Consider the following 140,494-nt stretch of genomic DNA (forward strand, 5'->3'; position numbering starts at 1 on the left):
CCCTGTCCATGTGGATGCTCCAGGCCAGAATACTGGAGTGGGTTGCCATGTCCTCTTCGAGGGATCTTCCAAATCCAGGGATCGAACTCAGGTCTCCTGCATTGCAGGCGGATTCTTTACCATCTGAGCCACCAGAGAAGCCCAAAGGTATCCACAAGAAGAACTAAAAAGAGACCACAAAGCGTAGAAAAGATCTACTGTGAGCCTGTGTGTGGTGGACGGAAGAGAGATGGGACAGAACCACAGACAGCCGGTAGAACAAGGGCGTGGCTTCATGCTGCTTACAGAGCCCTGGCGCATCATTTGGTCCTCACCTCCCTGGGAGTTAGGTAGGCTGGCACAGATTCCCTTGCTTTATAGAAACAGAGTCTCAGAGAAAAGGAGTTACTCGCTCAGTTCAGTTCAGTTCAGTCGCTCAGCCGTGTCTGACTCTTTGCAACCCCATGGACTGCAGCACACCAGGCCTCCCTGTCCATCACCAACTCCCGGAGCTTGCTCAAACTCATGTCCATTGAGTCGGTGATGCCATCCAACCATCTCATCCTCTGTCGTCCCCTTCTCCTCCAGCCCCCAATCCTTCCCAGCATCAGGGTCTTTTCAAATAAGTCAGTTCTTCCCATCAGGTGGCCAAAGTATTGGAGCTTCAGCTTCAACATCAGTCCTTCCAGTGAATATTCAGGATTGATCTCCTTTAGGATAGACTGGTTGGATCTCTTTGCAGTCCAAGGGACACTCAAGAGTCTTCTCCAACACCACCGTTCAAAAGCATCCATTCTTCGGCGCTCAGCTTTCTTTAGAGTCCAACTCTCACATCCACACAGGAATACATAGCTTTTAGTCGACGGACCTTTGTTGGCAAAGTAATGTCTCTCGCTCAGGAAGCTGTATTAAGTAGCATAATACAGAAAAGGGCATGCGTCTTTCGAGTGAAACTAGTCCAGTCCGCCTTAAACCTGAGAAACAGGCCGCGACAATCTTGGAAGCCCTGTGGCCGTCGCGCAGTCCTCCGGGCGGTCTCCTCAGTCTCGGGCGGGCGGAGAAGCCTCTTCCTCGAGCGGCTGCTGAGAGGGGGGGCCTGCGCGCTGTCACTCCGCGGGCACGCAGCCCCACCCACGTCGGCGCCGCCGCGTGCGCGCGCAGTCTGGCAGGGGGCGGGGCCCCGCGGCGCGTCCGTTGCTAAGGCCGCGCCGCCCCTGGCGACCGAGGGCCGCGGCCCCGCGCACGCGCCTGGACGGACTCCGGTGCACTGTGGGATGGGAACCCGAGCGGCGCGTCGAGGCCGGAGCGGGCGGCGGCGGCGGCGGCGGCGGGGTCGGCGGCGGCCGGGGAGCAGGGATTAGGCTCTGCGGCCGGCGGGGCGCGGCCATGAACGCGGCGGTGGTGAAGCGGACGCAGGAGGCTCTGGGCAAGGTTATCCGGAGGCCGCCGCTGACCGAGAAGCTGCTGAACAAGCCCCCGTTCCGCTACCTGCACGACATCATCACGGAGGTGAGCGCCGGGCCGGGATCGGAACCGCGGTGTGGGCCGGGTCCCCGTGTGCGGGCCGGGGTGCGGGCTAGGGTGCAGGTCGGGGGTCGGGGCCCATGTGGGGGGTCGGGGTGCGGGCCAGGATGCAGGTCCGGTCGTCGGGGCCCATGTGGGGGTCGGAGTGCGGGCCGGCGACCGGGATGCGGATCGGCAGTCAGTGTTGGGGTGGGAGTCGGGGGTGGGAGGGGTTCGTACCCAAGCTGGCGTCGGGGTCGTACCTCGCGTCGCCGAGCGCTGCCCCTGCCCGAGGAGCCCGGCCTCGGTCGGACGGATGACCCGCTGGGCCGCCTTCCCCGGGAGTGTCCCGGCTCTTGGGGAGCATTCTTATGTCTTCGCATCCTGCCTGAGTGTTCTTAGAGCAGATCTTCCACTCAGCCTGGCAGGGCTATTGCTGTGACTTTTTTTCCCTTGCAGTGTCTAGCACATGGAGAGTGCTTACAAATCCCCGGAGAAGGACATTATTTTTTTGTTAGCGCCCCACCCAAGTTTCCCGCAGCTCCTGTTGCGGTCACCCCATTGTTGTTTCGTCGCTAAGTCCTGTCTGATTCTTTGCAACCCCATGGACTGCATGCAGCACCGCCAGGCTTCCCTGTCCTTCACCACCTCCTGGAGTTTGCTCAAACTCATGTCCATTGAGTCAGTGATGCCATCCAACCATCTCATCCTCTGTTGTCCCCTTCTCCTCCCGCCTTCAATATTTTCCAGCATCAGGGTCTTTTCCAATGAGTGAGTTCTTCCCCATATTGGATGTTTCATCAATGCCTGTGGGTGGATTTATTGAAGGTGGTTGTTGGGGGACCTGGAAGGATTAACTATAGAGGAGCAGGGCTGTATTTGCTGATGAACGGCAGAGCATACCTTGAGATTAGATTAGTTGTCTCACTCTCTTGCCTGCTGGCTGGCGGGTTCCTGAGTGACAGAGGCTTGTTTGTTGGCACATCCCGGGCACGGTACACGGAAGGTGCACAGCAGACACTCACTGCTGAATGGCGTCAGTCGCGGCTCCCGTGACTCCAGTGTCAGCGCCCATCTCCATGGTGCGTCCGAGTGTGGTGTTGCCCTTGGGAACCCAGGTGCGCTCTCTGGACTTCAGGAATCAGGCTCAACTTGCAGGTGTCCCGGGCTCCTACCCTTGCCCATGTTGGTCCTTAAACTTCACTTCTCGATCCTTCCAACAGGGTCGGCATCTTACTCTTCCACAAACGGTGCTTTACTTGTCTTTGCTACCTTAGCTTATGATGTGGACCTCTCTGTGCTTATAAGCTGTGCTTAAAACTCTCAAACTGGCGTAACAGGCAAGTTTGGCCTTGGAGTATAGAATGAAGCAGGGCAAAGGCTAATAGAGTTTTGCCATGAGAACACACTGGTAATAGCAAACACCCTATTCCAACAACACAAGAGAAGACTCTACACGTGGACATCACCAGAGGGTCAACACAGAAATCAGATTGATTGTATTCTTTGCAGCCAAAGATGGAGAAGCTCTATACAGTCAGCAAAAACAAGACCGGGAGCAGACTGTGGCTCGGATCATGAACTGCTTATTGCCAAATTCAGACTCAAATTGAAGAAAGTAGGGAAAACCACTAGACCATTCAGGTATGACCTAGATCAAATCCCTTATGAGTATACAGTGGAAGTGACAAATAGATTTAAGGGACTAGACCTGATAGACAGAGTGCCTGATGAACTATGGACAGAGGTTCGTGACATTGTACAGGAGACAGGGATCAAGAAAATCCCCATGGAAAAGAAATGCAAAAAAGCAAAATGGCTGTCTGAGGAGGCCTTACAGATAGCTGGGAAGAGAAGAGAAGCGAAAAGCAAAGGAGAAAAGGAAAGATATTCCCATCTGAATGCAGAGTTCCAAAGAATAGCAAGGAGAGATAAGAAAGCCTTCCTCAGCGATCAGTGCAAAGAAATAGAGGAAAACAAGAGATTGGGAAAGACTAGAGATCTCTTCAAGAAAATTAGAGATACCAAAGGAACATTTCATGCAAAGATAGGCTCGATAAAGGACAGAAATGGTATGGACCTAACAGAAGCAGAAGATATTAAGAAGAGGTGGCAAGAATACACAGAAGAACTGTACAAAAAAGATCTTTAGGACCCAGATAATCACGATGGTGTGATCACTCACCTAGAGCCAGACATCCTGGAATGTGAAGTCAAGTGGGCCTTAGAAAGCATCACTACGAACAAAGCTAGTGGAGGTGATGGAATTCCAGTTGAGCTATTTCAAATCCTCAAAGGTGATGCTGTGAAAGTGCTGCACTCGATATGCCAGCAAATTTGGAAAACTCAGCAGTGGCCACAGGACTGGAAGAGGTCAGTTTTCATTCCAGTCCCAAAGAAAGGCAATGCCAAAGAATGCTCAAACTACCTCACAATTGCACTCATCTCACATGCTAGTAAAGTAATGCTCAAAATTCTCCAAGCCAGGCTTCAGCAATACGTGAACCGTGAACTTCCAGCTGTTCAAGCTGGTTTTAGAAAAGGCAGAGGAACCAGAGGTCAAATTGCCAACATCCGCTGGATCATCGAAAAAGCAAGAGAATTCCAGAAAAACATCTATTTCTGCTTTATTGACTATGCCAAAGCCTTTGACTGTGTGGATCACAATAAACTGTGGAAAATTCTGAAAGAGATGGGAATACCAGACCATCTGACCTGTCTCTTGAGAAACCTGTATGCAGGTCAGGAAGCAACAGTTAGAACTGGACATGGAACAACAGACTGGTTCCAAATCGGGAAAGGAGTACGTCAAAGCTGTATATTGTCACCCTGCTTATTTAACTTCTATGCAGAATACATCATGAGAAACGCTGGGCTGGAAGAAACACAAGCTGGAATCAAGATTGCTGGGAGAAATATCAATAACCTCAGATATGTGGATGACACCACCCTTATGGCAGAAAGTGAAGAAGAACTAAAGAGCCTCTTGATGAAGGTGAAAGAGGAGAGTGCAAAAGTTGGCTTAAAGCTCAATGTTCAGAAAACTAAGATCATGGCATATGGTCCCATCACTTCATGGGAAATAGATGGGGAAACAGTGGAAACAATGTCAGACTTGATTTTTTTGGGCTCCAGAATCACTGCAGATGGTGACTGCAGCCATGAAATTAAAAGACGCTTACTCCTTGGAAGGAAGGTTATGGCCAACCTAGATAGCATATTTAAAAGCAGAGACATGACTTTGCCAACAAAAGTCTGTCTAGTAAAGGCTATGGTTTTTCCAGTGGTCATGTATGGATGTGAGAGTTGGACGGTGAAGAAAGCTGAGCACTGAAGAATTGATGCTTTTGAACTGTGATGTTGGAGAAGACTCTTGAGAGTCCCTTGGACTGCAAGGAGATCCAATCAATCCATCCTAAAAGAGATCAATCCTGGGTGTTCATTGGAAGGTCTGATGTTGAAGCTGAAACTCCAATACTTTGGCCACCTCATGCGAAGGGTTGACTCATTGGAAAAGACCCTAATGCTGGGTAGGATTAGGGGCGGGAGGAGAAGGGGACGACAGAGGATGAGATGGTTGGATGGCATCACCGACTCGATGGACATGGGTTTGGGTAGACTCCAGGAGTTGGTGATGGACAGAGAGGCCTGGCGTGCTGCAATTCATGGGGTTACAAAGAGTTGGACACGACTGAGCGACTGAACTGAACTGAACTGAAAACTCTCAAAACCGACCCACATCCCCAGGGCTGTCTTGACTGGCCTCCTTGTTCTCCTCCTAAGCTAGTGCAGCACCTAGACTGCCCTGGACAGTGTCTGGGGAAGGGATGAGGCTGTGTGGAGACCCTGGTGGGACAGAACTGTGTAGGGAGCCTCTGGTGGGAGCCAGGCCTTGAGTGGCATCACCTCTCCGTGTGAAATGGGCAGGTGGTGTCCTCTGACCCAGGAGAGATCCAGTCACTTAGCCAGGAGGTGAGTGGCCGACTGCACCAGTTGCTGCCCCAGCCTGACACTTTGATTTTCTGTGTTAGTCCTGTTTTCTCACTGAAACCAGAAAGCCAGAAAAGAGGCTGGGGGCAGGGACTACCTCTTTCTGTGGGACCTGGTGTGGGCTTCTCATGGTGGCTGCTGTCCCCACTTCCTGCAAGGTTGGAGTGGGGAGGAAAGTTCAGGCAGGAATCGACTCCGTTGCCAGGTAGCCAGACTGTGGGAAGGAGTTCCATGTTCCCAGTCGGGATCCACTGGTCTGCTTTTCGCTAATCTACGGTCGAAAGTAATTTCTCTACCTGTGTAAAGATAAGTATGTTAATTGTCACTTATTTGATAAAGATGTTAGAACAATTGACATATGGAAAGCGTTTTCAAATAATACATGGCGATTCTCTTAGCAAAATTCTTTACTGCCTCTGAGTATCGTGTTCAAATTGCCATATTTTAGAATTTTAGTTACTGCTAAGCTAACTCCATATCTTTCATAAATTGAAACGTTGATCCTGTGAAATTAATGCCTCTTGTTGCTGGAAATGATTGCTCACAAGTTTACACACTCAGCACACTAGAAAAACCTCAAAAGGAGCAAAATGAAGAAGTTCTAGGAATATTAGATGCTCTTAATATTCCACTTCATACAGGAAAGGCTGGCGTGCTGCAGTCGTGGGGTTGCAGAGTCGGGCACAACTTAATGACTGAACAACAACCCCTAATGCACTTCCTGTCTCATCAGGGAAGTAACGGCACAGCTGTTGAGCAGTGTGAGGAGTATAAGCTAGCTAGCTGGAGCTTGGTCTCAAAGAAGGAGCTTGGTATTAGTGTGGCACTGTCTTTTTTTTTTTTTTTTTAAGCATGTCTTATGGTAATAAGTACTCTTTATATCTGCCAGGACACACACTTATAGGCATATTCATCCTTACTACATACGAGTGCAGTCTGATATTTTCCGGTTGGTTTTATTTTTTAAAAATAGGCTTACTGCTACCCATTGCATTGACTTTATAGTGACCTGCCACAGGAGAACCTCTGGTCTGAGCGGACCCAGGACACTGGTGCGTCTGGGAGTGAGGAGGGGCAGAAAGCATCACCACCCCGCAAACCTGACTGAGGGGTAGCTGGGAGGTCCAAGTTGACTGGGGAGAGGGAGTGGTGAGGGGAACAAAAAAACGTGATGTGGCAACAGACACCCCCCCATGCAGCACCCGCCCACCCCCCGCAGGGTCCCAGGAAGTGATTGATGCAGTGGTGAGGGGCAACCCAGACCGGCAAGTCCCCTTTCTTCTCCAGATCCGTGCTCTCCACACTGCTCTGAGTGACCCTCAAAAGATGCCTGTTTTCTGCTTTTGGACCTCTTGGGGCCTCCTTGTGGTACTGAGGCTGAGTCCATATTTCCTGCTGGCTTCTAAAGCCATCTGGGTCAAGCCCCTGCTGGCTCCCTGGCCTCAGGCCCCTCCTGTCAAAGGCCATCTGCCCCTTGAACGGATCTGCTTGACCCCGGACCTTGTGGGACTGTTTCTCTGGCCTGTATGTGCTCCCCCAGTTCTTCTCCGGTCTCAGTTTGGACTGGCTTTCTTCCAGGAAGTGTTCCCCGACACCCCGGGCCCTGCTGCAGTTGGATCAGGGGAGATCCTGTCCCCACTTAGCGCTCTGCAGGTCCATCCTGTTTACCTGTCCTTGCAGCCAGGGTGACTTCCGTGAGGATCAGGCAGACTCTGCCTGGGACGCGTTCCCCGCATGTGGCAGACGCTGGAATACGTGTCATGTCAGCGGAAGGATGACGCCTGGGTGTGGGCAGAGCCCGATGCCCTCAGCATGGGGCGGTGGGTGCAGCTGAGCCCCGGGCTGTCCTGGGGTGCTGACGTGACCTCGCCTTTCCTTTTGAAGGTGATCAGGATGACGGGCTTCATGAAGGGCCTCTACACGGACGTCGAGATGAAGTCCGACAACGTCAAGGTAGGTGGGAGGCGCTCTGCCCTCGGACTTTAGAAGCTGTGCTCCTGGGCTGACCCGGGGCTGGAGCACGAGGCTGGTGGCTCCGGGAGTGCCCCGCAGCCTCCTCACCTCCGCTTCCCCCAGCAGCTGCATGGCACGCTATGTCAGCCTTCAGAAATGCAGCTCGTGTTCTGGAGGCGGGTGCCAGCCCATCAGCTGAAAGAAAAAGCTTTACCGAACTTCTATTTGGTGGTGGTTATAGAGAATCAGGAGTTCTAAACTGGATGCGCACCTAAAAATAGCTTTTTGTCCAAACAGGAAACTGGGCCTGTTGAACATCCTGAGGATAGTGCAAGCTCTTTTTCAAATATTTTAATATCTGTGTTTCAAATGGAAATATTTCAGGATAAAGACGCAAAAATTAGCTTCCTGCAGAAGGCCATAGACGTGGTGGTCATTGTCTCTGGAGAGCCGCTGTCGGCGAAACCGGCTCGGATCGTGGCCGGGCATGAGCCCGAAAGGACCAACGAGCTGCTGCAGAGAATTGGAAAGTGCTGTCTCAGCAAGGTAGCGCCGCCCGCTCCGGAGCTGGGAGCTGTGCACACCTGGAAGGGCGACACGCAGGGGAGGGCGACCAGGCGGGGCAGGCGGGCCACCCCAGGCAGTGGGCAGCGTTGGAGGAGGGGGTTTAGCCCTGTCCTTGCAGTCCGAGCCCCCCTCTCCTGGAGCCTGAGAGTTACAGCAGTGGTTTAAAGCTCTGCAGTGAACAGGGGAGTGAGTGCCGGGCACAGATTCCCCGAGCTGTTGGTGTGCCGTGGGGTGCCCCGGGCACCCTGCCGGGGGGCACGTGACTAAAGGCTCCACGCCCAGCCTCCCAAGCCCTGCACGGCTCCTCTTCTCGAGCCCCCTTCCAGCCTGAGCCAGGGTGGCCGGAGGGGTTGCTTCTGTCCGTCTGGGGGTTTACGCGGTGTCCCTGTTCTCCGCCGGTCTATCCAGCCCCCCTCACGCTTCCTGTCCTCCCCTCTGTCTCCCCGGAGGAGTGTGTGCGGAGCTCTGCTGCCTTCCGAGAAACCCCGATGTGCTCATGCGGGGCTGGATTTCTTGGGGGTCCTCACCACTGGCTGGAATCTGGGCCTCTGTGGCCTTGCCGTCCCTCTGGGGCCGTTGGAGGAGGTCCCCCGGGCCCCCCTCCTTCGTGGGATCGGAGTAGCCCCCAGCGGAGTGGAGCTGGACCTTTGTCAAGGGCGTGGCGAACACAGCCCTTGATGGACGGGACGGGCTGGAGGCTAGGGGCTCGCCTTCCACACTGCCGAGGTGGGAGAGGCGGGTTCCAGCTCACACGGCAGGCAGGGAGTGGGGAGTGGGGTCAGACTGGCTCCTGGGGCCGCAGGAGACCCCCGCCTGGTGGGTCCAGGCTTGGCGACTCAGCTGCCCCAGATCCTGCTCGATGCTCCCTTTCCAGAAGCGGATCTGACAAGTGATTCCTGCTGGATCCTCTGCCCCCTGCTCCGGGCGCCTCACGAAGCCCCGCCCCTGTTGTCCTCTGCTCTCAGCATCCCCTGGTGCCTGCCCCCAGGTCTCCTGCCCTGGCCACTCCCTTGCTTGCGCTGCCGTTTTCTCAGGGCCGAGCTGCCTCCCTGGCAGCCTGTGGGGTAGGCTACTCCTCCTGGGGTCCCCGTCACGGTCCCCCGGCACGCTGCACCGACTTGGTGGTTGTGTTTGGCCGTCTCGCTGGTGTGCAGCGTGGCCTTGGCCCTTGGTCTAGTGCCCGGCATGCAATGGGCACTCAGCGCAGGCTTGCAGAAAGACGAAGTGTGTGGGCGAGTGGGACTCCTGACCGAGGTGTCCGGGACTCCAAGGGCAGTCAGGGATGCTGCCCAAGGGATTTTGGCTTCTGATGGGACTCCAGTGAGATCATTCCTCAGGCCGGCCTCTGTGGCCCTGTGAGAGGTGTGGGGCAGCTTCGACGTCCTTGACAGCACACATGGCCACGCTTGGCAGCTTGGCTGGAGGGAAGTGGGGTTCACTTAGCTTGAGTGGACTCTGGTGTTAAGGACTGGAATGCTGGAGGGGACAGCTCTAGGCAATGCTGTACGTTGTCTGTGATAAAATTCATTTCCTTTAGAAGACAAAGAATCGTTTACTGAGCAGTCTTTGCTGACGCTTGTGTATTAAGCATACTGATTTCATTACAACCTTGCATTTTCTCTCCTCCCGTTGGGACTAGCTCTCCAGTGATGACGCTGTGAAGAGGGTGTTGGCCGGAGAGAAGGGGGACGTGAAAGGACGGCCCTCACTGACGTCCAGACCCCAAGAACTGGATAATAAGAACTTGAGGGAAGACGAGTCCAGGGTCCAGAAAGACAAAGAGGTGAATCTAAGTTCAGTTCAGTTGCTCAGTCATGTCCAACTCTTTGCGAGTTACCTGTGTCTAAAATAGCAGGGCCTTTTGTGGTTCAGGTAGACAGTTTGTAAGTGATGCTGTTACTTGGCTTTTATTCCAGGATCGTGGAGGAAATTCTGAACTAAACGAGAGAAGTACAAGCAGAGATCAGAAACAGAAAGAGGAGTTAAAGGAAGAAAGCAAGCCCCGAGAGAAGGAAAGGGACAAGGACAAGGCCAAGGAGAACGAGCGGGACAGGCACAAAGAGCCGGAGCGAGACAAGCACCGCGAAGGCGACCGGGAGCGCGCCAAGAACCGGGTGCGCCCGGACAGGGAGAGGGACCGGGACCGCGGCCCCCGGGAGCGCGACAAGGACGCGGAGCGCAGGGGCGAGGGCGGCAAGGAGAAGGAGCGCGCCAAGGAGCGGGAGCGGCGGCGGCTGCGCACCGGGGAGCTCTGCAGGGACCCCGAGCCCGAGCGGAGCCGCGAGCACGAGCGTGAGCGTGAGCGGCCGGAGAGGAAGGTGCGCTCCCTGGGGCCCCTCCGCGGGCGCGGCTCCTCCTAGCATTCAGACCGCTTTTAGGTAACCGCCTTCCTTAGGTCACCCGACCTAAAATCACGGCCAGCCCGGAGTCCTCGCAGAACCCGAGAGCGCTGTCTGCCGCGTGCACGTGTGTCGGGGTGTTTTCCTGGCGGCCGGGGGGCGGGCAGACCCTGTGGCCTCGTGAGCGGTGCTCCGAGGCCGCCCTCCGTGTGGGGGCCCCCCGGCCATGGGCCTGGCCGCCTGTGTTCAGGGTGAGGGCCGCTTTCTAAGTCTCTGGGGCATTAGCCGGGGAGTACAGTGAGACCCCAGCATACTGAATTCCTGCTCAATTCAAGTTCTCAGGTAAATTTAGCATTTTCCAGAAAATTCATTTGGTTTCAGTGTTTTTTTTTTTTTCCTCAATGTTGAGGTTATTTTGGAGTCCCTGTGGATAGGGTAAGTCTCCTGTCAGGGCTGGCTTTGCGGACTCTGGTTCTTGTGGGGACGTCGTATAACCGTCAAGTGTCCTGGGGAGGCCCTGGAAATTCTCCAGCTGCTGGGAAAGAGGATGCTGAGGTCTAGACCAGCTCCAGGGTCTGCCCGAGTGCGGTGGCAGGTGGCGAGGGGCCAGGCTGAGCCCCCCTCTGTCCTGCCACGATGGCCATCTGGTTTTGTGACTTGGCATCCCGGGGCTGCGGCTCTGGGAGGTGAGTGGGCCCGTGGGACCAGCCCAGCGCCAGGCCTGGAAGCTGGTCCTTTTGGTGGTTTTGTTGGTAACGTTAGTGTGCCGCCTGGAACCTCGGGGTCCTCCCAGGAACGTCCAGAAGTCAGGTAGCTCACCATGCTCTGTGTGTCATAAAAACCGAGACACCCCCCCCCGTTTTTGCCTCTGTTTAAATGGGGTCTAAGGAGAGTCTTTTCCTCTGACCTGGCTTTTTGTGGTGCTCAGATATTCTCATGCATTTTTCTATACAAGGCAGCCCCTGCCTGGGCACCTTCTTTGCTATCCGGGCCTTCAGACCCAGGCTCCCCCCTGTGATGTGCCCCAGGGTTGCTGGTGGTGTGCCTGCCACTATGGGTGGACACCTGGGCCGTGCTGGACGGTGAGTGAGCATCTGAGACGGGGTGATGGGGCTGTTTCCGCTCCCAGCTGGTCGTCCTTGGCCCCAGTGGGTGCGCACAGACCTGCCGTGGTGATCCTGCTGGCCCGGCTCCTCTGTGTCCAACTGGGGTGCCTCTGTGGAGCGGGGCTCTGGGGGGGCAGGCTGTGCTCTCCCCCGGGAGCCCCCCAGAGGCCCGAGCTCCAAGGCTTCTGCGAGGGCAGCTCCGGGAGGAGGAGACGGCTCTCACCTGGGTCCTGCCGGGTGGTCTGATCGGATCCCTTGATGTAGAAGAGACGCTGGTGAGACGTTCTTAGCCTGTGAACCCCCGAGTGTGTCCCCGTGCGGCAGTGGAGGTGTGAGGTCGGAGTGGCCACGTCGGGGTGCTCCCTCCTCCCATGTCTGCGGGCAGCTGAGTGCTGTGGGCAGGGGGACCCGGGCACGGAGCCCGGCCCACACAGCAAGTGCTTCAGATGCAGTCTGCCGCTTCATGATGAGGTCACGAGGACACTGAATTGTCGAAACATTGAGCAGCCACCCATCGCTTTTCACGGAGGAAAATCTCAGCATCTGATCAGCTGTGTCCCTTCTTATGTTGACACGTTTCTGAGAGTTGACTTAAGTGCGAGGCTTCCTGAGGGGTTGATTTAACCTCTTACAGTTTTCACATCATGTTTGTCTTGAGAGTGCATTCCGTCGGGAAGAGAGAGTGGTTTCTTCTCAGAAGCTGGGACGAGGGTAGTGTTGCCCGGGGTGTCGGAGCTTCTGTCCGCTCCAGATCCCCGTGTGTCCCTGGAATGTTTGCGGGAAGCTTGGCCTGGTGGAGGGACCGCAGGGCCCAGGAGACACTGCTCCCTGCCGTTTCCCACCGTGCCCTGCCTCTGACGCCTGTGGCCTCCTGGCCGCTCCTGTGGGGGTCCCGGCTGCACAGTCGCTGCTGGGGGTGGGGACCGGGGTACGACATGGTGCTCCCGTGTGAGGGGTTTGTCCGTCAGCCTTAGAGAAGGTGTCTCGACGTGTTTTTAGATTTTACAGACTTGAGTAATTCTACAGTTTGAATTTTTTTTTTTTACAGTCATCAAGCTCAGGAGAGATGTCTAAAAAGTTATCAGATGGATCTTTTAAAGAACCCAAAGCTGAGACAGAGGTAAAATTTGAAAAATAACTATAAGAGGTGTAAACCTGTAGCTGTGTTGAAATAGGACGTGCTGTGCCGGGGGCCTTCCTAGTGCTCGGAGCCTAGCGCGCGGGAGCCCACGTTCTGTTGTGAGAGGAACGATGTTGGTGGTTTCCTGCCTGTGAAGTGGACGGGGCGTGTGCGTCCTCTGGGCTTCTGGGCCGGACTCCGGGGCTCCTTGTCCCTGGGGCATGTGGGTCCTCTGGGCTTCTGGGCCGGACTCTGGGGCTCCTGTACCTTTGTTTCACAGGTGTGACGGGTGGTGCGCAGAGGGACCGGGTCGTGGTGTGGGAGTGGGTGGGGTGGCTCTCCGGGTCAGTGTGGGGGAGGTCAAAGTCACCAGGCAGACGGGGTTGGAGGGCTGGCTGGAGGGGCCCTTCCTGCTGTGCCTGCCCCGGGGGGACCCTGCACTGTGTTTCCCGTGGATGGGGTACCGTCCAGGCCGTGCCCTCCTGGGGGTGTTCAGACTCCGCCTGACTTCATCATCCAAACTGCATCTCGGAAAGTGTATCCGGGCAGCTGCAGGGAAGATGGGTGGGCGTGGAGTGGATGCCGTGGGGCTGGTTAGGAGTCCGCACGGCAGCCTGAGAGAGGGGTCAGGCGGGGAACTGCACCAGTGGCCAGAGGGTCAGCCTGTGGTGTTTGCTGTGGTTTATGCTCTGTTTAGACACATGGGGTAGGTTTCCACTCTCAGAGTTGTTCACAAGCACACTGAAGTAATCAAGCTTGTATCCACAGAGGTCGAGGCCTCATAAACTCAGCTGGTAAGACAGTGATTCTCAAGGGATGGTCAGTAAGTGGCTGACCTTTTTGCTGCTGCTGCTGCTAAGTCGCTTCAGTCGTGTCCGACTCTGTGCGACCCCATAGATGGCAGCCCACCAGGCTCCGCCGTCCCTGGGATTCTCCAGGCAAGAATACTGGAGTGGGTTGCCATTTCCTTCTCCAATGCATGAAAGGGAAAAGTGAAAGTGAAGTCGCTCAGTCGTGTCTGACTCTTAGCGACCCCATGGACTATAGCCTACCAGGCTCCTCCGTCCGTGGGATTTCCCAGGCAAGAGTACTGGAGTGGGGTGCCATTGCCTTCTCCAGCTGACCTTTTTAGAGCTGTACAAAAAATGAGGGATTCTGTGTTTAGTGTGAAGGCAGTTTCGGCTTCCTTCTGACTCCCTATCTCAGGTCCAGTTCTGCGTTTAGCGTGAAGGTGGTCTCGGCTTCCTCTGACCCCCGCTCTCAGGCCCGGCCGCCCCGATCGCCCTTGCTCCCTGCTCTCGGGTCCGCCACCCCGATCGCCTTCACTCCCCGCTCAGAGCCTATGGGTGTTATCATGCTTCCTATTGGCCCTTTCCTCGAGCTTGAATAATAAATCTGCTCATGATGTTGCTGGGTGAGGCATCAATTAATTTTTTTCTTTTTTTTTAAGACTGAGGTTTCCACCAGAGCATCCAGGTCAGTGACAACAAGGACGTCAAAGCGGCGATCCAAGAATTCAGTGGAAGGTATCGCACAGTTTATCATATAATGTATCTGAAAGTATCAGACTCTGCCTTAACCACAGCATCCACTGGTGAAAAGCTTCTGTGGATAGAATGCAGGTTTGCCTTTGGAAGGAATGAACAGAGACTGTGTGAAAAGGATGCAGATACATGGCCTTCACATCCGCACACGTGTGCGTGCACCTGGACGCGTGTGTGAGCTCACGACACCAGGGACAGAGAAGACCTTTTGCTGGAGATCTGTGTTCTGATCTAAAAGATATGATTCAGTGTTTTTTTTCCAGAAGTATCTGTTAGTCTTCCGTGTCTCTCTGACTCTTCTGAACGGGTAGGCTAGTTTCATCCTGACACAGGGACATGGAGAGCATCCTGCCCTTAGGTGGTGTTTACAGACTGTCTAAAACAGTGTTTAAAACAGAGCAGAAACTGTCCCTGGGGGTCATGCTGAAAGCTGAGGCTGAAGAGCCTGGCCTGGGTTTGCCCGAGGGTGGTGCCTTGTTATGACAGACCAGGGGAAGAGTGTCAGTCTGTCCAGGGCGGGGGGGGGACAGACGGAGGCCAGCCGTGCTGGAGGCTTTCAGTGGAAGCACGGAGTTACTTTGAGTGAGCAGTCGTAGTTCCCGAAAAAGTCATCTTTTTCCTAAATTGTAAAACTTAAAGAAGTATAGCAAGAATGTAGTTGTTGAAATTCTTCATTGAGACATTAAACTTAGATGGTACGTTTCAATCTTTGACATTGATAAATGCGTTAGCGAATGTTTTTGTGCCAGAAACTTCATCTGTCTTTCAGGCCGTCTCTATGGGACAGGTTTCCAGGTGTGATTCCTGGCACAGGGGCTGGTAAGGACGTACTGAGGTTTCAGCTGTGGGGGAGACTGTCTCTGCCCTCTCCCCTATATTTTCTTCTGGGATTGTTTTGAGCCCTTGCTGATGTTCACAGACAGAAAGCCCTCAGAGGCTGAGTGCTCTTACTTTGCGTGAACTTCCTTAATGTGGGCATCCCTGATAGCGCAGTTGGTAGAGAATCTGCCTGGAATGCTGGAGTCCCTGGTTTGATTCCTGGGTCAGGAAGATCTGCTGGAGAAGGGATAGGCTACCCACTCCAGTATTCTGGTCTGAGGAATTCCATGGACTGTATAGTTGCCAATTTTTAAATAAGTGTTTGTTTCTTGTATCTTTTTAGTTTTTTAATTCTGTGTTTGGTTTCTGACTTGCCTAGGTGTTTAATTTTTATGCACCACCAGTCCTTTTTCGTGTGGTTTGTCCAGAGATTTGAGGGATGAAGATTTTGTTTTCTCACGTGTCTTCGTATTTACACTCTTTGATTATCTCTCTTATTTTAATTTGGGATATAAAGCCAGACTCTGGGTTTGTTTTTCCGTAGTCACTTGCCAGGTGGTCCGGGGTCGCCTCCTAATGATCACGCTTCCTCCCCTGCCCCGCGGTCTCCCTGCAGGCTGTCTGGGGTCTGGAGTCGGGTGTATTTGTGTTTGTCTTACTCTACCGTTTTCTGTTTCACTGTCAGTTCCCTGTCATTTTTCTTTTCAAAAAAAAAAATTGAAGAGCCATTTTATTTGCTTACCGTTGCAGAGACATGTTCCAGTCACTTGAGTTTCATGAGTCAGACCCACCTCCTGAAAACAGACTTGTCAGGAGGTGCCTGCACTTGGGTGAAGCCTGGGCTTTGTTCTGGGGACGCCTGGACCCTGCTGCTTTCGAGTTAGACTGGGGGGTTCCCTCTCCAGAGACGTGTGTGCGGTGCTTGGGTGTGTCCGCCAGTCAGGGATCGCCCAGTTGTTTTGTTTTCAGATCTCTGGAAATGGTACATCTTTCTTCACCTCATTAATTTTTTGGACTGATCATTGTTGGACTATACACAGAAGCTTTATTGATTTATGTGGCTGTGTCTTCAGTCTCGCCTGTATCGAATCTTAATGCAGAGTTGTTGCATTGGTTTTCTTCATTTTCTAAGCTGACGGTCATGTCATCTGCTTTTCTTGTCTAATAACTCAGGGTGTTTGCATCTGAGTTAACCGGTGAGCTTGTACCGTAAGGTTCCTTTTATGTGGTCTTTAAGAGATTTGGTTATCAGAGATTTGCTGGCTTTGCGACATTAAGCTCTACTGAGCTGTTGTCAAATCGGTGAACTCTTTTTTTTCTTCCCTGCCCACTCACCAAGCATGGACCTATTAACCCCAGGCCCTCACCCAGCACAGCTGGCACTGCCCCCTCTTGTAACAGGTAGTGTTCGGGCGAGTGTCCGGCACCCAGGAGGTGTGCGAGACACAGGCGCTCTGTGTTCCTGCTGAGAAAAGAAGCCTTGAGTTTACTAGAAGGGTGGGGTCGGGGCAAGTGTCATGTTTGTTAGACATACTGAGAATCTGAAAGCCATTCCAGAATCTCTAGAGGATCCAAAAAGCATTCTCCAAAGAATATGAGAGGTTTTTTTTGTTTGCTTATTCTTAACTGGTGAATTGTAGCAAAGTGAAGCACTTTCAGCTAGTGAATGCATTTTAATTTCATTTGTTGAATAATATGCAGCATTACCAATTAATACATGTTTTCATTGTGCAATTTCATGTCAGGAAGAAGGGACTCTAGAACCAGTGAAAATAGTCTCTCCCCTGAAAAAGAACGTAACTCTTCCTACAGTAAAGCTAAGAAGGAGCATGCCGTGAAACAGTTCGGTAAGACTGAGTGAGCACCAGGGGAGGCTGAGAGTGTGCGCTGGCGAGTCGGACCTTTAGCTCGGGATCCTCTGCTTGGTCACTGAGCAGACGGAGCCCTGTGGCTGCTGCAGTGGAGATGCACCTGCTTGGCTCTGGGAGGGGGACCTGGAGCTGGAGCAGTGCCCTCGGCCGGCCGGGGTGGAGCAGGGCAGAGGGGACGCCCACCCTGAGGTCCGAGCCACAGGGCGCCCCACACCCCCCAAGTGAAGGTTGCCTGCCACGGCTCAGGCCCTGGCCGATGGTCCACAGGAGCCTTCCTTTGTTCTGCAAATGTCTGTGGGGTCCCTGCCCTCATCAAGAGTATGATCTAGAGGGGGAAGACAGATAAGAAGGAGAGGTCAGCGTGTATACCTTCTATCAGATAATAAGGAGAGGTCAGGATGTACACCTTCTGTCAGATAATAAGGACAGGTCAGGGTGTACACCTTCTATCAGATAATAAGGAGAGGTCAGGGTGTACACCTTCTATCAGATAATAAGGAGAGGTCAGGGTGTACACCTTCTATCAGATAATAAGGAGAGGTCAGGGTGTACACCTTCTATCAGATAATAAGGAGAGGTCAGGATGTATACCTTCTATCAGATAATAAGGAGAGGTCAGGGTGTACACCTTCTATCAGATAATAAGGAGAGGTCAGGATGTATACATTCTGTCAGATAATAAGGAGAGGTCAGGGTGTACACCTTCTATCAGATAATAAGGAGAGGTCAGGATGTATACATTCTCTCAGATAATAAGGAGAGGTCAGGGTGTACACCTTCTATCAGATAATAAGGAGAGGTCAGGGTGTACACCTTCTATCAGATAATAAGGAGAGGTCAGGGCGTACACCTTCTATCAGATAATAAGGAGAGGTCAGGGTGTACACCTTCTATCAGATAATAAGGAGAGGTCAGGGTGTACACCTTCTATCAGATAATAAGAGGTCAGGGTGTACACCTTCTATCAGATAAAAAGGAGAGCTCAGGGTGCACACCTTCTATCAGATAATAAGGAGAGGTCAGGATGTATACCTTCTATCAGATAATAAGGAGAGGTCAGGGTGTACACCGTCTATCAGATGATAAGGAGAGGTCAGGATGTATACCTTCTATCAGATAATAAGGAGAGGTCAGGATGTCTACCTTCTATCAGATAATAAGGAGAGGTCAGGGTGTACACCTTCTATCAGATAATAAGGAGAGGTCAGGGTGTACACCTTCTATCATAATAAGAGGTGAGGGTGTACACATTCTATCAGATAATAAGGAGAGGTCAGGGTGTACACCTTCTATCAGATAATAACAGGTCAGGATGTATACCTTCTATCAGATAATAAGGAGAGGTCAGGGTGTACACCTTCTATCAGATAATAAGGAGAGGTCAGGGTGTACACCTTCTATCAGATAATAAGGAGAGGTCAGGGTGTACACCTTCTATCAGATAATAAGGAGAGGTCAGGGTGTACACCTTCTATCAGATAATAAGGAGAGGTCAGGGTGTACACCTTCTATCAGATAATAAGGAGAGGTCAGGGTGTACACCTTCTATCAGATAATAAGGAGAAGTCAGGATGTACACCTTCTATCAGATAATAAGGAGAGGTCAGGGTGTACACCTTCTATCAGATAATAAGGAGAGGTCAGGATGTATACCTTCTATCAGATAATAAGGAGAGGTCAGGGTGTACACCTTCTATCAGATAATAAGGAGAGGTCAGGGTGTACACCTTCTATCAGATAATAAGGAGAGGTCAGGGTGTACACCGTCTATCAGATAATAAGGAGAGGTCACGGTGTACACCTTCTATCAGATAATAAGGAGAGGTCAGGGTGTACACCTTCTATCAGATAATAAGGAGAGGTCAGGGTGTACACCTTCTATCAGATAATAAGGAAAGGTCAGGGTGTACACCTTCTATCAGATAATAAGGAGAGGTCAGGGTGTACACCTTCTATCAGATAATAAGGAGAGGTCAGGGTGTACACCTTCTATCAGATAACTCGGAGAGGTCAGGGTGTACACCTTCTATCAGATCATAAGGACAGGTCAGGGTGTACACCTTCTATCAGATAATAAGGAGAGGTCAGGGTGTACACTTTCTATCAGATAATAAGGAGAGGTCAGGGTGTACACCTCCTATCAGATAATAAGGAGAGGTCAGGGTGTATACATTCTATCAGATAATAAGGAGAGGTCAAGGTGTACTCCTTCTATCAGATAATAAGGAGAGGTTAGGGTGTACACCGTCTATCAGATAATAAGGAGAGGTCAGGGTGTACACCTTCTCTCAGATAATAAGGAGAGGTCAGGGTGTACACCTTCTCTCAGATAATAAGGAGAGGTCAGGGTGTACACCTTCTCTCAGATAATAAGGAGAGGTCGGGGTGTATACCTTCTATCAGATAATAAGGAGAGGTCAGGGTGTACACCTTCTATCACATAATAAGGAGAGGTCAGGGTGTACACCTTCTATCTGATAATAAGGAGAGGTCAGGGTGTACACCTTCTATGAGACAATAAGGAGAGATCAGGGTGTACACCTTCTGTCAGATAATAAGGAGAGGTCAGGGTGTACACCTTCTATGAGATAATAAGGAGAGGTCAGGATGCATACCTTCTATCAGATAATAAGGAGAGGTCAGGATGTATACCTTCTATCACATAATAAGGAGAGGTCAGGGTGCATACATTCTGTCAGATAAGAAGGAGAGGTCAGGGTGTACACCTTCTATGAGATAATAAGGAGAGGTCAGGATGTATACCTTCTATCAGATAATAAGGAGAGGTCAGGGTGTACACATTCTCTCTGATAATAAGGAGAGGTCAGGGTGTACACCTTCTATCAGATAATAAGGAGAGGTCAGGGTGTACACCTCCTATCAGATAATAAGGAGAGGTCAGGGTGTATACATTCTATCAGATAATAAGGAGAGGTCAAGGTGTACACCTTCTATCAGATAATAAGGAGAGGTCAGGGTGTACACCTTCTATCAGATAATAAGGAGAGGTCAGGGTGTACACCTTCTATCAGATAATAAGGAGAGGTCAGGGTGTACACCTTCTCTCAGATAATAAGGAGAGGTCAGGGTGTACACCTTCTCTCAGATAATAAGGAGAGGTCAGGGTGGACACTTTCTCTCAGCTAATAAGGAGAGGTCAGGGTGTACACCTTCTCTCAGATAATAAGGAGAGGTCGGGGTGTATACCTTCTATCAGATAATAAGAAGAGGTCAGGGTGTACACCTTCTATCACATAATAAGGAGAGGTCAGGGTGTACACCTTCTATCTGATAATAAGGAGAGGTCAGGGTGTACACCTTCTATGAGATAATAAGGAGAGGTCAGGGTGTACACCTTCTGTCAGATAATAAGGAGAGGTCAGGGTGTACACATTCTCTCAGATAATAAGGAGAGGTCAGGGTGTACACCTTCTATCAGATAATAAGAGATCAGTGTGTACAGCTTCTATCAGATAATAAGGAGAGGTCAGGGTGTATACATTCTGTCAGATAAGAAGGAGAGGTCCGGGTGTACACCTTCTATCAGATAATAAGGAGAGGTCAGGATGTATACCTTCTATCAGATAATAAGGAGAGGTCAGGATGTATACCTTCTATCAGATAATAAGGAGAAGTCAGGGTGTACACCTTCTATCAGATAATAAGGAGAGGTCAGGGTGTACACCTTCTATCAGATAATAAGAGATCAGTGTGTACACCTTCTATCAGATAATAAGGAGAGGTCAGGGTGTACACCTTCTATGAGATAATAAGGAGAGGTCAGGGTGTACACCTTCTATCAGATAATAAGGAGAGGTCAGGGTGTACACCTTCTCTCAGATAATAAGGAGAGGTCAGGGTGTATACCTTCTATCAGATAATAAGGAGAGGTCAGGGTGTACACCTTCTATCAGATAATAAGGAGAGGTCAGGGTGTACACCTTCTATCAGATAATAAGGAGAGGTCAGGGTGTACACCTTCTATCAGATAATAAGGAGAGGTCAGGGTGTACACCTTCTATCAGATAACTCGGAGAGGTCAGGGTGTACACCTTCTATCAGATCATAAGGACAGGTCAGGGTGTACACCTTCTATCAGATAATAAGGAGAGGTCAGGGTGTACACCTTCTATCAGATAATAAGGAGAGGTCAGGGTGTACACCTCCTATCAGATAATAAGGAGAGGTCAGGGTGTATACATTCTATCAGATAATAAGGAGAGGTCAAGGTGTACTCCTTCTATCAGATAATAAGGAGAGGTCAGGGTGTACACCTTCTATCAGATGATAAGGAGTGGTCAGGGTGTACAACTTCTATCAGATAATAAGGAGAGGTCAGGGTGTACACCTTCTCTCAGATAATAAGGAGAGGTCAGGGTGGACACCTTCTCTCAGATAATAAGGAGAGGTCAGGGTGGACACTTTCTCTCAGCTAATAAGGAGAGGTCAGGGTGTACACCTTCTCTCAGATAATAAGGAGAGGTCGGGGTGTATACCTTCTATCAGATAATAAGAAGAGGTCAGGGTGTACACCTTCTATCAGATAATAAGGAGAGGTCAGGGTGTACACCTCCTATCAGATAATAAGGAGAGGTCAGGGTGTATACATTCTATCAGATAATAAGGAGAGGTCAAGGTGTACTCCTTCTATCAGATAATAAGGAGAGGTCAGGGTGTACACCTTCTATGAGATAGTAAGGAGAGGTCAGGGTGTACAACTTCTATCAGATAATAAGGAGAGGTCAGGGTGTACACCTTCTCTCAGATAATAAGGAGAGGTCAGGGTGTACACCTTCTCTCAGATAATAAGGAGAGGTCAGGGTGGACACTTTCTCTCAGCTAATAAGGAGAGGTCAGGGTGTACACTTTCTCTCAGATAATAAGAAGAGGTCGGGGTGTATACCTTCTATCAGATAATAAGAAGAGGTCAGTGTGTACACCTTCTAGCACATAATAAGGAGAGGTCAGGGTGTACACCTTCTATCTGATAATAAGGAGAGGTCAGGGTGTACACCTTCTATGAGATAATAAGGAGAGGTCAGGCTGTACACCTTCTGTCAGATAATAAGGAGAGGTCAGGGTGTACACCTTCTATGAGATAATAAGGAGAGGTCAGGATGCATACCTTCTATCAGATAATAAGGAGAGGTCAGGATGTATACCTTCTATCACATAATAAGGAGAGGTCAGGGTGCATACATTCTGTCAGATAAGAAGGAGAGGTCAGGGTGTACACCTTCTATGAGATAATAAGGAGAGGTCAGGATGTATACCTTCTATCAGATAATAAGGAGAGGTCAGGGTGTACACATTCTCTCAGATAATAAGGAGAGGTCAGGGTGTACACCTTCTATCATAATAAGAGGTGAGGGTGTACACATTCTATCAGATGATAAGGAGAGGTCAGGGTGTACACCTTCTATCAGATAATAACAGGTCAGGATGTATACCTTCTATCAGATAATAAGGAGAGGTCAGGGTGTACACCTTCTATCAGATAATAAGGAGAGGTCAGGGTGTACACCTTCTATCAGATAATAAGGAGAGGTCAGGGTGTACACCTTCTATCAGATAATAAGGAGAAGTCAGGATGTATACATTCTATCAGATAATAAGGAGAGGTCAGGGTGTACACCTTCTATCAGATAATAAGGAGAGGTCAGGATGTATACCTTCTATCAGATAATAAGGAGAGGTCAGGGTGTACACCTTCTATCAGATAATAAGGAGAGGTCAGGGTGTACACCTTCTATCAGATAATAAGGAGAGGTCAGGGTGTACAATTTCTCTCAGATAATAAGGAGAGGTCAGGGTGGACACTTTCTCTCAGCTAATAAGGAGAGGTCAGGGTGTACACCTTCTCTCAGATAATAAGGAGAGGTCGGGGTGTATACCTTCTATCAGATAATAAGAAGACAGGGTGTACAGCTTCTATCACATAATAAGGAGAGGTCAGGGTGTACACCTTCTATTTGATAATAAGGAGAGGTCAGGGTGTACACCTTCTATGAGATAATAAGGAGAGGTCAGGGTGTACACCTTCTGTCAGATAATAAGGAGAGGTCAGGGTGTACACATTCTCTCAGATAATAAGGAGAGGTCAGGGTGTACACCTTCTATCAGATAATAAGAGATCAGTGTGTACAGCTTCTATCAGATAATAAGGAGAGGTCAGGGTGTATACATTCTGTCAGATAAGAAGGAGAGGTCCGGGTGTACACCTTCTATCAGATAATAAGGAGAGGTCAGGATGTATACCTTCTATCAGATAATAAGGAGAGGTCGGGATGTATACCTTCTATCAGATAATAAGGAGAAGTCAGGGTGTACACCTTCTATCAGATAATAAGGAGAGGTCAGGGTGTACACCTTCTATCAGATAATAAGAGATCAGTGTGTACACCTTCTATCAGATAATAAGGAGAGGTCAGGGTGTACACCTTCTATCAGATAATAAGGAGAGGTCAGGGTGTACACCTTCTATCAGATAATAAGGAGAGGTCAGGGTGTACACCTTCTCTCAGATAATAAGGAGAGGTCAGGGTGTATACCTTCTATCAGATAATAAGGAGAGGTCAGGGTGTACACCTTCTATCAGATAATAAGGAGAGGTCAGGGTGTACACCTTCTATCAGATAATAAGGAGAGGTCAGGGTGTACACCTTCTATCAGATAATAAGGAGAGGTCAGGGTGTACACCTTCTATCAGATAATAAGGAGAGGTCAGGGTGTACACCTTCTATCAGATAATAAGGAGAAGTCAGGATGTATACATTCTATCAGATAATAAGGAGAGGTCAGGGTGTACACCTTCTATCAGATAATATGGAGAGGTCAGGATGTATACCTGCTATCAGATAATAAGGAGAGGTCAGGGTGTACACCTTCTATCAGATAATAAGGAGAGGTCAGGGTGTACACCTTCTATCAGATAATAAGGAGAGGTCAGGGTGTACAATTTCTCTCAAATAATAAGGAGAGGTCAGGGTGGACACTTTCTCTCAGCTAATAAGGAGAGGTCAGGGTGTACACCTTCTCTCAGATAATAAGGAGAGGTCGGGGTGTATACCTTCTATCAGATAATAAGAAGAGGTCAGGGTGTACAGCTTCTATCACATAATAAGGAGAGGTCAGGGTGTACACCTTCTATCTGATAATAAGGAGAGGTCAGGGTGTACACCTTCTATGAGATAATAAGGAGAGGTCAGGGTGTACACCTTCTGTCAGATAATAAGGAGAGGTCAGGGTGTACACATTCTCTCAGATAATAAGGAGAGGTCAGGGTGTACACCTTCTATCAGATAATAAGAGATCAGTGTGTACAGCTTCTATCAGATAATAAGGAGAGGTCAGGGTGTATACATTCTGTCAGATAAGAAGGAGAGGTCCGGGTGTACACCTTCTATCAGATAATAAGGAGAGGTCAGGATGTATACCTTCTATCAGATAATAAGGAGAGGTCGGGATGTATACCTTCTATCAGATAATAAGGAGAAGTCAGGGTGTACACCTTCTATCAGATAATAAGGAGAGGTCAGGGTGTACACCTTCTATCAGATAATAAGAGATCAGTGTGTACACCTTCTATCAGATAATAAGGAGAGGTCAGGGTGTACACCTTCTATCAGATAATAAGGAGAGGTCAGGGTGTACACCTTCTATCAGATAATAAGGAGAGGTCAGGGTGTACACCTTCTATCAGATAATAAGGAGAGGTCAGGGTGTACACCTTCTATCAGATAATAAGGAGAGGTCAGGGTGTACCCCTTCTATCAGATAATAAGGAGAGGTCAGGGTGTACACCTTCTCTCAGATAATAAGGAGAGGTCGGGGTGTATACCTTCTATCAGATAATAAGAAGAGGTCAGGGTGTACAGCTTCTATCACATAATAAGGAGAGGTCAGGGTGTACACCTTCTATCTGATAATAAGGAGAGGTCAGGGTGTACACCTTCTATCAGATAAAAAGGAGAGGTCAGGGTGCACACCTTCTATCAGATAATAAGGAGAGGTCAGGATGTATACCTTCTATCAGATAATAAGGAGAGGTCAGGGTGTACACCGTCTATCAGATGATAAGGAGAGGTCAGGATGTATACCTTCTATCAGATAATAAGGAGAGGTCAGGATGTCTACCTTCTATCAGATAATAAGGAGAGGTCAGGGTGTACACCTTCTATCAGATAATAAGAGATCAGTGTGTACAGCTTCTATCAGATAATAAGGAGAGGTCAGGGTGTATACATTCTGTCAGATAAGAAGGACAGGTCCGGGTGTACACCTTCTATCAGATAATAAGGAGAGGTCAGGATGTATACCTTCTATCAGATAATAAGGAGAGGTCGGGATGTATACCTTCTATCAGATAATAAGGAGAAGTCAGGGTGTACACCTTCTATCAGATAATAAGGAGAGGTCAGGGTGTACACCTTCTATCAGATAATAAGAGATCAGTGTGTACACCTTCTATCAGATAATAAGGAGAGGTCAGGGTGTACACCTTCTATCAGATAATAAGGAGAGGTCAGGGTGTACACCTTCTATCAGATAATAAGGAGAGGTCAGGGTGTACACCTTCTATCAGATAATAAGGAGAGGTCAGGGTGTACACCTTCTATCAGATAATAAGGAGAGGTCAGGGTGTACACCTTCTATCAGATAATAAGGAGAGGTCAGGGTGTACACCTTCTCTCAGATAATAAGGAGAGGTCGGGGTGTATACCTTCTATCAGATAATAAGAAGAGGTCAGGGTGTACAGCTTCTATCACATAATAAGGAGAGGTCAGGGTGTACACCTTCTATCTGATAATAAGGAGAGGTCAGGGTGTACACCTTCTATCAGATAAAAAGGAGAGGTCAGGGTGCACACCTTCTATCAGATAATAAGGAGAGGTCAGGATGTATACCTTCTATCAGATAATAAGGAGAGGTCAGGGTGTACACCGTCTATCAGATGATAAGGAGAGGTCAGGATGTATACCTTCTATCAGATAATAAGGAGAGGTCAGGATGTCTACCTTCTATCAGATAATAAGGAGAGGTCAGGGTGTACACCTTCTATCAGATAATAAGGAGAGGTCAGGGTGTACACCTTCTATCATAATAAGAGGTGAGGGTGTACACATTCTATCAGATAATAAGGAGAGGTCAGGGTGTACACCTTCTATCAGATAATAACAGGTCAGGATGTATACCTTCTATCAGATAATAAGGAGAGGTCAGGGTGTACACCTTCTATCAGATAATAAGGAGAGGTCAGGGTGTACACCTTCTATCAGATAATAAGGAGAGGTCAGGGTGTACACCTTCTATCAGATAATAAGGAGAGGTCAGGGTGTACACCTTCTATCAGATAATAAGGAGAGGTCAGGGTGTACACCTTCTATCAGATATAAGGAGAGGTCAGGGTGTACACCTTCTATCAGATAATAAGGAGAGATCAGGGTGTACACCTTCTATCAGATAATACGGAGAGGTCAGGATGTATACATTCTATCAGATAATAAGGAGGGGTCCGGGTGTAGACCTTCTATCAGATAATAAGGAGAGGTCAGGATGTATACATTCTATCAGATAATAAGGAGAAGTCAGGATGTACAACTTCTATCAGATAATAAGGAGAGGTCAGGGTGTACAACTTCTATCAGATAATAAGGAGAGGTCAGGGTGTACACCTTCTATCAGATAATAAGGAGAGGTCAGGGTGTACACCTTCTAACAGATAATAAGGAGAGATCAGGGTGTACACCTTCTATCAGATAATAAGGAGAGGTCAGGGTGTACACCTTCTATCAGATAATAAGGAGAAGTGAGGATGTATACATTCTATCAGATAATAAGGAGAGGTCAGGGTGTACACCTTCTATCAGATAATAAGGAGAGGTAAGGGTGTACACCTTCTATCAGATAATAAGGAGAGGTCAGGGTGTGCACCTTCTATCAGATAATAAGGAGAGGTCAGGGTGTACACCTTCTATCAGACAATAAGTAGAGGTCAGGTGTATACCTTCTATTAGATAATAAGGGGCAGTCAGGGTGTATCAGTTCAGTTCAGTTCAGTCGCTTTGCGACCCCATGAATTGCAGTACGCCAGGCCTCTCTGTCCATCGCCAACTCCCGGAGTCTACCCAAACCCATGTCCATCGAGTTGGTGATGCCATCCAACCATCTCATCCTCTGTCATCCCCTTCTCCTCCCGCCCCTAATCCTACCCAGAATCAGGGTCTTTTCCAATGAGTCAGCCCTTTGCATGAGGTGGCCAAAGTATTGGAGTTTCAGTTTCAACATCAGACCTTCCAATGAACACCCAGGATTGATCTCTTCTAGGATGGATTGATTGGATCTCCTTGCAGTCCAAGGGACTCTCAAGAGTCTTCTCCAACACCATAGTTCAAAAGCATCAGTTCTTCAGCGCTCAGCCTTCTTCACCTTCCAACTCTCACATCCATACATGACCACTGGAAAAACCATAGCCTTGACCAGATGGACCTTTGTTGGCAAAGTAATGTCTCTGCTTTTAAATATGCTATCTAGGTTGGCCATAACCTTCCTTCCAAGGAGTAAGTGTCTTTTAATTTCATGGCTGCAGTCACCATCAGCATGATTCTGGAGCCCAAAAAAATCAAGTCTGACACTGTTTCCACTGTTTCCCCATCTATTTCCCATGAAGTGATGGGACCAGATGCCATGATCTTAGTTTTCTGAACGTTGAGCCTTAAGCCAACTTTTTCACTCTCCTCTTTCACCTTCATCAAGAGGCTCTTTAGTTCTTCTTCACTTTCTGCCATAAGGGTGGTGTCATCCGCATATCTGAGGTTATTGATATTTCTCCCGGCAATATTGATTCCAGCTTGTGTTTCTTCCAGCCCAGCGTTTCTCATGATGTACTCTGCATAGAAGTTAAATAAGCAGGGTGACAATATACAGCCTGGACGTACTCCTTTTCCTATTTGGAACCAGTCTGTTGTTCCATATCCAGTTCTAACTGTTGCTTCCTGACCTGCATACAGGTTTCTCAAGAGACAGGTCAGATGGTCTGGTATTCCCACCTCTTTCAGAATTTTCCACAGTTTATTGTGATCCACACAGTCAAAGGCTTTGTCAGGGTGTATACCTTTGTATTAGTGTAGCAAAGAGTCTTTTGAAGGGTTAGAAAGCCAAGAGGAGTGGGGTTTTGGGGTAGCGGTGTGTGGACAGAGCTCGGTCGCTGAGCACATGAGCTGCGGGTGTCCAGGACTAGCCAGAGGCCCGTAGCTGGGACAGGTTGCCTGTTTGCGAGACTGGACGCCGGGTGGAGAGGCTGGAGCAGAGAGAGGGCAAGTGACCGGAGACCGGGCTCCCAAGTGGCAGGCTGGGATCGTCGGGAGGCTACATCTGCCGGGTGGGCTGTTTAAAGTGTGAACACAGCCCCTGGCAGCAGGATGGAGACAGGCCCGGGCTTGAGAAGCACCCGCATTAAAACTACAGGGAGCAGGAGGGAGGCGGAGAGCCGCCAGGGGGCTGCGGCCTCGTGCAGGGGAGGCTGTGATGGCGGGGGGCTCCGGGGTCCCCGCTGAGAAGAACGGGGTGGGGTGACGGGCGTGCTGATGCAGTGGGCGGCACCTGTTCAAGAGGAGAGGAGTCAGAGGGAGGGTCAGTTCTGGGGCCGGAGCCTGACCCTCGGTGGTGTCATTTATGGACGGGGGGAAAGCTCTGGGCGAAGCTGGTTGGCAGATCGGGTGGCTGGGCCAGGATTTCTGTTCTGGAGGCATTATGTTCAAGATAGCCGTGTAGAGGTATTGAGACCACGGGTGGGCGTGTGGCCTGGGGTTCAGGGAGAGACCTGGAGAAGCTGATGTTAACATGAAAGAAGCTGGGAGTTCCCAGGGTAGCATGTGGACCTTCATGCAGTGAGTAGTCTCGAGGAGATTCGGGGGTCGGAGGGGAGGGGGCGGCTCTGGTAGAGGAGACACAGGCCAACACGGTGGAGGGGAGTTTGGAGAGCGGGCGTCCTGGAAGCCAGGGAAGGGGGCGTCGTACCCAGCGCTGCTGGGAGCGGGTCCTGTGGAGGCCGAGAACTGACCATTGAGTAGACGGGACAGCTAGTTGGTAACCTTGGCAGATACCCCTGTAAATCCCAACCAAGGCAACTGGACACAAAAGCCTTTGCAATATTTTAATCTGTTGTTAACTATTTCATGTCAGGAAGAAAGGAGAATAGTATTTCAGCTAAAATTTTAGACCCCATAGTGTCTGGATTAAATAATGAACCAGATCAGGACACTACAACTTCAGAAATAGGTAAGAAAAATATATTCTTTAAATTCCTCACTGCTTTGATAAGAAATATTTACATCTCAGGGTGGTTTTTTTTTTAATTATTATTCCCGCCACTTTAATGTTCATCCGATTGTTTTTACGATGTATTGAAGACCTGAAATAACTTGATACTCTGTTTGCTTTAATCTGCTAAGTTTTGTGATGAAAAAGAGTAACTCAGCTTTACATTTATTAACCTTTTCATGCCTTTTTATGTGTGACATTTCTGAACCCAAGTCAAAGTGCTTTCTTTTATCTTGTTGCTGGAATTTTATGAACCGGTGTGGACAGATGGAGAATTATCCACCAGACCGCTCTGCTGTGATCTGTTAAGAAAATGCTCCACAGTAAATGGGCTTCCCTCATGGCTCAGCAGTAAAGAATCTGCCTGCGATGCAGGAGATGCGGGTTCCATCCCCGGGTTGGGAAGATCCTCTGGAGGCGGAAATGGCAACCTGCTCCAGTCTTCTTGCCTGGAAACCCCCTTGGATAGAGGAGCCTGGTGGGCTACAGTCCATGGGGTTGCAAAGAGTCAGGCATGGCTGAGCACGAGCGTGGCCTGGCCACAGTAACTATTTTAAGGCGCTTGCTGGGAGCACCTGGGGCAGCATCCCTAGGGCACGCGCTTTACGTCTGAGGCTGGCAGCGCGCTGTGTGCACGTGTCCTGTGGGCACCATGGGTTTAGCGCACATCCTTGCCCTGCTGGCACCATGAGGTTAGCGCGCATCCTCGCCCTGCTGGCACCGTGGGGTCAGGTGTGTGGATCCGGAATCTCAGGGGATCATCCGAGATGATGGCTGCGTGTCATCTTCCGTGATGTTTAACTCAGTTCTTCAGAAACGTGGCAATTCTTGAGTGACATTTAAGGGGGGATATAGCATAAATCTTGACTTCAGGGAAAGGTAAACATTTTTCTGGGCTGAGCTGGCCTCAGATCTGTCTGGTTTGTAAAAATTCAGTAATTGTAGCTAGAATAACAGCAGGCCCATCTTTCTGTGCTTGCAGTCTGCCTTTCCTCATATTTTTGCTTGTCTAAGAGATGTGTGTGCAAGCCTTCTGCTCCATCGTCAGTTCAGCAGTGACGATCTGTGGTTGTTCTGTTCCAAGTAGGTCAGCCCTGCGCGGTGTATCTGGGTCTTGAGCAGTGTGGGGGACGAGTGACCTACATCGGGGCAGAGCGCTTTCTTACGGATGGACACTCCGTTCTCAGTGACCACACGGGTTGTGCTGCTCAGCCACATCTCGTGATGGTTTATTCACTTCTGCGGGAGCTTTTCTCAGCCCCTCGGGGGTCCCGGAGCCGTGTGAGAGGGGAGCAGGCCGGGGGTGAAGCCAGAGTGAGAGGTTGCCCCGTGTGGGCAGCCAGGCAGCCCACGTGGACGCACCTCGCCTCCAGACCCAGACCCATGTACCCGCTGGCCCGGAGCGAGCCGCAGGGTGTTCTTGCTGCGCTGGTGTCTCCTCGTGGGTGCCGGGTGTGGGAGGACCTGCCTGGAGGGTCCACGCAGTGGCTGCCTTGTCACTGGCGAGCCATGCATGATGTTTTAGTGCTGGTCACTCACACAGCTGCCGGAGCCCCCAGTTGGGGTGAGCCAGCACTGTTCCGAGAGGGTGTGATGAGTTTAAAGTCAAGTCAGAGAGTTCTTGAGACACACAGTAGCACTGTAGGGATCTTGCTGCTGCTGCTGCTGCTGCTAAGTCGCTTCAGTCGTGTCCGACTCTGTGCGACCCCATAGACGGCAGCCCACCAGGCTCCCCCGTCCCTGGGATTCTCCAGGCAAGAACACTGGAGTGGGTTGCCATTTCCTTCTCCAATGCATGAAAGTGACAAGTGAAAGTGAAGTCGTTCAGTCGTGTCGGACTCCTAGTGACCCCATGGACTGCAGCCTACCAGGCTCCTCTGTCCATGGGATTGTCCAGGCAAGAGTACTGGAGTGGGGTGCCATTGCCTTCTCTGTGTATGGATCTTAATAGACCTTTATGTGCAGCTGTGAAAATAATAGAAGTTGTGCGTTGAAGGCGCCCAGAGCACTGACCAGGGGTCCCAGACCCGTGCTTTGCAGGGATGCAGGGGCGCCTGGTGCCACCTGGTGGCCATGAGCCGGGTCCTAAGCACTCGCTGTGCCCGGGCGTGGTCCTGGAGACCTGGGTTTGGGGGGCCCTCCCCACAGGCCCTTCCTCCCTCGAGCCTGTCCCTGCGCTCCCCCGGGGTCCCCGTCATCACATGTGTCATCCCGCCCCGGCCGCCCCTGGACTCCCGGAATCCAGGGCTCGCCAGCCGGCCTTAGGGTTCCTTAAGCCTCCAGGCCCAGTGGCGCCGGTCTCTCTCAGTCCCCGTCTACACCCGGCCAGCGCTTCAGACTGAAACTGTGCCTTGTCACGCTGACCGCTGCCGGGCCAGCCAGCCGGCGTCACTGTGCGGAGTCCCGGGAGAGCGTATGGGCTTGGTGGTTCTCATTTGCCTTTTCAGGCGGATCGAAAAGTTCAGCAAGAGATTCGTCCATTTCTTTCTCAAAATACGAACGCTGTCTTTCCCTGCTCCCGTTGTCATGCAGGCTGTCTGAGGAGACTCGGTCCTCCTGCAGCCGTGTGACAGTCTGAGGTCTCCTGGAACCTTATCCATCCGTCTCTTTATTTTGCTTGGGTTCCCTCGTTTCATGTTCTTTCGTTGTTTAGAAGTTTTCATTATGAAAAATAGATGAAAGTAGAATAGAACGATTGGCACTTGTGTGCCTCTCACCCGGGCTGGGCGGTCCTGAGGTTCTGGCATGTTTGCTTCATCTATATGACATTGTTCTGTGAACGATTTCAAAGTATATAAAAAAAGATTTCAATACTGAAAGGTTGTTGCTGAACCCACGGAAAGACACCAGGATTCTTGGCCTCCGGAGGAAAAGAATTCAATCCGGGGCCAGAGACCAGGCTTGATCGCTCAGAGCTTTTGTGCAATAGAGTTTATTAAAGTATAAAGGAGATAGAGAAAGCTTCTGACATAGGCATCAGAAGGGGGCTGAAAGAGTACCCCCTTGCTAGCGTTAGCAATGGAGTTATATACTCTCAGACTAATTATTACAGTGAATCAAAAGAATGTCTGGAGGTTGTAAAGCCCTCACCAGACCTACTCCCATAATTTACATTTTAAGATAACAGAAGTAGCCAGAACGTTTTTTCCACAGACTGTCCTCAAGCAGGATAGATTATTGTTATATAATCCTAAGGAGTGTAGAGGGAAAAAAAAGTTTGTCCTTTCTTCCTCCCTGAGAATTCCAGACCCCTCTCTCCTTGGGGACCCCTGGACTTCCTATCAGCCTGCGTAGGATGTGGCTCTCTCACGACTTTAAACACTCTGTTTGAACGCTTCAGCAGCACTTACGTGGCCATGAAGTGACTGTTGCACCCAACACACTGATTCCCCCGGATCGTCTGAAACCCAGGCTGCATCCTGCCTCCTTATCATCTTCTTCTTGTCTCTTTAGCCTCTTTGAATCTGGAATATCCCCCGCCCCGACTTTTGTCCTGAAACGTTGACTTTCCGGAGCAGGGCGGTTGCTGGTCGGGTGCAGCATGTCCCTGCTTGTTCCTCGTGGTGTCATGTAGCTTAGAGCACCTACCCCCATATGTCCCTTGGATCTAAAGGCCTGATCAGACTTGGGCTGAAGAGTCTGCTCTCCCTCACCCTTGTAGGTGATGCTGTGCCCTTTGCCTTACGTCCCGTCAGGATGCACTCAGCGTCTCTGCACCCCAGAATACGAGGCTGAGGCTGATCCCTGGGCCAGGCAGCTCCCCCCGTACAAACCCTGGTTGTTTGCATTTGCATTTGGATATGGTCAGCAGCTCTGTGCGGCTAGATGCTGCACAGCGCCCTGGCAGGGAGCGGGCTGCTTGTGCTGTGCTGCGGGCCACGTGCTGGCTGAGGCGTTTCCGGGAGAGTAACTGGGGTAGACCTACCAGGTGCCCCAGCTTTGCACACGTGATCTCACGGGTGCGAACCCACCCCAGGTGCCACGTTTCACCCCCGTCCTTGCCTGCGGGGGCCCGTCTTTGCCTGCGGGGCCGGTAATTACCAGTAACTCAGACAACAGCTGGTGCTCATGCGCGGTTGTTTTTTTTCTTTGTTAATTCATAGTGATTTTAATTTCTAATTTTTTTCTAAAGCTGTTGTTTGCCAAGCTGGCTAACCTAGGCTCTCTGATTAAGGATTGGTTGTAGTATTATTAGTGAAGGTGTAGTCTGTTTTTACGTACTTTCTATTTGTGTGAATTTGGGGTTTAATAAACCTCACTTAAGACTACTGCTAGAAATGTTAAAATAACCATCATCGCCTCTCAAAAAATAGAGAAAGAACTTTGAGGAGATGAAATTATGCAAAGTGTCCTTGGTCTCCTTGAGCTACGGACAGAACGCATCTGTAATTTACTTATTGTGTTGGTGGAGTTTGCACAGTACAGAAAGTATTTGATGCTTTCGAATAGTATGTGACAACTTAAAGTAATTGGGGTGTTTTCTTCTAAAGTTGGTCATCTACAGCTGCCCAGCTTACCATGATTTTTAGATTTGTTTGTTTTAGAACTTAATAGTACTTCATATTGGTTCTTTGGTTGCTTCCTATGAGATATCATAAATAATTAACTGCTTGAATCAGGCTGTTTAGGTCCACATCGTTCCTAACAGATCAAAAAAAATTTCCTCAGAAAATTATACGTTATCTGTTTTATGTAGTTCTAGTACAGAAAATAAAGCAACTCTTTATTTGACAAGAATAAAGATTCTTTATTTTATGACAGCATAGTTCTGACATGAACTATTTATTTGAGTACCTGTAGTAATTATAAGACTGTGTTTCAGGAAGAGGGACATCTTCCCAGTTTTATGTTTGTCTCCAGATCCTTTGGATATGGGGGAGTCGCTGCTTTCATAATGGGTCAGGTTTCCTCCCTGGTTCTTGCCACAATTCAAAGTGTGTCCCCTCAGCCCCCCTGCTTTTCTTTTTGATAGGAGAAATATTTTATTTCTCGGATACTTGATATTTTTTCCTATTTTGGTCAACATTTGCATGTCAGTCAGTAAACAGCAGGCAGGTGTGCCGGAGCTTCCGACGTGTGTAGGGCTGTGCAGAGCCAGGAGCATTTCCCTCTTGCTCCTGCCTTCGTGAAGCTGCAGCCTCAGGTCACAACTCCCAGGCTGGGCCGTTGTGGGGAAACCAGGGAGGCTGGTGGTGTCAGGCTGTCCTGGAAATGGGGGAGGGGGCCTGGCCTCTGCCTCGGCTGAGTGGGTGGGGCCTGCCCACTTCCCGGGCGCCCCTTCCCCCTCCTGATCCCAGAGCCAGGCTTGGGGGAGCGGTCCAGGTGCATTTTCTGGGACGCTGCCCTGGGGCATCCCTGGGGAGCTGGCGGTGGGGAGGTACAGATGCGTAAGGTGCCACCCATGACCCCGCTGCATGTTCCCGTCTTAATCACCCACTTTAACTGTCTGACGTCAAAAGAAGCTAATACTAACTCAGCTGGTATTTCAGATGACAGTGCAGCCAGTCTGTGGGGAGGCAGCGCCGAGTCCGAACCAGCCGCGAAGCAGAAAGGTAAGAGGGATGCTGGTCCCCCGTGCGTCCCCCACATGGGGTGTCCCGGGGCCGCAGCCGCAGGCTCCCAGGCCTTTGACCCCCCGAGGCCCAGCCCCTTGTCGTCCACACTCAGGACCAAACGTGGCTGGTGACTCGCTCCTGCCTGTTTGATAAACTGGAGGAGAACGTCCTAGTCCCAGCCCCAGGGCCCAGGCCTTCCCATGTCCCGAGTCCCTCCTGAGCCCAGAGGTGTCGGGGCGACCCCGGGACAAGCCCCAGTTGCTGCTGGGGGTCCCGGAGGCCGGGCCGCAGCCCCAGGTTTCCCGTCCGAGAGGACTTCCCAGCGGCTCAGAGGCCGTCCCTGTGAGTCTGCGGTGATGCTCTGACGCCAGTCCTCCCTCACTGCGGTTCTGCTTCCAAGTGTGAGTTTTTTTCTCAGCATTAAAAAAAACTTGTAGTAAAGTTGTACATTCAGTATTTGCTTTGTTTTAAGAAAAGGCTTTATTGGCGTACAGTTGCTTTGAGATGTTGTTAGTTTCCGCTGTGCAGCAAGTGAACCAGCCGTGCGTACACACATCCCCCGTTCTCTGGACCGGCGTGTGCTTCCTCAGGCCCTGGAGGTCCTGCCGGGCATGGAGGGGCACCTGCCCGCCGCCCCCGCTCCGTGCCCCAGCGCCAGGCCCGCGCAGGTGTCAGGGCCGCAGGGGCATGGGCAGCTGAGGGCGGGTGTTTGCCAGCCTGTTCAGCAGAGAGTGTCTGTCGGAGGCCTGCGGTGTGCTTGGCCCTCGGGCAGAGGGCGCCTGGGTGAGCTGAAGCAGCAGGCCCTGCAGCAGGGGCTGCGGGTGGGCTGCGGGGAGACTCACACTGGGGTCAGGGAGGGCCTAGGGGCCTCGGGGTGGGGCGGGGGTGGGGTTGGGGCCAGTGGCCGTATCGGGAGCTTGGTGACAGGACGCTGATGCCGTTTTTGGGGTGAGTGGCTTCATGATGCTCAGATCGTGTGGGAAGCGTAGCACGTGGTCCAGAGGCCAGACCGGCCCGGGCTGTGGGGTGATGGGGAGGGACGGGGCAGCGGGGTCGCCTGGAGGCGTGTGGACGCCCAAGGGCAGACGCGCTGAGTGCAGAGAGGGGGCTGGCGGCCTTGACGGGGCTGGGAGCCCGGCGGGGGTGCGCCGGCCAGGGACGAGGGAGGAAGGCAGAGGGGGCCCCGGCCCGGCGTCTGGGGAGGAAGCTGGGTTGTGCAGGCAGAGCCCAGGGCCAGGGGCGTCTGCGAGGGGGGGCGCTGGGCTGTGTTGGGGGCAGGCCGCTGTCAGCTCCGGACTCCGCCGCCCTCTGAGCCCCCCGTGGCCCAAGTCCCTCCCCGGCTCTGAAGAAGACTCGGGGCCGCGGGGTCGGGGCCATGGTGGCATGGCAGCCCTCACCTGGGTCCCTTCCCCAACACCCCATGCGTCCTCCCAGGCGGCCTCATCTTCCAGACCGCCCTCTGCGGGGCCGGGCCCCTGCGCCCCCAGAGCCGGCCCCTTTGTGGCAGCGTGTCTGTGGCTCTGACCTCGGTGTCCACAGGCCGCCCTCACGGTCCGGCCCCTCCCCACGCTCAGGTGTGCGTCCTCCGAGGGCGTCTGTTCTTGGCCCTCGGCTGCATCCAGGGAGCTCTGGCTCTTCTGCCACGTGTTCGAGCTTTTTAAGAGTGGAGCGCAGAGACCGTCCACCCAGCCCGTGGCGCTTCCCTCCTGGGTCGTGGCCTCGGCCGTCACGTTTGTCCCCGTAACGTGGCACTTGAAGGAGAAGTCCGCGGTGACGAGTGCCGAGGCGGCTGCTGAGGGCAGACGCCGTCCCGTCTGGGAGCCGATGGAAAGACACACACTGCTGACTTACGTGGGACGGGCCTGTCTGCCCGCGCCTGGCCGCGTCACCTTCCCCCACCTCTGTGTCTGTCGTTCGTCTCCGTGACGATACACGTTCTCCTCATTCCTGTCTCCTGTTTTCAAGTAATGACATAGTATGATTCTCTCTAAAAACAAAGCAGTGGCACTAGGAAGCTGAGAAAAAGGCTGTGAGCAAATGACCATTTTCCCCCTGATGAACATCCAAAGTTATTACTGATATATTTTCTCGAATTCTGTTCTGATCATTTAATATACTGAAGTTTCCTGGCAGAAATTGATTCTCTGATGTACTTTTTTTTTTTTTTTTTAGGTGACTGTCCTAATGATGGAGGTAAGTAATGGCCTTAAATAAGTCTGTTTGGTATAAATTGTGTCCATATGTATAGATACACATTTACTCTCAGGTTTATATTTTATACATTGTATTAGTGAAAGTAGTTTAAGGAAACATAACTACCAATTTAAGATTTAACTTTTTATGTTTTAAAAGAATGCATATCAGGAATTTTTTTCTTGAGTATAAACTATGTTTCCAATAATGGCTCAGGCCTCCAATCGGGGCCAGGACCCTGGGCCGGGCAGGACACTCTGTTGTGTTTTTAGTGGAGTCAAATCCACGTGGTTTGTATATTTTTTCGTTTAATCTTGGGCATTTTGTTTCTCTTTCTGAGAACATAACTTGAAACACTTCAGAGCCAATAATCTTATAAAAAGTGCGCCCTTAAACCCAATAATCGTATAAAAAGTGTGCCTGTAACAATTTTATACACATTCACAATGTACTTTTGCTGCCTTCTAGATAATTTATTTTGCAACACATTTCTGCACAGTTGTAAATAACTTATGTACTATAACATCACTTCAGTTATGTGTAAAGAAATAAATTAATTAATTACATGCTCTTTGTAAAAAAAAAAAAATTCTGGTTTTACTATCTTCTAACATATAAAAGCACTTTTACTTTAAATAGTAAATTTAATTGTCTTAATAGTTTGGGCATAGTGTTTACTGATTAAATCTTTATCAAACTTTATTCAGATTATAAAAATAATATGGTACAGAGCCAAAATAAAAAAACTTTAAAAATGCAGAAAAATATGAAGAAGAAAATGAAAAGCATTGGTAATCCCAGTGCTCATAACTTGGATGAATGTCCTTCTAGACCCCCATCTATGCTGTGTAATTGTTAAATACATGACCCACTCCACTGTTCTTGCCTGGAGGATCCCATGGACAGAGGAGCCTGGCGGGCTGCAGTCCGTGGGGTCACAGAGCGTCGGACCCGACTGAGCGACTAAGCCCAGCACGCTGTTGAATATGCGCATATTAACATGATGACCGTTTCATACTACGCGGGTGTAACACGGGACCAGAGCGCAGTTTACTGAGTTTCCTGGTGTCTGTCCCAGTGGTGAGCGGTGGCGGCTGAGCGTCTGGACACGTGCATGTTGACACGTGCGTCCGCTTCTGCCCTTAGTCTCTACCTTCCTTTCAGCTAAACTGCTGACTTGACAGACCTACCTGTTGAATTCTGTTTTCTTGAGAAGTTGACCCAGTTTGTATTTTGAGTCTGCCCAAGTCCCCACACCTCCCCCAAATTTAGATACTACGCATCTGTTCAACTTCATCAAAATGATGAGAAAAATTTCATTCATATTTGTCATTGTTTTGATGGCTGTCTCTTCACATGTTTACTTGTTGTTTTTTTTTCCTTTGTGAATTTGCTGGTGGGCTGGCCGCCCGTCCAGAAGGAGACGGAGCTCCCGGCCAGGAGAAGCACGAGGCGCCCGAGAACCCCGAGCCGCCCGGCGAGCTCCCCGCGGCGCTCAGGTCCGTGTGCCCAGGTCCCGCCCCCGCCTCTCCACGCTGCCCCAGCTCCTGTGCTGCTTGAGCTCAGTCGTGAGCAAGTCGGTTCAGAGACAGCAAAGCCCGCTTCATCTTCCCGTACCTGAGGGGCACCTGACTCCTGTACAGCATTTCAGAGATTGGGGGAGATTCGTACTCACGGCTAAATCATGGCACGGGTTTCATTCCTGGTGGTTATGTTTACCGCTCTTTTTACCTTAACGAGGTTAAGAGGTGGGTGCTTTTAGACCTGTCAGGTTAGTGGGACGTTCTTAATATTCTGCAGACTGTGTCCTAACCGGCAGGTCGGAGGTGGCCTGGAAATTAGCATTAGCGCGGGTGTTCTGTCCACCCTGAAACGCGCAAGTGTTCTGTGTCTCTTTTCAGGAGGATACCTCGGCCTGGGAGCGCACGGCCCGCGCCTCCCCGGGTCCGAAGGCAGGAGAGTGTGGAGGCGCTGACCACGGACAGGTGGGGCCCCGGGCAGCCACGCCCGTCTCTCGGCACCTGGAGAGGGGGAGGGGCTTCCCCAGCGCGGGTGGGGCTGGTGGGGGTGGAGCGCGTGCACCTGGGCGGGGCCCTGACCTCTAACCACGGGCCGAACCACCTCCGCATGGGTTCGCGCTCTGCAGTCACATCTGCCATTACGGGAAAGTGTATTCCTTCCCTATCTAGATGAGAGGGTTTTCTGAGAATAAAAACAACCGGGGGAAAATGGGATAAAAGGATTTAAAGGCTTAATTGCACAAAAATTAAAAACAAAAGATAGAAAGTCATGAGCAGTATAAGGACAAGCCACATGCAGGGCTTTCATAAACTTTACGAATCTCCCTGTGGTCCAGTGTGGACATAGTACAAAACATCAGAGCAAAGGAATAGGAAATGGAGAATGGGCTGCTCGGAGGGGGCTTCAGCCGGGTTGGGAGGCAGGGCTTGGAGGCGGCGTGGGTGTGTCTTGTTGCCCAGGGAAGCGAAGGCATGAGGCAGCAGGTGCTGGTGGGAAGGACTGAGAGAAGTTCGAGTTCCTGTCTTTAAGGAGAGACGAGGAGCGCATTTCTCTGGTGGTAGGAATGGTCCAGTAGGGAGGGGACACTGCAGACGCAGGTGGTGCGGGTTGGGGGCGGGGTGTCGGGGGAACAGCGGGCGTGTGGAGGGATGGCCTCACCAAGAGGGGGCTGGTGGGCGGGTGAGATCCTGGGAGGTGAGCTCCTGGCTCTGTCTTCCTCCTGAGCTGACAGTGAGTCTGGGGATGGAGGACAGGGCCTGGTGCCCGGACTGGACTAGGGCAGAGGTCCTTGTTCGGGGCTGCCCAGGGGACGTTTTGTGGCATCGGGACTGGGGAGGACATGGAGACAAGGCTCCCGGCGTCCAGCTGGGCTCGGGGCCAGGGTGCTGCTGAGCCTCCTGCAGAGGACAGGCCGCCCATCCCAGAGGTCTGCAGAGCATGGAGAAGCAGGGTGTGCTCCTGGGCCCCCCAGGGCACCAGGTGAGGGGTCCAGTCAGCCTCACGTGGACTGTTCTCCAGTCAGGGTTGGGAAGACTCTGGGCTGGGGTGGGGTGGGGTGGTCGCAGAGCAGGGGCTTGGATTCAGGGCTGAGCATCTGCTGTCTGCGACGGTGACCAGGCCCCACCGTAGGCCTGTGACAGGGATGCCGGAGCATTCGGGGGCCCCAGGGACTGGGCGGGGCCGTTCCAGCACTGGGAACTCCCCGGAGTTAGGGCAGCAGCCCGGAGCGCAGCGTGAGCCCCGGGGCTGGCCGGTGAGGGCGATCAGGGGTGGGGTCGAGGGCGAGAGCGCTGATTCTCAGAGAAGCTCAGTCAGTTCAGCTCAGTCGCTCAGTCGTGTCTGACTCTTTGCGACCCCACGGACTGCAGCCCGCCAGGCTTCCCTGTCCTCCACCAACTCCCGGAGCTTGCTCAAACCATGTCCATCGAGTCGGTGATGCCATCCAACCATCTCATCCTCTGTCAGGTGACAGACAACATTCGTCTGTTGTCACAGAAACTCAGACAACACGAAATTCAAAGTTGGCAGATTTTAGGGAGTATAGTCTAAAGCCACTGTAAGCGCAAGGAAAACCATGACCCTGCCTGGACCTGGAGAGCGGAGGCCTGGAGGGGGAGGTCAGCTGCTGCTTGCGGGCTCTGGGAGGCCCGGCCTCCCCAGGGCACGTGGGTGAAGATGTGGGGAATACTTGGGGAGGACTGGGGACGCAGTTCCAGACGCCTGGGGTTGATGGGGGCGTGTGACCGGGAGAAGGTTGCTAACGGAACCCAGTCTCTCTCGTTTAGGACGGGGAGTGGTAAAACCGTGTCCAACGTGATCGTTGAGTCGCAGAACTCGGACAACGAGGACGACGATCAGTTTGTGGTGGAGGCCGCCCCCCAACTCCCCGAGATGTCGGAGCTGGAAATGGTGAGTGAAGCGCGGCGCGTGTTGAGTCATCACGCGCAGACAGCACCGGGCCGAGTCCTCTCGCTCTGAGATCTGTCTGCACAGAGCTCTCCTCTGAAGTTTCAGTTAGTTTTCCGCCCTCTTTAACCCGGTCCCTCCCCTGATGAGATCCAGCGGGCGTGGCCCTGAGAGCTCAGCAAGCCTGAGCCTCCTTTTTCTGTGCTTCCTCTCTGCTCAGGCCCAGGCAGTGGAGCTGGAGGAAGACGAGAAGCACGGTGAGTCGTGGGCGGCGTGCGCCCCGGGGTGGCTCTGAAAGGACCTGGTGGAGCGAGCTTGGTCTGCCGCGGTTGGCTCAGGGCTCTGAGTAGCAGTAGAGAGGACGCCGTGGGCACCGACGCCTGCTCAACGTGTGGTTCTTCCTGGGGACGATGGAAGCCGCTGGGGCTGGGGGCAGGACCCGGAGGTCAGCGGTGGGCAGCTGTGGAGATGACGTCCCTGCTTACCCACACGATTAGACCGTGGGATTGGAGGACTCCTGAGGTCCCCTCCAGATCAACAGTTCTGTAATACTCTTTTCTTCCCAAGCAGTGTCTTCTTTTTTGTTTTTTTTTCGGCCACACCACGGAGCATATGGGTTCTTAGTGCCCTGATTGGGGATTGAACCCCTGCTCCCTGTGTTGGGAATTCAGAGTCTTCGCCCCTGCACCACAAGGGAGGTTCCCATAATGTCTTCTTTTAGTTCTAACGTTTGTAAAGGCCGAGAGAGTGGTCTGGCGAACCCTGCATTATCATGCAGCTTTTGCAGGGAGCAGTCATCTTGTCTCACCTTGGTCTCCACTAGAGGTGATCCCCCACTCCCCACAGCTTTCAGGTCCTGGAGAGCATCATTTCTGCTGTAAACATGTTTTTTTTTTAATATCCATAATTCCATTATTGCCTCTAAAAAAGCAATCATTGCTGCTTTTTATGTCATCCAGTGCTTTTTTCTCCCCCCAGTCGTTTTGTGTTTTTTTCTAGTTCCTTTGAGTCAGAATCCAGGTAAGGTCTCTGTGTTTGCAGCTGACTGATCTAAGTCTGAATTCTCTCTAGAATCCCCCTCCCACCCCATCCCACTCGTGACTTATTTGTTGAAGAGGCTGGTTGCTCGCCCTTTAGGGTTCCTCACAGTTGGCTGTTGCTTGTTACCCACCGGTGTTGGGCTTCTTTTTTTTCCGTGTTCTTCTGTTCCTATGAAGTGGGTCCGGAGACTTGGTTAGAGTCGGTTTGTTTGGATGTGGGCAGGCGGTGGCGGCGGTGCTGGCTGCTCGTCAGGCCTGCTGTCTCTGTGCTCGGACGCGGGTCTGGCTCTGGTGCTCCGCGGGGGGTGTGGGGGTGGCCTTCTCGTCCCCGCCCCCCAGCACACTTTGGTTGGCCTCCACGTTGTCAGGCTTTGCCTCCCCGGGCGTTTGCCGCTCCCTGCGCCCCCTCACAGGGCGTTTGTCTGCTGGCACCTTGAGGGGTGACCGGTGAGGGCTGTGCTGGTGGTGCTGGTGGTGGTTTTGACGTCCGTCTGGAGTCAGGCTTGAACACGCCTGATGTGTTTTGCTCCAGCCCACCTGCGTTTTCTCCGTGCCCTTCTGCCTGTGTTCGCCCAGGAGACTCTGTGGCTTCCTGGTTCCTGGTGGACAGAGGTTTTAGGCTCTTTCGTGTGCTTGCTTCCCACCCCATATCTGCGAGGAGTCTGGTCGCACGTCACTTCTGCGTTGGTCATTGTATCTAGGGGTTTTCTGACTTTTTTGTAAGAAGGTGAAATCCTGAGTTCATGTTGGTATGTTCACTTTAGATTTATGATTGCAGGGTTTTCCCCAAGTTCTTTGATTTGTCCGTGGACGTCTCTGCTCGTGCCAGCAATTCTGGCTCCCAGCAGCGTCAGCCGTGTGTCTCTTTACTCTGCATTTCGCACACTCGGCAGTGTCAAGCAGCACGACCAGTGGTTGACAACCGTGTGTCTCCTGACAGCGCGTCAGGGTGTCCTTGGCAGATCCGACCGCCTTCTGGTTCTTACTGTCCATCCCCTTGGGGAGGCACAGCCAGTGGCTCTGTTCTTAAGTTGTGAAATAACTCTTCTCTGTTAGTTACGCATGCTGATGTGATACTGCTACATTGATAGTTTTCTTTTGCTTTCAATCTTTAGGCTTTAAAATTTTTTATTTAATTTTGTTTTATTAATGTAAAATAGTCACATGGTTCCAAGGTCAAACGTACCAAACAAGGTATATTCAAGTGATTTTTCATATGGTATTTATCTCACGAGTAATCCTTTTTTAAAATAATAAAAAGAGTTGATGGCTCTTTCCCCAATATAAAGAAATATTAGTTCTTAGTCTACAATAGGCTGAAAGAGTTGCTTTGCTCTTTTACCTTGTAAAGAGTATTTGAAGCTGTTTCAGTATAGAAAGAGAAAGAATCTTAGCATTCCTCCTCACCCCACCCGCGCTTAGAGTAAGCTGGCTTCTTAGAGCAGAGAACTGCTTTAACATGAAACCAACTGATTTCCAACAGGAGGACTTGTCAAAAAAATTCTGGAGACTAAGAAAGATTATGAGAAGTTGCAGCAGTCATCCAGACCTGGAGAGAAGGTAACGAAATGACTTCTGTAAGCGCTGGCATTTAGCCTCTGTTTCACAGGTCTGCTTTCAAGGACCAGGCGCGCCCTTGAGACCCTGTGATTGTCGGCTACGTCAGTGTCCATGTTTACAAGCCTCCCCCACTACCCCCCCGCCCCGCCCAGTTGGCAGGATAGACGATGTGGGGCTCTGGGGGCCTGGTGTTGCTCCTCTGTGCCCAGTCCCGTCCTGGGTGGGGTGGCGGCCTCCCCCGGCCTGCGCCAACCCCAAGCTGACCCCTTCCTGCCCGGCCCGCCCCCTCTCCCTGCGCCGTGGGGGCAGGCAGGCTGTCCGCCTGCGTGACCCCAGCTGGTGACAGGGCGAAAGTCTGGGAAGTGTTCAGATCTGACTTTTGAACACTCCTGCCTTCTCTGTCTGGTCTTCCAGCTGTCTCCCTTCGAGGTGTGCGGCTTGGCTCTGATAGGACCCCCGCCTCCCGCCCACCAGCCCCTGCCCCGGGGGCACGCGTAGCGGGGTGAGTACCTGCAGGCCAGGTAGTGAGCCTCAGATGCCTCGAAGAGCTTTCCGTTGTAGCACCTTAAAAATATAAGAATAAATCTTCACTTCTTGGTTTTTTAACATAAGTTTCTGGATTTCTTAGCTTTGTCAGGAGTCAACAATCCAGTAACTTTATATACAGACACTCACACAGCTGTTTTTTTTCCTTCTAGTTGAATTAACAGTTATTTGTTTTAGATAATTCTGCTTAATATGTCCTGGTTTGTCATGAAGATCTGGGCTGAAGCAGCTGCAAGGAGACCCGTAGCGCTGAAACCCCAGTTACAGGGAGCCCATCACACCACTAACGGGAGGAGAGTGCTCTTCTCAAAGGGGAGAAGCCCTTCCTGCCGTCTGCTGTCCACCGCTGGGGAATTGCACTATGTCATCGTCCTCCTCGTGAGTCTGGAGAGTTGTCCAGTGTCCCTGGCAGTGTTTGCGCAGACCTGTCGGAAACCTCCAGTGTGTGTGCCTCAGGCTGTTACTGAGGGTGACCTTTGAAGCTGCAGTTGGTTTAAATTTTATAGCTCTTTGTTTTTATGCAAAGCGCACTATGCCTGTGTTTCAGTTTCCTATGAAAGTAAATTTCAGATGGGTAGATCTATTGCCTTCAGAAGATAAAAGGGAAAAAATTCCCTTGTTCGGTGAACACGTGCTGCTTTGAAAAGTATAGTTAGTGAGCGTTTTTAAAGTTGGAGGTGATGTGTATTACAATCGGGTGGGAAAACCCAGCAAGTTTCTCTGCTTTTTGTTCTTTGGTATGTTATAGACGTCACATTTAAATTTAACTTGTGGGTCTTTTAAAATATCTTAGATTTTTTAAAAATAAATGAAAATGTGTAGGAAAAGTTGAAGTCCTTTCAGGACTTGCTTCAGTCCTGTTCTCACTAGGGCAGCCACTAAGGTAGATTCGGTGTGATGCCTCCTTCCTGTGGGTTTGTAACCTCATTTTGTTGTTTGCAGCTTTCTTCAGACAGCATGGAGTTTCTGAGACCCTGCCCGTTTTGATGCCTGTTGGTCTAGTTTATTCATTTTAATTGAATGGTATTCCAGTGTTTGTTAGTCATCAGTTCCTTCACTGATGGGCACTTAGGGCTCTCCAGCCTTCTGCTGTTGTGCAGAGCGCTTCCATGGGCTCCTTTGCGTGTGTCCTGCACACAAGAGCCAGTGTCGGTCTCCAGCAGTGATCAGCAGATGTTTTCTGTAAAAGGCCAGACAGTAAATAGTTGAGGCTTCAGAGCCATATGGTGTCTGCCGCAGCTTCTCAGCTCTGCTGATGCCTCCATAAGCAGCTGTTGCGTAGACACTAGTACATGAATGCGTGTCTGTATCCCGATAAAGCTTTATCACAACAGCAGGACGTGGTCTCAGCCTGTGGTTTGTGGCCCCCTCTCCCCGCTGCTCTCAAGAAAGTGCCAGAACTGGACTCTCTGCCAGAACACAGGCAGGGCTTCAGTTTCACCAGGTTCCATTGAGGCTATGCTGATTTGTTCTCTCAATGAAATGAAAGTCCCTATTTTCACACGTCTCTGCAGCCACAGCCGAGATAACGAACATGCTCATGGCCCTCAGAAGTGGCCTGTGTCCTCGGTCTTCCCTCCCACCCACCTGTTTCCTCCGTCCACCCTACCACCCCCAGCAACCGCTCCCCTTCCTTCTGTTGCTGTAGTTTGATTTCCTAGAATTGTGTATGAATGGACTCATTTGGTATATACTCTTTATTGGGTCTGGCTCCTTTTACTGGCCATAATGATTTTGCAGCATACCCACGTTGCAGCGTGCATCAGCAGTTCACTTCTTTTACCGCCATCAGATACACTGCGGTGTGGTTACCCTTTTATCAACTGGGGAGCATCAGGGTTGCTTCTGGTTTGGGACGATTCCAGATAAAGCTGCTGTGAACAAGTCTGTGTGGACAAGGACTTTCATCCAGCTGGGTAAACACTTAGGAGGGGACCGCTGGGTCGTGTGGTAAATGTTTACTCAGCTTTTTAAGAAAACTGCCAGGCTGTTTTCCAGAGTGGCTCCACCACTCACCTTCCAACCAGCAGTTGAGTTCCGGTTCCTCCACGTCCTCATCAACACTTGATACGGTCAGTTTTTTAAAATTGCTTGTGGTTTTGATTTGCGTTTTCTTAGTTGCTAACGATATTAAATATCTTTTCTTTGCTTATTTTCCATTCTTATATCTTCTTTGGTAAAGTGTCCACATTTTTTTTTTGCCCCTTTGAAAGTTAGGCTGTTTGTATTCTTACTGTTGAGTTCTGAGAATCCTTCATATATTCTGGACATAAGACTCTTATCAGATACAGTGCATAAATGTTTTCCTCTAGTCCAGGGCTTGTCTTTTCCTTCCCTTGAAAGTGTCTTTCAAATAGCAGAAGTTTAAAGTTTTAAAGCAGTCGAATGTTGGTGTTGTATCCAAGAAGTCTTGCCAAACCCTCGGTCACAGAGGTTTCTTCTTATATTTTCTGGAGATTTTATAGTTTAGGTTTTATATTTTAAGTTGACTTTTGTATAGAATGCAAGGTATGGATTGAAGCGTATTTATTTTTGCATATGGTAACCAGATGTTCCAGCATCATTTGTTAAATTGTCATACTTAGCAATTTTTCTTGGCCAATCAGAGGGATGTGCAGTTGTATCTTTTTGTTTCTTTAGTGTTAACATAAACTCACGGTCATTGCTGCTTCCTCTGTGCTAGGGGGACTTTGTGGTCATTGTGTTCATTGTTCATCAACCCTCTGATGTTGGTTCAGTCACTCCATTGCTAGTTCCTTCTCTTCTTGCTGTTTTCTTAGTATTGGAGCTTCTGAGTTGCTAGCTTTTCTGTTCTCTCAAACTAATCCTTTAGACTTTTTAATGGGATAATGCACACCACTTCAGCTTTCATTGTATTGGTCAGATCTTCGTCACTAAGGGGTCTGTGAAGTGACATCTTAATTCCAGGCATCCATGTGCTTAGCGAGCAACGAGAGGTTCCATTGTACAGGCATCCATGTGCTTAATTCCAGGCATCCATGTGCTTAATTCCAGGCATCCATGTGCTTAATTCCAGGCATCCATGTGCTTAGCGAGCAATGAGAGGTTCCATTGTACAGACCAAAACTTGCCAGATTTTCTCACTGTCTGGCATGGGCAGAAACTGACCGTTTTGCAAGGCACTTGGGTTAAATGGCAGAGGCTGCCTGCTTGGCTAAGGGCTGAGGGTTCTGGAATCGGCATGTCGACCACACGTGGGCTGGTCACAGGACAGGAAGCTTTGCTGTTAAGAAGGGAGATCAGTACAATTCTACCTGAATTAACAACAAATAAGCTAAAAAACCCCCTAAAAAAAGAGAAGGGTGAGCAGGCAGAGGAGCCAGCCAGTAGTCCCTTCCACAGTGTTTCTCTAGGAAATCGCTTATTTCATGCCCATTTTACAAAGTCATGGCAAAAAGATGCTTCAAGATACTTTTGTGATTTAAAAAATAGGTCTATAGTTCTTCTTTCCAAAAATTTTGTATTTTTTTCCCTTTGATAAGACTTTGAAAAAACCATTGAAAGAGACACCGAGTAGCAAAGCGTCAGCTTTTGGTTCTGTAGGTACCGACTTCTGTTGTCCTTTCATTGATTTCTACTCTATTCTTCCTCTTAATTTCTTCGGGTGTTTACTTTCTCTAGCCTCTTGAGTAGAAGACCCTTAACTCATTTGTTTTTAGTCTTCATCATTTTCAACAAATATATTTAAGACTATACATCTCCCTTTAAGCATGTTTTATCCTAAAATTTAAAATTTGTAAATACTAAAAACTCCTTGAATTTTAGGATGAAGTAGTTGGTTGTTATTTCTTCTTTAGCACATGAGCTATTTGGGAGTTTGGTTTTTAGCTTTTAAACATAGATTTTTTTTTTTTAAGTTTTTCTTTTTTTCCTCCAATATCTAATATGATTGTATGTTCAAAGAATGTGGTCTCTGTGATGTTGATTATTTGGAATGGAGACTTTCTCTGTGGCCTAGTTTGTGGTCAGTTATTATAAATGTTGCTTTCATGCCTGCAGAGTATGTCTTCTTTCTCTCTTTGGGATCAGTCTACACTTCAGTGTACACTGTGGACTTCACAGAGAGGCGATTGGAAGACTATTTGTAGGCCATATCTACCTGTGGTCACTCTTGATTTATATGTATTAATCATAATATTAATTGTTTATCTTCTCTAGCTCATTCAAAAATTCAAATAGTGTTTTCTCTGCTCTCACATAGCTTGTAGTGTGCCCCGAGTTTCAGTACTTTGTACTTTTTTGGAGGGAGTGTTTTTTTTCAGTGCTAAGGAAATACATATTTGTAATCTGGGCATCTCTCCAGCCTGTCTTTGAAGTTGTGTTGGAAGAAAAGCCCTTTCTTATTGTGCTAATGGACTTGAGGAATACATTATGGAATAAATATGTGAGTCGGATTGCTTTGAGCATTTTTCTCCTCATCCGGACTTACTTGCTCTCTCTTCAAGAGGAAATATAAACTTTGTTAATAGGAAGATATTGGCTCATGCCAAGCATTTTTTTCCTTCAGATTTATGAAGTTTTTGAAAAAACAACCAGAAAAGCAGTTTTACTAGTGTTTCTTATGCTTTAAAAATGCTTGCTTTTCAAGCTTTATAAATGAAGATGCTTTGGAGTAATAGCAGTGGTGTCAAAGACGGTTCACTCACTTTAAAGCACCGTTTAAAGATTCTCACTCCTGATTTTTCAGTCTCCTTTTATACAGTCTTCTCTCAGGTGCTTTTTTTCTGTTTTTTCATGTTATATCTGTTCTGTGACTGTAAGCTTTGGCTGCTTTTTCTTTTCATTTAAATTCTTTATTTTGAAATAGGCTCAGAGAGTCTACTTCTCTTTGTAGATTTCCTTCTCTTCATTTATTTAAAGTTTTGGTGGGTTTGTTCTCTTCATCTTCTTGGTCACATGAACCACGTGTTGTTCTGGGGCTGCTAGAAGTCATGTGTCTCCGCAGACAAGGACCTGAGTGTGTGCTGAGTTGGACTTCCACATGCTGTTTCACTGCCCTTCTGAAGGGAAAGCAGCCATGAGGCCCCATGTCACACCCACACGTCAGTAGAGATTGTGGGTGACTGTCTCGAAGAAGCTCTTATCTGGGAATTTGAGAACCTCGTGTATCATGAAAGGGTTCTTGATGGATAAAATGACCATATCACAAACATGTTATATTTTAACGGTAATAAACGGAATATAGCTAACAGTAATTACCTAAACTCTTATATAAAAGTCAGGGGTTTGGGTCATATTCTCTTTTACTTTGGTCATCTGAATAGATCTGAAATAGTTATTTCTTATTTCGGTGGCTAGATGGTGCAATTTCATTACAAATTCCATACCCCTGTTAGAAAAATGCTATTCCACATCCCCGCTTAACTAGAGTTCTGCACCTGATAAACGTATTTTTCGTTTGAAAGTTTATGGTCCTCGTCTTACTGGATATTCTTGTACTAGGAATAGTGTTCCCATTTAAACTGCTGTGATAGAAATAAAAGAGACATGTGCTGCGATATGTCTAGACTGATGAGACTTTAATAACTGAACTGGGAAACCACTGAAATTAATTTTAATTTTGAAGAATTATTGGGTTTTTGTATTTATTTATTTAGAAATAAGCTGACAGTTTCATGTTTTCTAATATGCAGGCTGGGGATTTGGGGTTTTGGATATAAAATTGAATTGTCACCACAAAATTATCAACAGTATCGCTTCAAGATATTTACAGATATATTCCTTGGTTATATGATAGACCACAATAATGATTTGTTGTTATTCAGTCGCTAAGTCGTGTCTGACTCTTTACAACCCCGTGAACTGCAGCATGCCAGGCTTCCCTGACCTTCACCATCTCCTGGAGTTTTTCCCCACCTGCCTTGGCTGGCCCGCTGGTCCCTGTGGTACGGCGCAGGGCAGCCTGGCGGGCGGGTCTCCATGTCTCTGCAGGTCCAGGGGTGACAGAGACAGAGAGCCGTGGTCCCGCCAGCATGTGCTGTAATCTCAGCACAGTGCTCAGAGCCCCGCCCGGTACCACCGACAGCTTACATCGGGCTCTCTGCACCCGTGTGTTCCGAACCCGGGGATCCAACCAGCCTCAGACAGAAGATATCTGGAGGGAAAAGTGATTCCAGAAAGTTCCAAAAGGCGAAACTTAAATTTGCAATGCTGGCAACTGTTTATGTAGCATTTACACTGTATTAGGTATTATGAATAATCTAGAGGTGATTTAAAGTATATGAGAGGATGTGCTAGGTTATGCAAATACTTTGACGTTTTATATAAGGGACTTGAGCATCTGAAGACTTTGAGGTGTGTAGGGGGGCCCTGAACCCATCCCCAGATGCCCGGGGAAACTGTACTGCTGAGGGACTTGGGGTCTGGGCGACTGCGTCCTTGGCCGAGGTCTCCTGCCCCAGGCGTGGGTGCCAGCTCTGCCTGCCCTCCTTGGCGGAGGATTTGAAGGCGGCAGAGCTTGAACCCATCTCGGGTTCACCAGAAGCCGCCCGCCCTGCAGGGGCAGGGCCTGTGCCGAGTGCATGAAGCGGAGCCGCTCATTCTCTCTAGAGCTGTGTGAATCCTGAGGTTCCGTAATTACTTATCTTCCCTTGAAACAAAGAGGTGTATTTCCGGGCAGCTATTCTTATTCTTAGTTATTTTTATCCTTTCTAAAACGTACCCAGTCTGTGCTTACCGTTTTAGGTGAGAAACGCTTTTATTTCTCTGCTCCCATCTCTTTATTGTTCCTTCTGACTGAAAACAAAGCAGCTCCCGGGGAAACACTGTTGCTGGAGGAACCAGACCTGGATGCACGAGTTAGGTTTTCTTGAGTTTTTAATGTAACTGGGCAGAAGGGCTGTCTCGGAGGGACTGAGATAGGGCATGGCCCCAGGGCGTGGCTCTGTCTCCGTCTCCGGGGTCCAGGTCACAGGGATGTTTTAGAGTCAAGGAAAACTAAAAAGGCTTGGCGTTAAAACGCTTCAGTTTCTTACTTTATAGCAGCAGTGCGTGTACAGTTTTTCACATTGCAGCACTATCAAGGTTTTGTGATCAAAGTCTCCACAATGATCCCTCTGGCCGAAGACCGCTCCCCACCAGGTGAAAGCCCTTGGTGACTGATGAAGCCTGTCTGTCCTCCTGTTGTCACAGAGGCCAGGACGGATGGCCAGTTAGTGGAGGGCTTGTGTTCTCTCAGGGTTTTGCTCTACATAAGCTATAAATTTCACAGAATATTCTTAAATCCCTCAAGGAGAGAAAAAATGTTAAAGCAGCAATGTGTTTATTTTAGACATTGCTATTTATAAATTATTTACAAATAAAAGATACTGTGTCTTAATACTCTTTCAGTATACTCCATACATGTTATAAAAGGTTTATTTGTTAGGTTTTGGTACTCAAAAGTAATTTCCACGTATTAATAATTTGGAAACTGGTTGGGTTTCTTGGTAGCTTTGAAAAGCTTGATTGTGCTACAGGTAGGGTCATTTGCAGTGAAAAATGATGGATGATTATAATAGTAACAGCTGAGCAAAGCAAAGCAAATGCTTTTAAACAATTTTAAAAGCTACTTGTGAAGAAAAGCAGGTTTAGAAGCAGGTCAACTGTTTAAGGTTGTGAGGGGCGCTTTTGAGAACTTTCAGATGCTTCAGAGACGACCGACGGGGGAGTGTCGTGCGAGAAAGGAGCGTGTGTTGTGGTCCCGCTCGGGACCCCCGCCCCACCCCACTGCTCCTCTGGTGAGTCTTGGCTTCACCTCCAGCCCCCGGGGGAGTGAGGCCGGCTGGGGTTCCAGGGAAGGAAGGCCTCTGCGAAGCCCATCCTGGAAGTGGTGGCCGTAATCACCGTGTCCCAGAGCTGGTGGGCTTCTGTTAGTGTGCCAGGCCCCGAACACGTGCCTGCGTGGGGCCACAGTGAGTGTCACAGGACTCTTGCACTTGGAGAAAAGTTGCACGTAAGGGACAAAGAAATTCTGTACCCTGAGAACAGATTGCAGGTATCACTCCCGGGTACGTTCCTGAACAGTTTCTCTGAACAGGGACAGTCTCCATCCCTGCAGCAGGGCCATCCTGCCCAGGAAGTGAGCATGGGTCCCTCCTTAGCATCGTGGCCATCTTGGGTGGGGACCGCCCAGAGGGAGGCCTGCTCTTCTCGCCGCGTCCTGTCACACAGCACGTGTTCCATCAGTCTCGTTATGGCTGGTGCGCCCTTGGGTCTCTTCTCCACTGTTCCTTTACTCGGTGTAATTAATGCTGCTTGGTGGGGAAGTACTTCCAAACCCTGTAGGTATCCCGTTCTTCACTAATTTTCAGTTTGATTCTTTATATCACTGTGGGCTCACCATGGTCCGACTTTATTCTATCATTATTTTTACTCAAATTGCCTCTGATTCGGCCAGTGGGGCTCCTTCAGATAGGCTCCTGGGTCCTCTGCCCATGTCGCTCCTGGAGCCCTTCCTTACCCTCTGGCCCACCAGGACGTTCTAGGCCTTTCCTGTGCGGTCCCAGCCCTGGCGTGAGCCGTCTCCTCCTGGTTCCTTTCAGTGGAGGATGTTTAGAAACCACGGTCTGTTCCCTGGGGTGCGCATGGCTGCTCAAGTGTTTCTTCTCTCAGTCTCGCTCGTTGGTCAGAGCTACAGATGAAAACTGTGTGTGTGTGTCTGTGTGCACGCACACAGGTGTGTGCCTGTGTGTGCGCACACGGGTGTGTGTCTATGTGCACGCACACGGGTGTGTGTGTGCACGCACATGAGTGTGTGCCTGTGCGCGCGCACACGGGTGTGTGTACGGGTGTGTGCCTGTGCGCGCACACGGGTGTGTGTCTGTGCGTGCACATGGGTGTGTGTACGTGTGTGTGCCTGTGTGCACATATGGGTGTGTGTCTGTACGGGTGTGTGTCTGTATGGGTGTGTGTGTGCACACACGGGTGTGTGCCTGTATGGGTGTGTGTCTGCACGAATGTGTGTCTGTGTGCACACACGGGTGTGTGTCTGTACGGGTGTGTGTCTGTACGGGTGTGTGTCTGTGCACACACGGGTGTGTGCCTGTATGGGTGTGTGTCTGCACGGGTGTGTGCCTCTGCGCACACATGGGTGTGTGTCTGTACGGGTGTGTGTCTGTGTGCACACACGGGTGTGTGTCTGTACGGGTGTGTGTCTGTGTGCACACACGGGTGTGTGCCTGTATGGGTGTGTGTCTGCACGGGTGTGTGCCTGTGCGCACACACGGGTGTGTGTCTGTACGGGTGTGTGTCTGTGTGCACACACAGGTGTGTGCCTGTATGGGTGTGTGTCTGTACGGGTGTGTGTCTGTGTGCACACACGGGTGTGTGCCTGTATGGGTGTGTGTCTGTACGGGTGTGTGTCTGTGTGCACACACGGGTGTGTGTCTGTACGGGTGTGTGTCTGTGTGCACACACGGGTGTGTGTCTGTATGGGTGTGTGTCTGCATGGGTGTGTGTCTGTACGGGTGTGTGTCTGTGTGCACACACGGGTGTGTGCCTGTACGGGTGTGTGTCTGCACGGGTGTGTGCCTGTATGGGTGTGTGCCTGCACGGGTGTGTGTCTGTACGGGTGTGTGCCTGTATGGGTGTGTGTCTGCACGGATGTGTGTCTGTGTGCACACACGGGTGTGTGCCTGTATGGGTGTGTGTCTGCACGGGTGTGTGTCTGTGTGCGCACACGGGTGTGTGTCTGTACGGGTGTGTGTCTGCACGGGTGTGTGTCTGTGTGTGTGCACACACACACGGCAGGGTTGTTTCCTCTTGTGTGTGTGCCAGTTTTTTCCCTTTCTGTGTTTTCATTTCCCTCCAACAATGTGAAACCTGGCTCTCATTGTCCTTTATAGATGAACCTGTTGCATGAACCCCTCTTGTATGTAGCCCACCTCCCGTTGCTACTGTTACCTCTGGCCTATGTGGATTCACCCCCTTGGGCTCCAGTGACCCTCACCAGAACACCAGAGTGGCCGCTCCCCTGTGGACGAGCTCCCGGTCACTCCTGGACTAGACTGTCTCCCCACAGAGGTGCCTTCTCTGCACAGTCAGTTCTGGTTATTAATTTCTGTTAAATTATCAAGCTTATTGCAAAGAAGCTTTTGATAGAATTCGTTTAAATGTCTGCTTTATTTGTAGTTTAGTTTTGTTCTTTTTTTTAAATTAATAATACTACCTACTTGTGCTTTTTGTCTGTTAGTCGCTTAAAACCACCAGCTTGTTCCTTTGCTCTTCTTTTCACTGATCTCGCCAGTTTTATTTCCTGCCATTTGTTGTTCAGTTGCTCAGTCGTATCCGACTCCTTGCGACCCCATGGACTGCAGCACACAAGGCTTCCCTGTCCTTCACCATCTCCTGGGGTTTGCTTAAACCCGTGTCCATGGAGTCAGTGATGCCATCCAGTCATCTCTCTGTCGTCCCCTTCTCCTCCCGCCTTCAGTCTTTCCCAGCATCAGGGTCTTTTCCAGTGTGTCAGCTCTTCACATTAGGTGGACAAAGTATTCCTTCCAAAGAATATTCAGGGTTGGTTTCTTTTAGGATTGACTGGCTTGATCTCCTTGCAGTCCAAGGGACTCTCAAGAGTCTTCTCTAGCACCATGATTTGAAGGCATCAATTCTTCAGTGCTCAGCCTTTCTTATTGTTCAGCTCTCACATCCGTACATGACTACTGGGAAAACCATAGCTTTGTCTATAGGTACCTTTGTAGGCAAAGTGATGTCTCTGCTTTTTAATACAGTGTCTAGGTTTGTCGTTGCTTTTCTTCCAAGGAGCAAACTTCTTTTAATTTCATGACTGCAGTCTCTGTCCACAGTGATTTTGGTGCCCAAGAAAATAAAGTTTGTCCCTGTTTCCATTGTTTCCCCATCTATTTGCCATGAAGTGATGGAACTGGATGCCTTGATCTTTGTTTTTTGGATGTTGAGTTTTAAGCCAGCTTTTTCACTCTGCTCTTTCACTTTCATCAAGAGGCTCTTTAATTCCTCTTTGCTTTCTTCCATAAAAGTGGTGTCATTTGCATGTCTGCGGTTATTGATATTTCTCCCCGCAATCTTAATTCCAGCTAATGCTTCACTCAGCCCGGCATTTCATGTGATGTACTCTGTATGTAAGTTAAATAAGCAGGCTGACACTATACAGCCTTGACATATTCCTTTCCCAATTTGGAATCAGTCCGTTGTTCCATGTCTGGTTCTAACTGTTGCTTCTTGACCTTGACCTTGATCCCCACAGTTACTGGTTTTTACTTAGCCTCTTTTTAACCTTAATATTAACTTGTTTTATGCTGATAAGTTATCTGGTTTTAAAAGTCAGTGTTCATTCACTCATCAGCCACTTAATTCATCCCCTGCCATATCCTGGCCACTGATCTAGGCATCTCATCAGAAACGGATGCTAACTGTTATCAGATATCTTTTGGCAGCTGTTGAGATTATCACATATTAATAGAGTTCTGATGTTGAGCAGTTCTTACATTCCTAAAATGATCCTTGCTTTGTTGTTCAGTCGTGTCTTTGCTTGCTCATAGATAATTGTTTGTCCCCTGAAAAACTATATTCACTTTACTGATATTTTCAAGTGGAAGTTTATATCTGTGTTCTGGTAAAATTAACCTGGAGTGTCTGTGCTTCTCCCACACATGGGGCTCAGCTCGCCGCCCCCACCCCTGGAAGCCCCAGGAGGAACTCTGGGACAGCTGCCCTGGGGTCTCAGCAGTGTCCTGGAGCCGAGGTTCATCCCTCGGTGCTAGATAGAGTTTTGTCCACGGGAGGCAGGGCAGGGCGGCTATCCGGAGTCTACTGTCCTGCAGCCAGGCCGCCTCCTCCCCGGATTCGTGCAGGTGGCCTTGGCCACGGGTATCTGAAGGCGATCCTGGCCTCTCGGGCCTGGTGGGCTGTATCAGAACCTGTCAACAGAAAACCCCCACTTGGGTCCCTGCCCACATGTCCCCTCTTCAGCGGGGCGTCGCCTGTCTGCTGGCTCCATGGGTCCTCCATGCAGCCATCACCCCCCAGTCCCCGGCCCGACTGTGTTCTCTTCCTGATGTCAGTCACCATGAAGAGTGCAGGAAGTGTAGGGTGAAATTTGTTGGACTGTAGGATGTATCTTTGGGTTAACTTTTGGTTGCTGGAGGCACAATTAATAGCGAGTCCCAGCTTGAGCCCAACCTCACCATGACGTCTGCATCTATGCTCCTGCCTCAAGGGTTTATGGGACCCCACTTCCTGTATTTGAATGTCCTTTGCTCTTCCTGTCCTTGGGCATACTCCTTATGTTCACTGTTAATTTTGTGGAGGTCATTTACTGCTGAGATCTCTGATATTCCGGCTACTTCCAGTTACAGGTCTTAATTCTTCTCCAGCTCATATGCCAACCAGGAAATACACTGGGGTTCCCATCCCCAGTAATGGCCTTTTGGGATTAATGGTTAATTTGGCTGTGATTGTTTTATCTGGTATTTTTGGAGCTGTGGTCTGAATTTAGAAGTCCAGATATGTAAAAATGAAACTGGAGCCAAACTTGTAAGAAGATTGGAGCAATAGGCTCAATAGAAAAATGATAAATATTTCAGAAGACATTTAAAATGGTGGATTCTGCTAGTTAATAGAGGGATGGAAAGGAAAAGCAAAATAATTTAATAATCCTAATGGGCATTTCCAGCTATGATATGGAGAGAAAAAAATACTTTTAAAGTGTATTTTTAAACTTAGGTTCATTCGCTGCCACTGCCTGTATCATGGGAGGCAATTGTAAAACATAAAGCATGTGAACTTTAGAACCTTGTATCCTTTGAAGTTTACTTAAGGTACATCTGCTCAGAGCAGTCTGTGCATGAGACCCATCCAGAGAGAGTTTGTTAAATATTGGTGCTGGGTCTGCCCCAGACCCACGGGTCTGTCTTTGGGCAGGATGCTGGGGTGGATGTGTTTAAAACATTCCCAGGTGACTCAGAGGCACAGTCAGGAACACGACAGTACCTTTGAGCTGCTCCAGGCAGTGACTCATCCCTGGGGGCGTGAGGTGGGAGCTGCTTAACCCGTGCTTCTGGTACCTGTGCACAAGGGCTGGTCGTGTTAAACCCTCAGAATACCCGGGGCCTTCATGCTTGGGGAGGAAGGAGACTGTCCGCTCCTTGCATCCTCCTGGACCTGGCTCATTTGTGTGGGGAGCTGGGGAGCTATGCGCTTGAGGCAGATCTAAAAGCATCCTCCTAACCGATAGTGCGCATCCCCGCCTGTACGGCGCACTGTGTGTCCCAGTTACGGCTTCTTCCTCTTGCTGACGTGCAGGGGGTGTGTCTGCCCAGGTTGCTGTGTCGGGGAGTGGGAGAAGGACTGTGTCCTGTGGGCCGTGGCTTGCGTGAGCCCAGCCCCTCCACCCTTATACACTTACTGCAGGGCTCTCCCCGCTTGCCCAAGGTTAGAGCATCCTAACAGTATTTTTTTTTTTTTTTACAAGAAATGCCCGCATACACCTTTTTAATCTCTGCGCTCCTGAGAAATATAACTAGCAAATACAGGATTGTAAAGAGGCTAAGGGAGTGTGAGATGTAATGAAAAGGGCATAAAAGGATGTTAGTAACTTTTTCCTCGAGGATTTATCAGTTGCCTCTTTAAATGTGGGCACTGGAGCCGTGGAGACGCCATGGATACGCCGTGGATGGAAAGCACTGCCCCCCTGGGGATGTCTTCTCTAGATTTAACTGTGTGTGGTGGCTGTGATCCCTTGATGAGTTTTGACCACTTTATCGTTAGAGTGACCGTTTTTGTCTCTCGTTGCAGTTATTGGCTTAAAGTCTATGCGGTCTCCCAAAGTATAGATACCCCCGCTCTCTTTTGGTTTCTATTTTTGTGGAATATCTTTTTCTGTCCCTTCACTTTGAGCCTCTGTGTATCTTTAAAGATGAAATGAATCTCTTGTAGGCAGCAGATACTTGAGTCTTGCTTTATCTATCTCACCCACTCTATGCCTTTCCCCTCCCCCCAGTTTTACTGAGAGATAATTGACATATAGCACTGTGTACTCTCAAGGTGTGCAGCATAATGATTTGACTTAAATATATTGTGAAATAATTGCCAGAACAAGTTAGCTAACATCCATCATCTCATATAGCTAGAAAAAAAGAAGGAAATCTTTTCCTTGTTGATAGAACTCTTATGGTCTACTCTCCTAACAGCTGTCATATATAATATACACTGTTCACTGTAGTCATCATTGAGCATCATATTTCCAGTAGTTATTTGTCTAATAACTGGAATTTGGTGCCTCCAGTTCCCTCTCCCCTCACCCCCTACCATACAGGACTTGTCTTTCTCTTGTCTTTGGGGAATTTAATCCATTTACATGTAGAATAATTGTGCTATTTCAAATCCTAAAAGATGATGCTGTTAAAGTGCTGCTCTTAATATGCCAGCAAATTTGGAAAACTTAGCAGTGGCCACAGGACTGGAAAAGATCAGTTTTCATTCCAATCCCAAAGAAAAGAAAGAAAGAAAGTGAAGTCACTCAGTCATGTCTGACTCTTTGCGACCCCGTGGACTGTAGCCTACCACGCTCCGCCATCCATGGGATTTTCCAGGCAAGAGTACTGCAGTGGGGTACCATTTCCTTCTCCAGAGGCTCTTCCTGACCCAGGGATCAAACCCGGATCTCCCGCATTGTAGGCAGATGCTTTACCATCTGAGCCACCAGGGAAGTCAATCCCAAAGAAGGGCAATGCCAAAGAATGTTCAAACTACCACACAGTTGTACTCATTTCACACACTAGCAAGGTAATGCTCAAAATCCTTCAAGCTAGGCTTCAGCAGTACGTGAACCAAGAACTTCTAGATGTACAAGCTGGGTTTAGAAAAGACACAGGAACCAGGGATCAAATTGCCAACATCCATTGGATCATAGAAAAAGCAAGAGAATTTATTGATTATTCCAAAGCCTTTGACTGTGTGGATCACAACAAGCTGTGGAAAATTCTTCAAGAGATGGGAATACCAGCCCACCTTACCTGCCTCCTGAGAAACCTGTATGCAGGTCAAGAAACAATAGTTAGAACCGGACATGGAATAATGGACTGGTTCCAAATTGAGAAAGGAGTTCATCAAGGGTGTATATCATCATTCTGCTTATTTAACTTATATGCAGAGTACATCATGCCAAATGCCGGGCTGGATGGAGCACAAGCTGGAATCAAGATTGCCAGGAGAAATATCAATAACCTCAGATATGCAGATGACACCACCTTTATGGCAGAAAGTGAAGAGGAATTAAAGAGCCTCTTGAAGGTAAGAGGAGAGTGAAAAAGCTGGCTAAACCTCAAAATTCAAAAAACTGAGATCATGGCATCTGGTCCCATCACTTCATGACAAATAGAAGGGGAAACAAGAGAAGCAGTGACAGACTTTATTTTCTTGGGCTCCAAAATCACTGCAGATGGTGACTGCAGTCACGAAATGAAAAGACGCTTGCTCCTTGGAAGAAAAGCTATGACCAACCTAGACAGCATATTAAAAAGCAGAGACATCACTTGGCCAACAAATATGTGTGTAGTCAGAGCTGTGGTTTTTCCAGTAGTCATGTATGGATGTGAGAGTTGGATCATAAAGAAGGCTGAGTGCCAAAGAATAATGCTTTCAAACTGTGGTGCTGGAGAAGATTCTTGAGAGTCCCTTGGACTGCAAGGAGACCAAACCAGTCATTCCTAAAGGAGGTGAGTCCTGGATATTCTTTGGAAGGACTGATGCTGAAGCTGAAGCTCCAATACTTTGGCCACCTGATGCAAAGAGCTGACTCATTGGAAAAGACCCTGATGCTGGGAAAGATTGAAGGCAAGAGGAGAAGGGGGTGACAGAGGATGAGATGGTTGGATGATATCGTGGATTCAATGGACATGAGTTTGAGCAAGCTCAGGGAGATGGTGCAGGACAGGGAAGCCTGGTGTGCTGCAGTCCATGAGGTCTAAAAGAGTTGGACATGACTGAGCAACGGGACAGCAACAACAAAATACTTACTAATGCCACCCTGTTGTTTTTCTGACTTTTTGTAGTTCCTGTGTTCCTTTTTTCTTATATTTTTTGCCTGCCTCTGAATTCATGTCTTTCCATAGTGGTATGCCTTGGTTCTCTTCTCTTTATCCTTTGTGTATCTACTGTAGGTTTTTGCTTTGTGGTTATTCTGAAACGTACATAAAACATCTTGCAGATATAACAGTCTATTTTACATTGATAACATCAATTGTATACAAAAACTCTATGCTTTTTCTCCCCCTTCCTATGTTTTTGATGTTATGATCTACCTCTTTTTATATTGCTTATTTATTAGCAAGATTATTGTGGCTTTAGTTATTTTTAATACTTTTCTTCAAACCTTCATACTAGAGTTAACTGGTTAATACCTCCATCATATTATCGCATTAGAGTATTTTGACTTTGACTGCGTACTTACCGTCACCGTTATGTTGCGTGTTGTCTTGTTACTAATTAGCATCCTTTTGTTTCAGCCTGCAGAGCTCCTTTCAGTGCCCCCTGAGGCAGGTCTGGTTGTGATGAACTCCCTCAGCTTTTGTTTGTCTGGGAAAGTCTCACCTCTCCTTTATTTCTGAAGGATAGCTTTGTTGGATAGAGTATTCTTGATTGGCCTTTTTTTTCCCCCCTTCATCTCTTTGAATATTTTGCCCTACTCTTTTCTGGCCTGTAAAGTTTCTCCTGACAAACCTTCAGATTGCTTTATAGCAGGAAGTTAGCAGCTGCTTTAAGAGTCTCTCCTTGTTTTTGATTTTTGACAGTTTTATTATAATACATCTTAGAGAAGCCCTCCTTACATGTGTGTAAGTTGCTTCAGTCGTGTCTGACTCTTTGAGACCCTATGAGCTGTAGCCCACCAGGCTCCTCTATCCGTGGGGATTCTCCAGGCAAGAATACTGGAGTGGGTTGCCATGCCTTCCTTCATGGGATCTTCCTGACCCAGGGATCCAACCCATGTCTCTTATGTCTCCTGCATCGGCAGGCAGGTTCTTTACCATGAGTGCCACCTGGGAAGCCCAGGATCTCCTTAAGTGAAGTTTGTTTGATGAACTGTGAGCTTCATGAGCTTGGATGTCCAAATGTCTTCCAGATTTTGGAAGTTCTCAGACGTCATTTCTTTAAGCTTTCTGCCTCTTTCTCCCTCCATTGCCTGGTAGGCGTTCTTCCCTCTCCTTTGTTCACTCTTTCCCCCCGGACTGGATAATTGTGAAGGTCCTGTCTTCTACTTCTCACATTCTTCTTCCGCTTGAGCTGTTTTGTTGTTGATGCTCTGGTCACATTTTTCATTTCATTCACTATGTTATTCAGCTCCAGAATTTCTGTTTCTCCTTGTGAAACCTCTTATTTTTCCCCTGTATTATTTTCCTGATTTGTTCAATTGTCTGTTTTTTTGCAGCTCATCAAACTTCCTTAAAATAGCCATTTTGGGTTCTCTATTGGCTAAATTGCAGATTTCCATGTCTTTGGAGTCAGTCACACTGGAAGTGTATTGGTGGTGCTATATTTTCTTGATTTTTCACGTTCCTTGTGCCTTATGTTGCTGTCCTCACATTTGAAGTAGCAGCATCCCCTCCAGTCTTCACTAACTGACTTGGGAGATAAATACTCCACCAGCACTGTTAGGGACCCCGAGGTGCTCTCACCTCCTCTGGACGCGCTCACTGCCTGTTCCCTGCTCCTCCCTTGCAGAATCCCTCAGCTTCGGTGCCTTCTCTGTGTCCTGCAGCCCCACGCTGGGCACTCACAGCCCCGCTCTGCCTTCCCAGGAGTGGAGCTAATGCTGAAGGTGTGGTCTCTCCCTCTGCAGACTCAGGATGGCTTTCTGCTCGAGTTCTCTAGCTGTCCACTAAAGCTCACTGTCGCCACCGTTGAGACCACTCATGGGGAGCAGGTAGAGAAAGCTCTCCACAGCAGCAAAGACCCAGTGCAACAACAACAACAGAAAGAGAGAATAAATGGCACTGTAAAATTCAACGTCCATTATTACTGGAAGCTTGCAGTGAACTAGGGTAGGAGGGTACTTCTGGCCGCACGAGGGAGAGGTCCTGCGTGGAGCAGTCAGCATGCTACACAGCAGGACGGGGCTGTGGGTGTCTCCATGGAATTCAGGAACAAGGATGTGAAGTGAGACTTGGCTGAGATACTCTGGAGGGCCAACCGGTGCAAAGAGAAATGTGACTGAATTCTGGAAAGGAGACGGGGTCATCATCATTTGAAGATGACAGCAGTCTACCAAGTCAGTCCACCCCTTAAAATTTAAAAATGTTTAAAAAAATTGTAAGGTGGCCAGGGACAAAATAAATGCACAAAAGTCAGTATTTTTCCTATATGTCAGCAATAACCAGTTGGAAACAATGTGTATCAAGCTCTTCCTCCAGAACTGGAAACAAAAATGTAAATTTCCAAAGCATGTGTGCATTTAATAAGAACTTATACTAACTGTATTGAGAAGCCACAGAATTCTACCAAGAAGTATAAAAGGCTTGGAAAAAGTCATGAGAGACATTGTGTTCTGCATGGAAACACAATATTATAGAGCTGTCACTTCTCTCAAATTAACTTACAAGTGTAATGCAATCCCAATAAATGTTCAATGGATGTTTTCGAATTTGGCGAAGGATATTCTAAAGTTTCTGTGGGGAGCTTCCCTGCTGGTCCCGTGGTTAGGAGTCTGCCTCCCAGTGTGGGGGTGCAGGCTCGATCCCTGACTGGGGAGCTGAGATCCCACTTGGTGCGCAGTGCGGCCAAAGAAAAAGTTTTACCTGAAAGAGTAAACACATGGTTGTAGCCTTTCATGAAAATGCTCGGAAGGACCAGTGTTAGGCCAGTGGTGTATTCTTCACTTTCCTTCCTTCAGGTAGGGAAGGAGTCTCTGCAGCTGGGAGTCTGAGTTCCACGTTTCCCTGTTGCCTGCTCTGTCGGCGTCGTTTTGAGCAGTTTTCCATGAGACAAGATGATTGTTAAACTATTTCCATTTTGGGGTCAGTCAGAAAGACCTGTCCGAAGTTGCGTCTTCTCTGTTCTGTGCAGTAATCTCGGGCTTCAGCTGCAGTGAACTCACACAGCCTTCCGAGAGTGTTCCTTGTTCGTTTCCAAGGACAGTAATGTTTGTAGAAGTAGCTGACGTTTAATGATCTTTTGATTTCTCTCTGCACCAGGTGCTAGGTGGTTCCATATATGCATTTCTTCTCCTGTAGACGTTTACCCATTAGCTATTTGCAGTTGTAGACGATACAATCATTATAACAACAGCTGACGTCAGTAGAGCAGTTACTGTCCCTAAGGAATTGCATCCATTGCTTCATTTAATCCTCACAGGAACTTAGGAGATAGGTGTCACCCCCATTTTCTAAGTTTGGAAGCAGGCACAAAAGTTATCGTGTCTGAGGTTACATAGACACTCTCAAAGGGAGGATGTCACCCCAGGTCTGTTTGCATCCAGCCTGGGAGTTAGCCTCATACTATATAGCTTCTCACATATGAATTCTAAAGGCTTCCTGCTTGTGTTTATTTCTTACCTGTAGTGGCCGCAACGAGCGGATTTGTTTTTTTTTTTTGGCCTCCCAGGGTCTTTGTTGCTGCACCTGGGCTTTCTCTGGTTGTGGCGAGCGGGGCTATTCGTCGTGTTCGGGGTGGCGGCTGCACACTGCTGTGACCTCTTGCTGCCGACCGCAGGTTCGTGTGGGCTTCGGCGGTTGTAGCGCTCGGGCTCGGCAGTTCTGTGGCCAGTGGGCTTAGGCACTCTGCAGCATGGGGATCTTCCGTACCAGGGGTTGAGCCCCTGTCCCTTGCGTTGGCAGGTGGATTCTTAGCCACTGGACCACAAGGCCATAAGGGAAGTCACCGTGAGCAGATTTTTCATCATCTGGAAGGCTTTCTGTAACAGCATGTCCCTGACTTGGAGCGGTGGTTTCTTTCTCTGCTGACTGTGCTCAGTAGTCAGTACCTGCGGCGGTCAGGCTGTGGTGGTGCCACTGGAATCAGTGTGGTTGTTTTCCTGTTATTCTCTTTATTCCTTGACGGATTAATTACAGATTTCAGCTTTTCAGTGCCACATGTGGGTAAGTTAGAATAGTCACAGCATCTTGCTAGGGCACCATGCCAAAGAAACAGGGCATCTGGGCCCACGGGGACCAGTTCTGGCATCAGAGCACAGAAATACAGTCCTGGCTGGTGAAAAATACTTGATGGACATTGGTGCAACCACTTCGTAAAGCTCTGTGCCGGGACGTCACACGGCTGAAGACGGACGTACCCACTGACCCAGCAGTGCCTTCTCGCCGCATGCACTGGAGGGTCCAGTGGGTGTGTGTGCTGGGACACACGTGGTCCGTCGTGCCCCAGGCCGGGAACCACTGCGTGTCCACCAGCACAGAAGTGGATGGGTGCGTTGGTATATTCATACGGTCACGTCACCATTCAGCAGTGCCGAGGGACAGAAGCTGGCACACATGGATACGTGACAGTGTGTGTGTGTGTGTGTGTGTGTGTGAGATTCCTTCCATCCGTCCTGCACACGTGGCACAGGCAGGCGGGTACACGAACAGCAGAGCTGGTCATGCAGACCTGGGACTCGATCCAGCAGTGGCCCCTGGGGCTCTGGGGGCCCTGGCAAGGTTTGCTTTCCTGACCCAGGCGGTGGCTGCAGGTGGCACCGTGTCGTTTTCTCAGACTGTGCAGTTCTGTCTTGGGTGCTTTCCTGTGTGTTAAAGGTTAAAGTGTTTGATTCCAGATCGTTTTCCCGTGTGTTCAGTTTGACCCACACCGGACATGAACATGTGCTTTGCAGAGAAGTCTGATGACGGAGTGTCTCTGGGTGGACAGGACCCTCGGGATAGTCCTCCTGGGGGTCTCTGCTTTCCTTGTGTAGCTTGGGTGCAGGCATTCCTCGGTTTAGGAAGAAAAGGAACTTCTGACAGGCTGTATATGAATCACTTTCTGAGGTCATGAGGGAGTGTGCTATTTAAAGCAGATTTGTTGCCCCCTCCTTGATTCATCAGGCCTTTGTTGATTGGGTTTGCTTAGCGTGGGGCAGAGCTCTTCCAGGAGGGCCCGGGACCCCTCAGATCAGCGGCCGAGTGGAGGGCAGCGCTGTACCTGATCCCGCTCCTGAGAGATTCTGGCGAGACCCGTGGGTCAGGCTTTGCAGCATTATTTTAATGACAGTACTTTCTTCTCCTGAAGCCTTATGTTGAAATGTAAAGGAACAAACCTCTCAGGTCAATGCTTTTTATGTGTATGACTTACAATAATAAATAATTATAAATTTTAAAAGTCACTATAAACACAATTAAATGCCCACACTTCTGAGGACAAGTACGTGTGTGGCAAATGCAATTAATATTCAGTCCCAGAGGTACCTGTTCCCCTGAAAGATCCTGGAAAGTCACTTCTTCCGAAGTGCACGTGTGAAGTGGCCAGCCAAATGAGGAAACACTTTGCCAGAGGTCCCCGCTGCCCGACACCAGCTGAGTCAACAGTCTGCAGCGCGCAGGAGGCGGGAGGCCGCCAGGCGGCAGGTGGGAGGGCGCCGGGGGCAGGCGAGTGTCCCCGCATCACCTGCAGCGGCCCCGCCACGGCCGGGGTGCCGCCCGCGGGCCTCAGCTCAGCTCCGAGCCCAGAACAGCATCCTTTCCGTGAAGAGCTTCAAGAGCTCGTCTCGTGGGGTGGGCTGTGTGTGTTTTAGAAAGTGACGACGGAGGAAGGTGAGCGACGTTCCGACGGAAGAACTTGTCCGCCTGAAGCCGGGCGAACGCCACGTGGGTTGGCGCTGACCACATAGCAGGCGTGTGTCGCCTGGAGGAGCGACGCCTGCACCCTCTCCTCAGGCCTGGCGCCCTGCCCTTCATGGCGGAGACGTTTATGACAACGGTGGCCGTTTGTCCAGGGTTTACTATGTGCGAGGCACTGAGCTGCTTGTTTTATGTTATCCCATCTAATCCTGCCTGCAGGGTAAATATTAGTATTTCCATTTTATTGTGAGGAGACCGAGGCAGGGCGAGGTCAGGCCGTGCTCCGGAGGCCGTAAAGCTCGGGGGCGGGCCGGGCCGGATCGGTCCCCGGGGAGCGCGCGGTCCTGACCGCCCACCGCCCATCGCGAGTCCGCCCACGTTCCAGCGGGTTTTAGGCACTATTTGGGGGTAATGATACAGTTTCTGTTATTTTTTTTTCTCTTCCATTTTCAAAAATTAATCATATTTCATATGACTAATTCCTGTGTGGTGAGTACAGTGGTGGATTCTCAGATTTTACTGTACATATTAAAAGTCTGTAAAACCGGGGTTTATAATGGTTGCGTTTGTCTGGAAAGTTGCTGATACAGCAGAACGAGCTATGTATAAATCAGAGCCTGTCGTCAGCGGGGGTGCTTTTTAAAGCACAGAGTCAGTCTTGACTTACCCACTCTCCCCGCTGCTTTAAGTGAAAGCTTGGAAAATGCCAGAATTTTGATACTTTGCAGCAATAGGAAAAGCCTCTCCCAGCTACCATAATCCTATCCCAAAAGTCTCCTGTTTTAAAAGTCCTTAACCTTTTAAAGGTAAGACTGTGAACGTCAAGGTTTGTGTTCCCGGTGCCACCAGGCGCTGTGACACGGGGCCCTGAGGGAGTTTGCAGACGCCGCTTCCTGCGCTCGTCCACGTTGGGGCGGCCGATTTCAGAAGATGCTGTGCACGTCGGTCTCCGTCCTAAGTTCTCTGCCCTGGACAGTTTTGTGTTAGAGTCAGTACGGTGCCAGATACACAAGAATTACTTCATATCACTATGAGTGGGTTTAAGGAGAATTTTAAATGTCTCAATTAAGTCAGTCGTCAATATCGTCACTATAATAAAGTTCAGTTTAGTCGCTTAGTCATGCCTGACTCTTTGCGACCCCATGAACTGCAGCACACCAGGCCTCCCTGTCCATCACCAACTCCTGGAGCTTGCTCAAACTCATGTCCATCGAGATGGTGATGCCATCCAACCATCTCATCTTCTGTTGACCCCTTCTCCTCTTGCCCTCGATCTTTCCCAGCATCAGAGTCTTTTCAAATGAGTCAACTCTTCGCATCAGGTGGCCAAAGTATTGGAGTTTCAGCTTCATCATCAGTCCTTCCAGTGAATATTCAGGACTGATTTCCTTTAGGATGGACCAGTTGGATCTCCTTGCAGTCCACGGGACTCTCAAGAGTCTTCTCCAACACCACAGTTCAAAAGCATCAATTCTTTGGCACTCAGCTTTCTTTATGGTCCAACTCTCAAATCCATACCTGACTACTGGAAAAACCATAGCTTTGACTAGACAGACCTTTGCTGGCAAAGTAATGTCTCTGCTTTTTAATATGCTATCTAAGTCGGTCATAGCTTTTCTTCCAAGGAGCAAACGTCTTTTAATTTCATGGCTGCAGTCACCATCTGCAGTGATTTTGGAGCCCCCCAAAAATAAAGTCTCTCACTGTTTACATTGTTTCCCCATCTATTTGCCATAAAGTATTGGGACTGGAAGCCATGATCTTGGTGTTTTTAATGTTGAGTTTTAAGTCCGCTTCTTCACTCTCCTTTCACTTTCATTAAGAGGTTCTTCAGTTTCTTTTTGCTTTCTGCCGTAAAGCTGGTGTCATCTATGTATCTGAGTTTATTGATATTTCTCCTGGCAAGCTTGATTCCAGGTTGTGCTTCATCCAGCCCAGCATTTCACATGACATACTCTGCATATAAATTAAATAAGGAGGGTGACAATGTACAGCCTTGACGTACTCCTTTCCTAATTTGGAACCAACCAGTTCATTGTTCCATGTCCAGTTCTAACTGTTGCTTCTTGACCTGCATACAGATTTCTCAGGAGGCAGGTAAGGTGGTCTGGTATTCCCATCTCTGGAATAATTTTCCACAGTTTTTTGTGATCCACACAGTCAAAGGCTCTAGTGTAGTCGATGAAGCTGTAGTAGATGTTTTTCTGGAATTCTCTTGCTTTTTCAATAATCCAGCGGATGTTGGTAGTTTGATCTCTGGTTCCTCTGCCTTTTCTAAATTCAGCTTGAACATCTGGAAGTTCTCAGTTCATGGTCTGTTGAAGCCTGGCTTGGAGAATTTTGAGCATTACTTTGCATGTGAGATGAATGCAATTGTGTGGTAGTTTGAGCATTCTTTGGCATTGACTTTCTTTGGGATTGGAATGAAAACTGACCTTTTCCAGATGCGTAGCCACTGCTGAGTTTTCCAGATTTGCTGGCATATTGAGTGCAGCACTTTCACAGCATCATCTTTTAGGATTTGAAATAGCTCAGCTGAAATTCCATCACCTCCAGTAGCTTTGTTCATAATTATGCTTCCTAAGGCCCACTTGACTTCGGACTTCAGAATGTCTGGCTCTAGGTGAGTGATGACACCATCATGGTTATCTGGGTCATGAAGATCTTTTTTGTGTAGTTCATAATAAAGTAGTCAGTATAATAAGGACAGCACATTTTTTTCCTGGGAAGTAATTTATCATTGTATTGATTCATTTTAGTCACTTAGCATTTTAATTCAAAAGCACTTTTGTAGCCACTACCTTTTTTTAAAAAATTGAAGTTATTTTGAGATAACTGTAGATTCAAATGTAGTTGTAAGAAATAACAGAGAGACCCCGGGACCCCCTTACTCAGTTCTCCCCGCTGATAACATCTGACGAAGCTGAGTGCAGTGTTGCACCCAGGATGCAGACCTTGATGCTGTCAGGATACAGGACATCTCCAGCATCCCAAGGATCCCTCCTGTTGCCCCTTTATAACCACACCCACCCTCTGCCTTCCACCCCACCCTGTCCTGAAGCCCTGGCATTGCTTATCGGTTCTCCATTTTTATAGTGTTATCATTTTAAGACTGTTATGGAAATGGAATCATGCAGCATGTAAATTTTGAGACTGACTTTTTTTCCACTCAGCATAACTCTTTAGCAGGTCCATCCAGGTTGTTGTGTGAATCAGCAGTTCCTTCCTTTTTTCTTGCCAAGTAGTATTCCATGATATGGATGTAGCATAGTTTATTTATTCACTCCCTGTAGGGCGTCTGGGTTGTGTCCAGTTTTTGACTGCTCTGAATGAAGCTTCCATATGGAATGAAGCTTCCGTAAACATACTGACACAGGTTTTTTTGTGTCAACACGTCTTCCTTTCTCTGGGATCAGTGCCCGGGAGAACAGTTGCTGGCTTGTGTGGCAGTTGCATGGTTAGTTTTAAAGACCTGGTCAAACTGTTTCCAGAGCAGCTGTACCGTTTTGCATTCCCACCAGCCGTGAGTGAGGGGTCGTTTCTCTGTATCCTTCCCAGCGTTTGACGTGGTCACTGTGTTATGTTTTAGCCATTCTGCTGGGTGTGGAGTCACATCTCATCGTGTTTCTAATTGCATCTCCTTAACGGATAGCGATTTTGAGTATCTCTTCATGTGCTCTGTGGCTGTCTGTGCGTCCTCTTTGGTGAAATGTCTGTTCTTTTGTTCATTTTCTAACTTGATTGTTTGCTTTTTGCCGTTGATGTCTGGGAGTTTTTACACTCTGGGTCTTGATCCTTTGCCAGGTCTGTGATTTGGACACACATCCTCTCACTGTCTAGTTTGTCTTCCATGCTGTCAGCAGGGTCTGTTGCCCATGGACAGTTTTTAATGGCGACGGAGCCCATTTATCAGTTTTTCCTTCAACTGATCGTGCTTTTGGTGTCAAGCCAGAACTATTTACCTGGCCCTAAATCCCAAGGACTTTATTCTAGGTTTTTTCCTGGAAGTTTTGGTTTTATGTTCTGCGTTTAAGTCCATGGTCCGTTTCGGGGTCGTCTCTGTGTAAGATGTGAGACTCCGGTCAGGGTCCCGTCCTGCCCGTGTGTCGAGTTGGTGCAGTGCTGTGTGTTGAAAGCCTGTGTCTCCTCCACTGGATTGCCATAGCACCTTTGTCAGAAATCAGGTGGGCGTATTTGTGAGGAGGACCTGGGTTCTCTGCTCTGTCCCCTGGATCTGTGTGTCCATTCTGCCCTGACCACACTGTCCTGAGTACTGTTGCTCGCTCTGTGGTGAGTCCTGAAATCCAGCAGCCTGATGCTTCCCGCGTATTTCTTCTTTTTCAAAATGTTTTAGCCCCGTTAGATCCTGTGCCTTTCTGTGTAAGTTTTAGGACAATCTTGTCCGCATCTACAAATCATTTGGAACTGTGGTAGGAATTGTATTAAACCTGTGTATCAATTTGGGGAGAACTGATACCTTTACTGTGTTAATCTTGCAGTTGATGGACAGGATATGGCTCTCTCTTTTTAGGCCTCCTTTGATTTATTTCATCCACGTTGTGTAGTTTTCAGTATACAAGTTCTATACATATTTTGTTAGATTTACAAATGGTACTTCTCTTTTCTGAGCAATTATAGATGGCAATGTATTTTTAATTTTGGTAGCCGTGTGTTCATTGCCAGCAGGTAGAAACAGTTGATTTCTGTATGTTTATCTTGTATCCTGCAACCTTGCAGAACTCACTCACTAGTTCTGTGAGCTTTGCCTTTTGTTTGTAGTCCTGTTTGTTTAATGCTTCTGTGTGCCAGGCGTTGTGTTAAGGCTCTCCGCGTGTTTGCTAAAGGCCAGAACACAGTGGAGCTCAGGTCTTGACACGTAAATCTCTTCCTCACTTCATCTGTTCATTTAGCAGGTATTTAGGGAGCACCTGCGTGGACCAGATGCCGGCCCCTGCCTCTGGGGTCCTTGGTCTGAAACCGAATTAGAAGCGACACGAGTGGTTATGTGTCACTTAGTTCAGTTCAGTTCAGTCGCTCAGTCGTGTCCGACTCTCTGCGACCCCAAGAATCGCAGCACGCCAGGCTTCTCCGTCCATCACCAACTCCCGGAGTCTACCCAAACCCATGTTCATGGAGTCGGTGATACCATCCAACCATCTCATCCTCTGTCGTCACCTTCTCCTCCCACCCCCAATCCTACCCAGCATTAGGGTCTTTTCCAATGAGTCAACCCTTCGCATGAGGTGGCCAAAGTATTGGAGTTTCAGCTTCAACATCAGACCTTCCAATGAACACCCAGGACTGATCTCCTTTAGGATGGATTGATTGGATCTCCTTGCAGTCCGAGGGACTCTCAAGAGTCTTCTCCAACACCACAGTTCAAAAGCATCAATTCTTCGGCGCTCAGCTTTCTTCACCGTCCAACTCTCACATCCATACATGACCACTGGAAAAACCATAGCCTTGACTAGACGTACTTTTGTTGGCAAAGTTGATCAGTTATAGCTTAATGCATCTGACTCATGCTGTCTGTGGGTAAAGCAGGGGCATGTAGTCAGCCTGTGTGGAGTGGGAGCACTGAGGTGGGAGTTCCCCAAGGGTGTTGATTTCCCCAGGAAAGGTCCCCAAGCCAAAATGCCTGTTGTTGGTTCTTGAGATTCAGAGATCTCAGTGGCAAAGTCTCATATGAAGAGAATTCTAGGTGTTGCTTGTGTCGAAGAGCCCAGGGACCCCTGGCCAGAACCGAGTGAAGGTCTCTGGTCGCCTCCCTCCTCACCTGCTTCAGCAGCGGCCGTGTGAGCCCCTCCACCACCGGCCCTGCCCCAGGGCCCCAGGCCTCACAGCCGCAGCCTCACTGCTGCCCCGGGTGCCCCTGGCCACGCCCTCCGTCCACACACTCTGGCTCCTCCCTCTGCGGTGGTCCTCCCGTTCCCTCCCCTCCTCTGCTTGGCGTGTTATCTTCCACTGGCCGGGCAGGCGGGGCTGCAGCCCTGTGAAGTGGGGAGGTGGGGCCCTCAGGGAGTGACATGCAGGCCCGGGTCCCCTTTCCTTTGGGGACCGTCCTCTGTGTCCCTGCGTGAGCTCTTGTAACAAGGACAGCTGTAGGTTTCCGGTCACTTGGGAGATGAAGATCTTGCTGTACAGGCCCTCACGGGGCACTGCTGGCCGAGCCTCGGGGTCACAGGCGTGAAGCCCTGTCTGCAGTCCGGCGGTCCCTAGCCAGTGCTGTCCCCACGCCCACGCCTCTCTGCCCTCAGGAGTGAGCGTGCCCCTCTCCCTTCACACTCCTCCCAGGAGAAGCTGGTCGTCTTTGAGTCGGCCTGGAAGAAGGAGAAGGACATCGTCTCCAAGGAGATAGAGAAGCTCCGGGTGTCCATCCAGACCCTGTGCCGGAGCGCCCTTCCCCTGGGCAAGATCATGGACTACATCCAGGAGGATGTGGATGCCATGCAGAACGAGCTGCAGCTATGGCATGCTGAGAGCCAGCAGCATGCCGAGGCCCTGCAGCAGGAGCAGAGGTGGGGGGGGGAGTGGGAGAGGGGTGGGGGATGGAGGATGGGAGAGGGGGACCAGGGGAGGCGTGGGGGGAGGGAGGGGGAGACACAGCCCAGGGCAGCAAGCGGAGACCCTGCAGCAGGAGCAGAGGTGGGGAGGGGGCTGGAGGAGGGAGAGGGGAGGGAGGGGGAGACAGCCCAGTGGGGAGACCTCTGGAGAACCCAGCCCTCTCAACCGTCTTTCTTACCTCCTCTTACCCCCAAGGAAGTACATTTCTTCTTCATTCACAATATAATGTGCATTTCTCCTTAGCAGCTAGAAAAGATCTACACTCAGTGTTCAGAAACCTGAGATTTAGACATACAAAAGACAGGAAACTTTGCAGTTTGGATACCATGTTTATTATGTGTCTTATCGAAATCCCCAAAGTTTGTGACTGTAATTTGAAAGTATTTTAAATTTTTTACTTGAAAAATGTACATTTATCTTTTTATCCTTTTTTGCCCCCACTTTGGATACAATGAGTAATTTACCTTTGTTACCTCCCATTGTTTTAATTAAGAAGCCAGTTTAGGGACTTTCCTGGTGGTCCAGTAGTTAAGACCCCGCACTCCCAACACAGGGGCCCCGGATGGGGAACTAAGATCCCGGCACGACGACATGGCCAAAAAGAAAAGCATCAGATGGGAAAGGGGAGAGGTCCTCATGAGCCCTGACTTGTGTCCCGGCAGCATCACGGATGGCGCTGTGGAGCCCTTGAAGGCGGAGCTGGCGGAGCTGGAGCAGATGGTCAGGGACCAGCAGGACAAGATCTGTGCTGTGAAGGCCAACATCCTGAAGAACGAGGAGAAGATCCAGAAGATGGTGTACAGCATCAATCTGAGCTCCAGGAGGTGAGAGCTCAAAGCTGCAGAGACTCCAGGGGGTCCTCAGCCTGTGTGTAAGGAGGAGGCTGGCACTTCGCTCTCCGTGTGAGGTTCAGTCGGAAGGTGGCAGTGAGCAGCTCACAACGTCATCCTCCTGGTTTTCAGAGCTTTACCACCTTAGGCACGTTCGGTCTAGGAGAGACCGAGTTTCCCTGCCTTCCTCCACTGGAACCCTTGCTAGTTATAAACGGCTCTTATAGACACCGCCGGTGTGAGACGTTTCTCTGCAAGCCTGGTCTCTGCCGTCGCTGTTGGGTTCTGGGCCGGTCCCTCCAGCGGGCGAGCGGTGCTGGGACAGCCCGGGACACGGGAGTCCGAGACGGCTGACCCCGAGCCTGCCGACAGCACTGCTCGAGCCCCGAGGGAAGGCTGGCTGCACGTTTTGACAGGAGTCTTATAAATACAGTGAGGCCCAAAAAGCAAAGACTTATATTCTTAGCTTACTTCCACCTGCAAAGGGTTCATTTTGGCCCGTGTCTTTATAAGGTACCCATGAACTCTAGTTTTTAACATCTCTGTCATTGCGTGTACCTTAACGCAATTTTCTTATTGCTCCCTATTATGTTTTGCTTATTTTTCCAGCCCTTAAAGTTCATACATTTAAAAAGGAGGTTTGAATGTGGCCTTCGCGGGCTGACCTGAGATTGTCATAGGCCTCACTTTCTTCAACATCGAGCCCCTGGGCTTCCCCGCGTGCACATCAGTGCAGCTGCGGGATCCCTCATCCTCTCTAGATGCGAAGCCAACGGCCCAGGCCTGTTCCTTTGCCCAGGTGTAAGCACCTGTGCACCTCAGCGACAGGTGGCTTAGGAAAAACCTGCAGAAGGAAGACTTAAAAGGACGCACAGATTTGCAAAATTTTTTGATGTTACCATTTTTTTAGAAAATTTTTTTTAAAGCAAAAGTTTTTTTTTTTTTTAACACAGTTTATATTTAGTTTTTCACTACATATAATATTGTAAATACTAAAGTCTTATATTTGTGTATGAAGGATTCCACTGTTTGGAGACGCACTTACGGGCCTTGAAGTCTGGGCCCTGACACTGGCATTCTGGACGCTGTCATTTCTGATGCAACCCAAGCACTGTCACTTTCAATGTTAGAATTTCCTCAGGAAGTTTTGTTTCTTTAAAAGATTAGCACAGATGGCACAGTTAAGTTTTTCCTCAGTGTAATTTCCAAAATAAATCTATTACAAAGGCCGTTCTATGATTTTTGAAGCAAAGTTCAAGATTGGATTATTAAAATGTGCCATTGTGAAACATTGATCTTTTTCTCCTCTCTGTAGTTTACCATAAAATTCTGTTTGCTGAGATGACACTAAGTATTAGCACGTCATTGGAGGCGGGGAGGTGTACTAGTTACCCAGGCCTTCCTATGTCCACAGTCTCTTCCCCCGACTCAAGCGACAGCTACCACCCCAAAGGGACCCTGTTTCGTGTCAGGTTAAGAAGTCTGCCTTTTATGAATTTGTATGTAAGACTAGAGTTTTTGTGTTGCAAAAAAATCGCATACATTGTATGTGAGTCAAATTTTGTATGAAATAGTCTCTCAAATTGTATCATAAAATTTATTTTTCTTTTATACATAAATCATTAAAAATAATCACCTGTTTTTTTCTATCAGTGTATGGGGTTGTGTGGTTTAGTTCACATCTGGAAAAAAGCATTTGGATTTTTAAAACTTCAGCATGCATGCAGTTTATTTTTCTGTGAAGACAGTTCAGGGAAATTTATGTTTCCACTCATGACACCCCTTTTCTGTATAAGTTGGAGTCTTATATAAGGCAGGTAAACACTTTTCAGGAATTTTAACATCATGATGTCCTAGGAAGTCACTGCATGTGGTTGTGACTGTACCTCAACACAGATGAATAAATCCTGTTATTTATGATTTCGATAAAATGCGCAAATGGGATTATTAAATGTTTTCCTCCGCTTTGGCGTGTAAGTTTTCAGGAAGTACTGGAGTCATACTTTAGACATTTTAATTAAAAACAATTGAGCTGATTGAACTGACACATTTATATTTAAAGGAAATACATCAACCTTTGAAGAACTAACTTGGAGACTAAAATTCAAGCTGTCTACTTTGATATTCATACTTATTTTTCTTCTCAATAAGCAACGTGAAAACTAGTAGCTGGAACCTAGGAAGAGAGGTGGTGTATTTAGTGGCAGTGTAAGTGGAGTTGGGGGCTTGGGGGGTCTGGAGTCCGCAGTCTGTCGACAGGTGCCCCTGAAGTATTCCTGGACTCCTTCTCCAAGCCTCCCTGAACTGACCGGGATGTGTCTTCTGCTGACGTGTGCAGCGTGGGGGGACTTGCGTGAGAGGAGAGGCGGCCAGACCTCTCCGGGCTTTTGAATAAACACCTTGGTGTCCCCTGTCACAGGCTCAGGGTGACCAACCAGCTTGAGCTCCCACAAAAACCAGGTTCAGAATGAGACTGCCTTTGGATGTATCTTCCCTGAAAAGTTTATAAAAACAATCAAAAAAGAAATAAAGATTATTCGGTTTCTCCTTTTTCCCAAAAAAGAATGACATTGCCTGTAGGACTCTGTGCGCAGGCGGCCCACCCTGAAGGGTTTCTGCACAGACTGGACTCCCCTCCCAGCTCCGGGGTCTTCCACCCACTCGCAGGGAGGCAGAGACAGGTCATCTCATTCCTTATGGCCCCCCCGTGCCCCCTGCCCCGCCAGGAGCCCACCGGCCAGAAAAGCAGGTGTGTGAGTCCCAGGGCTGCTGAGACAGGAGGAAGCCCCCAGCGCGTCCACTCCCTGAGCGAGCTCACCTCCGTGTCTTGATGTTCTCTCGTTATTAATAAAAAGGCTGTGTGCTTTTCTAGAAAGTGTCTTGGCAAGCACAGTTTAGCACAGGCTTTACCGGCGGGCGGAAGGAAGCTCCTGGAAGAACGCCCTTCTGGTTATGTGTATTTCGATGGAGGGAAGTTGAAGAGGACTTTTTTTTTTAATTCAGAGAGAAATGACATTTAAATGGCTTTTGAAGCTATAAAAACTAGTGTTTAAGTCCATATTTAGAACTGAGTTCCAGATTGATTATCAGCTTCTTAAACCGAGCAAGTTGGTCTTTCTGGTAAGAAGATGGGGCTCAGGGCCTTGCCTGGCGGCCAAGTGGTTAGGACTCCACGGTTTCACTGCCGGGGGCCCAGGCTCAATCCCGGGGGGAGAAACCAAGGTCCCACAAGCTGGCTGCGGGCAGATAAAGAGAGCAAATGGGGTGCAGAGGAGAGTTCAGGCCGTAATCAAAGGAGGCCCTGCCGGCCAGCGAGGAGAAGTCAGGGCTTTGTAGACCAGCGTGGCCCAGCATGTACCCCTCGGGCAAGGTTCCACGGCCACCCTGTCCTGCGCTCCTGGCGACCCCCGCTGCCAGCGAGGCAGGGCGGCTCGGAGGACTCCGCAGCACCGGTCCTCAGCCACACATCGCTGGTTAACTCACAGCATCCGCCTTGTTCCTCAGTGCGCTCTCGGGTTCCCCATCCGATGCTCAGAAAAAGCTTTCAGCATTGTCACCGCGAGGTAAAAAGCCAAAAAGACACGTCTGCCACTTACAGTCTTCATCAAGGCCAGCCGTATTCCTGGATAACAGCCAGCAGCTATAGGCCTCCCCTGCTGGGCCCCGGCCTGAACGCGGGCGGGGCTGCTTCCTGGGTCTTGCTCTGAACTGTAGACCGAAATCCCCCCAACAGACCCGAAGATCGAAGGTTGGGCCTGGACACTGACTTGTTGCCATCACTGGCCTTTGTTTTGCCCGTGGGTTGCACCGCGGTGTCTTGAAGCCCAAACAAGGCTCATCACGGACTGCAAAGGGCACATGGGCCAGTCGTTGAAATGTGGGGTGGCCTGCAGCCGGAGGTGCATCTCACTGGCCCCTGGGGTGGCCGGGATGTGCCCCACCTCTGTGGCTCCTGGACCTCTCTCCCAGCCCGCTGACCGGGACTTGAGCCGTTTCTCGCCTCTGCTGGCAGGGAAGGGACGGAGCATGCCATGCGGGGGAGTGCAGGTCCTGCTCCCGGCCGGACCCCCCCTCTCCGGGTGAATTCTGCCCTCATCAAGGTGGTCTCCTCTGCTGACAGGCTCTTCTTTCCCCTGAACCCCACAGGCTAAGGCAGGAAAGTTGGTGGGAAGGGGGCCAGGGGTCTGGGGAGAGCTCGGGACTTTGGGTCTGTGTGGCCTGGACGCCTCCCACCCCACCCCTGAGCTCAGATGCCTGCGCAGGGTCACCAGCTGCTCAGCATCAAGGGCTTCTCAGAGAATTCTGGCTCACACAGGGCTCCTGCCCACCCTTCCATCCTGCAGGGCAGCTGGGCCCCAAGCTTGGCAGGGGGCCCTGTGTCTCCTTCCTGCCCCGTGCGGCGAACGTGCCCGCAACGCACGTTAAGCCCGGGACTGCTCCCTCTCCCGTGTCTGGGGTGCCGGCCGCGAGCGTTTTCCTGTTGGAGACGAGAACCGTGGTGTGAGCCGAGGCGAGTCCTGTCCAGGCCTCCGCCCGAGGACACACAGGGCTGGACGCCACAGACACGTCTTTGCCTCGGCCTGTGGCCACTGGGGGGGACTCGGGCCTGCTAGCTGCTGAGGAGGGGGTGGTCCTGGAGCCGAGCGTGGGGCCCTTCAGGGCTGAGGGTTCTCCGTAATGTGCATCAAGCCCTCTGGCCTGGGCAGTGAGCAGCCAGCACTCTGAGCAGACGCTGACCACCCTGCCTGGTGTTCAGACAGACGGGGCCAGGCTGGCACAGGTGTCCCCAGGGCCCAGCGTCCTCCTGGTCCTAGCCACAGGGAGCGTGGAGGGACGGGACCAGACGAGGAAGGATGCCCACCCCTCCCAGAACAGGAGAGTGGGCGAGAGAAGGACTCCCTGACACGGGACTGGACTCCAGCTCTGCCGCGGGGACCCTTGGGCACCTCTGCCCGGGAAGGGGTGAAGGGGGCCGTGGAGGTGGTCCAGGGCACCCCACAGGGCAGAGCCCGAGAGAAGGTGAGTCCACCTGCTCGGTGGGTGCAGGGGTGCAGCCCTCGGGGACACACGTCGACCTTTCTCCCCAATCTGTAAGCTGGAGAGTAAAAACAAAAATCCCCATGACGTTACTGAAGAAGTGTAAGCTGGTAACACACTGTAACGCTATAGTAATTAAGCAGAATGGTACTGGTATAGGAAAATATAAATTAATCAACAAAAGGGCATAGGAACCCCCAGCCTGGTACATAAATTCTAGGAGTTTTAATTTCTAATAAATGCGGTACCTCAAAGCAGAAATAATTCAGATTGTTGTCCAAATTAATGGCATTGGAACATATACTTCTCCATATGGCAAAGAATATTACATACAAAAATAAGTTCCAAAAAATTAAAGAGTTCCAAAAATATGAGAATACTAGAAGAAAATAATTGGAGAATACCTATAGTATGTATAAAAATGTTTGTATAATATATGGATATATGCATTACACTATTTATAAATTTATTTGTGATAATTCTCTTTTGTAAGAGGCAGTGTGATACGTGGGAATAAAGCGCCGGAGGAGAGCACAGGGGCTCCCCTGGTGGTCCAGCGGCTTAGACTCCACGACCCCAGGATGAGGGGAGTGGGTTGGATCCCTGGTCAGGGAACTAGATTCCACAGGCCCCAATGTCGAGTCCTCCTGCTGCAACTAAGACCCGGCACAGCCAAATAAATAAATAAATATAGACATTTAAAAAAGATGAGAGCATATGAAGTGCTAAACATATTTTAGGGTGAGAAAGAACTTCCTTTTACAGAAGCCATAAAGGAAAAAAATTATATTGATACTTGGCTCTATAAGAAAAACTTCTATGTAACCAAGCAAAAGTAAAAAATGGCTCACTGGGAGAAATATTTGCAGCATCTCTAACAAAGAGTTAATATTGATAATATTCTTTAATAAGAAAAATACTTATAGCCCAGTTGAATGACGGAAGGAAGATATAAATAAGCAGTCAACTCGTGAAAGAATCCAGAAACCAACATTTGGCCTTATCCTCCAGGAATAACAGGGCAGAGAGTTTGGGAACCCAGGCTGGAGAGAGTGACCAGAGTTGGGGTCCCGGCAGGTCAGGGTGCCCAGCCCTCAGCCCAGGGAGAGCTCATTTGTTAGCTGGTGACTTTGGGCAAACGGCCTACATTTTTGCCTCACTTTCCCCTGTGTTTGGTTGGTTCATCCACATGGTTACTGCTTCATAGGATGTTGTCAGAGGATAAATGTGTGACTGGTTATAAAGTACAAAGATCAATAATTGGCTCGTAGTAGCCCTCTACAAGCACTGACTAGTATTCATGTCATGTTGGTGATGGACAGGGAGGCCTGGCGTGCTGCAGTCCATGGGGTCGCAAAGAGTCGACACAACTGACTAACATAACACACTTTATCCTGGGAGCCTCTCTGGGGCTGGGAGTCAGGCCTTAGCTACCCATTCTCCAGATGAGAAAACTGAGGCCGTGAGAGCACAGGCCTTGGCCAGGTCTGAGTCCCAGGCGTGTTGTGTGGTGGCCTCTGGGGTAAGCAGGCCTGGGCTGAGTGTCAGAGCACGAGGCTGGCTCCGGAGCCCGGGGGGCAGGCAGCTGAGAGGGTACCGCTGGCCTTTGGGCTGAGGACACATTGCCTGCGGGTCCCTGGGGTGGGTTCCTCTTGCTTGTTCTGTCGTCTGGGTGAGCACATGGCTAAGAAAGGGCGAGTCGGTGATTTCTACAAACCCCTGGGTGTTCTGGTTGCTGCCACGGCAAGGGCAGCTCCGGCCGGTATGTGGACGGTGAGGGTGCTCTGACCAACCGCAGCGGCCGCGGGTCACCCCCTGTCCGGCCTCAAACCAGACGCCAGAGCCCAGACATTAGGACCTGGCCCATCCACCTGGAGGCCATAGGCACTGGGCTTGTGGGCTGGATCCCCCGAGCCATCAGGCACAGCACCGGGGCTCACGGCACTCTAGCAGCCCGGGGAAGTGCTTTTTTATAATAAAAAATTAACTTTCAGGTCAGAGTAAATGTTTAAGTGTGTAATGGTTATACTTCTGCCCTTATAGCAATGTGGTTGTAAAATAGAGTTTTTAATATTGTTTTTTTTGTGGAAGAAGGGGCCCCAGAGGCTCAACTGCCTTCCACCCTCGTGCAGCCCGAGGCCTCCCGGCCGCTGGGACTCACGCCGTCCCGGCCCCCGTGTGGCTGGACCCACCGCGGAGGGGACCTCACCCCCACGCTTCCCCGGGCAGGCCCGGGAGCAGAGCGGAGCCCCGTTCTTCCGGTGGGTTTTCCATTTCCAGGGATTAGGGCTCTGAAGGAAAGCGTCTTTGGGGCAGTTTCAACACAAACACAGGGATGCACTTAGAAACAGAACTTGCAAATAGAAACCCTGAGGCCACGGCTTTTAGGCGAGCATTAAGCGCGTTCAGCTGGGGGCAAAATCACACCTCCCCGCAAGATGGTGGTCCTTGCAGCCGGCGGTACCAGGAAAGGAGCCTGTCCCCTTAGCGGTGGCTTCTGTGTCCCTCTGCCAGTGTGCCCCCAAGACGGGGCTTGTGGACCAGCCTCCAGCCCCCCATGAGACTCTCCTCTACCGCCTGTAAAACTGCACGCCCCTCTCAGGGTTCCCCCTATTTTGACACCTGCCAAAACGCCGTTTGTGGTTTTAAAGTGAGATTCTTAAGACTCCTTAGCAACAGAAGGAAAGGGTCGTAGTTTATAAAGAGCAGCGTGGTCTCCGGGGTGAGTGTTCCCCTCACTGTCCCTCCAGGAGGAGCCTGGCAGGGCCCTGCCCAAGAGACCCCTCTGGACCTCCAAAGCCCCCCGCCGCAGACACCGGCATCGCGAGGGTCCGAGCACAGGTCAGGGGGTACAGGGTGGGCTGGAGCTGCTCACACGAGCGATTGCTAAACCTTTCGGAACTCTGTGAGGTGTTATGTTAAAAACGAAGGAAGTGGATGCTAAAAACTCATTGGATGCTGAAAACTCTTCGCTGCTTAGCTTAATTATTTGATCCCTTTCTGCTCTCATCTGCACCTTCCCGGCCACCTGTCGGGTGTGTAGAGGATAGACTATCTGTACTTCGCCTGATCCAAAGTCAGCTGTCACTTTGGGCTAAGGCTGGAGTATTTACATCAGGGAAGCTGGAAGATCTGACTGAGTGAGAGTGATAATAAAGCGTGGGTATCTGCAGCCATTCCACATGGAACGGCGCAGAAGAAATCGAGGCAGTTCATTCCAGTATTCAAAAATGATCACTCAGTTCAGCAGAGTAATCACTCACGTCATTGCCGAACAAGCCAGGTTCCTCTGCAGAAATTGGTCGAATATCTTTCCTCTTACTCGTGAAAACAAGTGGAACTGTTAACCTACATTCAGGCCAGAGCTACATTTGGTAATTGCAACCGTAGGTTGACTGTGAACACAAGAGTTCAGCAAAAATCCACAAAAGCATTCTATGAGACTTGATTATCAACCTATATGGCACTTATAATAAAGAGTATTGTGTATTTTATAGGGCTTCCTAGGTGGCTTAGTGGTAAAGAACCCACCTGCCTTTCACGAGACCTGGGCTCGATCCCTGGGTTGGGAAGATCCCTTGGAGAAGGAAATGGCATCCCACTCCAGTATTCTTGCCTGGGAAATCCTGTGGACTGAGAAGCCTGGCAGGTTGCAAAAGAGTTGGACATGACTTAGTGACTAAACAACATCGTATATTTTATTATTTGTAAATTATGTGCTACACATATTTATACCACTACCATTTTGAGGATATATTGTTACATATTGTCTCACTGAGGCTATTTGTCATTCCCCTCCCTCGGATCAGGGGAGGAGAGGTCTTCCGTGAGGCCTCCAGTTCTGACGGGGCCTCCTCAAAGTTCTGGGCCTCATCCCTGCGGGAGGCAGGGGATCTGGGCTCCAGGAAAGGCCAGAGGCTCCCACCCCCGGGCAGGTCTGCAAACCCTTCTCAGGAGCAGTGACGGCGGAGGCGGGGGTGTCTGTCCTCCCTCCCGGATCTGTCCTTCCACAGCGGGGTCTTCAGGCTGCATTTCTGCAGGGTCCCCAGGTCCTTGTAAAGGGCCGGTCCGCTGGAGCTGCAGGGGATGCAGGTGAGGTGTGCTGATTGCTTTCTAAATGACCACACCTGTCCCGCTTCCCGACAAAACAGTCTCTTGAGCTTACAGCTCCTCCGGGCTCTGCTTTCTCAAACAGACACAGTCAGGGGCTTCGGGTGTGGGCCCTGCCCCTGGACTTGGTGGGCTCAGGGGTACTGAGATCCTCCCCAGGGGTCAGCTGGGTCTCCAGGATCAGAGAAGAGCCAGTGGGGGCCGGCTGGGGTGGGGGCACTGCGGCCTCATGGACTCCAGGGGCGGGTCCAGGCTGCCCCACCTGGGGTCCGGCCAGTGGCATCCCGCACCCGGGAAGGCAGGGGGTGGAGGCTCAGGTCCCTGCCCACCCAGTGCCCTTCCGCTGATCCTGCTTGAGTGGCTGGTCCCGGGGACCAGAAGGTGGCACTGGGGCCCCTGTGCTCTGCTCACACAGCGTGCGCGATACTTGCTCTTAACGGCCTTCATTGTTTTAGCTTTCCGCTTAGTTAATATTTGTTCAGGGACTTCCCTGGTGGCTCAGTGGTAAAGAATCTGCCTGCCAACGCAGGGGACACAGGTTTGATCCTTGGTCCAGGAAGATCCAACATGCTGTGGGGCAACTAACCCCACGCAAGGCAAATGCTAAAGCCCGTGTGTCTAGAGCCTGTGCTCCCCGACAAGAGAAGCCGCTGCAGTGAGAAGCAACAAAGGGTAGCAACTCGACTGTCGACCTATATGCTATGCTATGCTAAGTCGCTTCAGTTGTGTCCGACTCTGTGCGACCCCATAGACGGCAGCTCACCAGGCTCTGCCGTCCCTAGGATTCTCCAGGCAAGAATACTGGAGTGGGTTGCCATTTCTTTCTCCAGTGCATGAAAGGGAAAAGTGAAAGTGAAGTCGCTCAGTCGTGTCCGACTCTTAGCGACCCCATGGACTGTAGCCTACCAGGCTCCTCCGTCCATGGGATTTTCCAGGCAAGAGTGCTGGAGTGGGGTGCCATTGCCTTCTCCGGTCGACCTATATGGAATTTATAAAAAAGAGTGTTGTACCATTTTGCAGGGCTTCCCCGGTGGCTCAGCGGTAAAGAGTCTGCCTGCAACGCAGGAGACACGGGTTCGATCTCTGGGTCTGGAAGATACCCTGGAGAAGGAAATGGCAACTCACTCCAGTATTTTTGCCTGGGAAATCCCATGGACAGAGGAGCCTTGCAGGCTATAAACCATGGGGTTGCAAAAAGTTGGATACAATTTGGTGACTAAACAACTCACTATGATGATTGATTTCTCCTTGATATATTTTTTCATCCTTTGCTTTTAAATCTTTCTGAATTCTTACATTTTAACTGTGTCTCTTGTAAACCCTTAAACTGCGTAGCCTTTGTTTTTATCTGGATAATTTACCCCACTTGGATTTACTATTCTGTCTTATTAAGAAGCCTCTACTTACCCACTCTTGGTTTTTGTTTCTCTGGCCTTGTTTTGGAAACAGGAAAGTTTTTAGCATCTTTTTCATATGCAGTTTTCCTTGAGCTCTCTAATTTGGGAGTTATGCACTGTATGGTTGTTAATTTGATATCTAATCTACTTTAATCCCACTAAGTTTGATCAATATCTTTACTTTCTTCCAATAATACAAGGACAACCTCAACTTAAATACTGTATCATCTGGTTTATAGCTTTATCCTGTTGTTTTTTGCTCACAATTTGTTTTTAAAGTTTTTTAATTTTAATTTTTAAAATTTTATAGATTTCCGTTTTTGAATTTATTTTTTATTTTATACTAGAGTAGAGTTGATTTACAATGTTGTGTTTGTTTCAGGTGTACAGCAAAGTGATTCAGTTATATATATATATATACACATATATCCATTCTTTTTCAGATTCTTTTCCTATATAGGTTATTGTAGAATATTGGCTAGAGTTGCTATACAGAAGGTCGTTGTTGATTATCTACTTTGTACAGGATATTGTGCATATGTTAACCCTAAACTCCTAATTTATTCCTCCCCCTCCCTATCCCCTTTGTTAACCATAAGTTTGTTTTTGAAGTCTGTGAGTCTGTTTTGTAAATAAGCTCATTTGTATCATTTTTTAGATTCCACACATGTGACATCATATATTTGTCTTTGTCTGAGTTAGTTCACTTAGGATGATAATCTCTAGGTCCGTCTATGTTGCAAATGGCATTATTTCATTCTTTCTTATGGCTGAGTAATATTCCCTTGTATAGATGTATCACATCTTTATCCATTATTCTGTTGATGGACATTTAGGTTACCTCCACGTACTGACTATTGTAAACACTGCTGCAATGAACATCAGGGTGCATGCATCTTTTCAGACCATGTTTTCTCTGGATATATGCCCAGGAGTGAGGTTGCAGGGTCCTGCGGTAGCTTTATTTTTCATTTCTTAAGGAACCTCCCACACTGTTTTCCACCCTGGCTGCACCAATTTATATTCCTACCAGTAGAGTACGAGGGTTCCCTTCTCTCCACAGCCTCTCCAGCATTTATTATTTATAGACTTCTGATGATGGCCATTCTGACTAGTGTGAGGTGGCACCTCATTGTAGTTTTACAAATTAAGCATTTTGTTGTTGTTTATGCGGTCAAGGTCTGTCAACATTCATTCACAAATTTACCAATATCTGCTCATCATTGCATCTTAGATCTTCCATCTGGAATCATCTCCTTCTTTCTATAAGTGTCCTTTTTTAAAACTGGTCCTTCAAAATTTCCTTTAAGGAACCTGCAAGGGAGCAGGCAGAACTGTGTGGAAATAGCCCTGCCATCTCACTAAAGCTTGACCAGTGGGAAGCACACTGCCCTCCGTCACTCTGCCTCCTTTCCGTGGGGGGTGGACCGCTCGCCCAGCATACCCGGGCATTCCCGCCCATGACATTGCCATCTCTGAGGCTGCTGGCCGCCTTCTCAGGACCCCTGTCTTTGCAAAAAGTTGTGCTCAAAGTGGGACTTAAACTAAACAGACTTCCTGTAGGAAACACACACAATCAGACTGCCGCGAACATTGCTTTTATGGACATTTCCCCGAGAAATACTTCTCTCTGGAAAATAAATTCACAGGATGTAATTAAAACCATTATATGTGTATGTTGGCCTGGGCGCGTCTTAAGTGTTTCACCAAATGGGCCACCAAATAAAGAAATGAAGGCCGGCTTTGTTCACGTCTAGTAACAATGACCTTTATTAGCTGTAACCCAGGGCGTTCTTCTGTTCCTTTGTGGATTCAGAAGCAGCCTTTCATCGGGACCCTGGTGCAGGGCACGCGCCTTTGGTCCTGACCCCGGTGTGACCGACCGCTGCCGGGAAAAGCAGAGTAGCCAGCGTGGTGTCACTTGGACAAAGGTGACAGTTTCAGAGTCCACGGATGGTTGAATGGCCTGTGTTTTCTGACTTGCCACCTTTGAGAAAATAAAATACATTCATCTTATCTTCAAACATCATAAATTCTAAGAGAGAAAGTGACCAGAGTCGTGAGCCTTGAGCTACGTGGCTTAGGGACCTACATGCTGTATTGTCTCCTTTTTAAAAAAAAGTTTTCATTTATTTAGTTTTGGTTGTGCTGGGTCTTCCTTGCTGTGTGAGGGCTTTCTCTAGTTGCGGCGAGCGGGGGCTACTCTCTCTTGCGGTGTGCAGGCTTCTCATTGCGGCGGCTTCTCCAGCTGCGGAGCACAGGCTCTAGGCTTAAGTAGTTGTGGCTCTGGGGTCCCAGTTGCTTCGTGGCCTGTGGGGATCAAACCCATATCCCCAGCATCGACAGGCAGGTTCCCAACCACTGGACCACCAGGGAAGTCCCTGTGTTGTCTCCTTTTTCCTGTTCGCTGGGGAATTCTTCCTTCACCCCAGTGCCCTGGTGGAGGACACAGCCATGGGTGTGCGCCAGTCCTCATGGTGGGTGTGTGGCCCAGCAGGCCAATCAGAGTATTCTCTGGGATGGATGTGTGATGCAGGCCGAGAGGTTTCTCCTGCAGCTACTGAGTGAGGAGCTTGAAGGCCTGTGGAGATGCGACACAGAACAAATACAGCGGAAAGCAAGTCTGGAGAAGGATGAGATCTAGTGCCAGACCCTGAGTCCCTGGATCCAGCTGTGCCTGAAGAACAGCCCCTCCTCAGCTTCCCATTCTATAGATGTCTTGGTGGGTGTGATGATTCAGTTCTGTGTGTTGTCTTGGCTAGGTCATGATGCCAGTTATTTGGTCAAACACCTGCCTGGGTGCTTCTGTGAAGGTATACTATAAATGGAATCAGCATCTACAATCCACTGACTGATTTATTTATTTAAACCTTTTGTCTGTGCCATGAACATGTGGTATTTTAGCTCCCCAACCAGGCATCAAATCCACAACTTGTATTGGAAGCATGCTGTCCCAACCACCGGACTGGCCAGGGAAGTCCCCCTTTGACTTTAAATTAAGAAGATCACCCTGAATAATCTGGGTGAGTCTTAGGCAATCGGTCAAAGGCCTTAAGAGCAAAAACAGGTGTCCTTGAGAAAAAGGAATCCTTCCCCAAGACTGCAGCACAGAAACCCTTTCTGAGTGTCCAGCTTGCTAACCTGCTAGAGTCAGACAAGACTTAGCGACTGCACAACAGCAACAATTTACGCTACAGACTTTGGACTCAACACCGTCTCTTGTCTGAGTTTCTACCTGCAGCCAGATTTCAGACTTGCCAGCCTTCAAGATCACACAGAAAACTCCTTGTCCCTAGGACAGACCCCGAGGCAAGGATTGTGTGCACATTAAGGGTGGATTCTGATTTCAGCTGGATCCTGGGGCCTCGGAGGTGTGAGCTACAGTCAGTTTGCCCTGCCTTAAATAAGGGTGGCAACTCCCAGGTCCTCCTCTCTCTCCCCCAGCATACATTCCAGAGCCCTAGGGCTACAGCAGGCCAACAGAGTCTATTGTCCTTCACTGGTCTGAGCAGAGCCTCTTCTGACACAGCGTCCACTCCCTGTGAGAATGATGGATGCCCTCACTCTCACCTATAGACCATGCCAAAGGCTTTTAATTATTCAGGTGGCCAGATTCTGCCGGGCAGCACAGCCTTTGGAGTCCAGGCTTGGAGCAGTGGTTCCTCGGCCACAGGAGGCTGACCATGGCCAACTGGCTGGCCAGGGCTCTGTCTCCAGAACATCCACACATGGGGGAGGTGGATGCCTGAACTGATGGTCATGTAGGGTCAGGCTGGAGTTTGTCACAGAGTGAGACTGAGGGCTGCCAGGGCGGAAGCCGAGAGACGGCCAGCCCAAGGAAGTCCCTCTGCAGAGAGGGGGTGGGCACGTGCCCAGCACGAGCTGGCAGAAAGACAGGGAGGCTGCTGCAGAGACAGAGGGCGAGACACCAAGGGTCAGGGAAACACTGAGAGACAGAGAGACAGAGAAGGCGAGACTGTATGACCCCAAACAGCTGCAGCAAAATATACCCCCTCTTACATCTTTTCCCTGGAAGGAACACTGACGTTCCCGCACAGAGAGATGGGTGGGGTCCGTGCTGGCCCCCTGACCTCAGGTGGACATCGGTCACTTCTTGGACCAACAGAATGTGGTGGGAGTGATGCTCGCAGCTTCCAAGGGGTCATAAGACAGGCGTCCCCCCACCCCACTCTCTCCCTCTCTCCTGCCTGATCTTCTTTGTCTTCCCCACCCCCAGACCTCCCACTGGAATCCGGTCGCCACATTGTGAGGAGCCCAAAGTGTGGCTGTTCCTACCGCAGCCCCAGATTTGAGACTCGGACACAGAGTGAGAAGGCTGTGTGAGCAGACAGAGCTGGGAGGGACGCGGCCACAAGCCGAGGAAGCTGGGACCACCAGGAGCTGGAGGAGATGGGAAGGGTCCTGCCCGAGAGCCTCCACAGGGATCATGGCCCCGCAGACACCTTGAGTTCAGACCTCTGCCCCCAAACTGAGCAAGAACACATTTCTGCTGGTTTCCGAGTGTGTAGTAATTTGTCATGGCGGCCACAGGAAGCTCACTCCCAGAATCACTAATCCCCTGGGAGTGAGGGCCGAGAAGGATGGAGTGAGCCAGGGAGCAGGGGGCTTCCGCGGGAGGCAGGGAAGGTAAGAAGTTAACCACAGAGAGAGAGGAGGCCTCGCAGCCAAGAGACTGGACAGCCAGCAGCCAGCATCAGCCTGTGAGCCCTGTCCCTTCAGACGCCCCACCCCAGCCTCGGGGTCTCCTGGCCGAGGCCTCAGGCATGAAGCCGAGATGAGCCGCTTCCACTGTGCCTGTCCACACTCCTGTCCACAGAGACCACGTGTTGTGACACGCGGTGACACCTGCTGGTTGTGGTTCGAGGCTGTTGCTTGTTGGCTGGTGACGCAGAGAGACACAGGCTCGGCAGGTCAAGGAGAGAGACAGGATCAGAGAGGCTCCTGGGTCCCAGGCAGCCAGGCTTCCGAGGTCAGCTTGGCCAGACACCCTGGCCTCCCTGCATCCCCAGACCAAACCAAAGGCTCCTTGGACTTGAACCAGCTTTAGGGGACGTCTGGTCTGTGTGTCACCTGACCATCTCTTGAAGGACACTCTTAGCTCACAGGGATGCACGCAACCACCCAGTGTTGGACGTGGGGGCAGCGGCCCTACGAAGGCCCTCATCTTCTGTCCCCTTGGGTGGCGTGGAGGGCAAGGTTGCCTGGGTCTCTCTGGAGTCCCCCACCCCGTTCTTCCTTGATTTCCCAAGCAGTCAGTGTGGCCCGCCCAAACCTGGGTCAGGTCACAACACTGCTCGGTAAAACCCGGGGACACAGGACAGGACCGGGCATCACCCGGGCCACAGAGCCTCCCTCCTGGGTTCAGGAAGGGCCTCTCTCGCCCGTCTGGTCCCTTGACTTCGAGGCCTTTCTCTGTGGTTAACTTCCTATACCTTGCCTCCTGTTCCCCAGCCTCACTCCCTCCTTCTTGGCCCTCACTCCCAGGGGATTAGTGATTCTGGGTGTGAACTTCCTGTGGCCACCATGACAAATTACTACACACTCGGAAACCAGTGGAAACATGTTCTTGCTCAGTTTGGGGGCAGAGGTCTGAACTCAAAGTGTCTGCGGGGCCATGATCCCTGTGGAGGCTCTCGGGCAGGACCCTTCCCGTCTCTTCCAGCTCTTGGTGGTCCCGGCTTCCTCAGCTTGGGGCCACATCCCCCCAGGCTCTGTCTGCTCATATGGCCTTCTCTCTCCGAGTCCGTGTCCGAGTTTCAAATCTCCCTCTTTGTTTCAGACTCAAAGGCCTGTTGGATTTAAGGCCACCCTAAATCCAGGATGACTGACCATTGGGTTAACTACATCTGCAAAACCCCTTCCCTCCGGTCAGGTCCCTTTCACAGGTCCCAGGGGCTAGGAGGGGGACTTATCTTTTTGGAGAACCCTATTCACTCCCTCACTGAACCACAGGCTCCGTGGTCAGTGTCCACTCTGGCTCAGCCGCACCAGGCCGAGTGGCTGTCACTGCTGATCATTTGTTCAATATCAAGTCCTGGTGAGCTCCTGTGAGGGAATTAAGACATCTGTCTGAGCAGAAACAGCTTTTGAGGGAGCCATGTCTCTGCCTGGAGAGATAAGACGGCTCCTCCCGAGCTGTAAGTCAAGGTGAGAAGAGATGGGGGCCCAGAACCTGCGGGTGGAGGCTGGCAGGGAGCCCGGGCACCCAGGTGGTGGGGTGGGGGCCGGGGGAGCTTCTGGTAAACTGGGGGGCAGGTCCCCTGGTCAAGGGTGCAGATAGAGGGCGCCCGGGGTGCACAGACAATTTCTGGTCACCGATTACGAACGTTATATGCCAAGCCACCTTCCAGAAAGATTGCGCCAGACTTCAAGGAGGCGTCATTTGGGGACATTGGGTATTTTATTTTGGGGACACAGATGAGTGGGTGGCTGTGGGGCAGCCCTGAGCTGCCAGATGGCAGTAGGAGGCGATGGGGGTGGGAAAAAGTTAGTGTGCCCTTGGGACTTGGAAGGGGCAGGGACAGCGCCCACTCTGCCAGAGGTAGCACTGGCCCTGCGTCCACCCAGGATGGGTGTGCCCAGGGCAGTTACATGATCTGATGATTCTGGCTGTAGATCCACCCACAACCCAGTGTTGGTGGGTGATTTGGGCTTACTGGACCCTGGTGGGAAGGTGAGGCCTGAGGAGAAGCTGCAGGGCTGGACAGTCCTGGGGTTGAGCCCGGGCTAGGCCGCTGTGTGTTGTGGGCACGGCACCAAGCCTCCCTGACCTCAGGGCCCTGAGAACCAGGGCGAGGGTCAGTGCCACCTCCAGTCCCTGCTGGTGTTGAGAGCACCAGGCCCAGCAGGCAGTTAGGGGGAAGGGTGGGATGCCTCTGATCTAGAGGGATCTCAGGTCTATCTAGACAACAGACAAGACCCCCAGGGCAGCATCAGAGCCAGGCACACACAGGAACACCTGCTCAGGCCGTTTAACCCCTCGGCGCCCAGGCTCTCATGAGGGGACAGGGGGCTGGGGGACAGGGCAACTGAAGCTGGCGGGGACAGAGGTCTCAGCCTGGTTGCATGAGAATCACCTGGGAACCTCCAAAATCCCCATACCCAGCCCACACCCTACATCGCCTGCATCAGGATCTCTGGGGTGGGGTGGTACCAGGCCTACTTTTTCAAAAAAACAATTGTGGTAAGATGGGCTTCTCTGATAGCTCAGTTGGTAAAGAATCCGCCTGCAGTGTAGGGGACCCAGGTTCAATTCCTGGGTCAGGAAGGTCCCCTGGAGAAGGGAACAGCTACCCAATCCAGTATTTTGGCCTGGAGAATTCCATGGACTGTATAGTCCATGGGGTTGCAAAGAGTTGGACACGACTGAGCGACTTTCACTTCACTTTTACTTTCATACAAAATAAACTAGACCATTTTAACCATAAGTGTACAGTTCTGTAGTGAGTACATTCAGACTGCTGTACAACCAACTGCTGTCCAGATTGTCATCATCTTGCCAACCTGTAACTCGTGCCCGTTAAACAACTCCCCCTTCCCCCAGTCCCTGGTTCCACCATCCACTTTCTGTCTCCATGAACTGACTCCTCTAGGAAACTCGTGAGTGGAATCAAGCAGCAGTCTTCGCCTTTGGTGATTGGCTTCTTTCACTCAGCATCGTGTCCTCAAGGTTCATGCATGGGGCCTCCTATCTGTTAGGATTTCCTTCCCTTTTAAAGCTAGTAATAACCCACTCTGTGACAGGCCACACTGTTTACCCAACATCTCTGATGGACACTTGAACTGTTTCCAGGTTTCCCTGTCTTTCAAGCTCCCAGGTGTTCTGAGTTGCAGGCCTGGTGGGTCTGGGGATCCCCTGGCTCCCTGGAGCATAGCATGTGGGCATCAGGCCCAGCCCTCCTGCCACTGGTGCTCTCTGGTGTTATCAAGTCCAAACAGAGCTGGAGGCAGCTCCCTTCCCCCCAGCCAACACCCTCGCAGACCTGCTTCCCGGGGGTACCACCTAGTGCCTTTGAGCATTCCCCCTGGGGACACCAGCCCCGCCGCTGTGGCTCCCCTTACACCCACGTGGTCCTGTAATTACAAAGCAGGACAGGCCAGCGGGTCACAGCACAGCTGTTGGGGGTCTCCAGTCTCACCTGTCCTCAGCCACCTGCCCTCCCCCCAACCCCTCCCAAACACCCCTCCCACCCCCCACTTCCATCTGCTGGAGCCCTTCCCCCCACTGGGTGGAGAGCATGGAAGGAGCCAAAGGAACCCATGCTTACAAACCAAAACTCAGGTCTGACAATATTTCAATAAGCGAGTGTGCAAGAAAATGATCACCTTGTTCACTAATTTATTCAATAAGCACTTGGTGTCAGGCACTGGGCTATACTTGGATAGATAGGGTCCTTGACTTCAAGGAAGGAATGAGGCTTCCCAGGTGGCTAGTGGTAAAGAACCCTCCTGCCAATGCAGGAGACCTAAGACACGTCGGTTTGAACTCTGGGTGGGGAAGATGCCCCGGAGGAGGGCCTGGCAACTCACTCCAGTGTTCTTGCCTGGAGAATCCCATGGACAGAGGAGCCTGGTGGGCTACAGTCCATGGGGTCGCAGAGTCGGACAGGACTGAAGCAACCCCAGAGCACTGCTCCATCGGACTGGCTCCCCCGGGATTCGAACCTGGAACTAGACCCTCCCTCGGTCCCGCCCACATTCTCGGTGCAGAAGGCCACGCCCTCCCAGTGGGGGTGGGGACGGGCCCGACTAACCCGAGTTCCCAGGAGATGCAAATTAGGCTCCGCCCCCAGGCAGGCATGTTTTCCCAGACTCCTCCGCTTCTTCTGTGGACAAACACAGCCCTGACGAGGCCCGACGGCGCGCGCCCCCGACAGCCCGCCCCGCCCCCGCCCCACCCCCACTCCCCAGAGCTCGTTCGCGGCAGCGCGCGCCCAGGCGCCGGCGGCCGTTGGGCCTCACTTTGCGAGCGTAGCGGGAGCGGGAGGCGCGCACCCGCCGGAAGCCGCGTCCTCGGCACGGCCACTGCCCGCGGCGCCGGAAGCGGTCGCGCGCGCTGTGGTTCCGGAAGTGGTTCCGGCCGGCGGGGCGCTCTGAGGCGGGCCGCGCGGGGGGAGGCGGCTGTGGACGGGCCGGAGGCCGGAGCCCATGGCGGAGGGCGGCGGGCGGGCCGGGCCGGCGCCCGCAGGTAACGTGCGCGCGCGGCCGCCGGGCGGTGGGGGCGGCTGGATGGGGGCGCCAAGGCAGTCGCGCCCAAGCCGCGTCGGCTCGTGATCGGCAGGCCCTCACGGAGCCGCCGGGGTTGGTCAGCGCGGCTCGCCGGGGCCCGGGGGCTCGGCTTCCCCTCCTGTGGAGCTTGCCTGGTCACTGTCAGCCCGATGGCCTGTGGCGCTGGAAGGGACCCTCCCGCCCCCAACCGTAAAGAGAGGACGTAGGTCATTCTCCAGTTCTGAGCACAGCCAGAGGTGTGGAAAGCCCCAGGGGTCAGCCCCTGGCGGGGCGGGTGACCTTTTCTCCATGCTGCCTCGACTCCAGCCCTAGCACGGAGAAGGGACCGCGATAACGCCACCCCCAGCGAGCTGTCAGTGACACAGCAGGTCCGCTGCAGGGGCCCTTGCCCACCGCCGGGGAGGCAGCCCTGACAGTTTAGTTTAGCGGGCTGGAAAGGCTCACGCCCACTGTCTAGAATAGCCATGGGACTGGGGGTCTCCACCTTGAAATCTTCCTGCTGTGCAGGTGTGAATCTCCAGGGGGAGTGCATTTGCTCGCGTTTGGGAGCGGCTTCCTCTTAACCTGTGGGCTGGGACGGGTGGGTGGCGGTTCCCCTCCTGCCTGTTTGAGTTTGCCCTGGGTACCAGGTGCTTCTGTGTGCTGCGGGCGGTACACGCACGTTACATGCACATCCAGTGAGTTACCCTTCCACAGAGTTCGTTAGTAATAAACTAAGAATTTTTTTACTCTTACTCCTAAATGTGCTAGAATTTAAGATATAATGTTGATTTGGAGACGGGTGCAAGTAGTGCTTTTCATCCATTCATTCATCCAGTAAACGTTTTATTGAGGACCTGAAACCCCAGTGAGCAAAAACAAAACAAAGCCCCTTCCATCCCAGGCTTTGGTTGGTATCGACTAACCCCAGGCACAGCCAGATCTTAGGGTCCTGGACGTCATTTCCTGTGAGAGTGAGGGAAGGACTGAAAGTGTCCAGTAGGAGGAAGAGAGTTGCCTGCTGCTTCCCGGTGTGGAGGATGGTCTTGTGGAAGGAAGGCAGACTGACTGCCCTACACATAGGCACTCTTTAATATCCAGGCGGTGCTGTTTTATCATTTACTGTGTTGCGGGCCTGGGAGTAGAGGGGTCAAGGTTGATGCTTAAGTGGTGTATTGTCACTGGAGAAGCTGATCAGAAAAATGCAAACATAAAGTTATCTTGGATCTGGAGCTGGGCAGGTGGTGGGTTGGAAGAGGCCAACAAATGGAGGCTTGGAGGAGAACTTAGCAAAAGTGTGTCAGTCTCCTTATACCTTCTGAATCTTATTCCTAGTTTGAACTTTTCCACTCTGTGGTAACTCAGTGGAGAATAACTTCTGGAGGAGGATTGGCCTGGGGGCCCAAGGGCTTCTCCATGCCTTCTTGTTGATCTGCTGAGGCCTGGTCGTGGCGGGTGCTTGAGTGACCCTCTCTGCTCTGCCCAACCACCTGGGGCCTTTGTGTCTAACCTCTGCTAATGAACTGTCAAATCCTGGAGTGTACTATGGCCCCGCCTTGTATACAGTAGGTACTCAAAACATTTGATTTGGATATGAAAAGCAACTTCAGGGTTGGAGAGCCCACCTGTGGTGGGGTCACATGGTCGGCCGCCTGGCACTGTGGGGTCTTGGTGAAGCAGTCTGAGTTCATGCGCTTTCCTTCTGCCTCCTGTCTGTGTAATTAGGTTTACAGAACTCTGAATTATCTGGAGACATTTAGGGCTCCACTGTGAGGTGAACAGCTCAATTACAGTTGACCTTTGACAACCCATAGGGTTGCCAGAACTCCGCCACAGTCAGAAATCCTTCTCTGACTTCACAGCTGACCCTCCATATTTGAGGTTCTGCATCCAAGAAGTCAGCCAGCCATAGACTGTGTAGTGTAGTGTGTTTTTAGTGAAAAAAATCTGTGTGCGAGTGGACCCACGTAGTTCAGACCATGCTATTCAAGGGTAAGCTGTAGGTATGTCATTGTACAAAATTTGTTCACTACAGTTGACCGTTGAGACAACTTGGGGGTCCTCTGCATCTGAGGTTCCCGGACATCTAGGGATTCCACCAGGCACTGACCGCAGTGCGGTGTTGTGGTATTTACTGCTGAAAACATCCACGTATAAGTGGACCCCTGCAGATCAAACCTGCCTTGTTCAGGAGTGAACAGTACTTGTGGTCTAGTCCATTCAGGATGTGATAGCAGAATAGACTGGATGGCTTATAAACAGCAGAAGTTTATTTTTCACAGCTCTGGTGGCTGGTACGTCCAGGACCAAGGCACTGGCATATTTCGTGTCTGGTGAGGGCTTCCTGGTTCGCAGGTGGCTGTCCTCTTGCTGTGTCCTCATGTGGCAGAGGGGCCATGGAACTCTCCAGGGTCTCTTTTATAAAGGTGCTAATGCCATTCATGACAGCTCCGCCCTCATGACCCAATTAACCACTAAGGTCCTGCCTACCTCTTAATAATCACCTGGGTGTTAGGACTTCAGCATATTATTTGGCAGAACATTTTGGGAGACATGAGCGTTCCATTTGTAGCAATTACTCTTCCCACTCCTCACTTACTCTGATGCGCCTTTCTTACGTGTTATGTTATTTATGCTAAGCTCTTTTTGGGGCTTTTTATTCTAATAAGATAATTTCTATTATTTAGTAGGGTAGATGTCTTCTCATACATACTAAAAAAGCTAGAAGTGTTTCTTATTTTTATTTCCAAATAAACTTTAGAATATTTTGGTCACATCTCATGTAAAGGCCCCAAAGAGATTTGTTAAATCCCTCAATTTATTTGGTATCACTTAAAATTTTCCTAGCATTGACTCTCATCCAAGTATACTGTGTGGTTTTCACCATTCATTCTAGCCTTTATTGTTTCTCAGTTTTATAGTCTTCATTATATAGGTCTGGCTTTCTATTTATATTGTTATATTTTAAAATTTTTTCCTTTTTACTGAGGTGCAGCTTACATTCAGTAAAGTGCACCCATCCAATGTGCCGAGATGTGTGTCACTCGCGGGGACTCCCGTGTGGCGAGGCTGTTACCTAGATCAGCATGGCAGAGTCATTAGTGTTATAAGGAGCAGTACTTTTTTTGGTACTGAATTTTGCTAAATTCAAGCATCTTTTTGTAATGTAGGAGAGGATTATATGTTTTCCGCCCCCAATACTGACATTCTGGGAATAAATGAGAGTAATTTTATGGTGACTTATTTTTTATTTTTTGGCCACACTGAGGCATGTGGGATCTTAGTTCCCTGACCAGGGGTGGAACCCAGGTCCCCTTCAGTGGAAGTTTGGAGTCTTAAGCACTGGACCACCAGGGAAGTACTGTGGTGACTTTTTTTGATGTATATTTTAAATTTCACTTTGCTAATATATTATTTAGGATCTTCTCTGTTCTTAAGTAGGTTTGGCTTTTGATGCCTCACCCCGCCAAAGTTTTAAACATTATCTTCTTGCCTGGTTTGATGTCGGGCACATGCTAGCTTTATTCAGGGAGATTTTCCACATCTCTGGCTCTGGAAGTTTCTGGAGGCAGGGGAATGATGTACTGTTGAGAGTTGGAGAGCACCCTCTTGGTGGGAAGGGCTCACCTGGTGGCAGTAAAGAAACCGCCTGCAGTTCTGAGACGTGGCTTTGATCCCTGGGTCGGAAAAATCCCCTGGAGAAGGGCATGGCAACCCACTCCAGTGTTCTTGCCTGGAGAATACTATGGACAGAGGAGCCTGGCCGGCTACAGTCCATGGGGTCGCCAAGCGTGGGACACGACTGAAGGACTAACCCTTTCCTGGGTGGGGGGGCGGCGGGCGGCGCCCCTGCTGGCTGTCCCGGCAGGGCCTCCCGGAGCTGACAGGCGCCCCTCTCTTCAGTGCAGGTCCTAATCTGAAGGAGTGGCTGAGGGAGCAGTTCTGTGACCACCCGCTGGAGCACTGCGAGGACACGAGGCTGCACGACGCCGCCTACGTGGGGGACCTGCAGACCCTGAGGAGCCTGCTGCAGGAAGAGAGCTACCGGAGGTGAGCGCTGCTGAGGTGCTGCCTGGAGCCCGGGAGCTGGAGCCGGGAGCAGGGCACGGCTGTCTCCTGTCTGCGGGGAGCCCCTGATACTTTCCAGCTCCAGAGGGTGGGGAGAGGGGGCTGAGGGAAGCACCGCCAGGCTTGTGGGCGGTAGCCAGAGAGGGAGGGCGGGGAGACCGAGTTCAGGTCCAGCTCCGTCAGTGACCCTGTGGTGCTGTGCGGGTGTCAGCTTCCCTGAGGTTGCCCCTGATGACAGCCCCGTTATCTCTTCAGCAGCGACCCTGCCCCTTTGTGAGCCTTGTCTGGCTTTTATCCTAAGTCAGGTACAGAAAGTCTCCTGCTTGGAGTATTGCATCGGGTCCCCCGTGTGTCCAGCCTTCCTGACAGACCACACCTGACAGCACTCCTGACATGCGCTCCCCTGGCTTCTCAGGTCCTCGGGCGTTGGCCTGCGGGGCCCAGGGCTCGGCCTCTGCCCAGCTGTCTGATCGCCCAGGGAGATCTGGGTGCCCACCTTCTGGCTCCTTTTCTTGATAGCACCCTGCCTGTTGCCTTGCCACATCCCGTGACCAGTGCAGGCCCTTCCTTGATTAATAGCGTCAGAGTCTTGCTATGACTTCTTCCTCCTCGAGATGCCCGGGGGAGCACAGAGGCTCTACTGGCTGTGTGTCTGAGACTGGAGTCTCAAATGGGTTTGAAACTCGTCTGCAGCTGGGCACTCCAGGCTTTTTCTCTGTGTCTGTTTCCCCTTCAGGCCTAGGCTGGCAGCGAGTTGATGGGAGAAATGCCTGCGTATTGATCCTGAAGTTTGTGCCCCTTTTTTGTGGATAGTTCCCAAGAGAAGGATTTCTAACAATACAGAAATAGGTTTCCTCCTTCTCCTAATGTCTTAGCATCGTTTCATTAGAACAGATATTTTATTAAAAACAAAAAAGTTTCAAATATCCAGAAAGGATCATCATACAGAACAAATAGATGGAATGCACATGAATATTTAATGTCAATGACTCAAGTCCAGAGAAAACATTGAATTTTTGTGGTGCTGCAGACATAACGACAGAGTAAAGGAGAGCTCGGCTTGGTGTGAGACCAGCTGGTGTCAGATCCCTTTTCAAGGGCTGTTTTTGTTTCTTCTAATACTTGGGTTCCATGAGTCTCCGGTGTATTGACGGTATTTTTCTGTTGGGATGTATTTCTTTGGTGATGAGTCCTTGGAGCGTTCCTTGGCCTCCTTGGCCAGTGGAAGCTAGTTCACAGCTGAAGGAGGAACCCTGATGCGCAGCATGTTTCTGGGTCGCTGCTTCAGTGATCTGGATCCTTGGGCTTTGTTCAGCGCTGGGAGCTTGAGGTGACGTGTGCCTCAGCTGGGGACGTGGTGGGTCCATGTACTGCACGGCCCTGGCATTCCTTGACGGGGCTGTCAGTCTGAGTGCCACTTCCCGTGAGGGCTGAGCCTGGACGGTGTCCCTCTGCTGCTGCTGGGAAGGGTGGTCATTCCCAGCAGACGGTGGAAGGACCACAGTGGTCACCTAGCCCCAGGGAGGGTACCGAGGCCCGGGGAGCAGTCCGACCTCTGCCTTGTCACAGGTGGAAGCTGGTGACCAGGGGCCTTGGGGCCCTGACCCAGGTCCCGGCAGGGGATGGAGGCCCCCTCCCCGGGCAGGCCCTCCTCCTCTGTAGAGCACAGAACTTTGACGGCCCGTCTGGAAATTGGCGCTCTTAGCTCCGGTGCTGTCTAGCTATGCCTCAGGTTTCCTCGTCTGTGGGATGGGGCTCCTGCGGCAGGCGTGGGCCCGGCAGGGTGAGTGTGTGAAAGCGTTTCCTGCAGCGGAGCACCTGGAGGCGTTCTTAAAGCAAAGGCTGCGCCCTGCTCCCGACCTCACAGGCCACCCGGGAGAGGGCGGAGCGGCCGGCTTGTCCTGCGCGCCTCCCAGCCCGGCTCCCTGTGCTCTCTCTCAGCCGCATCAACGAGAAGTCCGTGTGGTGCTGCGGCTGGCTCCCCTGCACGCCCCTGCGCATCGCCGCCACCGCAGGCCACGGGAACTGCGTGGACTTCCTGATCCGCAAGGGGGCTGAGGTGGACCTGGTGGACGTGAAGGGACAGACGGCCCTGTATGTGGCTGTGGTGAATGGGCACCTGGAGAGTGCCCAGATCCTCCTGGAAGCCGGCGCCGACCCCAATGGAAGCCGGCACCACCGCAGCACGCCCGTCTACCACGCCTCGCGGGTGGGCCGGGCGGACATCCTGAAGGCCCTCATCAGGTCAGTGCTGAGGGGCCTGGGCACCGCCGCCCGCAGCGGCCACTGAGGGGCCGAGGCTGTCTGCCGGTTCCTGCAGCCACCTTCTCATTCCTTATTTTCTCCCTATCTCAAAGTAGGCTTGTACAGGATTTGTCTGTTTTGTCTTTTAAGAGTTGCTTTTAAAGAGTTGCTTCTTAGCTTTATCAGTTCTCTTATTTTCTTACTGGTTAATTTCTATTTTTATCTTTTTCCTTATTTTCCTTGATTTTTTCTTTAACTTTTTGAGTTGCATGCTTATTCATTGTTTTCTTGATTAACAATGTAAACTTTTAAGGTTATTAAGTTACCTTTGCCTAGAGCTTTGTTTTTGCTAAACTTTTAAAATAGGTATAATTGAAGTTGATTTCCTCTTTGTTTTTATAGGTTTTGAGGCTCTTACCGGTTTAATAAAAACTTCTGTGAACTTTAACTTTTTTGTATTGTGCTCAGATAATACAGATCATATAATGTCCATATTGAAGATTCTTTTTTTAAAAAAATATTTTTTAATATCATACTGCTTTGTTGTGGATCCTTGTAACAAAGTACAAACCACAGGTGTTGTAGTTGCATAGTACAAGATGGTAGCCTCAGTTAATGCTATTCAGAGTCCCTCTCTCTGTGTTTTACATTTTTAACCATTGGATCTGCCCCAAATTCAGAGAAGTTTGTTAGTATCTAATTACTGTTGTGATTTGTCAGTTTCCTCTTGTATTTCTTATAGTTTTGCTTACTGTATTTTGATGCTAATTGGGCTCATAAAAATTCTTGCTTATGGATTATGCCCTTTGTGAAAGCAAGAGGAAAGCCCTGGTTTCCTTGAGGGCTCATTTGCGTACGGTCGGTCCCTTCAGGTTGAGTCTGAGTGGGTCTGAGTGACTCTCTGTGCTCACTTTTACTGTTTGGCCGTCTGGGGTTCTTTGTTTTTTAATACAATTAACATTATTGCCATAGCTGATGTTAGGTCTGTTTCTGTTATCTTTCTGTCCTAACTGTACCTTTATTTTATGTCTCTGTTCCATGATTTGTGTTTTCTTTGCTTTCCCTTTCTGTTGTTTTAGACGGTTTATGGTCTTATTTTAATTACACCAATGATTGCCATTTAATCAGTTTGAATGAGATTGCATCCTCAGTCCTGTGCTCCAGTGAGTTCTGTCTACCACCGATGCTTTCTCTCCCCTCCCTCGCTCTGGAGGCAGTTTGTTCTGTGGCTGGACTCAGTGCAGTTTATGTAGCTGCTTGTCTGTGTCAGGAAGGACTGCGGAGGAGGACTACAGCATTGTTACAGGCCACAGTGGGGGGTTCTGAGGGCATCTAACCCAGTGCAGAACATGGTTTTTAAATTAGGTGTTGAGAATATATTTATTATTTCAGAAGGTTTTACGTAACACATGGCTCTGGAATTGGCTGTTGGAGAGATAAATGAGGGTGACATGGTGGTTATGTTAGAGGGATAAAGGAACGCGATGCTTTGTATCCCTCCTTCTTTTTAAGGATTTCTAGGCCAAGAATCTAAGCCACTTCAGTCCTGTGTCGTTACATCTTGGAGAATGTAAGTCATTAATTTGGAAATGTATCCAGTAGGGTCAACCAGGGCTTCCCTGGTATCTCAGCTGGTGAAGAATCTGCCTGCAATGCAGGAGATCCCAGTTTGATTCCTGGGTCAGGAAGATCTGCTGGAGAAGGGATAGGCTACCCACTCCAGTATTCTTGGGCTTCCCTGGTGGCTCAGCTGGTAAAGAATCTGCCCGCAATGCGGGAGACTTGGGTTCGATCTCTTATTTGGGAAGATCCCCTGGAGAAGGGAACGGCTACCCACTCGAGTAGTCTGGCCTGGAGAATTCCATGGAGTGTACAGTCCATGGGGTCGCAAAGAGTCGGACACGACTGAGTGACTTTCACTCTCAGTGATAAAGTACCCGCCTGCCAGTGCAGGAGATGTGAGTTTGATCCTTGGGTCAGGTAGATCTCCTGGAGGAAGAAATGGCAGCCCACTCCAGTATTCCTGCCTGGGAAATCCCATGGGCCGAGGAGCCTGGCAGGCTACATACAGTCCGCAAAGAGTCAGACCCAACTGATGACTGAGCACAGGCATACGATCAATCCATGAAATTTCGTCCTGGTTCCAGAAATCCCGTTGGGCACTTCAGTCAATTCATGATGCACTGCTGCTTTGAATTAGCTGCAGGCTTGACTCTGAGATACGTACCCAGATGCCCTTCTTGATAAAACGTTATTCAGACATTTTGTTCCCTGCTGGAGCACAGGATATTACTTGTACGGTGAGGTACCAAGAGCATATACTATTCCATTGTAAAGTTTCCTATGTTCTAAATGACCCGATAATTGACTTCTGAAGAATGGAGTTAAGTTACTGAACAAATAACACAACCTACATATAATCCAAACTCAACTCCTGCCTTCCCTGTGTCACTGTCCCTCACGGGCAGGGCTTTCTCTGCCACTTTTGTGGTCTGACGTCCCTCTGCAAGTAGCCTCCGTTTTGTTACTTCTCATTTCCCTTGGTGTTTTGCTTTATAAAGATAAGGAGTGGTATTTCTGTGTGTGCAAAAGTTATGTTGATTTATGCAGTTGTCCCATGGTTCCTGGCCAGCGATATTAAAAGCAGTACGGGAATTTTGGAAAATACTCAGGATTAAAATTAACTGGATCCCAGCCAGTACATTTTTATGAGCAGATGAAGGCTGTCTTTCCCACAGCTCAGCTAATACCAGATTGTCGTGTTGCCCAAAATGACAAACATTCTGGAAAACATCTTCCTAAGAATAAAGAGGAAAAAGATTTCAGTGCTTGAAATCTGGGTCTCTTAATTGGTTGTATGAAATGAAATAGCAGTTTCTGCCTGGTTTGGTTTGTGTGTCAGAATGTTTCTCTAGTTGCTCCTAGGACAGTTTGTAGAACAGGTAACATGTGCATCTATAGTGGCTGCTGGTGCGCCACGGCATCAGAGGGGAGGCGGGGCTCCTGTGAGCCCGTGGGTCTGCGTGCCATGGTTCTCTTCCTCAGCTCTGGGCTGCGGAGACGCCACGGTGTCAGTTCTGGGGAGGAGATGGATGATGAAACAGGGCTGCCGGCTGTGAGTGTTGGTCCACATGTTTACCAAGCCCTGGACAACGCTGCTCTCCTCTCCACTCTGGACCCCTGCATGGTGGACCCCGTCGTCACCCCTCCTGCCCTCCAGACGAGACAGGCTGTGTGACAGCGTCTGTGAGGCGCCTCGGGCTGAGCTCCGTGCACCGTGCTGCCGTCCAGTGTGTGCTCCGGGCGGTGGCCTCCAGAAGCCAGGCTCTGTTCCCGGTGCCGACCAAGCTGCGCGTGCTTTCATTGGTCCCAGTACTGCTGACGTTCCCTTTCATTCTTTGACCAGGGCGGTGTCTGCCAGGTTTCTCTGTTGTAAAGCTCCTCTTTTTCCCTGTCATTAATAAATACTTTCGTGGATAGGTACGTTGCAACTATGTATGTATCCTATTCCTCATCAGATTTTTAATCCATTTATTTATGTCCGACTCATGGTCCCTGTGGAGTCGCACTTACTGTGGGCTCATACGTACTTTGCCTGACTCAGCCCTGTGCTTTGTCATTTCTCCAAGGAGAATGGTTTTGAAAAGCCAAGATCTGGACACTGGGAGTGCTTATTGCTTGTCGGTGTTGCTGTTGGCGGCCCTCTTACTGGACCCGTTTCCATCTACATTCCTGTGTCTATTATACACCGAAGGTTAAAGAGTACCGCCCAGGGCCTTAGTCCAGTTCAGCACCTGGACAGCTGTGAAGGTTCGTTCAGGGCTGAGGAGAGCGCTCCCACCTCTGGGGCTGCTTGGAGCTGCCCCGTGTCATCCTGCTTTTCTCCCTTTCCAGGTTTGTTATTTCGACATTGGGAGATATGGTTCCCCTTACTTGTTTTTTCCTCCTCCTTTGGCCATCCCTCATGGCCTGTGGGACTTCCCCGACCAGGGATCGAACCTGCACCCCTGCAGGGGAAGCAGCCTTAACCACTGGGCTGCTGGGGAAGCCCCTCCCCTTAGCTCTGATGCGCTTACTTCTTATTCCTCAGTGTAACCAGTTTCCTGGGCTCCTGCGCCTCCCACGCGTGGCTCCTCACCACCCTCGCTGGGCAGCATGCTTAGCAGGCTCCGACACTCTGAGCCAGGCCACCCTCCTTGCTGTAGTCAGTGGCCTCTGCTTAGAGTGAAATGACCAGTAGGTGGTTTGCGCTTTGCCTGGGAGAACCTTACAGGCCTGAGAGAAAGCCATGTATTTGGGTGTCTCTGAGCGCAGTGACATGGGCAGGTGCCTCGAGGGGATCCTGAAGGCTCTGGTGGAGAATGAGGCTTCCAGGTCAGGTGGCTCCTGTGTCTGCCTGTGTTATGTCCATCCTCACATCCAGGCTGCCTCTGAGAGGCGGGAGAGGAGTTCCTGGACAGCTGTAAAGGTTACTTCAGGGCTGGGGAGAGTGCTCCCACCCCTGGGGCTGCTTGAAGCTGCCCTGCATCCTCAGGCCTTGCAGGCAAATCTGGTGCTCAGAACAGTCTGGCTGCTCTCGATGTTCTGTGGACCGGAAAGAAGAGCCAGATTGGTGGGCAGGACACACGGGCACCAGCTGGACCCACAGTGTTTCCTTTTGCTTTCAGTTTTTAGAGATTGCTGTTTAGTTTTTTACACTGTGTATTTACATGGTTCCAAAGCCAAATCTGTAAAACAAAGTGTATTCAAAGAAGCCTAGCTGCTGTCCTCACCTGGTTCACCCCTGCCCTGTAGAGAACCATGTAAGAAGTTCTGTGGTTTATCCTCGCGTCACTGAAAACGAAGCAGACACTCCTGTGTGTCCTGGTGTGTGTCGTATGCTCCTTGGTCATGGAGCCTTCTTCCCAGGGTGAACAGGAGCGTGCTGCCTGCTCCTCGTCCTGCGTTTCTCACTCGTCAGTGACCTGGAGACTGTTCCAGAGCAGCACCTGCCCAGCCCCTTGGCCCTTGCTGATGGGCCACCGTGGGTTGGCCATTGATCACTCAGTACCTCCTGATGAACCTGTGGGTTGTCACCTGCCTTCAGCTACTGTGGATGCTGTTTTAATGAACTGCCTTGTGTATACGGCTTTTTGGAGTTTTGCTGACTTTACAGATTTCCCTCTGCAGGGATTGCTCCATTTTGTATGACCCTCAGAAATGGATAAGACTTCCTTTTTCTTTAAAGCCTGATCAGTAAGCTTTTGGATTTTCCACAGTTCGATAGGTAAGAAGTGATGTCTCTCAGTAGTTTTAATTTGCGTTTCTGTTATGACCGAGGCTAACCATTCTTTCCTCCATCTCCTGCTTATGTACCTGTAGGGCTGTTGATCTTCTCCTTTCAGAAGGTCTTTATAGAATAAGGATGTTAACCCTTTGTTACCTTTTCTCCAATTTTTCAGTTATTGTTGCTGTTTTTTTTCCTTGGAAAAGTTTTTCTTTAATTTTCATGTTAAAAAACTTTGTTTTTATATCTTGTCCTGTTTGACCTTCCAAATGAACTTTATAATCAACTTACTTAGCTTCAAGGATGTTATTTTTATGCATTTGTATTTATAATCAACTTATTTAGGTCTAGGAAGAGTGTTTTCATTTATACTAATAAACTTAGGGAAAACTGACCTCTTAATGATGTTGGGTGTTCTTATCCAAGACTGTGGTATGTCTATTATTTTCTTCCTTGTGTCTGCTTTTGTGACTTCCAAAAAAAATTTTTTTTTGTAATTATAAAATACAGTTTTCCTCATGCAAACTTTGGACGTTTACTGTTAAGTTTATGCTTAGCTATCTCACTTTGAAATTTATTTTCCTGTTAGAAATGAAGTATTTGTCACTTTATCTTGCAACTTGTTTTTGTTTGTATATGTAAAGGCTATTGGTGTAAAACCTGCTACTCATTGCTTTTTAATTGTATTTTCATTAATTATTTAGGGCTTTCCAGTCATAATCATGTCCTCTGTAAACAGGAAAAATTACCTCTTCCTTTCAAATTTTAATCAGTTAATTGCTTTCTCTTGTCTAATTGCACTAATACTTTAAAAGAAAAACACGCCTTTAGAAATAGTGGGCCAGAAAGTGGGACGATGTGTCTTGCTCCTGGACGAACTGCTGCTCATGTTTGCCCATTAGGTGAGATGCTGACTTCTGGGATGAGGAAATATTTTTCATCATGTTAAGGAAGTCTTCTTCATGTTCTATTCTGTCAAGTGTTTTTAAACATGTCTAAGTGGTGAATTTTGTCATATGCCTTCTTTTGCGTTTGAGAGATAGTTATGGCTTTTTCCCCTTCAGTTCAGTCGCTCAGTCGTGTCTGACTCTCTGCGACCCCATGGACTACAGCACGCCAGGCCTCCCTGTCCGTCACCAACTCCCGGAGTTTACGCAAACTCATGTCCATTGAGTCAGTGATGCCATCCAACCATCTCATCCTCTGTCATCCCCTTCTCCTCCCGCCTTCAATCATTCCCAGCATCAGGATCTTTTCAAATGAGTCAGTTCTTCACATCAGGTAGCCAAAGTATTGGAGTTTCAGCTTCAACATCAGTCCTTCCAATGAATATTCAGGACTGATTTCCTTTAGGATGGACTGGTTGGATCTCCTTGCAGTCCAAGGGACTCTCAAGAGTCTTCTCCAACACCACAGTCCAAAAGCGTCAATTCTTCAGTGCTCAGTCTTCTTTACAGTCCAACTCTCACATCCATACATGACTATTGGAAAAACCATAGCCTTGACAAGACGGACCTTTGTTGACAAAGTATTGTCTCTGCTTTTTAATATGCTGTCTAGGTTGGTCATAACTTTTCTTCCAAGGAGCAAGCATCTTTTAATTTCATGGCTGCAGTCACCACCTGCAGTGATTTTGGAGCCCAGGAAAATAAAGTCAGCCACTGTTTCCACTGTTTCCCCATCTATTTGCTGTGAAGTGATGGGACCAGATGCCATGATCTTAGTTTTCTGAATGTTGAGTTTTAAGCCAACCTTTTGACTCCTCTTTGACTTTCATCAAGAGGCTCTTTAGTTCTTCACTTTCTGCCATAAGGGTGGTGTCATCTGCATATCTGAGGTTATTGATATTTCTCCCTGCAATCTTGATGCCAGCTTGTGCTTCATCCAGCCCAGCGTTTCTCATGATGTACTCTGCATATAAATTAAATAAGCAGGGTGACAATGTACAGCCTTGACATACTCCTTTTCCTATTTGGAACCAGTCTGTTGTTCCATGTCCAGTTCTAACTGTTGCTTCCTGACCTGCATACAGGTTTCTCAAGAGGCAGGTCAGGTAGTCTGGCATTCCCATCTCTTGAAGAATTTTCCAGTTTGTTGTGATCCACACAGTCAAAGGCTTTGGCATAGTTAATAAAGCAGAAGTAGATATTTTTCTGGAACTCGCTTGCTTTTTCGATGATCCAGCAGATGTTGGCAATTTGATCCCTGGTTCCTCTCCCTTTTCTAAATCCAGCTTGAACATCTGGAAGTTCACGGTTCACGTATTGTTCAAGCCTGGCTTGGAGAATTTTGAGCGTTACTTTACTAGTGTGTGATATGAGTGCAATTGTGTGGTAGTTTGAGCATTCTTTGGCACTGCCTTTTTTTGGGATTGGAATGAAAACTGACCTTTTTAGGTCCTGTGGCTGCTGCTGAGTTTTCCAAATTTGCTGACATATTGAGTGCAGCACTTTCACAGCGTCATCTTTTAGGATTTGAAATAGCTTACCTGGAATTCCATCATCTCCACTAACATTGTTTGTAATGATGCTTCCTAAGGCCCGCTTGTGACTTCACGTTCCAGGATGTCTGGCTTTAGGTGAGGGATCACACCATGATGATTATCTGGGTCATGAAAATCTTTTTTGTATGGTTCTTCTGTGTATTCTTGCTACCTCTTCCTAGTATCTTCTGCTTCCGTCCATTTCTGTCCTTTATTGAGCCCATATTTGCATGAAATGTTCCCTTGGTATCTCTGATTTTCTTGAAGAGATCTCTAGTCTTTCCCATTCTATTGTTTTCCTCTGTTTCTTTGCACTGATCACTGAGGAAGGCTTTCTTATCTCTCCTTGCTATTCTTTGGAACTCTGCATTCAAATGGGTGTATCTTTCCTTTTCTCCTTTGCTTTTCGCTTCTCTTCTTTTCACAGCTATTTGTAAGGCCTCCTCAGACAGCCATTTTGGTTTTTTGCATTTCTTTTTCTTGGGAATGGTCTTGATCCCTGTCTCCTGTACAGTGTCATGAACCTCCGTCCATAGTTCATCAGGCATTCTGTCTATCAGATCTAGTCCCTTAAATCTATTTCTCACTTCCACTGTATAAGCATAAGAGATTTGATTTAGGTCGTACCTGAGTGGTCTAGTGGTCTTCCCCACTTTCTTCAATTTAAGTCTGAATTTGGCAATAAGGAGTTCATGATCTGAGCCACAGTGCGCTCCCAGTCTTGTTTTTGCTGACTGTGTAGAGCTTCTCCATCTTTGGCTGCAAAGAATATAGTCAATCTGATTTTGGTGTTGACCATCTGGTGATGTCCATGTGTAGAGTCTTCTCTTGTGTTGTTGGAAGAGGGTGTTTGCTATGACCAGTGTGTACACTTGGCAAAACTCTATTAGCCTTTGCCCTGCTTCATTCTGCACTGCAAGGCCAAATTTGCCTGTTACTTCAAGTGTTTCTTGACTTCCTGCTTTTGCTCCAGTCCCCTATAATGAAAAGGACATCTTTTTTGGGTGTTAGTTCTAGAAGGCCTTGTGGCTCTTCATAGAACCGTTCAACTTCAGCTTCTTCAGCATTACTGGTTGGGGCATAGACTTGGATTACCATGATACTGAATGGTTTGCCTTGGAAACGAACAGAGATCATTCTGTCGTTTTTGAGATTGCATCCAAGTACTGCATTTCGGACTCTTTTGTTGACTATGATGGCTACTCCATCTCTTCTAAGGGATTCTTGCCCACAGTAGTAGATATAATGGTCACCTGAGTTACATTCACCCATTCCAGTCCATTTTAGTTTGTTGATTCCTAAAATGTCGATGTTCATTCTTGCCATCTCCTGTTTGACCACTTCCAATTTGGCTTGATTCATGGACCTAACATTCCAGTTTCCTATGCAATAGTGCTCTTTACAGCATTGGACTTCCACTACCAGTCACATCCACAACTTTTCCCCTTAGTTCTGTGAATATGATGGATTATGTTAATAGAGTTTCTGATAGAGGAACCACCCTTGGAATAACCCCCATGAAGTCATCGTGTGTTGCTTTCTTAGTGTTTTTGGAGTCCCTTTGCTGATGTTTTATTGGAGGTTGTAAGTTGATGCTCATAAGTGTAGGTCACTGGTAGTTTTTCTTTATGGTGTGACCTTTGGTTTGGGGATTATTCTATTGTTAATTGCCTAAGATGAATTTGGAAATTTTCCTTCTTTATCTCTGCTTCGAAATAAGTAAAATAGCCGTGGGATTGTTGGGTCTTCACAGGTTTGAAAGAACTCCCTTACGAGTTTTCTTGGGTGAGAGGATCCCAAGGGTCTTAAGTACAGTGGTGCCTGCTGGGAGTCATGGGTCCACCGCGAGCAGGGGACGCTCTGGTGCTTGGGGCATCGGGCTGTCGCCGCAGGTGCGGTCAGGATCTGCTGACGGTCCTGGCCTGACTGTCCGTGTGTCTCCCTGCAGGTATGGGGCGGACGTCGACGTCAACCACCACCTGACTCCTGACGCCCAGCCCCCTTTCTCGCGGCGGCTCACCTCATTGGTGGTCTGCCCACTGTACATCAGCGCCGCCTACCACAACCTGCAGTGCTTCAAGCTGCTGCTGCAGGCGGGAGCGAACCCGGACTTCAACTGCAACGGCCCCGTCAACACGCAGGGTTTCTACAGGGGCTCGCCCGGCTGCGTCATGGATGCCGTCCTGCGTCATGGCTGCGAGGCAGCCTTTGTCAGCCTGCTGGTGGAGTTCGGAGCCAACCTGAGCCTGGTCAAGTGGGAGTCCTTGGGCCCAGAGTCGAGAGGCAGGAGGAAGGTGGACCCCGAGGCGCTGCAGGTCTTTAAAGAGGCCAGAAGTAAGTGGCCTTAGTTCAGCTCTGCCTGGCAGTCTCTTTAAGTCAGTTGAAGGAACCAAGTTGCAGCAATGAAAAAAAACCACCTAATTAGCACTTGGTCAGAACCTTCAGTTAGGACTAGGAATTTTTTAGAACGGTCTTCCAGATTAGTTTCTTTTTAAATTCCTGGACACCAGGGGTTAATAGCAAGAAATCTGTAAAAATACATGTTCTCAGAGTTCCTGGGATTATGTTCTCTTTACTCCTTTGCTCTACTTTGTGATCTGAAATTCTTTCACTCCTGCGTTTATGGCTCTTAAAAGTTCGCTTTACAATAGATTTCAAGCTCTTCCTTTAGGGCGTCTCACTCCCCCTTCTTCAATTCCACTCAAATACCATCATTCTGGATTGTGAACTAAGCCTGATTTTTGTTAGAATTAAGTCTGAGGTTTGCTTATTTATGAAGAAGGACTTTGCCAGGGAAGTAAGTTGATGGACAGGGAGTTTGGGGTTGACCCGTGGCTTGTTCTCGTTATTCTCCGGGACTCAGGAGTTGACCCTCGGTGCTCCCTCTGACCTGCCCACACCTGGCCTCTTTCCCACCTGGGTCTTGAGGGCATCTGAGTGGCCACCTTTCCCCAGTCGCTTTCCTCTTCAGAACTTCTGTGTGTTGTGTTCGTGTTCCTGGCTTTCCCTAAACCAGTCATTAAAACTTGCTCCTGTTGAGAGTTGGTTACTGAGCAGTTGGAGCCACGCTGATAGTTAGGCTGCCTGTGTTCATGCCTGCTGCACGAGGCAGAGACACAGTGAGGCTTTTTTTTTCACCCAGAGTAAAATTAGCAGCCTACCCTCCTCTGTTGCTTGGTCTGTCCCCCTCTAACCTCTTCGGAGCTTCTGGGGTGGACCAAGAGCAGAGGCTGGCAGAGGCAAGGGTCAGGGCTCGCACTGGTCAGCTCTGGTTTCTCTGCCTAGGGAACTCGGCAGAGGTGAGCAGATGCAGGGAGAGTGACGATTCTGCTCCTTGTGCAGACGAAGGAGCAGCTAACAGGTCTTTCTTACCAGAGCCGGCTCTCCTCTGAAATCGGGGTGCTGGCGGCAAGCTCTGGTGTGTCCTGCCCGCCGTCCCCCCAGCCTCTGCTCTGAGGCGATAGGGGAGACACTGGATTAAGCCCCCCTTCCTCTGTCTCTCCCTTTCCTCCCACCCGTTCCAGGTGTCCCCAGGTCCCTGCTGCATCTGTGCCGCGTGGCTGTGAGAAGAGCGCTCGGCAAATACCGCCTCCATCTGATCCCCTCGCTGCCTCTGCCAGACCCCATAAAAAAGTTTCTGCTTTACGAGTAGAATTCTGGAGCACCGTTGATGGCAGTGAAGAGGCGGCAGTGACCTGCACTGCAAGTTGACACCGACTCTCGCCCCGAGACCACGTCCTGTGCTGCCGAGTCCCGCCCGGCTGCAGGTGAAACAGGACCGGCTTTGTTCCCCCAGACTGTGTTCTATCTCAGGTGTTTGGGCATCGGACAGTCTTGGGGTCAGTATCAGTATCAGCCGGGAGGCTCCTACACAACTTCATTTTGTGCTTCCTCAGTGTGTTTGGAAATTAATGAAATGGGCCTTGAAATGTGAGCAAGTTGGGGCCGAGGCTGAAGGCTTGCTGATATCCTGAGTAGAGAGGACTGGCATCTTCCAGACTGCTGTTGGGTTCACATCTCAGCTTGATGGCTTGGTTGCAGTCAAGTGAAAAGGGAGTTTGGTAAAAAGCAGAGTACAGAGATGCAGTTCCTGAACTTGTGAGTTGTGTTCCCAGCTCCTGGGTTGAACATGTAATGTTCACACACACACACACATGCACACACACGCACGCACACACACACACGCACGCACACACACACACGCACGCACACACATGCGCGCGCTCTCCTTGTCACCCCAGTGCTCTCTCCATGTGGTCGGAGCATCGTGTCCATTGTCTTCATTCAAGGGTGGTTTCCTGGCCACTCGGGTTGGCTTTACTGTCTCAAGGTCAGTACCTGCAGTGTTCACAGTCTCTTTAGGTAACGCTCAGAGCTCGACACCTAGCCCCATGCCCAGCTGTGCCTAGCATCATGCCAATAGGTCTCACGAGTTCTCTGCCATTTCACTCTGGGGAGCTTCCAGAAGTCCATTGATCTCAGGAGGCCCACTGCCTCCACTCGGACCAAGGACCGTCCAACAGCATCCACTGCCAGTTCTAACAGAAGTCCATGCACGCACTGCGAAGTAGAAACTTGACTCATCTTCTGGGTGGTTCTGAGCTTTCAGTTCCGTGATGTCTTGTGGACAGAACATCTGGTGTTTGGTTGATTGCGCTTCACTTGTTTGGACCTGATGTCTTGGTAGTTGCTCCTAGAACTGAAAAGGGGGACAGCAGTGAGGTTAGAGGTCTCCTTTGGCCTGCTGGGGGTTGGGCGAAGGTAGAGGAATGAGCTGGGTTATCACCTGACAGCTCGGCTGTGGGCAGGGCTCATCTACCTGGGCTGCGGGGCCAGATGTGTGTTATGTCAGCACAGGTGGGCCAGTGGCTGCCTCTTTGAAGCGTCCAGGTACCGCTGTTTGCAGGGAAATCCCATCTAGTTATTGAGGCCTCAGGACCATTGTGTGGATCCATGGAAAGTGTTTAGAAATGGGCAGATTTCACATCTGTGTTTAGGTTTTCTGTAACAGTTGAACAAATGATATGAGTTTATTTAATTATCAGCATTATTGTGTGTCTTCACTGACCAGACAGGCAGCCTCTGGTCATGGTCTTCTGTGATTGAGGACAGAGTTCTGAGTCCGCCTCGTGGCATGGATGGACATGTGTTGGAAACCAGGCCAGACCACGTGCACGTGAATGAGGTCTGAGGGGAGAGAAATCATCGGTGACTCCTAGGGGAAGATGCAGCCACTGGAGCTTGTTGCAAGCTGAGGCTGCGGCCTCGGAGGCTCAAAAGCGGGCTGTGTGCTGCTGTTCTTGGTTGCGAACCTGCTGGGTGGGTTGCATTCAGAGGTCGGGGTCCCAGCTGCAGCAGGAGAGGGGTCCTGAGGGAGGAGGGGCTGCGGGCGGGTGGCTGATGGCACCTTTGCCACCAGATCCGAGTGCTGCAGGGCTTTGGTGCGGGAGAGCGATAGTGTGCTGGTGGCCGTCGTGGTGGGACTCACCGGCACGGGGCAGTGGCTTCTCGCAGCTGTTGGGGGAGGGCTCTCCCTGGTATAGGGAAGGGTTGTAGGATAGCTGGAGCCTCCAGCGAGAGGGGCGGAGCCGCCAGCGAGAGGGGCGGAGCCGCCAGCGAGAGGGGCGGAGCCGCCAGCGAGAGGGGCGGAGCCGCCAGCGAGAGGGGCGGAACCACTGAAGCGAGTGTCCCTGGGCGCAAGGCAGCATGTCACCTTCTCAGTCTGGCTAGAGGAGACTCAGGACCAGCTCGCTCACCTCGCTTTATGCTCCTGCCGCTGCCCTTTGGCCTGGATTCTCTTCCCGGGGGTCGTGCTGCAGGCTCGCAGGACGGGCATTTTCTGCAGGGGTTTGTTAGGGACAGAGCCTCCCTGGGGTAGGAGGTGACTCTGTTCACAGACCTGGAAAGCAGCATCGGGGGCGCTGCCAGGCAGAGTGTCGGGCTGCATGGAGGCAGGCCCCCTCCTCGGCTGGCCCAGCGGGGTGGCTGTCAGGCTTCTGTGCAGGGTGACATGAGTGTAGGACTTGTTTCTGGGGGATGGAACCATTTTTCTGGGGTCTCTCTAGGAGGACTGGACTGAGTTGATCCTCATTGTTGCGCATGGACCAGACCTGGCCAGGGAGGGACTGGGCCTGGGGCAGCGTTGAGCCAGGGAGTGGGGCCCCCGCGCCACCCCAGAGCGCAGTGGGCTCAGGGCCAGTCGTCCTTCATAGAGGCAGGTTGACTTCCTGTGTCCAGCAGTCTTGAGATAATTTTTTCAGAATTCCAGCAACTGAAGTTCAGCCTCTAGTGTGAAATTCCATATGTGCCAGACACGACTCTGAAAAGAGCATAGCTAGATACATAAGGCCATTCCTCCTTGTTTTGAGCCCCACGTTACTAAAGCCCCTTTTTCTGTTGTTGTCAGGGATAGGTAGGGTACAGACGAGGAAGGAGTCACTCTCCACAGAGCACTTTATAAAGCCCAGTCTCCAAGACCCGGGGTGCTCACTGCCATGTAGCCAGGAAACGTGGACATGGGGGATGAGGTTGTGGCCCAGAGCACCGTGTCCACGGGGCGGGGCACGACCGACCAATGGGCAGGAGCTGGGGCCCCCAGCCTGGCTCAGGAGTGTCCTCACTGTTGCTGGGGTGCCTGAGGGCTGTTGGGCCTAAGGAATCCTGTGCTTGGGGCCTTGGCTGCAGTGGATGGTTGGGGGCGGCGCTGAGACTTGTGAGAAGGTTCAGCTTTGGCGTCCTGGTGGGAGTTCCGAATGTATTTCCAAAACCCATCAATGTCATATGTATCCGTGCCTTTTCATATTATTTCTGGTATTTATGTATTTATTTATTTATGCCCTGCCTTGTTCCAGGAAATGGTTCAAGGTCATCACGCTTAGTTTTGATTTTCTCTTTTGACATTTGATGAGTTTTAGTCAACACGCGCTTGTTGAACAGGACATTTTAAAAAGAAAGGACAGTTTCTTTTTTTTTTAACACAATTTCCTCATGTTGAATATGTTTCTGTTATCAGGCATATGTGCCATCATTTTCCCCCGTTCTTCTGTGAATTGACTCTTCAAATAGAAGGTTCATGCAGGAGTATAAGAAAGGGGCCTGCAGGCAAGGTTGGACTGAGCCAGGGAAAGTCGCCTTAGAGAAGAAGGCTCTTCTGTGCTGAGCTGCCCCCTGCCTGGCCCTGAGCAGGCCTGGCCCCAGGGAGGCTGCCCTGATGGCAGGGCTGGCCGTGCCTTTCCTGTGGGGCTGTTGTGAGAGAGTGTCTGTGAAAGCACTCGGCACTTGGGCTGTCCTGGTGACGGGTCAGCAGCTGCCTTTGTGCACGTGGTCCCTCTTCTCAGTGGATGTGCCTTTGGGGTGATGACGGCCTGTGGCCTTGCTGCTCGGCTGGGCTTTGTGCCTGGGGGACAACAAGAGTCACGGCGACCATGACACGCCACCTCCACAGGTCAGAAGGGCAGGGACACGTGTGAGATAACATAGGAAGTCAAGTTTACTCCATTCAGAGGGTTGTCTTTTAGTCTGAGATTATGTTCTTCCTAATTTGAGTGATAAAATGTTCTTTTATGTAATGAAGGTGATAATAGAGGGCAACATTGTTGGGTTTTTTTTTAATGCACCTGGTTGCTGAATAAAATGTTGGCTGCCCTTCTTCAAATCCCAGAACTTCTTTTTAAGTTGGCCAGGCTCTGAGATCCAGCGTCGGGACCCACAGTCTGTCTATAGCCTGTGTTCACGACTGAGGAGTTCCTCCTGGAGTCTCCAGCGGCCTGTCCATGGCTGAAGGAGAGCCCGTGGCTCCGCTGCCTGGTAGTCCGGGGACAGGCCCTGTGGTCACCACGAGGGTCAGGAGTGCGTGCCTGTGTGTGCCGATGACGGTGGTGGGCCTCTGGCCACCCCTGAAGGACCCTCCCAGGAAGCTAGCGTGGCTCCTCAGTGGGGCTGCCGCTCACCCTGGGCTCCTGGGGCGCCCCAAGCCTTGGTGCTGGCAGTGGGGTGGGCCTTCTGGTGCCGGCGCTCAGGCTCTTCCTCTGCCCCTGGGGCCGCCTGCCAGGCACTCGGTGGCCGGGCCCGAGGGGTCTGGGTGCCCCGCCAGCTCGGCTCTCCCTCCTGGAAGTGTCTCCTTTGGCTGCCTGACGTCTCTCCCCCGCTCACTTCAGCCTCACTCCCCTTCTCACGCTCCCCACCCTCCAACCTGACTCCTTTGATGTGCAATAAAGTGACTGGAACGTACACACGAGTGGTCAGTGGGATCCTGTCCTCGGAGAGTTCCGCGGGAGGGACATGCAGGTTCTGAAGTGCAGTGGTCTGTGGAATATATGCCGTAGACTGTAGGGAGACAGTTGGATGGGGAAGTGAGCGAGGGCGGAGGTGGCTTCTGTTGCCTTAACTCATAGTTGCTCAGTGTGTGGAGGGCACGAAGAGCCTTTCTTTCTTAAGTTGTGTGGATCTCAGACCTCTGCCGTGTGCTGTGTGGGTGTGCATGCGTCCAGGTCCGTGTGGTGTCCCTTCAGTTTGCTGCTGTGGTTTAGCCGGCAGCGCCCCTGCTCCTCCCTGCAGAGTTTGCACAGCCCCCGTGGTTTCTGTCTGGTGTTGGGCACATGCGGAGTGACACCTGCTGGAGCCCACGTGCTGTGGGAGCGCTGGCATCAGCCCTGGGTCTTCCCGGAATTCCTCTTCGGGAGTGACCACACTTGTCTGCAGCAGCTGTTCCGGCACTTGGGCCTGGTTAGGAGCTTTCAGAAATGGGATGGCCATCTTTGGTAGGTTATTGTAACGGTAATGAATGCTTTACTCCCTGTTGACTCCCCCCAAATGCCTTAATTCTGTGTGCTGTTTATCTCGTTGGAGAGAAGAATTGATCCTGTGACATCTTTGTATATGCACTTCAGGTAGAGGCAGGGGCTCTCTGGAGAGTTTCTCATGGTTTGCAGAGCAGGGCATCTGTAAATGGGAGTCTAAACGGCTTCTCTCAACTGCTCCGGGGGCCCCGGTGCTCCAGGAAGGCCCTCATGGGTTGCACAGGTTTAAACTGGGATCAGCCTGTTTTACTTAGTGGGTTTTTAGTCTGGAGAGAAAGTGCCCCTAAAATGTTTGAAACACACGACTTTCCATCATGCTGACACTGCCCCTACAGTGCTCTGTTGGGTGGGGAGGTGGTGGGGACTGTGTTACATGTGACTTATTTTGACAGTGGGAGGGTGAGTTGTGAAGCTTTGGGAATGAATGAATTAAATAAAGCATTTATTTATTTCTCTGTGACTCCGTGGCACGTCTTTGTATTTGCTATTAATATTTCAGATATTTTCTTCGTTCCTCACACCAGTCCCCAAGGCCCACCCGCAGACGTACACCTCTCCTGCTCTACTGAAAAATGGCCTCAGTTTCTGTCTCAAAAACCAGCTGCCCGTGTGACAGAGATGGCTGGTTCTCCTTCACTGTCCATTGTCTGTGTCAGGTTATAGCTGGAGACTTGAATCCTCTGAATAAAGTCTTCATTTCCCATCCTTCTTATAACTAGATGTGGCTGTCTATCATAGTTCCTTCCTGAAATCCCATTAAAATTGCAGGGAACTTTAATTTTTTAAAAAAGCATAAATCCACTAGGATGCCTATAAATGGCACCAAAGTTTTGGAAATTCTCAAGAAAATAGGTGAATGGTAAGTGACTTAGAAGTGCCCGAGAAAATGACATCGTAGGAAAGAAACGAGAACAGTTGAGAACCTGGTGTTACTGCAGAGCTCCGGGACGCTGTGGTCGGCAGTTCCAGGCGCCTCTGGAAGTGGGTGTGGGGAGTGAACGCAGCGGGACCGGCCGAAAGCTGGTTTGGAAGCAGCTGTAAGTCTCCACTGCACACAGTCAGGCACGTGTTGCTGCCCTAGCCCAGCAGGAGCTGAGACATCAGCCTTCAGTACGTAAGGTCCTCAGCTCAGGAGACAGGCGGTGTCCTCCAGGCAGGAAATAAAGGAGAAGGAGGCTTCTTGAGGAGTCTTCACCAGCCTAAAAGGAAACACTCAAAAGATTCCAGTACTGAATGGGATCAAAGAAAATCATATACTTCAAACAGTGGATACCCGAAAGAATTCGAGAGAATCTTGAGAACGAAGGCTGTGTTTCCAGATTACAAGGACCGGCTACTACTAACTACAGCACATGACCAGCCCTGACACATCACTGTGGGATTCCAGATCAGTGGGGAGAAAAGATTCTATAACTTGGGGGTTCCCAACCTCTGGGACCAGCCTGAGGCCTGTTAGGAACTGGCTGCACAGCAGGAGGTGAGAGGCAGGTGAGCGAGCAAAGCTTCACTTGTATTTACAGCCGCTCCCCATCACTGGTATTACCACTTGAGCTCTGCCTGCTGTCCGATCAGTGGAGGCATTAAGAGTCTCACAGGAGCTCAAACCTTACTGTGAACTGTGCACGTGAGGGATCCAGGTTGCATACTTCTCATGCTCACAATCCCTGTGTGCACACCCCTGCGCCTCTCCACCATCCGTGGAAAACTGTCTTCCACAGCTGGTTTCTGGGGCCAAAAAGGTGGGGGACTGCTGCTATAACTTTTGGAGAGAACAGTACGTACACAGGTTGAGTGAGTTGAGTTCAGTCACTCAGTTGTGTCTGACTCTGTGACCCCATAGACTGCAGCATGCTGGGCCTCCCTTTCCATCACCAACTCCCAGAGTCTACTCAAACTCATGTCCATTGAGTCGGTGATGCCATCCAACCATCTCATCCTCTGTCGTCCCCTTCTCCTCCTGCCTTCAGTCTTTCCCAGCATCAGGGTCTTTTCTAACAAGTCAGTTCTTCGCATCAGCTGGGCCAAAGTATTGGACTTTCAGCTTCAGCATTAGTCCTTCCAATGAATATTCAGGACTGATTTCCTTTAGGATGGACCGGTTGGATCTCCTTGCAGTCCAAGGGACTCTCAAGAGTCTTCTCCAACATCACAGTTCAAAAGCATCTATTCTTTGGGGTTCAGCCTTCTTTATGGTCCAACTCTCACATCCATACATGACTACTGGAAAAACCATAGCTTTGCTAAATGGACCTTTGTTGGCAAAGTAATGTCTCTGCTTTTTAATATGCTGTCTAGGTTGGTCATAGCTTTTCTTCCAAGGAGCAAGCATCTTTTAATTTCATGGCTGCAGTCACCACCTGCAGTGATTTTGGAGCCCCCCAAAATAAAGTCTGTCACTGTTTCCATTGTTTCCCCATCTATTTGCCATGAAGTGATGGGATCAAATGCCATGATCTTAGTTTTCTGAATGTTGACTTTTAAGCCAACTGTTTCACTCTCCTCTTTTACTTTATCAAAATTCTTCTTCACTTTCTGCCATAAGTGTGGTGTCATCTGCATATCTGAGGTTATTGATATTTCTCCCTGTAATCTTGATTCCACCTTGTGCTTCATCCAGCCCAGCGTTTCTCTTGATGTACTCTGCATGTAAGTTAAATAAGCAGTGTGACAATTTACAGCCTTGACGTACTCCTTTCCCAATTTGGAACCAGTCTGTTCCACGTCCAGTTCTAACTGTTGCTTCTTGACCTGCATACAGATTTCTCAGGAGGCAGGTCAGGTGGTCTGGTATTCCCATCTCTTGAAGAATTTTCCACAGTTGTTGTGATCCACACAGTCAAAGGCATTGGCATAATCAATAAAGCAGAAGTAGATGTTTTTTTTGGAACTCTCTGGCTTTTTCGATGAACTAACGGATGTTGGCAATTTGATCTCTGGTTCCTCTGCCTTTTCTAAACCAGCTTGAACATCTGGAATTTCACGGTTCACGTATTGTTGAAGCCTGGTGTGGAGAATTTTGAGCATTACTTTGCTATCATGTAAGGAAAGTGCAATTGTGCAGTAGTTTGAGCATTCTTTGGCATTGCCTTTCTTTGGGATATGAATGACAGCTGACCTTTTTTAGGTCCTGTGGCCACTGCTTAGTTTTCCAAATTTGCTGCATATTGAGTGCAGCACTTTCACAGCATCGTCTTTTAGGATTTGAAATAGCTCGCCTGGAATTCGATTGCCTCCACTAGCTTTGTTTGTAGTGATGCTTCCTAAGCCCCACTTGACTTCGCGTTCCAGGTTGTCTGGCTCTAGGTTAGTGATCACACCATCGTGATTATCTGGGTTGTGAAGATCTTTTATGTACAGTTCTTCTGTGTATTCTTGCCACCTCTTCTTAATATCTTCTGCTTCTGTTAGGTCCATACCATTGCTGTCCTTTATTGTGCCCATCTTTGCATGAAATGTTCCCTTGGTATCTCTGATTTTCTTGAAGAGATCTCTTGTCTTTCCCATTCTATTGTTTTCCTCTATTTCTTTGCATTGATCACTGAGGGTATCAGGACACAGGTTATCAGGAATCAAAATAGCCTTGGAACCCTCAAATGTGACATCGGACAGACAGGAGTCAGACCTTTCAGAATCCTCAGAATTTGGAAGGAAATACATATAAAAGTCATGCTAAAGACTTGTAGTTTTTTGAATATGTCTGTTCCATTCACCCTTTCTTAAGAAACTTAGAGGATGTACTCTTCTAGATGAAAGAGTACACCAAGAAAGGAGAAAACCTGATATTCAGGAACTGTGGATGCAACGCAAAAGAGGAAGATGACTCCCAGGAGCACAGAGAAAGCTTCAGGGATGGCAGCTGCGTGTCTAGACCAGAGGCAAGGGGCTGAGACCCCAGAGAAGACATCCTAGTTACTAGGATACTAGGATACCTGTCGCTTCTGAACATATTTAGATAGGAATTGGGAGTGACTTACTGACAAGTACCTGAGAAACCAAGGGACGTAACTCCAAGGAAAACAAAAGGTTGGGGAAGAAAGAAAAAGCTACCATGGTAATAGTAGACGCCTCAGCTGTGATTAGTGTTCACACAGTCATAAACATCCACCTACGACCATAAATGCTCTGGTGTAGGGGTGGGGAGGGAAGGGTTGGGACGTGCGTGTGAGTGAAAGCTAAAAAAGCAGAATGGCGGGCAGCAACAAAGCCCAATGTTGCTTCTTTCTAAAGAAAATTGATACACCTCCATAGAAGGCAAAAAGGGCATTCAGTTCAGTCACTCAGTCCTGTCCGACTCTTTGAGACCCCGTGGACTGCAGCACGCCAGGATTCCCTGTCCATCGCCAACTCCCAAAGCTTACTCAAACTCATATCCATCGAGTCGGTGATGCCATCCAACCATCTCATCCTCTGCGTCCCCTTCTCCTCCCGCCTTCAATCTTTCCCAGCATCAGGGTCTTTTCCAAAAAGGGCATACAAGTCACTTAAAATTTTAGTAAGTTTATTAGTCGCTCAGTCGTGCTTGACTCTTTGCGACCCCATGGACGGCAGCCCACCAGGCTCCTGTGTCCATGAGATTTTCCAGGCAAGGATACTGGAGTGTGTTGCCATTCCCTTTTCCAGGGAATCTTCCCAACCCTGGGATCGAACCCGGGTCTCCTGTACTGCAGGCAGAGTTTTTACCTACTGAGCTACAATTTAAGGGGCAATTTTATAAATCACGTAAAAAGATAAGATATATTACAAAGATCTTTATGATAGTAAATGTGAAAATGTAGAGGACACAGACACATTCCCAGAAAAATAGAACTCATCTAATTGAAGGAGACCACCCTTATGGCAGAAAGTGAAGAGGAACTAAAGAGCCTCTTGATGAAGGTGAAGGAGGAGAGTGAAAAAGTTGGCTTAAAGCTCAACGTTCAGAAAACTAAGATCATGGCATCTGGTCCCATCACTTCATGGGAAATAGATGGGGAAACAGTGGAAACAGTGTCAGACTTTACTTTTCTGGGCTCCAGAATCACTGCTGATGGTGACTGCAGCCATGAAATTAAAAGACGCTTACTCCTTGGAAAGAAGGTTATGGCCAACTTAGATAGCATGTTTAAAAGCAGAGACATTACTTTGCCAACAAAAGTCCGTCTAGTCAAGGCTATGGTTTTTCCAGTGGTCATGTATGGATGTGAGAGTTGGACGGTGAAGAAAGCTGAGCGCCGCAGAATTGATGCTTTTGAACTGTGGTGTTGGAGTAGACTCTTCAGAGTCCCTTGGACTGCAAGGAGATCCAATCAATCCATCCTAAAAGAGATCAATCCTGGGTGTTCATTGGAAGGTCTGATGTTGAAGCTGAAACTCCAATACTTTGGCCACCTCATGCGAAGGGTTGACTCATTGGAAAAGACCCTAATGCTGGGTAGGATTGGGGGCGGGAGGAGAAAGGGACGACAGAGGATGAGATGGTTGGATGGCATCACTGACTCGATGAACATGGGCTTGGGTAGACTCCGGGAGTTGGTGATGGACAGAGAGGCCTGGCGTGCTGCAATTCATGGGGTCGCAGAGAGTCGGACACGACTGAGCAACTGAACTGAACTGAACTGAATTGAAGGAGATGTTGGTACAGCCACCAGGGCGGCCACCACTGGAGGGAAGAGGTACTGGAGTCCTTACTGCGGAAATCTCGGCGCGTCTCCTTTAAGAGGAAGTGAAGCCCCGCCCCACGTGGAAACACTTCTCGGCGCCGTTCCGGGACCCAGGAGGGGCGTGTCCCCGTGCGTGCGGCTACGTGGGGGCGGGGCTTCCGGAGCGGTCCTCCGGTGGCGCGGCCCGCCCTTGGGTCGGCCTTGAGTCCGGGTCTGAGAGCTGGGCGGGGCCGTCCTGAAGGGGCCCCTGGCCGTAGGGCGCGTGCTCCCTGAGGACGGGGGCCGGGCTTCTCCCCGGAGGGCTGGCCCCGGGCCTGCTGCGGGGAGGTGGGCCGGCGGGGACTTACTCTTGCGGCCCCGGCGTGGTTGGTGTGGAGCAGAGCGGGAGGCCGCTCCCGCGCGGGGCGCTTTTGTAAGAGCGTCTCAGGTCTGGACTCCCCCGCGCGTGTCGCCCGCTCAGGCCCGGCCCGTGAGAAGTGCGGCCCAGGCTGGAAAGGCCGGCTGCCCCTGGGCTGGGCGCCGGGAAGCCGCCGCGGGCCGGAACTACGGCGGGGAGGCGTGTGGGGGAGGCTCCGGCCTCGCCTTCCCGGGTCCAGGGCAGCGCGGCCGACAGAGCGGACGCGGGCAGGGGAGGGCCTCGAAGCGAAGCGCTGCGGGGTCCACGTGCCAGAGAGGCCCTTAGGGCTGTGGGAGGACGGGCCCCGGAGCGCCGCGGGCAGGGGGGCTGTTCTCCACCCCGACCCCCGGACAGAACAGCAGCTGTGAGGAAGCCCACGGCAGCCACACCCACACCGGGGGCAGGTGTGAGTGCAGTAGCTCTGGCCTCGTGGGTTAGGGTTAGGGTTAGGGTTAGGGTTAGGGTTAGGGCTAACCCTAACCCTAACCCTCGTGACACCAGAGAAGCCAGGCTGGAGAAGAGCCTTCTGAGCGCACACTGTGGGAAGGATGCGTTCAGAGAAGGTTACACGCTTTTTTGGCATAAAAAGCTTCGCAGCAAAAGGCCTGATGAATGCAGTAACTAGCAGAGAACCTTCAGTCATGTGTCTAAGCTCATTCAGCAGCATGAAGTGTATACCAGAGAAAGCCCCTTAGAGTTCACAGAATGAAAGCTTTTTGCCAAATGTGTGCCCTGATTTACACTGGAAAGTTCACAGCCTGGAAAAGCGCTAGGAGTGCAGCAAACGTGGGAAAGCCTCCTGTCAAACGTCCAACTTGTGCTGCACAAAAGCCTGGTAGGTATGATCAGTGGAAGGAAGTTTGAAGCTGCAGGTCCAACCTCATTCACCCCTGGCAGGCTCACCATAGAGAAAAGCCAACCAGCAGCAGATGTGAGAAAACCTTCTGCAAAAGGCCTCACCTTGTGAAGCATCAGGAAGTTCATGCTGGAGAAAGGCCTGAAGTATGCAGAGAACGTGTCTTCTCCTTCAACGGAAGAGGCCGTGTGTCAGCCACAGCTTTGATAGCCTTTGTGAAGATGCTGGAAGATGAGCTTCATGTGGTCAGACGCCTACATAGGGTATTCCTAAGGAGTGCTGCCTGTGTGGGGAGCTCTCAGGTGCAGCGTCAGACTTGCTTGCCCGGCTGGGGCTCTTGCCATAGTTCTCTCACCATCAGTGTCTGTGGCAGAAGCCACACCACCGCTCTGCTAGCTGGGAGGGACTTGTTACCTGTGGTCCCTCGGGTCCTTGGAGGCCCCCGTGAGCAGTTTGAGCACATGGATGGGCTGCATCCCCTTCCTGACTAGTTCAGGCATGGGTGTGACCCACATTGACCAGGAGGACCTCACCCGGCCTCTCTCTGGCTCTCAGGATGGTTTTCCTTTTTTCAGGGACATTGTTGTCCTCAAGTGACTGGATAAATCTGTCCAGCTTCTTACTTAAACTTCCAGGGAACTCTTGCTTCCCATTACTCTGCTGGGGTGGAAATAAAGGCCTTGTTGTTTAAGCCACCTTGAGCCTGGGAATTTCCACTTACTGTGTAGGGTGAGCTTAGAATAGAGTTGGGGGCTGCCAGCATTAAGGGTGCAGGTGAGGGAGGGGAAAGAAAATGAGAGAACTCTCTTTACTCTTGGCCTGGTTTGTATTGCTGCCCAAGACCTCCTGGGAATGACTGAAGCTTCGAGGCTTAGTCCTTTGGTCTGGAATCAGGATTGTTCTTGGACACAAAGGTCACCCCGAGTTGGGATGGTTGGTATGACACCCCCAGTGCCTCTCAGAGCTGCATGAGTTTGGTCCCTTGAATGCAGGGTGTGTCTCGCATTCCCCAGCACTGCTGATGGGAAGCTTTTTCCTAGCGCCTGCTTAGGAGCCTTGTCCTCTGAAGTTCAGAAACTGACGGGCTTACATCATTGGCCATAAGGTCCATGGGGCTGTGTAGGAGCCATAACTAGTGCAGAAACACTAGGTATGATAGGGAGTGGGGGAGATTGTGCCAAAGTTGGGGGGCACGTGCCCCTTTTAAATGGACATTCGCAAATGTTTGGGTAACTTTGGCTCTGAAAAATGAGAGTGTACAGCAGTTCTCACGATCTCCAGATGGCATGTCTCTCTTACCACCAATCTCACTCTCAGTAAATAATCAAGGTTCTGTAGTGGCTGAGTGCCTAGTCCAGGGCAGAGAGGTTGACTGGGCTGCCTTGGGCCGCTGGGCAAGGCTGGTGGGCAGGAGGCCACCTGTGGGCATGCCCAAGAAATCCACTGGGCAGCTGCTTGCAGGGGCTTCTCTTGAACTTGGTGGGAAGCTGGCGGGAGCAGGCCAGACTCCTGGGGAGAGCTGGTAAGCTGCCTGTGGGGATGTTGAACTTGGTAGGAAGCCAGTTAGGATTCCTGAAGAACCCAATCAGGAAGCTGCCTGCTGGGAGCTGCTGGGAGGTGAGCTCCACTGGTGTCTCGTGCCAGCCAAGCGCCGAGGGAGTCAGAGAAAGGGAAGTGCAGTGGAACCACGAAAAGAAATGCCCTCCTTCCCAGCGTCCCTCCAGCAGCCGCTCCTGACAAGCTTCACATCGTTCCAGCTGGCAAGTTAGCAGCGCTTCAGGCTCACAGCCGAGCAGTGGAGCTTGGATTTGGGAAACTTTGGAAGAGGATTCGTGTAGCATTCTCGAGGCAACGTGGCAGGTTCCTTCCTCCAGGGGCCCCAGCCTCCCCTTCAGTCAGGGAGTCTGGCCTGTGAGTTGAGTTAGGTCCGGGCACTGGGTGAGAGGCAGTCTCTGTTACAGTTGTGACTCAAGTCGGGTGTTTGACTGTTTCCTGTTTTATAGATTAGTCAGTATTCATAGTCTGAGGGTTTTTTTTTATTGTTTAGTCACTAAAATGTATCTGACTCTTTGTGGCCCTGTGGACTATAGCCTGCCAGGCTCCTCTGTTCATGGTATTTCCCAAGCAACAATACTGGAGTGGGTTGCCATGCCATCCTCCGGGGGATGTTCCCAACCCAGGGATGAAACCCGAGTCCCTTGTTTTGGCAGGTGGGTTCTCTACTGAGCCATCTTGGAAGCTGATTCTTGGGGTACCGTGTTCAAGAAATTGCTGTCAGAGATCCCTGTGTATCAGGCTGTTTTGATTATGGATGCGCATCTGTTGTCTTTCTTGGCAGACATGCCCCCCCGCCTTGCCTTTTAGGGTCAGTTCCTGCCATTTGGGCTCTGCTCGTCTGGAATCTCATCATCTCCATTAAAATTGGGGAGCTCATCTCGGTGCAGCAACCCCCCGACCCATCTGCTGCTGAGGAGAGCAGCTGCGGAGCTTTCCAAGGGTGTGAGCACCCCTCTTCCTCATGTTCCTCAGCGCGTTGGTCTTCCTGGACCTCCTGAAGGCTGTAGCTGGGAGGTGAGTGTGCGGATCACACAGGCTGCATCCAGTCCCACCACCCTGTGTCTCTAGGCATTTGGATTCCCTCTTCTGTGCCAGGGCAGCTCTGGCATCTCAGTCTTGCTAAATGTAGACCGTTTCTGAGTAGAATCTTTGCCAGACAACCAGACATGTTGTTTAGAAACACCTCCAGCTGCTCAAGTGAGTGCACTAAATCTGGACTCGAGTCACTTCACCATCCTCCATGAATTTGGCCTCAACTAGTGTTATGTTCCACTCTCTGTGGTTTGACACCCTGAGTCCACTTGACATGTTTCCCATGTTTCTGATATATGTTCCCGATGCGTATATTAGAAAGGGCTTGCTCATTGGAAAAAACACTGATTCTGGGAAAGATTGAGGGCAAGAGGAGTTGCAAGGGCAACAGAGAATGAGATGGTTAGATGGCATCACCGACTCAATGGACATGAGTTTGAGCAAACTCTGGGAGATAGTGAAGGACAGGGGAGCCTGGCGTGCTGCAGTCCATGGGGTCTCAAAGAGTCGGGCGGGACTGAGTGACTGAACAACAGTTTTCTAGGTGTGTAAGCTGTTCTGCCTGGAGTTGCCAGGTGTGTTCCTGGCCCGTTGGAGCATGTGATCTGACCTGTCACGTGTCTGGTGGCAACAGAGTGGTGGTTGTGGGTCTTGAGAATAGACCCACAAGGCCCCCTTCAAGGCACCTACTCTTGGCAAGGTTATCACAGGATTTTCAAACAAAGAATCTTTTAAGACGTAATGGACAAATGACTTCTACTGGTGAGGGGGGCTTAGGACAACTGTGGGGTTTAAGATGTTTGGTCTTCCTGGGTGCAGCCACTGTGGGGTTTAAGATGCTCGGTTTTCCTGGGTGCAGCCAAAGGTCCCCACACCCAGTTTCATGCTCCCACACATTCCCAGTCAATGTCTGACTTTCCCTTGAGACACTGGTGAGACTGAATCCAGCTGTTGTTCACAAGCAGCATAACTTTTCTGTATGATTTTTAGAGTTAGCCCTGTGACTGCAAGAAAAAAAAAAGATTATTTTGAGAATTGAAGTATGCTGGTTCTCACTATTGCTTGTCCTGGGAGTTAAGTCACCATGACTTGTCATTTTTTCTGTGTGCACTCTTGTGCCCTTGAGGCTCTATTCCATACTGTACTACCGGTCGTCAACATTACTACCATTTAGAACAAAAAGAAAGCTTCAGTTGCCACAGGGGCTCCAAGTCCCTTGCCTCTGTCAGTACTTCACAAGCAACCCAAGGCCATGGCTTGATTAACTCTGGTGCCAGTGCCTGCAGGCATTCTGTCTCCCACGACAGTGAGCTCAACACTGCTAGAGCTGAAAATCACAACAAATCAATCTGCAGATCTCATCTCTGCCGGTCCATCTCCTGCGACCACTCCTGGTACCAGTTCTGTATCAGGGTCCAGTCCAGCAGACAGGAGCCACACAATAATTTGAACAAGGAAGGATCATTAATTATTTCCAGAGGGAAGAAAAGATTCTAAGATACCTCACGGGAGAGCACCCAAGGAGGGAACAGACATGGAAGGGAGGGAGCCCTCCCTGAGGCTGGATCGAGACCTCGTCAGAGACGGTGTTGTTTTAACAGACAGCAGAAAGTTTGCAGGGTTGATCTAGACCAGTGGTGGTCCACGCTCAGTGGTCCAAGACTCACGGGCCAGAACTCTGAGCCGTCAGAAGGTGGGAACTTCCATCGCCAGCACCCCCTTCCCCGCACTGGGATGCCTACGTGATTCACCTGGAAGCTGGCGTGGCAAGGGAGGCTCTGTCCCCTGTGCCTAGGAGCCTTCTGGAGCATGGCTGGGCTTGCTGGAGAGCTGCTGAGAAGCCATTCAGGGGGTGCCCTTGAAGCCACTAGAAGCTTCTTACAGGGGTGCCACTGAACTCCCCGCCAGGAAGTCGTCTCAGGCTCGCTGTGGGGGTGAGCTCCTGGGCGCACAGCACGCCTGTCAAGCGCCTGGGGAACCAAGAGGAAGGAAGGCAGCCGGAACCGGGCTTTTGAATTGGGTCCACTGAGGCAATTAGCAGTCAAACAAAGGAAAACAAATGATAGGAGAATTGGAAAGGTGAAAACAGAGCTCGTTATTTGACAATATGTGTAGCAAATCCAAAAATATTTACAGTCACATTTTTAGATTAATAAGCTTATAAGGTTGTTGAATATACATAATCAACTATAAAACCAATTGCGTCCTGTGCACCAAAACCAGAAAATTAGAAATTAAGGCTTAAAAAGTTCAATTTACAATGGCGTAGAAATCAAGTACCTAGGAATATGTGTAACAAAAGAGCCATAAGAAAACTTGAGGAAATATCAGAGAAGACACAAAGAGAATATAAACTATGTCAAATTTCTCCACATTGACCTATATAGATTTAACACAATCCTAATTAAAATCCTTAGTGGTTTCTTTTTGAACTTAGAAGACAGTTCTGATAATCACATGGCAATGTAAAAGGAGGAAGCTAGTCTACAGGTTCTGGAAGGAAAAGGACTTGCTGAGAGGTCATGCTCTCCCGGATCGGAAGACTTAGCATCAAGCTGAAGAGAGAGTGGATTTATGTAGGTGGGAGACAAGAGGATCATTGAGCCAGAACAGAGAGCCCGGGGATGGATCAGCGTGCACATGTTTGTGCTTGATTTATGTGAAATGGACGCTGCAGAAGAGTGGGAGAAGTGGTCTACTGAATGATAGTGTTGGAACAATGGGGATCCATGTTCACACACACACACACACACACATGCACAAAAGGATCTCCATGTTTCACCATACTAGAAAGTCAATTCCAGGTGCATTATTGATAGACAAGGGAAAGGCCAAAACATGCAAATAAAAAGGAAAATCTTCGTGACCTCAGGGTCTTAAAAAAGGCACAAATTATAAACCACAGAGCAAAAAACTGACAATCTGCATTAAAATGAATTTCTGCTCTTCAAAAGATGCTAGAAATTGAATGAAAGACGAAGCAGTAAATGGGAGAAGATACTTGGGGTGAGACAAAGGTCTTACATCTAGAATAAGTAAATAATTTATACAAACCGATAAGAAGGAAAGAGTGATAATCAAATAGAAAAGACCTGAACAGGAACTTGATACGAGAGGAAATGCAAATGGCCAGTAGACACGTGAAGGCTGTTCCCCTTCAGGGTGATCAGGGAAACACGTTTGCACGTGGAAACCGCAGTGAGAGCCTACACCTAACCGGCTGGCAGAGAGCGCAGAGTCCTCACTGTTGGTGGGAGCGTAATAACGGCACCAACACTTTGCAAAACAATGCGGCAGCTTCTGAAAAGGTAAACTTACCTATGGTCTCCTCTGACCATAGGACCCAGCGATTCCACTCCCAAGGGTTTGCCCCAAAGAAATGAAAACATTTGTCCACACGAAGAGTTGTATTCACATATTCATGTTTATTTATAAGTCTCTAATTGGTAAGGGCTTCCCTTGTGGCTCAGCTGGTAAAAAATCTGCCTGCAATGTGGGAGACCTGGGTTCGATCCCTGGGTTGAGAAGATTTCTTGGAGAAGGGAAATGCTATCCACTCCAATATTCTGGTCTGGAGAGTTCCACGGACTGTGTAGTCCATGGGGTCCCAAAGAGTCAGACATGACTGAGCGACTTTCACTAATTGGTAAAAATCCCAGTATCTGTTGAGTAGAAGGCAATGGCACCCCACTCCAGTACTCTTGCCTGGAAAATCCCATGGACGGAGGAGCCTGGCAGGCTGCAGTCCATGGTGTTGCTGAGAGTTGGACACGACTGAGAGACTTCACTTTCACTTTTCCCTTTCATGCACTGGAGAAGGAAATGGCAACCTACTGCGGTATTCTTGCCTGGAGAATCCTAGGGATGGCGGAGCCTGGTGGGCTGCCGTCTCTGGGGTTGCACAGAGTCGGCCACGACTGAGCGACTTTCACTGATTGGTAAAATCCCAGTATCTGTTGAGAGGAGGTAAACCGCGATGCACCCGTATGCAGGAGAACTGCCCCGCGATTAGAGAGGCTCGGACTAGCGCTACTGCAGCAACGTGAACCCTGAAAACGTGCTTGGTGAGAGGAGCCAGACACAAAAGGCCACATATTCCAGGATTCCACTTCCATAAAATTTAAAAGAATGCTGACTATAGTGACAGAAAGCCGCCCAGCATCACCTGGCATGGGGCAGTGAAGCGGTGCAGAAGCGGGGGCACCAGGGGGCAGGAGGCACTCCCAGGGCGTAAGGCCCCGTTCCCTGCCTTGAACCTAGTCAGGGCAGCCCCAGGGGGCGTGTAGGCCAAAGGGGGCGGCTCTGTGCACTTTCAATGTGTGCAGTTTACTCTATGTTGCTTTACCTCGCAGTGGAGCTGTTAAAACCACATACCTTATATTTGATCAAGAAGAAAAATAAACCACACAACTCTGTCAGTGACTGATCAGAAGACTGCGATAGTACAAACTGCAAAAAGCCCTGTAACTTTTAATTAAAAGCCCCGTAAGATTCCAGTGAATTCGTTTCTCCAGCTCTGACTGCAGCCCCTGGTGGGTGCTCTGGTTTGGGGGGTGGTTGCCAAGCCCTCCATGTCGGCCCCAGTGCCATCTCCTGCCCATCACAGCTGAGGAGAGAAAGGCCATCACCCCTGGGCATGGCACGCCCCCCCGTCCCCCGTGCTGTTTGCGCCCCTGCCCCTCTGCGTACCACAGTCCCGTGATACTGGCCACCCCTCGACACCTTCAGATGGCCCACACAGGCCCCTAAATGCCCTTGGCACCCCAGGATGAGGGTCCGTTGTGCATGGGATGAAGCGTGGCCTGGGCAGAGCCTGGAGGCCTGCGGGCGTGTGTTCAGGGGCAACGGGAAGGGCCTGGTGTCCCAGGAGGAGGGAGGTGACTGTCAGGAGATGCTGCAGGTCCAGAATGGCTGGGGTGCCCCCAGGGGCAGGGGTGCTGGAGTGAAAGTGGATGGAGTCCCAAAGAGCATGCGTGGAGATGAGCTTAGGTCTTGCCCCGCAGGACAATGTTTTTCAACATGTGCCCGTGGGGGGCCTGGCAGCCTCAGGAAACATGCAGGAGGTCTGGCAGATTCGTGAAGTCCAGGGAGCTAGCGTTGATTGCATTTGTTTCACAGTCTGAAGCAAGTGATAGATGGTGGGCTTCTCCGAGATCTTCTCGAGAACTCAGTGGTCACGTCCTGCAGGCTTCACAGGCCTGCAGAGCAAGGCTGTGTCACCTCCCGGGGCTGCCAGCAGGCAACAGGGAGCAGTGTGTCTGGGCTCCAGAGTTCATGTAGTTACCAGTTACTGTTTATGCTGAAGTTTTCATTGAAAATTCTCTCTATTATGTTGTGACAGCCAGAATAATGGCTCTCCCCAGATGTCTGTGCTCTCATCCCTGGAGCCTGTGAATATGTTACCTTGAGGGGCAGAAAAGTGTTAGTCTCTCAGTCCTGTCTGACTCTTTGTGACCCCAAGGACTGCAGCCTGCCAGGCTCCTCTGTCCATGGGATTCTCCAGGCAAGAGTACTGGAGTGGGTTGCCATTTCCTTCTCCAGGGGATCTTCCCGACCAGGGATTGAACCCAGGTCTCCCACATTGCAGGCAGATGCTTTACCATCTGAGCTACCAGCGAGGGGCAGAGAGGAATTTGCAGATGGGATTAAGGTAGGGGAAATGAGCTGGAACAGTGACTGGGGTTTTCTAGGGAAAGCAGTGCCCTTTGTTCTGAAGAGGTGGCCCTTTCATTGGCTGTGTGTCTTTGGCCCCTCGCACAGGGCTGGCTTCCAGTAGGTGCTTCATAAATGCTGGCAAGTGATATCTTTCCACAAAGGTGAAAGCATGTTGTGGATTGAAAGAGCCCCTGAAGAGCCGCTTGCTGAGACCCTGGTGTGCAGCAGTGGGTCCCCAGGCTCCGCCTCCTCCCAAGGTCTCCTCTCTGGGGTGTCTGGCTTCATGACCAGCAGCCCTGGGGAGGGGGGGTTGGAAAATGTGCACTTAATCCAAATGCCATATCCATACGGTTTCAGAAGGAACGAGAGCCAAGCTGTGGTGAGCGGTGGGTTCAAGGGTGGCTCCAGAGCGTGGAGGGGCCCAGGACCCCGGAGAGCTCGAGTTTCCAGGCCTGTAAAACCCAAACGGAATTCCAGGTGTGGAGATGAAACCACACTTAACGTGCAAGTAACAGCCAGGGTGGGCGACTTGAGGACAGACCTTGAACAGCTTCGTGGAGCTGCATTGCCAACTTCAGCTAGCTCCCGCCTCCCCCTCTGTTGCTATGGCAACTCAGGGATGGTCCCCCACCCCCAGGCCCAGGGCAGGAACTCAGAGAATGCTGTGCAAGAGAGACTGCTGAACGGGGCTTGAGTGGGGAGACGGGTGGGGACTCCTTGGTGCCTTGCACCACCTCCTGCCCAGCCCCCCCACCTCCGCTTCCATCCTCACCACATCCACTGCCTGGGTGCTCCTACGCCAGCTGGGACAGCATCCTTGCGCCTGTCCTGCCTCCTGTCTGCTCCGCTCCGTCCTCCCTGCACTGCTGGAAGGAGCTTCCCTGAAGGTGGCTCCACCTCCCACCTGCCCGTGTGAACGTGAAAGTGCAAGTCGCTCAGTCATGTCCGACTCTTTGCGACCCCACTGACTATACAGTTCACAGGATTCTCCAGGCCAGAATACTGGAGTGGGTAGCCTTTCCCTTCTCCAGGGGATCTTCCCGACCCAGGAATCGAACCGGGGTCTCCTGCATTGCAGGCGGGTGTAAATGTCATCATCTCCAGCTCTTTCCTGGCCCCGCCGCCCCCACCCCCACACCCTAGTCACCCGGAGCCACTTCTTCCCCCCACCCCCCACCACATGCCAGCTCCTTCCCACAAGCGGTGCTGGAAACCTTCTTGAGGGGCAGATACCACTTCTGCTGGGACGCCTTCTCTTCCGTCCCAGGTAAGTGGTGGTCTCCCCTGATATCCCGTGCTCTGCACCCTGGAGGGTTGTTTTCCTGCTCAGGAAGAGCCCCTATCCTATAGACGCTGGTGATTTAAACCCTATAGGGGTGCCAGACAGGACAGGATGCCTAGTTGCATTTGAACTTCAGATAAGCAAGGAATAGTTTGTAGCATCACTGTGTCCCATGTAATAGTTAAATTTAACTGGGCACCGCATATTTTTATTTGCTAAATCTGGCAATTCTCTTTGGAATGAACTTGGGGATAAAATTAAAGCTTTTACAAATATGTAGTTCTGTCAGTGGGAAATCTCATCTACAGATAGGGGTGGGAGTATTTTGAGAAGCAAACAAAGTAGCCAGAGATACGTTGTTTTTAAGTTATGGAAATCGAATACAACTCTTCTAAATTAGCTTTAAAAAGCAGAGTGACTTCAGTCATTTCCCAGGTGCTCACCATTGGTGCCTCTGATAATGATAACCATTGAAAACGCCTGAAAACATATGAATGTTTAGCAAAATATTTTTCTAAAGCCTGACGTGGTGTATTTACTTATAGGTTTACTTTTTGTGTTGTTTCAATCAATATCCTTCCTTTATCATTTCCTTTCCATTTCAAGCGCTTCCTTCGGTCATTCTTTAAGGGCAGCTCTGCCGTCAACAGATCCTCATGGTTTTCCTTCATCTGAGAATGTCTTGGATCCTGTTTCATTTCTGAAGGGCATTTGCACTGACAGTTCTATTCAGTGCCTGACAAACACTGTCCCACTTCCTTCTGGCCTCTGCAGGGTCTTATTTATTTATTTATTTTTATATAGTGAGAACTTTCTATCTGGAATTAGCCAGCTGGACTCAGTTTAGATGATCCCAGTTTTGTTGGCAACATCCAAAGCACCGTAGTCAGGAGCCAGTTGGACAAATGCCGTCTTCTCTCCGTCATGCCTGGTCAGGGCGTTGGCCTGGTCAGGGCGTTGGCCTCAGCCACGTCAGCATCGTAGAGCTCCTTCACAGCGTGTTTAGCTTGGTGCTTGCTGGCCTTGACACTCACAGTGAACAACGGGGTGATGGCTTCTCCTGTGTTCCTCGTGGCTGGCTTGGTGGTGGTGGGGGAACTTGATGCTGGCACAGTGGTCAAGCTTGTTACTCCTGGGAGCGCACCTCCAAGGACATTTGGGCTGCCTCCTGAGCTGCAGTGTTTTTGGCCAGTGGAAGGTGATGCCCGGATCTTCTCTGTTTTGTGGCTGTGGACGCCTTTCAGCACTGCTTTCTTGGCCTTCAAGGCCCTGGCTTGAGCTTTGGGAGGGGCAGGAGCTTCCCTCGTCAGCTTCGGCGCTGTCTTTGTGAAGATCTGGCCCCTGGAGTTTCTGACGAGAAACCATGTCTTTCGGTCGCTTTTCTCATAGGGGTTACGTGCTCTGGTGCAGATTTCTTTGGGTGTATCCTCTTTAGTGCTTGCTTAGCTTCTTGAGTCTGTAGGTTTGTGTCTTTTGCCAAATTTGGGAAATTTTCAGCTGTTATGTCTTTGAGGATTTGTCAGTCTGTACTTCTTTCCAGGTCTCTGATGACATGAATGTGGCATCTTTCATTAATAATCCCACAGACCCCTGAGGCTCTATTGTTATACTTTTTTTAGTATTTTTTCCTGTTATTGAGATATGTAATTTCTGTTGTTCTCTCTTCTAGTTCACCAGTTATGTCCTCTGCCTTCTCTATTCTGCTGTGAAGCCATCTAGTGAGTTCAAAAAAAAAAACCCCCAAAACTCTCAAACTTGGGTTATTATATTATTCAGTTCTAAAATTTTCATTAGCTTCTTCTTCATATCTTCTGTTTATTTGTTGAGGCTTCTGTTTTTTAAATTTACTTCCAGTGTATTTATGATTTCTTGTTTAAGCATTATTATGATGGTTGCTTTAAAAGCCTTGTCAGGGAACTGCCCTGTGGCTAAGACTCTGTGCTTCCAATGTAGGGAGCCAGGGTTTGATCCCTGGTCAGGGAATTAGATGCTGTATGTTGCAACAAAGAGTTTGCATGCTGCAACTAAAGAATCTGCATGCCACAATTAAGATCCCACATGCCACTACTAAGATCCAGCATAGCCAAGTAAATAAATAAAATTCTTTTAAAAGAGCTTTGTCAGATAATCCCAGCACGTGTCATCTTGGTGTTGGCATCTGTTGACTGTCTTTCCTCATTCAAGTTGAGATTTCCTCAGTGTGACTAGTGATTTTCAGTTGTATCCCAGACATTTGAGGTATCCAGGATTTTATTAAAATCTGCTTAAGCAGGAACCCTCTGCCACCTTGCCACTGGGAGAAGGGAGTGTGGCCTTGTTCCTATCAGGTGGGACTGAGGTCTGGGTCCCGCTCTTGGCCCCTGTCGACTCCATGGGGGCTGGAGAGGACACCTTCCCTGGGACCCCGTCGGGGCAGGGTGGCTGCCCTGTCACCACTGGGCAGTGGTGGAAGTTCTGGCTCTGCACGAGGCCTCCTCTGACCCTGCCTTGAACAATGTGTAAGCTGATTTCCTTTTTGAGGGGAGGCGGGCATGCTGGGATTTTAGTTCCCTGGCCAGGGATTGAACCCAGGCCCTCGGCAGTGAGAGCACCAAGTCCTAACCACTGGGTCACCAGGGAATTCCCTGCTGATTTCCTTTAGACTGTAGGGCTTCCCTGGTGGCTTAGATGGTAAAGAGTCTGCCTGCAATGCAGGAGACATGGGTTCGATCCCTGGGTTGGGAAGATCCCCTGGAGGAGAGCATGGCAACCCCACTCCAGTATTCTTGCCTGGAGAATCCCCATGGAGAGAGGAGCCTGGTGGGCTACAGTTCATGGGGTCGCAAAGAGTTGAACACAACTGAGTGACTAACAAGTCTATGTCGTAGCTCATCAACCACCTCAGGGGAAGCCCTCAAGCCAGTGTCACGTCGTCACTGATACCTAGAAGGACCTTGAGGACGTTATCATAATCTTTATAGAAAATGAAATGAAAACCAAAAGCAGTGGCTTCACAGAGCCAGGACATCAAGCGGAGGCTGCTGGGGCTGGCCACAGTGTCTGAGTCCTGTACGGTCTTCATGTTGAAGGAGATGGACGCACCTGCCCTCAAGCAGGTCTTCCTGTGGACAGAGAACCTGCCGGAGGGGCTTCGGGGGCTGCAGGCCTGGGGCCGCCTGGGACTCCGGTCTCAGAAAGGCCATCTGTGCTCTGGGTCCTGCTTCCCTCGTTTGTGCATCAAGAGGAAGGGCTCTCTGGTGGCTGACTCTGCGTGTCTTTGGCGTTCCTCATGCTTGTCAGTGCTGGCAAACAATAAAACGATGGAAGGCCCACAGAAGGGGGAATGGAATGTGCTCTGGTGGTTCGCGCGTGGGGAGCTTGTGCAGGGTTTGAGTCCAGTTCCCATGAGTGATGAGACAGCACAAAGTCGTGGGGGTCAGCAGTTCACAGGATTACTGTGTCCTCTGTCTGGTTTGACTCTAGAAACAATTAGCATGTTCCCCCAAAGGCCCTTAAAGTCTAGGCTGATTTCACATATCATCCAGCTCACTGGGCAGTCATGGGGCATCCTGGGGATAGGGGTGTGGCCTGGAGGTGGCTTGCGTGTTGTCCTCAGGGCTGGGCCCTGACTGTGTCCCAGGCAGGCCTGGAGAGGATGCAGCATCCCCGAGGGCTTCACAGACTCAGCTTCTCGAGGACACTGTCCTGTTTTGACCTCACCACGAGGCACGGGGGATCCTAGTTTCCTGATCAGAGATGGAATCAGCGCCTCCTGCACTGGAAGCACGCAGTCTTAACCACCGGGTCACCGGGGAAGTCCCCTGGCCTGCTTCTAACATCGCAAAAGTCCAGGAAAGAAAGGGCATCGTCCATAGAAGAAGGAAGTGCAAAGTGGTGTTGGGATGAAAGGAGGACTTTTCAGGTACTTTAGGGAGAGGAACCTTTGAATTTTTTCTGCAGAATGAGCAAGTTAAGCAAGGAGCCATCATGGGATGCAGGAGGGAGTGCTGCCCTGAGGAGAGAGAAGGGGCGGTGCAGAGGGCTGGTCTCTCACCGGACCCTGGGGAGGTGGGAGAGGAGATGCGTGAGGCCAGCCTTGAGGCCGCCTGCTTCCCAGGGCGTCTGTGCTGTTGCGGGCAGAGCTGCTCTGTTTGGGATGTCTGTGATCACAAGCCCCCATTCAGTTCAGCAGGTAGTTGTACCTGTGCAGAGCTGCACGGCTTCTAGAGCCCCAGGGACATTCAGGCTCCAGGGGATCTGTCCTCTGCTGGGGGAGCTTCGAGGAGGCACGATGCACACGGGCTTTTCATTCTGGTAGCAAAAGAGTTTCTCAGTAATTACCCGCCCGCCCCTCCCCCGCCCCTCCCCCTTCCCAGATGGTGCTGGGGTAAAGAATCTGCCTGCGAATGCAGGAGATGTAAGAGAATGCAGGTTCGAGACCTGGAGCATCCCATGGACAGAGGAGCCTGGCGGGCTACAGTCCATCGCGGTTGCAAAGAATGGGACACGACTGAAACGACTTAGCCCATGCACACCCCCCAGTTCCTCAGAGCCTCTCCAGGCTGCCTCTCTGGCAGCGGCATGAGGTGTGGAGAGGGGGGCGGGTTAGGGCTCAGAGCAGAGTTGGGCCCAGGTACGAAGACCCTTGAAGAGTGACCACCTCAGCCCCACCACCCACTGCATTTAATCCAGACCGCAGCCGAGGTTCCAGCAAGTTAAATGGGGCTTTTATCCTGAGTTTTATTGTTCTTTGATAAGTAATTTGACCTGAGGTAGGGCTGAGAAAATGCATTGTCTTATTTCTCCCGTGACGTATTTATTGCAGGGAATTTTCAAATCTGTGGGAACGTCTGTTCAGGCTGCTTCCTTGGGAAGAATTTAAAGGGAGACGGGTCAGCTCCTGAAAGCAGGGCCGGAGGAGCTCAGCGGGGAGAGGGAGGAAGACAGTGCGGGAGGCGAGGGCTTTCAGAGAGGGAGCCGCTCTCACAGCGTCTACTGCTCTGCGTGTTCTCAGCAGCCGCGTTTCCCAGGTGAGATACGCTCTCCTGATAGGTTTTTCCTCTCTGCTAATGAGATGTGAACAGAGTCTCCCGCTCCTTCAGCAGGAGGGGCCTGTCCCTGGCTCTGTGAGCTCAGCCTGCTTCTCTTCACCTGCAGCTGTGTGGTCCACTGCTTAGGCTTAGTTGAGGGGTTAAATGAAGCCAAGCAAGGGATGCCCAGGAAAGGAGCACTGTTTAATCAGGCATCAGGGCTGAGTGTGTGTGTGTGTGTGTGTGTGTGTGTGTGTGAAAGGGGCCCTCATAGGAAGCCACATTTAGCAGAAATCTGATCTCAGGGAGGAGTTTTCTAGGAGTGTGTGTTAGTTGCTCAGTCGTGTCCGGCTTTTTGCAACCCTAAGGACTGCAGCCTGCGAGGCTCCTCTGTCCATGGGATTCTCCAGGCAAGAATACTAGAGTGGGTTGCCATTTCCTTCTCCAGGGGAACTTCCTGACCCAGGGATTGAACCCAGGTCTCCTGAACTGCAAGTGATGCTTTATCATCTGAGCTACTAAGGAAGGCCTTACTAGGAGAAGGGTGTGAAATAAAATTCATATTTCCTGGCAAGGCAAGAAAGATTTAAACAAAAATTCTTCTCTGCCCTTCGGCCCCTCACTGCCCTCACTGTGTGTCGTGTGTCTGCAATCTGCATGGACCAAAGCTCCCCGTGGGCAGGAATACCCACTCAACCATAAAGAGCAGCCTTCTCCCAGATCAACAAGACGGCTTCTTAAAAGGTAGCATTCCTTCCTGATCTGAAGGGTCACACGACCGCTGGGGTGACACCTACATCTGGACCATGTGAGCCGTCAGTAGTCGGTTGTTTGATGTACAGCCCTCTGTCTCAAGCTGTGTCTTGATTTCTAATCGGCCCATCAGCTTGCAGAGCTTTCTGAGATGCTCTTCCCAGGTTTATAATCCTCAAGTTTGGCTCAAATAAAATTCCTCAGTTCTTTCTTAGATGGACTGATTAACTTTCCATCAGTGAGGGGCAGGTCTGAGCACGGAGGAAGTGGGGAGCTTATGCAGACTCCTGGGGTGGAAGCACACCCAGTTATTGCGATCTTCCCTCCCTCCTTCCAGCCTGGCTGGCTGCCTCCTCTCAGCCCCTCCAGGCAGGTAGAGACCACGGAGCACCGGCTAGGCCTGGTTAGCACTTTGATTTTCATCCCACGACCCTGAGAAGCCACCTACTGGCTTAAGCAGGGAAAGTCAGGTGGGACTTGCATTTTGAAAGGAGCATTCTGTGGCACTATGGTAAGGAACCTGCCTGCCAACGCAGGAGACATAGGAGACGTGGGCTCAACCACTGGGTCTGAAAGATCCCCTGGAGCAGGGCATGGCAACCCACTCCAGTATTCTTGCCTCGAGAATCCCATGGACAGAGGAGCCTGGTGGGCTACAGTCCATGGGGTCTCAAAGAGTTGGAAACAACTGAAGTGACCTAGAAGGCAGCATGCATCCTGGCCGTGGGAGCCAGCCTTGACGACCAATGTAGGACAACGACTTGACTATTGCCCAAGGCCAGCTTTGATCCTGGCAGCCTGGACCATGGTGGTGGCTGGTGGGGGAGGGCAGTGGCAGAGGATGGAGAGAAGTGAGTGGGTCTTAGAATTGCCAAGGAGGTCAGAGCTTCTGATTGGTTGGCTGATGGGAAAATGAGTGATGAGGAAAGGAAGGTATCAAGCACCGCCCTACGTGTCTACCTTATGGACTCCTTCCCGGGTTGGGGCCTTTGTCCTTCTCTCATTCAGTCATTCCTGAGGCAGGCTAAATTGCACCCCTGAAAAGGGTGTGTTGAGGTCTTACCCCGGGACCTGTGAACATGGGTTTGTTCAGAAGCAGGGCCTTCGCAGAGGGAAATCAGTTAGGATAAGGGCCTACGGGAGCGGGATTGGCCCTAAAGCCAACAACTGGTGTCCTTCAAAGAGGAAGGAATGGGAGGTCTGGACACAGAAACTCAGAGGAGACTTGGAGGGGAGAAGGCTGGCTTGTTCCGCTGCAGGAGACGCCAGGGCTGCTGGCAGCCTGTGGAGGCTGTGGAGGCTGAGGAGGGGCTGCTAATGAACTCCCCCCAGAGCCTCCCGCAGGAGCCAGCTCTGCAAAGCCTTGGCTTTGGACTTCTGGCCTCCTGACCAGTGAGAGACTGCATTTCTGTTGTTTTCAGTGCCAACTGTGGTCGTTGTCATGGCAACCCCAGGAAATGCAATTCTTGGAGCATCTCTGAGCCCCCGCTGAGCAGCAGCCAGTGTGCCCGGGAATGGGACCTGCTCTGGGACTTTGAGCTGGTGGCCGAAGAGAGACAACAGGGTGACTCGTGGAAGGAAGGGGTTGTCCCATGGGCCCCAGCGAGGGGCTCCACCGGTGACACGGGGATTCTGGCTACTGGGTGACATTGTCCTGGGGCCTCTGGACCTCAAGAGGAGTGGGGTTGTCCAGAAAAATCTGAACAATTGGGAGTGGGGAGGGCAGGCAGAAGGTGGTGAAAGGTCATGGTCCAGGGTTCAAGTTTAACCCTAGCATCCTGGGCACGGTCGGAGTCAGCCTTCAGATGGCACGGATGCCCCTTGGGCCCCCAGCTTGGCCTCCCCAGGCTGCACCCTGCATGTGACCACACATTCTGCGTCGTTCCCAAAGCTGCTTCTAATGAGCCTCGTTTTCAGCCTCCATGGCCGCGGGCCTGAGGTGTGTCCTCATTCCCGTAATGTGTTCAGTTTATTCCAAAGCAGGGAGGCTGCCCTCGCCCTTCTATCAGACTTTGAGCGTGTGAGCCCGTTCTGGCAGTCGTCAGTTTCACAGACCCCTCCTCCTCGCTGTCTCCCCCTCCCCTCCATGGTTTCTGCCGGCGGTTCCTGCCTGAGCCCCCCGTCCCACCATCGCGAAGTCCAGGGTGGAGGGAGGGCTGACACTGGGCCCACGTGGCTCCATCACAAGCCTCATCAGGCCCTGGTGACCCTGCGATGTTACTCATGGTTTCGAAGAGAATATTAATTTCCACTTGAATTGACTCCCCCTTGGCAGGGCCTGTCTCCCAGAGGCAGCTTTTAGAACTGTTCTGCTTTCCCCTCAAAGGAAAAAACACGGCAGTGGCCAGCAGCCTTTTAGAGAAGGACTTTGGAATGAGGAAGTCCTCTGCCCTAGGAGTGCTGCCCATCTGAGCAGTCAGAACCCCTCCTGGATGGACAGGTGGACGGATGGATGGACGGACAGATGGGCATGGTGTAGGTGCCGAGCACAGGGCCTCTGCTCCCTCCGCAGAACCAGGAGGCCTGAGGGTCAGGAAGGAGCAAAGGAAGCACTGACGGGTGGATGGAGAAGGAAAGGAGCTTTCCTTCCAAGCTTCGTGGCTTTGGGCCCAAGAG

The 140,494-nt window shown here is 50.2% G+C and overlaps 3 protein-coding genes across 27 annotated transcripts; 2 read left to right on the forward strand and 1 right to left on the reverse strand.

Moving 5' to 3' along the window:
• The first annotated feature begins 1,240 nt into the window (after positions 1–1,240).
• IFT54 (intraflagellar transport 54) lies at positions 1,241–74,999 on the forward strand. 22 transcript variants are annotated; one of them, XM_081491273.1, is made up of 18 exons: positions 1,241–1,488; positions 7,357–7,425; positions 7,810–7,971; positions 9,632–9,775; positions 9,909–10,310; positions 12,486–12,557; positions 14,008–14,083; positions 16,666–16,767; positions 34,603–34,665; positions 36,841–36,861; positions 38,279–38,360; positions 38,763–38,846; positions 40,668–40,791; positions 41,009–41,045; positions 43,312–43,388; positions 71,969–72,192; positions 72,901–73,062; positions 73,678–74,999. In XM_081491273.1, the coding sequence occupies exons 1-18, from the start codon at positions 1,366–1,368 to the stop codon at positions 73,682–73,684; spliced, it is 2,031 nt and encodes a 676-aa protein (XP_081347399.1). In that variant the 5' UTR covers positions 1,241–1,365; the 3' UTR covers positions 73,685–74,999. The 22 variants fall into 22 exon arrangements, 21 of the variants coding, with proteins under 21 accessions (XP_081347399.1, XP_081347395.1, XP_081347396.1 ...); XM_081491269.1 differs by having other exon boundaries at positions 74,087–74,999; XM_081491270.1 differs by lacking the exon at positions 36,841–36,861 and having other exon boundaries at positions 34,603–34,680; positions 74,087–74,999.
• A 17,424-nt stretch (positions 75,000–92,423) lies between these two features.
• ASB1 (ankyrin repeat and SOCS box containing 1) lies at positions 92,424–116,158 on the forward strand. 4 transcript variants are annotated; one of them, XM_081491292.1, is made up of 5 exons: positions 92,424–92,820; positions 96,744–96,890; positions 98,850–99,152; positions 108,849–109,234; positions 110,425–116,158. In XM_081491292.1, exons 1-5 carry the CDS (start codon positions 92,432–92,434, stop codon positions 110,550–110,552), a joined length of 1,353 nt encoding a protein of 450 aa, XP_081347418.1. In that variant the 5' UTR covers positions 92,424–92,431; the 3' UTR covers positions 110,553–116,158. The 4 variants fall into 4 exon arrangements, with proteins under 4 accessions (XP_081347418.1, XP_081347419.1, XP_081347420.1 ...); XM_081491293.1 differs by having other exon boundaries at positions 92,723–93,063; XM_081491294.1 differs by having other exon boundaries at positions 92,723–92,820; positions 96,749–96,890.
• Positions 114,830–128,037, reverse strand: LOC145505317 (uncharacterized). Its single transcript, XM_081487029.1, has 3 exons — positions 125,654–128,037; positions 121,366–124,681; positions 114,830–115,119 (listed from the first exon to the last, which is right to left on the reverse strand). Exons 2-3 carry the CDS (start codon positions 122,399–122,401, stop codon positions 114,830–114,832), a joined length of 1,326 nt encoding a protein of 441 aa, XP_081343155.1. The 5' UTR covers positions 122,402–124,681; positions 125,654–128,037.
• Positions 128,038–140,494: the final 12,457 nt, after the last annotated feature.

This window comes from Giraffa tippelskirchi, chromosome 5 (genome assembly GCF_054371585.1).
Source record: "Giraffa tippelskirchi isolate mGirTip1 chromosome 5, T2T-mGirTip1v1.2.pri, whole genome shotgun sequence".
NCBI classification, from domain to species: Eukaryota; Metazoa; Chordata; class Mammalia; order Artiodactyla; family Giraffidae; genus Giraffa; species Giraffa tippelskirchi.

Bases quoted from the DNA above. Each gene is read 5' to 3' on its own strand.
- LOC145505317 (XM_081487029.1), bottom strand. From the start codon at position 122,401: ATGCTGCTGAATGAGCTTAGACACATGACTGAAGGTTCTCTGCTAGTT. The intron at 115,120-121,365 runs GTAAGGACTCCA...TGTACGTTCCAG, and splicing joins GACGCGCCGAGATTTCCGCA to TCACTTTATTGCACATCAAA.
- IFT54 (XM_081491269.1), top strand. From the start codon at position 1,366: ATGAACGCGGCGGTGGTGAAGCGGACGCAGGAGGCTCTGGGCAAGGTT. The intron at 10,311-12,485 runs GTGCGCTCCCTG...TTTTTTTTACAG, and splicing joins GTGAGCGGCCGGAGAGGAAG to TCATCAAGCTCAGGAGAGAT. The intron at 12,558-14,007 runs GTAAAATTTGAA...TTTTTTTTTAAG, and splicing joins AACCCAAAGCTGAGACAGAG to ACTGAGGTTTCCACCAGAGC.
- ASB1 (XM_081491292.1), top strand. From the start codon at position 92,432: ATGTTTTCCCAGACTCCTCCGCTTCTTCTGTGGACAAACACAGCCCTG. The intron at 92,821-96,743 runs GTAACGTGCGCG...CCCTCTCTTCAG, and splicing joins GGCCGGGCCGGCGCCCGCAG to TGCAGGTCCTAATCTGAAGG. The intron at 99,153-108,848 runs GTCAGTGCTGAG...GTCTCCCTGCAG, and splicing joins ATCCTGAAGGCCCTCATCAG to GTATGGGGCGGACGTCGACG.